This window comes from Cyclopterus lumpus, chromosome 20 (assembly GCF_009769545.1).
Source record: "Cyclopterus lumpus isolate fCycLum1 chromosome 20, fCycLum1.pri, whole genome shotgun sequence".
Lineage (NCBI taxonomy): Eukaryota > Metazoa > Chordata > Actinopteri > Perciformes > Cyclopteridae > Cyclopterus > Cyclopterus lumpus.
The window spans coordinates 4,991,313-5,126,540 of record NC_046985.1 but is presented as its reverse complement, the minus strand read 5'-3'; the positions used below and the strand labels follow the sequence as shown (position 1 = coordinate 5,126,540).

At 43.8% G+C, this 135,228-nt stretch overlaps 9 protein-coding genes and 2 long non-coding RNA genes across 18 annotated transcripts in view; 5 read left to right on the top strand and 6 right to left on the bottom strand.

The window, feature by feature from the left end:
* Positions 1–51,586: 51,586 nt before the first annotated feature.
* Positions 51,587–55,918, bottom strand: LOC117749606 (inositol monophosphatase 1-like). The gene is made up of 9 exons (XM_034560251.1): positions 55,788–55,918; positions 54,654–54,747; positions 54,380–54,519; positions 54,157–54,261; positions 53,324–53,369; positions 53,119–53,227; positions 52,799–52,907; positions 51,894–52,045; positions 51,587–51,773 (listed from the first exon to the last, which is right to left on the bottom strand). The coding sequence occupies exons 2-9, from the start codon at positions 54,717–54,719 to the stop codon at positions 51,646–51,648; spliced, it is 855 nt and encodes a 284-aa protein (XP_034416142.1). The 5' UTR covers positions 54,720–54,747; positions 55,788–55,918; the 3' UTR covers positions 51,587–51,645.
* A 1,670-nt stretch (positions 55,919–57,588) lies between these two features.
* On the bottom strand, positions 57,589–58,089 carry LOC117749648. The gene is made up of 2 exons (XR_004611729.1): positions 57,885–58,089; positions 57,589–57,804 (listed from the first exon to the last, which is right to left on the bottom strand). It is a non-coding gene; the product is annotated as an uncharacterized LOC117749648 (long non-coding RNA).
* Positions 58,090–59,859: 1,770 nt separating this feature from the next.
* LOC117749647 (inositol monophosphatase 1-like) lies at positions 59,860–66,067 on the bottom strand. 2 transcript variants are annotated; one of them, XM_034560324.1, is made up of 8 exons: positions 65,631–66,067; positions 64,558–64,691; positions 64,055–64,159; positions 63,468–63,513; positions 63,180–63,288; positions 62,908–63,016; positions 62,078–62,229; positions 59,860–60,542 (listed from the first exon to the last, which is right to left on the bottom strand). In XM_034560324.1, the coding sequence occupies exons 1-8, from the start codon at positions 65,691–65,693 to the stop codon at positions 60,424–60,426; spliced, it is 837 nt and encodes a 278-aa protein (XP_034416215.1). In that variant the 5' UTR covers positions 65,694–66,067; the 3' UTR covers positions 59,860–60,423. The 2 variants fall into 2 exon arrangements, with proteins under 2 accessions (XP_034416215.1, XP_034416216.1); XM_034560325.1 differs by having other exon boundaries at positions 60,429–60,542; positions 62,078–62,255.
* A 1,141-nt stretch (positions 66,068–67,208) lies between these two features.
* On the top strand, positions 67,209–74,795 carry LOC117749895 (ADP-ribosyl cyclase/cyclic ADP-ribose hydrolase 1-like). Its single transcript, XM_034560715.1, has 10 exons — positions 67,209–67,265; positions 71,304–71,367; positions 71,469–71,592; positions 72,377–72,500; positions 72,607–72,742; positions 73,400–73,482; positions 73,599–73,672; positions 73,766–73,858; positions 74,310–74,396; positions 74,496–74,795. Exons 1-10 carry the CDS (start codon positions 67,209–67,211, stop codon positions 74,593–74,595), a joined length of 942 nt encoding a protein of 313 aa, XP_034416606.1. The 3' UTR covers positions 74,596–74,795.
* Positions 74,796–76,474: 1,679 nt separating this feature from the next.
* Positions 76,475–81,499, top strand: LOC117749414 (ADP-ribosyl cyclase/cyclic ADP-ribose hydrolase 1-like). Of its 2 annotated transcripts, XM_034559940.1 has the most exons (8): positions 76,475–76,702; positions 77,644–77,770; positions 77,853–77,988; positions 78,414–78,496; positions 80,206–80,279; positions 80,687–80,773; positions 80,915–80,998; positions 81,081–81,470. In XM_034559940.1, exons 1-8 carry the CDS (start codon positions 76,524–76,526, stop codon positions 81,136–81,138), a joined length of 828 nt encoding a protein of 275 aa, XP_034415831.1. In that variant the 5' UTR covers positions 76,475–76,523; the 3' UTR covers positions 81,139–81,470. The 2 variants fall into 2 exon arrangements, with proteins under 2 accessions (XP_034415831.1, XP_034415830.1); XM_034559939.1 differs by having other exon boundaries at positions 80,915–81,499.
* Positions 80,040–85,660, bottom strand: LOC117749416. Its single transcript, XR_004611710.1, has 2 exons — positions 85,551–85,660; positions 80,040–82,639 (listed from the first exon to the last, which is right to left on the bottom strand). It is a non-coding gene; the product is annotated as an uncharacterized LOC117749416 (long non-coding RNA).
* Positions 85,552–90,320, top strand: LOC117749415 (TNFAIP3-interacting protein 1-like). The gene is made up of 9 exons (XM_034559941.1): positions 85,552–85,729; positions 86,972–87,075; positions 87,670–87,730; positions 87,977–88,036; positions 88,140–88,205; positions 88,304–88,543; positions 88,664–88,741; positions 89,298–89,402; positions 89,511–90,320. Exons 1-9 carry the CDS (start codon positions 85,727–85,729, stop codon positions 89,658–89,660), a joined length of 867 nt encoding a protein of 288 aa, XP_034415832.1. The 5' UTR covers positions 85,552–85,726; the 3' UTR covers positions 89,661–90,320.
* A 1,632-nt stretch (positions 90,321–91,952) lies between these two features.
* On the bottom strand, positions 91,953–113,397 carry si:dkey-192l18.9 (F-box/LRR-repeat protein 7). 3 transcript variants are annotated; one of them, XM_034559704.1, is made up of 4 exons: positions 112,891–113,397; positions 108,925–109,014; positions 94,242–94,859; positions 91,953–93,396 (listed from the first exon to the last, which is right to left on the bottom strand). In XM_034559704.1, exons 1-4 carry the CDS (start codon positions 112,925–112,927, stop codon positions 92,660–92,662), a joined length of 1,482 nt encoding a protein of 493 aa, XP_034415595.1. In that variant the 5' UTR covers positions 112,928–113,397; the 3' UTR covers positions 91,953–92,659. The 3 variants fall into 3 exon arrangements, with proteins under 3 accessions (XP_034415595.1, XP_034415594.1, XP_034415596.1); XM_034559703.1 differs by lacking the exon at positions 112,891–113,397 and adding an exon at positions 111,362–112,873; XM_034559705.1 differs by lacking the exon at positions 108,925–109,014.
* A 1,620-nt stretch (positions 113,398–115,017) lies between these two features.
* Positions 115,018–121,017, bottom strand: zgc:111976 (uncharacterized protein LOC553663 homolog). 2 transcript variants are annotated; one of them, XM_034560319.1, is made up of 17 exons: positions 120,059–121,017; positions 119,791–119,883; positions 118,602–118,677; positions 118,467–118,521; positions 118,211–118,337; positions 118,108–118,136; positions 117,900–117,971; positions 117,728–117,802; positions 117,295–117,371; positions 117,154–117,216; positions 116,909–117,029; positions 116,657–116,781; positions 116,379–116,500; positions 116,034–116,232; positions 115,859–115,954; positions 115,579–115,681; positions 115,018–115,437 (listed from the first exon to the last, which is right to left on the bottom strand). In XM_034560319.1, the coding sequence occupies exons 2-17, from the start codon at positions 119,872–119,874 to the stop codon at positions 115,128–115,130; spliced, it is 1,734 nt and encodes a 577-aa protein (XP_034416210.1). In that variant the 5' UTR covers positions 119,875–119,883; positions 120,059–121,017; the 3' UTR covers positions 115,018–115,127. The 2 variants fall into 2 exon arrangements, with proteins under 2 accessions (XP_034416210.1, XP_034416211.1); XM_034560320.1 differs by lacking the exon at positions 118,602–118,677 and having other exon boundaries at positions 115,020–115,437.
* ralaa (v-ral simian leukemia viral oncogene homolog Aa (ras related)) lies at positions 120,162–123,902 on the top strand. Of its 2 annotated transcripts, none has more exons than XM_034560322.1 (5): positions 120,162–120,463; positions 122,205–122,434; positions 122,526–122,734; positions 122,927–123,101; positions 123,198–123,902. In XM_034560322.1, the coding sequence occupies exons 2-5, from the start codon at positions 122,321–122,323 to the stop codon at positions 123,318–123,320; spliced, it is 621 nt and encodes a 206-aa protein (XP_034416213.1). In that variant the 5' UTR covers positions 120,162–120,463; positions 122,205–122,320; the 3' UTR covers positions 123,321–123,902. The 2 variants fall into 2 exon arrangements, with proteins under 2 accessions (XP_034416213.1, XP_034416214.1); XM_034560323.1 differs by having other exon boundaries at positions 120,322–120,463; positions 122,247–122,434.
* Positions 123,903–127,062: 3,160 nt separating this feature from the next.
* cdk13 (cyclin-dependent kinase 13) overlaps positions 127,063–135,228 on the top strand; it is an 8,394-nt gene continuing 228 nt past the window's right edge. The window contains exons 1-14 of one of the 2 annotated variants that reach the window (XM_034559921.1): positions 127,063–127,599; positions 129,457–130,014; positions 130,117–130,275; positions 130,385–130,524; positions 130,720–130,890; positions 130,982–131,171; positions 131,265–131,321; positions 131,431–131,532; positions 131,635–131,712; positions 132,281–132,397; positions 132,498–132,629; positions 132,707–132,903; positions 133,453–133,956; positions 134,082–135,228. The exon at positions 134,082–135,228 is cut by the window's right edge and continues 228 nt beyond it. In XM_034559921.1, coding sequence (XP_034415812.1) covers positions 127,577–127,599; positions 129,457–130,014; positions 130,117–130,275; positions 130,385–130,524; positions 130,720–130,890; positions 130,982–131,171; positions 131,265–131,321; positions 131,431–131,532; positions 131,635–131,712; positions 132,281–132,397; positions 132,498–132,629; positions 132,707–132,903; positions 133,453–133,956; positions 134,082–134,749 — 3,096 coding nt within the window. In that variant the 5' untranslated portion in view covers positions 127,063–127,576 and the 3' untranslated portion in view covers positions 134,750–135,228. Of the gene's footprint in view, positions 129,144–129,456; positions 130,015–130,116; positions 130,276–130,384; positions 130,525–130,719; positions 130,891–130,981; positions 131,172–131,264; positions 131,322–131,430; positions 131,533–131,634; positions 131,713–132,280; positions 132,398–132,497; positions 132,630–132,706; positions 132,904–133,452; positions 133,957–134,081 lie in introns of both variants that reach the window. The other variant, XM_034559920.1, reaches the window with a different exon arrangement.

Sequence of the window (135,228 nt, the reverse complement as noted above, 5' to 3'; positions counted from 1 at the left end):
CGACACGCGAAGGGGATCCGTCTCCCGGGCCGCCGCCGTGCCCCGTGACAGATCCCCCCAAGATGCAAGAACACGACGCCCCCCGTCGGGGGGGGGAAGGGAAGAGTCGGCTCCTGACAGATGATGCTCTTCATGTCACAACACACCCTGGAAGTCCCGAGTACAGTTGAGCAATTACGTCAACTTCGTGACACCGCCGGTGTTATCTTTCTCTAATTTGACGAGGTAAAACGGTAAAAAGAATATTTTGTAGGAGGAAATATATGAAAAACACACGGGAGAGCTCTCTGGCAAATTGTATGCGATGTCTTGGCATGATCCTGAACAAGAAATGACATTTAAACTTCGGGAGGTCTTCTGAAAGCAGTCGTTAGAAAAAAACAGAGAGCTTGACACACACACATATTTGAGAGCTGACCTCTCTTTCTCTCTCCTCCACGCCGAGTATTGGCAGAGCCCCGGACGAGGAAGGTAATTGCTTTGGCATAAAGTGACCTCTTTCTTCCCACACAGATTCTTCGGTTCGCATTTTGTACTTCCTCTCTGTTTCCCCCCCTAGCAAAGAACACAAACAGCACACCACACACATCCTGTGGAAGCGATGCGCTGTATATCTTTAATTTCGTCATTATCCGGTGCTGATAATCAACGCGGATGTAAATACCAACAGCGCGAGTGTCGCCTCTGCGGACACTTAGAAGGTTTGTGAGGAGCCCCCCCCCCCCCCCCCCCTTGAACGCCATGAGGTCACGTAATGGAGCCATCTTGAATTATTTGACCCCCCCCCCCAGTTTCCGGGGGTCAAGGTGCAAGAAAAGCACACAAAAAGCGTCTCCAGACTTTTAATCCCGGAGGCGCGGCGAGTGAATCTGTGGGAACCCCCATGATCTGCTGCTCTCACGTGAACTAGAACACAGGATGCATGACAGTGGAATGGTGGAGGTGGAAAGTGGAGCATGATCCGCCTGCAGGGCGGCTGCGGATGCAGGTTGCAACATGGTGGGATTGTGGAGGGGAGAACACTGGCTCGGGGGTCAGTTTGAGCCCGGTGTTCAGGTTAATGCCTTTTCATTCAACACTGGAGGAGACGGGAGTCCGATGGAGACCCGAGATATAAAAGAAAATAAAAAAAAAATGTGGGCGCAGCAGATATTGGCTTGTTATTAAATTAGTTTTTTTTTTTTTTTTACTGATTTGCTGTCTCGTTTGTTTGTTTTTTCTCCAAATTATGAAGAACTTAATGCCGCAGAGAAATCCATTTTTTTCCCAATACATCTCTATTGTTAATCATTTTAAAGATCACAGGCGCAGAACGTCAAATCTAGCTTGAAATGAGCACGCCTCGGCTCGCAAGCAAATACAAAGGGACGCGTGTGACGGGAGTGTTTTATGTGAATACCCCCCCCCCCCCCCCCCTCTCATCTTCTTCTTCCTGTGCCAGGTGATTGACAGGAAGCAGAGCGGAACGTAACGCAGCGCTGATGTGAAAACACTCGACTCGGGCACGGCGAAGTGACAACGAAGCCGAGAAAAGAAAAAAAATGTTGGCCCCCCCCCAAAAAAAACTAAACAACAAACAAACAAACGAAGGCGACGTGATGGCTGTGATGGATTATCTCCCTCGGTTGAAGTTTTTTTCATACTGTACAGGAGTGTCAGCCAGTCCGGATGTCTTAAAGTATGATGACTGACTGCGGAGCGACAAAACAGGAAACACGTGAAGAAGAACCGGCACAAATGTGGAGAAAAAAGACACAGAGGCACAAATCAAACTGCCTATTATTCTGCCTATAAAAGGCAGTGTGAGCCTTGTAGCTGGGGTCCTGCATTGAAGCCCTGGATGTGCCAAATGCTCCACCATGAACAAATATTCAAATATCAAAAAAACGCGAAATAACATATTCTGGCCGACTCCGTTTACCAACACCATGTTTTGACCCCCCCGCGGAGAAGCAGACTCATTGTGTCAACGGCGAAGACGCCAAATGAAGTGAAAATGTGAGATAAAGCCGTGAACGTGGAGCCTCCCAGTCATCCCCCGGCTCCTTTTTTCTCTTACACACAGTGTTCTAATCCCATTTGCCAGTCTCACAACAGGATTACCAGTGCCGGGGCGCTCGGTAACCAATCACACGCTTCCTCTGATCCATATTCCCCTCAATCATTTGAGTGTTCTTCACTCGCGGAGCCAGAATACGCAACGCAAAACCCCCCGGCCGGGAACTTAAAGTTCCTCATGGTTTCAGGACACCTCGTAAAGTAAACATGTGGATCAGAACTTCTTCTTTTTTGTTTTTTTGTCAGGGGAAAAGCTCTGTTTGCAATAAAAAACTAAACTAAAGCATATGAACGGCTTTCAATAATGTGGCTCTATGCTGATGTCTCCTGCACGCCTCCTCTTTAGGGTGGGGGGGGGGGTGTCAGGGGTCAGAGCACGGGGTCACCGACAGAGCGACAACAAGCCCGTATGGCTGGTGGGTCGTCTTGGACACCTTTCAGTCCAGAGACGGACGAGGCTCTTGTAGGACGGTCCCCCCACAGGACGGATTTCTAATAACTCATCTAACGTTCATTTGAATTCATCTCGCATCCTTTTTCTGCAGCGAACTTAAGGCTGACTGACGCGTCTGTAAAGAGAGTCCAGTAATTGGGTTTTTTACAGTTTAGTACACATGATGTACTCGCCTCTTCTTTTGTTAAATAGCTCCCGGGAAAAAAAAGATGCTTGAGTTGCACTCTGGAGCTGCGGTCTGTCCACCAAACCAGCAGTTGGATAATTGATGAATGAGGTGTGACACCCAATGTCCACATTCCCGCGATAAAAAAAAAAAGGCACAAAATGCATAATGAATATTTTTTTGGGAAATATTTCTTTTTTTAAAGTCATTTAACTGAGAGCGTAAGTTTCACACATGCACAGATACCAAAAAATCCCTTCCCGATCGCACAGCAGCACGATAATAACATGAATTATGAATGCTGCTGATGGGGTTGTGCACAACACTATCACGCTGCCCCCCCCCCCCCACACACACACACACACACACACACACACCAGGGCGAACGGGCAACACAGTTATCCTTCCGCACAGTCAGAGAGATCTCACGCAAAATACACTTGCACTGCAATGAACATCATTGTTGGTCATCTTATTGCGTATTGATCTATTGTGTTGTCCTCAAACACACGTGGAATATTTCTTCTTTTTATTCCCATTGCAGTGTAATTCACGAAGTCCTCTCGAAAACAGGTGGGCAGATATTCTAATTTAGAAAATCCTTAAATTTGATTGAATATAATTTATGTTCTTTCTTTCCCCACTCCTCATTTAAAAAAATATATCTCGCAACCGAGTTCGCCACTGCGTGACTCTTTGACATGGACTCTTTGCAGTGTAAATCAGCAGGTATCCTTCCGCTCGGCCTTGTGACCTGATTGCTTTGACCCTCCTGTTAACTATCAATCACTGCGCGTCCGCTGTCAACACCTGCACAGCGCAGAAGGAAGAAGAAAGAAGAAGAAAAAAGTTCGCAGGGGCGCACCTGTTCCCGAACCGACGAGAGGCGACGGCAAGAGAAAAGAGACAGCTCGCGTCATTAAACGCAGATCGAGTATACACGTTAACAACTTCGGGTTGTTTTTTTGGGGGGGGGGGAGAGAGAGAAAACCCCACGCGGACGAGGACCGAGGATGGAGGCGAACCACGCGCACGATGGGAATCAAGCAGCAGTGAGAGCGGCCGCCGCAGGAAACCCGTGTCCACGGAATACTAATTACAGACGGGACCACGAAATAAGAAAACAAGACAAAATGCACAGAATACACAAGTAGACCACGAATGAACTGAGGTGCATTATGGGAATGTCACACAAAAAACAACAACAACAACGGAGAAAGTCGAAACATTATTATTATTATTATTATTATTATTATTATTACTACTCACCAAAAGGAGATGGAATAACTTCACCGCCGCGCACAGATGGTGTCTGGTGCTAAAAGTTGCGGCGGTTTGGGGGGGGTTCTCTCTCTCCTTCTCCTTCTCTCTCTCTTTCTCTATCTCTCTCTCTCTCTCTCTCTCTCTCTCTCTCTCCACGCACCACAGACAAACAGCTTATGTAGAAATAAACAGTTTAAAAGTTGCCATGATGAAAATAGTCCCGGTGGCAGAGCACGGCTGCTGGAGGATCCGCGACTGGATCGCGCGTAAATGCTTCCCCCCTCCGAGAGAGGGATCAGACTTGCCACATCCCTCCCCCTCTCTCTCTCTCTCCCTCCCCCTCCCTCTCTCTCTCCCTCTCTCTCTCTCTCTCCCTCCCTCCCTCTCTCTCCTGCGCAGTGCTGCCTCTGTGCAGGGAACCCCAGCTGCAGGGTTCGGGCATGTATGTGCGTATCTATCTCTCTCGCAGAGGCGTCAGGTTCACGCGGCGCAGCGGCGAGACCGGAAACGGTCTCATCTGAGTCAAACCGTCTGCGAGAGGCGCGACAACCATCGAAATAGTTTGACCAGAATAAGTTGGGCCGTTGAGGGAGCCAGAAAAACGCACGCGGCGTTTTTGGCAGACGCGATATGAGGCTGCGAATTTTCCACATAAAAAAAAAAAAAAGAAAACCTGCCAGGTTATTGGCAGCAGATGGCACGTGTCCTGTCAGCCTCTCCGGTGCAAAGAAAAACCGATACAGAATTTTGAACGGCTTCAGCCAATGAGAAGGACTGTACTCACCCCCCCCCCCCCCCCCCTTCACACTGAGATAATGAATTAAATCCTGCAAGTCGCATGTGAAAATAAAAATAATATATTATTTTGATGACAACAACACACTTTTACTTCCTTTCTCTTGCATAATACACAATTCCCAAATAGTTTTTAAAAAAATAATAATTTAATACATATTTTTTTTCCAGCTCATTTCTATTGAGAGTTGTGATTTTCGTCCAATTAGACGCAGAAGAAAAGCGCCACGAGGCTCTCAACTCCTGAACCGGTGAGCTCGCGGACCTTTGAAACCAAACCCGTGGCATCGGTATACATTCATAATTAATAATGGCAGTAAACATATACGGCCTTGCGCCGACGTGTCTCCCATTAATAACACAATTCTCCTCCGGCCGGTGTGAACAGTTTGAACCCTCACTTCCACATAATATATCACATTAACATTACGTATACCTTCTCTCACATGCATAAACATTACGCTTCCATGTACTGACGACTATCAGCATTCTGCCACCATGTGGTTTTTTTGTTAATGCAAAACATAATTCTCCAGAGACAGAATGCATTAATGTGCAGCTCTTTCTGTCATTTAAGAAAAGGAGCACTGACCCAAACTAATAGAAAGAGCAGCCCCTGTCTGTCATACCTGGAAGAGCAGTTAGCACAGATGGAATTAGACGCCGGGGACAACGCACTGGTTAAGACTGAGCTCTGGCACGATGGAGCCGGGCAAGAGGGGAGAATCATGTCTGTTGGAGGCAAAGGGAACGTTAAAAAAAAGAAGGGAATAAAGAAGATAAACACGGGGAAAGCCGCACTAAATAAGAAGTTGAAGGGAGACGGAGTGCGCAAAGGGAGAGAGAGGGTGTGTGGTACTAGAGGGAGGAAAGTGAGGAGAGGAGGGAGGTGGATCACAGGGAGGGAGGGGTGGAGAGAGAGGATGGAGGCGATGTGGGGGGAGGATGGAGGGGGGCCACTGCAGTTCAGCGGTGAGAGTTATTTAATTGGAGAGTGACATTGGGAGCTCGGCTTGTCAGCTCTTCCCCATCAATCACTGGCGGTCAGGAGATGCCGGAGGTGATGTGGCCCTCGTCCCGCTCCCTCCTGGATCCCGCGGCCGGCCCCGGCATTTAGCTGCCATGCCTCCATTAAATCTCTAGAGTCCCCCCCCCCCCCCCCCCCCCCCCCCCTCTCTCTCTCCACGCATCAGGATGCTCTGACCTCCGCTCACCTGGCCTACTGTTATCTGCTCCCTTGGGACACGCTGCTTGATGGCTCTCTCTTTTTTTTGTTCACGGACTAACAAGAACAACAGTGCGGGGGGTTTAAAACTGCAGCGGCCTGTCGGAGCGTTAATAAAAGATGACCTTCAAGGACAATGGAGTTAGATGTTTGCATAATGTTTAGCCCCTACATAGATAATCTCAGTAACTGCATTTAGAATTTACATGATGCATGATGGGGTGAAGTGATATTGTTGTTTTGTTTACTGTTGTTTTGCGTATACAACAATGTGTTCACAGTGGACTGTTTGGGTGGTTTTTGGTCACTGAAGCTGGAGCTGGAGCTGGAGCTCCGCTTTCCAACGCTAGCCACGTCACATTGCTCTGGTTCATCCATCCGGCTACTGGGAGCTAACAGGCATCCATCCGGCTACTGGGAGCTAACAGGCATCCATCCGGCTACTGGGAGCTAACAGGCATCCATCCGGCTACTTGGAGCTAACAGGCATCCATCTGGCTACTGGGAGCTAACAGGCATCCATCTGGCTACTGGAAGCTAACAGGCATCCATCCGGCTACTGGGAGCTAACAGGCATCCATCCGGCTACTGGGAGCTAACAGGCATCCATCCGGCTACTTGGAGCTAACAGGCATCCATCCGGCTACTTGGAGCTAACAGGCATCCATCCGGCTACTGGGAGCTAACAGGCATCCATCTGGCTACTGGGAGCTAACAGGCATCCATCCGGCTACTGGGAGCTAACAGGCTCAAACATTTGTCTCTATACGCTTTGACCATTTATCCAAGAGCTACTTAGTATACAACTGTGCATCCATTATGTGTGTCGAGCTTCACACACGCAGTAAAGCTACGTGTCACAGCTGACTATTTATGGATGTATATGTTCATAAAACTGACATTTCTATTTCTAATTATAAAATACAATAAATATGGACTCGTACTCTTAACAGCAAGAACCGTTAAATGTTAATTGGGGGGGGGTCAATCTCGGACCTGCTCTAAGGACAATTGACATCATTATAATAATGCCAGTGTTTTGCCTTTCACTGGAAACAGATGGAAACAGATGATTGTAACGTCGACCGGCCAATTTCAGCTGTAAACAGGGTATTGATTTCCCCAGTGGACGTTTAAAGAAAACACGTCGCTGTGCTCACAGCTAAAGAGCCGTCATAACTTGTGCTTCTTTGAACACGGCGAACACAAAAAGCAGCGAACGCAGCCAGGCACAGCGAGCCGAGTAGGAGGATGACGGTGCAACAGTTCTTCTTATTATGGGGATGCAGAGATGGAAAAAAAAAAAAAAAAAAAAAAAAAAAAAAAGAATGGCCTCACACTTGCAGTTTAAATCATTTTTATTCAACTTTTTAGGTCCATGAAAATAGAATTCCCTGCGTTGGCCGTCGTGTCCTCTGGTGCCGGCGGAGCGATGATTCACAGCTCGTGACCTTTTTCACAACCGTGATCCCGACAGCGGGATCCTGATTTATCATCAGACTAAACTTCATTCAGTGGTTGTTCTGATTCATCTCAGACATGCTTCTCTTAATAATTGTCACCGAGCGACTTGCACGCAAGTTAAAATGCCCACTTAATTGTTTATTTAATTTTATTCTATTTCCGATCCTTGATTGATTTCTCTCTCTCTCTCTCTCTCTCTCTCTCAGGCGCAGTGTTTTCTCTCCAGAGAGAGAGAGAGAGAGAGAGAGAGGGCTCAGCCAGTGTGGGCTTTGCATTGCACACACACAGTGTGTAAACATGCATTTCTCTACACGGTGTTTGTAAAGGCTGCACAGAGCCCCGGGATCAGAGGGGCCTTGATGTTCAAGGGACAAGGCCGAGTAGGCTGACGATTCCTCCCTGACTGCACCATGACCCAAAAATAAAAAAAACAGCTAAAAAACAAACAGATTATTTGCATATACGATGCATCTAAATATTCCCCGCTGCTCCTCCTTTTGAACGCAGGGATTTTTGGGACTAATCATCCAGCAAGTATCGAGCGATTACATTTTCATCTAATGCTATATGTAAAGAGGGTCGAAAGATCAAGTGAACTAATGGATGACCTAATCGCTGGGGGGAGGATTGGCCGTATCGATTCAGATGGTCATATCGTCATTGTCTGTCAGGCCTCTGAAGCTGGAGGCGGATACAACCCCCCCCCCCCCCCCCCCCCCCCCACATGGCTGAAACCCTCATTCAAGATTACACTAATTTAGCCCATGCCTCTCCTGCTCCCCTGGGGGGGGGTTAAAAAGATTACGGGGGAGGAATGGCAATGTTAGCAGAACTTGTCTTCCAGAGGGTTTAATGTAACAGGTTTTTATCACCCCTAGTCCCTTTTTGAGGTACTTTATACATGTCCTCATATTTCCTTCTGCAGAGGCCAGTGCCACGACTCCCCCCCGACCCCCTCCACATATAAATTGGTCTTAATCCTCATTGATATACAGTGTGTTGAGAATGTTGTCATGCTTGCAGATGCAAGCAAAATTACGACTTGGTGCTCGTGGTGACACCGGGCTGCCGACGCTGCAGAGACGAGCCGTTCCTCAAGGACAATCTTCTGCATCTGTGCGAATAATCAATGTTTCTGAAAGTTTATCATGAACCAGTGGCATCTCTCATATCCCGTCGGCCATTGCACCCCCCCCCCCCCCCCCCCTGCAAATCGCATCCAGATGCAAAGTGACATTCCATCTTTCTCCAGACGATCGAGACAGAAAAACCCTTAAAAGAGGAGGAAAAAAAAAATCAAATAAAAAAAAATCTACGTAAATACTCGAGATGGATAACAGACGAGTACTGGAGGTCACTCTCTGCAATTTCCCTCCAGACGAGTGGCAGCAGGCCCCTGAACGAGGAAGACAGACATGTTCATTCAGCTCCGGTCGGTGTCGACGGAGACGTCTTCCTGATCCGAATCCTAATGACACGCCGACCCGCCGGTCTTCAGTGGTCTGTGTGCTCTCGATTCACGCTCACGTCCCTGCAGCCGCACACACACGTCTGCAACCGTGGAAATATGGGTGTCAAAGGACACGTGTCAACACGAGCATCGTAATACACGGTGCTGCTGCACACGTACGTGGGGTTAAAACTACCAAATAAATGCTTTGGACTCATGGCTGTCAATCTCCTTCTTTTTTTTTTGTTTTCTTCGGTTTGCTTATTGTCAAATCAACTGTTCCAGACTGAACAACCTTTTTTTTTTTTTTTCATTCTGCATTAAAAAAAAAATGCTGTGTTATAAACTACTAATTATATGCAGTTTATTTCGCATCACTTCAATAACTCAATGTGGTCGGCTAGTTTTTTCCTGCACTTGCATCTGATTTAAAGATTTAAATCACCTGTATGTGTTGGGCCAGTTGTTATAATTTTCTCATAATAAATGTAACATAAAACCAATAATATTTCCATTTTATTACACATTGTGTGGCCGTTAGTCAAGTCTGTTTAAATATGAGCACTATAACATGTAACGTCGCTCCGTCTTGGCACAGAGGTGCGTTTGGTCCCCCACTGGTGACACTTTGCATCCACAAAAGTACACTGTGGATGTGATGGGCCAAATATTCCACGGCAGCTTTGATCATTTTCAAAAGGCTGGTCATGTGTCTCACTCTCCTCTGGCTTCACTCTGCAGGGTTCAACATCCGGCTCTTCTCCTTTTCCAACGAGGCTGACAAGTTGTTAACAACCGTGGTCGCATAGATGTAATAATGTCATCGTCATAGCGATGGGTTTCTCCACTGTATCTTTATGTCCCAGGTGCTATTGTTATTGTCTCCAGGTCAACGGGACATACCTTAATGCTGAGCGCTGGTTGTTAATATCATTCGCTCATCCAGAGGACATGCAGTAAGCATTTATGACGACAAATGTCCAACGTTCAATATTCGCTCTCTCTTACTTACGCAAATAATTAGCAGACATTTTAGTGTCTATTTGCTGACTTTGCCAGTTCTCAGTTTTGCGTGCGGCACCGTGGGTGATTTTTTTTGGGGGGGTGAAATGATGTCGATGGACAAGCGACCCATAGGCTTAGAGAAAGCTCTGGAGAGGTTAAAGGTGCAATTTATACCATCTGTCAACACGCTCCAAACAAACAGAGGGCAGTATTTCACATCTAATAAATACTGGGTCGATACAATCCAGACCTCCAGTCCAGAGACTATAATAAAAGAGCTCTCGCTCGCTGTGCTGCAGCAATGCTAATTCAACAGCGGCAGAAGGCAGGTTCAGCCTTTAGAGAGTCCATGTGCATTGTGATCAAAGTGCATTTAGTCGTACAGTATTTATGTCTAACTATGAGTATTAAGCATATATGTTTTTTAACACTTAAAAGGACCCCTTCTATCCTATGACCAAAGGAGCTAAAGCTTACAAATTCAGCCTTTCATATCTGCAGCGTACACACACAAAAAAAAAAAAAAAAAACAATTTTGTGAGGAATCCATGCAACCGAAAAGTATCCTCTGAAGCCGTTCCTTGTGTGGGATCCTCTGTCGAAGATGTCCCCCTTCACATTTAGACACACAATCATTTAAAGCAACGTCTTGAGGCTGCATGTCGGATGGCATCAGTATTCATTTCTAGTTTACACATTCGAGTGTATTTCTTGCACCTGCCGAGCCAGGCTTTTTCAATTAGGATTTCCTTGAAAGGTGGCAAATGTTCCAGGCTTTTTGACAGCGAGCCCAGACTGCATATCACCCGGGTGTGTTTTTTTTCCTTCCATTTTGAGGAGAAGGGAAAATAATGTCACCTTGTGTTACACACAATGAGAACGAAAAGGAAGGGCGAGGAAGCACAAACAAGACAGAAAAGGAGGACGGGATGAGACGCGAGACGTAGACGAGGAGCGGGGAGGGATAGTGAAAGACAAAAAAACAAAAAACAGAGGCTTTGTCATGACAGTCTCCTCTCCCATGGCAGAGAAGATGCATCTTCACATGCTCCAGTAGTCAGACTGAAAAACCCGGGCCTGTTGCATTCACTCCAGCAGAGCAATAGCACTCAAGGCAGCCTGGCTGGCAAAGAGCTTGTTACCACACACACACACACACACACACACACACACACACATGCATTTTGTTTGCTTCAACGGGCCCCCGTGTTTCCTGGCCACCGTGCAACAAGGAAACAAGCGGCGTCTTCTTATTCCTCCCCCGCGGGCCACAGGTGAAGTCAAACAGCCCAGGTGGCGGGTTTTTCATCCTGATCCATTAAAATCCAACCCCCCCCCCCCCCACCACACACACACACACACACACACACACACACACACCCCGCGGTGCCCGAGAAAGAGAGTCCCCAATCTCAAGAAAAAGGCAAATGAGCAGCGATAATCTGATGAATTCAATCAAACATCAAGTGTCCAATGGGAATACGCGAACACGCACGAGGAGCCGGAGTTGACTGAGTGCACGAGGTAATGAATGGCGTCAGGTCTTCTTCTTCTTCTTCTTCTTCTTTTGGGCATATTTCAAATGTTTCTCATTAATTACGGGAGTTTTCTTTTCTGACCTTTTCTGTTTTCATGTGAATGCGTGAGCCAAGAGCTCCTGCTGAGTCAGTGGGTGGAGGGGAGAGCGGAACCAAATACATTATCACTATATACACATTCATGTTTTTCTTATCTCCCCCCCCCCCCCTCCCTCCCTTCTTGAACACAGAAAGTGAATATAAAGTCGAGGCGTCGTTAAAGTAAAAAAGTGAAAATAGTCTTCAGAGAGGAGCGTGTTAGAAAACGGGGAAAACAAGGACAAATATATGCTGTCAAGTGGAATATCTCAATTTTGTTAAAATTATGCCCGCGTTAATGCGTCCTCATAATGGAACAAGCAGAATTATGAAACTACCTGCGCTGCTTGAGAATCAACGTTCCTCGTGCAGTTTTTTTGTTGATTTCCCACGAGGCCGCCGGTTTCAGAGGAACACCTCAACCCAAACAGCTACTGTCCAATTACAGCTGAGCAAACTGTAACTGTGCACGGGGCCGTGGCATCGCAGGAGCCGCACTCACAAAGCTTCAGTTTAGCCTTTTTACCGAATATGGAGCGAAACCACAACTTCCAAGTCCAAAGAGCGCTCCATACTTTTCATCCGTGAGGTGTGATCGTACATTCGTCCTGATTAAACTAAGCGTTCCAACATGAGAATCGTGTTTCCCTTATTTACATTCTCTAATGTTGTCGTCGAGTGCATATTTAAGATCCTCTTTCTTTCAAAAGTAATGTGGCACGTCACGGAGCTTCACGTCAGCAGTTAGCCGGCTAGCTCGTCGTTTTCAGCCTCATCAATGCAAAAAAAAAGGAAGAAAAAAAAAACAAAAACCTTCTTCCGTCTCCAAACAAGGACCCGGTTCTTCAAAAGACGGGTTTCAAGAGTTCGTTGTGCGTTCTGATTAATTAGGAAGTCATAATTTAGTTTTTTTTAGTTTTTTCACAATCGACGGCTGTGAAATAACAAGAGATTTGTTTGTCAGATGCGCACATCTATGAGATTCCACGCACACACACACACACACCGACTAGGAGACACAATAGAGCAGGATGACAATTAAATCCATGCTCTGAAAAATGGCTGCAATCAGTATACGAAATAAAAGATTAAGCGACAATGAGCTCCGTTGATTATCAAATGTGACCAGAGAATCCCCAACTTTAACTCACTTCTTTTCCTTCTGTTTTACAACTTCAAACACTTTGATTTCTCGAGTGAGGGACAAAACCCCCACGTTTTTTTTGTTTTTTTTGGGGGGGGGGGGGGGGGGGGGGGAGGAAATGAGAAAAAGTTCTGCACCGGAGCGGCCGGAAACAGCTCAGTCCAGAGTGGCACGAGTTGATTGAGCTGATGGTGTGAGTGTCTGAAGCCCCTGTAAGCCTTTTCTAGAAAGGACCCCCAGTGGGCTCTCCATGGTTCAGGAGTGTGCCGGGGCCACGCCGACTCCAGCTGACAGCCATCCCCAACGCCCCTCCCCCCCAGCCCTCCCAACACACTCTCTTCCTCCCGGTGACAGGAGCTGATGTGGTCGCCCACGTCAGTCACAGCTTTCATTTCCGACGCTAAGCCATTGATTCCCCGGCCGGGTGACACTCTCTTTTAATCTGTTGCAAAGACCTTGACCTGTGGCGCACGTCTCCCGAGGATGAGAACAAACTCCAAATGGAAACTATCACTTTCTTCCCGGTTGTTTCGGGGGATGAAAAGAAGAAGAAAAAAAACAAAACTCATCACGGCGACCCTGGATGTGTGTGTGGGGGGTGGGGGGGGGGGGGGGGGGGGGGGGGGGGGGAGGGGTGTTGTTTTTGCTTTCACAAAGACAAAAACCCCAACGGGGGGGAAGAGCAAAAATCCGGGCTAGCCGGGAAAAGAGCAAAAGCAAGAAAATTGGCACCAAAAAAAAATAAAAAAATAAAAGGGAAAGGGAGAGAGGGCTGAGATCAGTGATTAGTTGTTAACAGAAAGAGGAGAAAGAAGTTGGACGCCGGGACTCTACAGGGAGGCGTTGGCATATCATTTTCTCGTGGATGTTTGAAAACCCGATAGCGGCTTCACAATTTGATTCTTCGAGACGGTCGGCTCGTCGTCAGAGACGGCTGACATATTGTTTCAGGAGCGGCCGACGGGGAGGGTGAGACACGAGCCTGCATTCGGAGAGCAACAAAAAAAAATTAAAGGTCATTTGGAGAACGTGAAAATTAATGCGAGCTATCAATTCAGCCTTAAAAAATATATATATATATATATATATATAAAAAGTGACATATTTCAGCCTGACACATTTTAATTAGGCCATCAATAGTGAGGCAACTGTGGCTAATGGTGCAGAAGACACAACCAGGATAAGTCGCCGTCACTTTAACTGCCGCGGACACATTTAAATGGCATTTAAACCGCAGTGTTGACAGACTTTTGAGAATTTTTTTTGCAAAATAACTTGATTCAAGCTGTCAATATGTGCTAATTCTGTTGTTACTATTGGCACAAAAACAATTGCATATTAATACACCTGTAGCCTCTTAAAAAACATCACTATCAATATTGACTTTCAACGTAATCTGCAGTCGGTGGATTTAATTTTTCCAAGAGACTATAAGAGTGAAGTAAGCAATCTGCATGGATCTAGGATACTGTGCAAGATTTAATTAAGTTCTTCTAGAAAAGCCAAAACAATCTGGCCCTGGCAGATTTGGGGTTTCCAAAAGAAGGAACCTTCTTCATTAGAGACACACTCTTTAAACGGTTCCTACTTGTGCACCCCCCTCCCCAACTCCCCCTCCCCCCCCCGGTCTCCCTCCCTCCTCTGCCCAGAGAATAAATAAGATAAGGGAGAGCAATGAACACATCCATCATTCAAAGTGGAAAAGGGTAATTTAGCTTGGCCCTCCTGACAGCTTTACAACTTTGAACGCTATTCTATTTTAATTGGCAATCATGAATTAACTGAATGAAAGCCCCGTTCACTGCCGATGTCTTTCTCATTGCAGCTTTTAATTGGGTTGACTTGATGAGTTCCTGAGATAAAACCAGACAATATATTCTCATGATTGGCAACTCGTTTGTTGCCATATAATTAGGCCGCCGACAAATCAAGAACCCGGCTGCTTCCTCCTCGGCCGGGCCGCATCCCTTTTCATCAGACAGAGATTGAAGGAGCGGCCCTGCCGACAGTACAGTGAAGTGGTACCGTGTGACGCGGTGGGTCTACGGAGCGGGACTCGGACAGGCCGGCTGCTTGACACTGTAATCTGTCATTGTTCTGTCTGCAATTATCGATCCTCCGGTGGAGGTTACCTCTGATAGGCTGTCACATATCTATTTCCTTCGCCCGCGCGTGTTCATAGTTTTTACGGGAAAAGGGAATAATCAAATGCTGCAATAATATGATTTGAATAATATGTAAGCCCGCTCCAAAAAGCTGCTGATTTTTAATGATTAAAACAACCCCTGAGGCTCCTCAGACTCACCCTACACTTTTACATATAAGGTCAAATGTTCAAAGCGTTGCTCCATTCTCCCTCCATTTTAGAAATAGAGGGGAAAAAGGGAATTAAACTTTAATGGGCTGATGAATAAATATTTTGTGTCTCCAGGACTCAGCACTTTCTCCCATTCCTACAGCTGGCTTAATTAACTCTTCCTCAAGCCTTTTGTAAATTAACACATCTCTTTCAGTGTCCTTCGACATTGTTTTTCCTCTTCTTCCACTGCTCACGTATTGTTAGACAGATTTTTTGGGCCACATGCAGGGACGCATAATTATTCGACCTTATAGTTTACCGTTTTACCTTACGGTGCATATTTTTCACTTCAGATGTAAGTCAAATTGGTTGCTTGAGGCTATGAGCGCACTGAGGATGTTTTTGTACTCGCCAAATAGTATGCGAATCACTTCCGAATAGAGTACTTTTGTTTCTGTTATTCAGAGTTAATCTGACGCGCCAGATGGTTTGGTACACTGGTTTGGTAGAAAAAGGGGCGGGCACTTTGAAAAAAAATACGTGGCAGGTGATTAGATGAACCGTCGGTCAATCAAACTCTAAGTGAAGCCAGTTGGGAGAAGAGCGGAAATAACTTTTCTATTGGGAAAAGCCTTCTGTACTGTTCTTTGCTCTTCTAGTTCTGATAAGTTCTGGGTATTGATTAACATATATTACGACGCCCGTACCAATGCCGGTACCAATGCAGGTACCAAAGCCCGTACCAATGCAGGTACCAATGCAGGTACTAATGCCGGTACCAATGCAGGTACCAAAGCCCGTACCAATGCAGGTACCAATGCAGGTACCAATGCAGGTACTAATGCCGGTACCAATGCAGGTACCAATGCAGGTACCAAAGGCCGTACCAATGCAGGTACCAATGCAGGTACTAATGCCGGTACCAATGCAGGTACCAAAGCCCGTACCAATGCCGGTACCAATGCAGGTACTAATGCCCGTACCAATGCAGGTACCAAATCCCGTACCAAAGCCCGTACCAATGCAGGTACCAAAGCGCGTACCAATGCAGGTACCAAAGCCCGTACCAATGCAGGTACCAATGCAGGTACCAATGCAGGTACCAAAGCGCGTACCAATGCCGGTACCAATGCCAGCACCCTTAAAGTGATACAGATACCAACTCAGTAAATTATTCAATACCATTCCAATGGAAGCAGTTTACTGCACCTGAACGCTGTTCTTATCATATTTGATGTGCTTCCCACACAGAGCATGGCCTATTTTATTTATTTTTTTGATTATCATCATATCATGATCATCGGGTCATGACATGATTACGCTGAAGCTTTTTGTAAAATACAGATTGCTGTGTTGCATAAACTAAAGAGACGGCTGAAAGAGACACAACTGTATTTGCTGATTACCTTTTATTCTGTCCATGAAAAGCTTTAAGTGATGCCTTATTCAACACAATTATCTTAAATTAAAATGAAAGCAATACTTGTGGGAAATGAATAATGTCCAGTCAGAAAAAACTGTGCATGCGGCACTCTGAACAGCTGATTTATCTGCAGTGGTACCGTAAAAGGCCGAGAGAGACTGACACAAAGAAGTAAATTAATGCATCATACATTCACAGTGTTTGCCATAAGGGACGAATGATTTCTAATTTGTCGTTATCTTTACGAAGAGACCACATGTACATGAATTAGGTTGATGTCGGAATAGCATCAGTTATATCATCACTCGGGCTGGCTATCAGTACTCGAAACCTTCACGCCTTCTCAGCTGGTTCAGATCAGGTCAGCGTGTCCTGCTGTCGGGCAAAAGTTAATTATCGTTGTGGGAATAAAGAACCAATATTTCTTTGCATTGAAGTGTGCACGTCTTCTCCAAACTTGTTTTCACCCTTTTACTTTCGAATAAGCCATGTTTGTTTTTTTACTTTAAACTTCAGAGACAAGGCAGACGATTGCAGCTTACGTTTTAGCAGATAAACACATCACCTAGTCCATTCATCTTCATCTAGGCTAAAAAGCCCCCCTCCACACTCTCTCAATGCGGAATACTGCTTTTTATACAGGCAAAAGGAGATGTCACCGTCGAGGAAAGGCCTTGAGTCGACTGTTTCCCCTCAAAATGTAATTCCTGACTTTGCTGTTGTTTTTTGGGTTCCCGCAGAAGACATCTTTGGTGCTGAAGACATATTTGGTGCTGAAGACATCTTTGGTGCTGAAGACATATTTGGTGCTGAAGACATCTTTGGTGCTGAAGACATATTTGGTGCTGAAGACATCTTTGGTGCTGAAGACATATTTGGTGCTGAAGACATCTTTGGTGCTGAAGACATATTTGGTGCTGAAGACATCTTTGGTGCTGAAGACATATTTGGTGCTGAAGACATCTTTGGTGCTGAAGACATCTTTGCAGAAGACATCTTTGGTGCAGAAGACATCTTTGCAGAAGACATCTTTGGTTGCAGAAGACATCTTTGGTGCAGAAGACATCTTTGGGTGCTGAATACATCTTTGGTGCTGAATACATCTTTACAGAAGACATCTTTGGTGCAGAATACATCTTTACAGAAGACATCTTTGGTGCAGAATACATCTTTGGTGCTGAAGACATCTTTCTTGCTGAAGACATCTTTGCAGAAGACATCTTTGCAGAATACATCTTTGCAGAAGACATCTTTGGTGCAGAATACATCTTTGCAGAAGACATCTTTGGTGCTGAAGACATCTTTGGTGCAGAAGACATCTTTGCAGAAGACATCTTTGGTGCAGAAGACATATTTGGTGCAGAAGACATATTTGGTGCTGAAGACATATTTGGTGCAGAAGACATATTTGGTGCTGAAGACATATTTGGTGCAGAAGACATATTTGGTGCTGAAGACATATTTGGTGCTGAAGACATCTTTGGTGCAGAAGACATATTTGGTGCTGAAGACATATTTGGTGCAGAAGACATCTTTGGTGCTGAAGACATTTTTGGTGCAGAAGACCAGGGGACTTTACCCTGGCTCACTTCAGCTCCCCTTCCTGGCTCGTTCTGTTTGTTTGTTTTTAGCTTTGGCCTCTGCTCGCCCCTCAAATCCTGCCCTGTCACATCTGCCGGAAAATGATAAATGTGATGTTACTCCATCAGAGGATCATTAAATGTTCTGCCGTGACAGCGGGAACGTCATGGCAGAAAGTCAATGGCGTGGGGGGAGGGGTCTGCGCGAGCGGAGGAATCGCCTGGTGGAAAAGCCCGCTGGGAAGGATCAATGGCTCATCTAACACCCACGTGCCTTCTCCTGAACCAAGCAACACCACTCCACACCACTCACACACTCCCCGCCTAGCAATGAGGTTGTCCAGCTGCTCGGGAATGAGTGTGTGCACAGTCAGATGCAGCCACTTGTGGCGAATTTGTTGATGTATTACACGGAGGGGTCGGTGACAGAGTCGAGTTTGCACTCTCCTACACTTCTACACTGTGCTCTCAGAATTAGCTGTCTGGATATTTCAGCAGAGAAGAAGTCGCTCGAGCAGAGAAAACTGCACATGGCCAGCGCTTTAGATCTTGTATTTATCTCATCCTTCTGGTATCCTTTCCTATCAGACAATTATCCGTGAAGTTTACCACCATCGTGTGCAGGGTTTACCATTGAGGTCAGATGCCCTGGGTACATTTTCACTTGCCCTTCAAGAGAATGTTTTATTCCCTTAGCGGTCATCAAATGACCACAAAGAACATTGTTAATTGTCATATTTGATTTTGACTGACTTTATTCAGTAAAGGAATCTGGACTTTCACCTCTCCTGTTTTTTCCTGATCCGATGTGAGGTCCCGGGACAGGGATGTCGTATGTGTACAGATCGTAAATCCCTCTGAGGCAAAATTTGTAATTTGTGATATTGGGCTATACAAAATAAAATGAATTGAAAATTGAATAAACTCCTGTTTCTAGGGTAATTTAAATGCTTGCTTGCGCTTCAGGTCATAAACTTTGTAATGTGAACGTGTAACTCTCAACAGAGGTGAAGGGGAAGCAAGATGGCTCACTCCTTAGCGACTTCCGTCCTCAACTACTTACTTACTAGACATTTAACTTAGAGGCAATGCCTATTGTTTAGCCCTGACACTTCCTCTCCCTTTTAGTTAAATAAAGCAGAAAATACTAACACCCCACTAATACTCTTCTCACACCTTTACTTTGCACAGTTTGTAAAACAAGAGTGCAAAATGACTTTTCAAACAGCATTCAAATCTATCAACTCATATTGGAGTTTGACCTTTCACCACCAATATTAAATTATTATTATCGGTTAATGTCATCGGCTACGAGAATCATATTGCAGGTTATCTTTACCTCCTCCGTCATGCTCCTGTATGCAATGCGGTGAGATGGTAAGGAAGACGATAAAGGAATAGCGTGGCAATGTCTGGAATAGGCTTTTTCGGTTTCTCGCTTGAGGGATAGATGAAAAGATTGATACCACTCCCAGTAAATATGAAGCTACGGCTAGCAGATAGTTATCTTAAGTTAGCATAAAGACTGAACATTGGAGGGGAAACAGACAGGAACCATATTAAACATAATTCATGAGTTGGTAGGTAGATTTTGTAACCTTTGGACAAGGCGAGGCCTGCTGTTTTCTCCCCACTTCCAGTCTCTATGCGTAGCTATGCTAACACGCTACTGGGTGGTAGCTTAGCACAAAGTCTGGAAACAAGGGAAAACTACAAACGCCTCGTAAAGTTGTAGTTCTGCAGAAGGTTATGAGCTGAGCTATTTCTTGACTGGGAGCAGTCACGTCCTGGAAGGCAGTTTTAACTTTTAGTTTTATATATATATACATAAGCAGGCTTAAGGTTTATCTGTTTGAACATCTGATGGTACATAGCACAAACTTTATTTATTAAGCTCTGAGGATTTCAAGCAGCCAACGTTAAATTCATCCGGTTTTATCATTGTTACCGTGGAATTGCACAATTTGGTAATAGTCTAGCCCGTTGAAACAGTAATGCAGCTTCGCCCTCAAGGAGTGCAAAAAGCCAGACAGGCAGAGGAACAATGGGGATTCATCAAGCGGCAGCCTCTAAAGCCCCGGATCGTGACAGAGTTAAATGAATTGGTCTATCAGTGCGACACCTGAGAGACCGTCTTTGGGAGTCTGTCAAGATAAACTCTTGAGGATCTTGCGGAGGGCGCATTGCAGCAAGGTCATCGTCACATTGCATCAAACGGGGCGCTGGGAGGAGAGCTTTTGTTCTCTCGTGTGAAGTCCCATTTGCCAGAGGTAACAATTAAGACTCATCTGTCAGCGCACGCTAATGTGTTCATTCCTGATTCCACACTGGAAGACTTCACTTGCTCATTTGCGGTTTCATGGCCATCATTAAAGTCCAAGGTGTTCGCGGCAAATGTTGCTCCCAGATTGCAGCAAAGTCTTTTCACTTGGAGCTGATTTTAAAACAGCTATAATATTGTTCATGTTCTGGAGGTGGGGGGGGGGGGAGTCTGCTGCCTTTGAGGCTGGGACTTCTTTTTCTTTTTTTTTCTCATCCAGCTTGAAATGATCATCCAGTTAAAAGGTGCATTTTGGTGTCACATGAGCTTGGCACCAACCAATCTCCCGGTCTCCTTGCTGTCCCTGGGTCGGCCACTCTGTTACAGTGAGCTTTATCAGATGTGACAGCTCGGGTCCAATAAAGTGGAGGTCTTTAACAAGTGTTCTTTTAGTTGAATTTGTGCAGAGGGCAAATGGAAGATTGTATCTCCCCGTCTTGAAGCAATTTCTTTCTCAGATTCCTGTGTTGTTTGATGTTTCATCACAGCCAAAAGGTCAAAGTTGGCCTTTCTGGGGGGGTTATCGCAAAGTGAATTTTACTGGCTTGTTATTATGGAACTGTGATAAAAATGGCAGCCCTGCGTAAACAAAAATTATGATGCAAGCGTTACACACGAGCCGAGGCGTATAGAATGTCAACGTGTACTTGATTTCGAAAAAAAGCCGCAACGAAGCCGCACTTATAACGAGCGGGAGCTGCTTGTGATTCGACCGTTTTTTCGGGGGGGGGGGGGGGGGGAATAACAGGCCGCGAGTCAATCCCGGCAGGTCCGTTGGATGAGTGCGACGCGGAGATAAAAGCGAGGCGACATTGTTAAAGTCTTGATCCTGATGCAGCACTCCGCCTCTCGCACATTTTAGAACGTGGAAATCGGGCTCATCCATTGTCCTCTTGTCCCCCCGCCGCGCAAATGCGGAGAGGATCCGAACCTTCTCCCTCCATCTCAAGATTACCCTCTGCTTGTTTTCTCGCCCGGCCTCTGCACCCCTCCCCTGGCCTCGTCTCTTTGAAACTCTTTTCATTTCACAAACATCTGTTGGCAGAGGGGAATCCCTAATCTCCCCCGGGGGCTTTCTTTCAAATTTCATTATTGAGACTGAATGCAGATTTGAGTTACTGCAGATGCCGCGCCGTGTTTTTACATATTTTGTTTCATTCGTCACTCCACTTTAATGGATTTATGAAGGAAAATAAATAAATAATCTAATGCCCGCCATACACTGAATTACTACGGTTTCGATTTTGCAGCTACAAACACATTGTGATGGCTTCTGCGATAATGTCACTTGATTGTTGTCTGCTCGGGCTGCCATTATTATTTTGAAGCGAAGGGAATGCACGTGTTCAATAAGGCCTCAAGGAATAGTTTGACATTTGGAAAATGCGCCTACTTTATTTATTTATTAATTTTTTTTACAGAGAGTAAGAAGAAAAGATCAATACTACTCATGTTTGTGCACTAGATGTGAAGCAGGAGCTAGGTGCCGATTAGCTTAGCTTAGCATAAAAACAGGAGGGGGGGGGGGGGGGGGGGGGGGGGGGGGTGGGAGGGGAGGGGGGGGGGGGGGGGGGGGTTGAACAAACAACTTGACAACAAAGCGACATAATTGCACTTCCGAACAAGCTTGAACTATTACCTCAAAAGCAAAAAATTGGTTGATTTTACATCTGAAATAACTGCTTTTAACTATATGTACCGCTTCGGAGCAGCCCGACACAATATTACACCTTTTAACACACATTTCACATAAAATTAGACGATGCAGATGAAATAATAAATGTACAGTTACACCACAAAGGCAAAAGACCAGCAGTGCAAGGACAGTTCCTTCTTTGAACACCGATATTAATACAGAAGACTCTGAAATGACATTCAATGCTGAAGGACTGAGGTTGAATCAAATCGAAGAAGCTCTATGCTACCGCTTGTAGTATGAGTTAGTGAACTCCACACAGTCCAAAGCAAAGCTTTTGTAATACATTCCATGTATTTTTTAAAGTCAATTTCTGGAAGGAATCAGCTCAAGGCTTTACACCTTGAGTGGTTTTACTATTCCATCATTTGGAAATACAGCAGTCATTCACGTCATCGTGCTGGTCTTCTCAGAAGATATGAAAGAAAGAAATGAACGCATATCCCTTTTCAAACTCCATGCAAAATTATCAGACTTTTTGTATGTTTCTCAAAGTGAAAGCCTCACCAATAAAGCGTCCGGCCGGCCTCCCTTATCAACTGCATCGCTGGACCGGGAACACAATCGCTAAGCAGAAGAGAGGACATTGGAAGGACCGAGTCCAATTATAAGACATTATAAGACATTGGAAGGACCAAGTCCAAATATGAGACCCTGGAAGGACCAAGTCAAATATAAGACATTGGAAGGACCAAGTCCACTTATAAGACATTGGAAGGACCAAGGTCCAAATATAAGACATTGGAAGAACCAAGTCCAATTATAAGACATTGGAAGGACCAAGTCCAATTATAAGACATTGGAAGAACCAAGTCCAATTATAAGACATTGGAAGGACCAAGTCCAAATATGAGACATTGGAAGGACCAAGTCCCCAATTATTAAGACACTGGAAGGACCAAGTCCAATTATAAGACATTGGAAGGACCAAGTCCAATTATAAGACATTGGAAGGACCAAGTCCAATTATAAGACACTGGAAGGACCAAGTCCAATTATAAGACATTGGAAGGACCAAGTCCAATTATAAGACATTGGAAGGACCAAGTCCAAATATGAGACATTGGAAGGACCAAGTCCAATATAAGGACACTGGAAGGACCAAGTCCAATTATAAGACATTATAAGACATTGGAAGGACCGAGGTCCAATTATAAGACACTGGAAGGACCAAGTCCAATTATAAGACATTATAAGACATTGGAAGGACCAAGTCCCAAATATGAGACACTGGAAGGACCAAGTCCAAATATGAGACATTGGAAGGACCAAGTCCAATTATAAGACACTGGAAGGACCAAGTCCAATTATAAGACATTGGAAGGACCAAGTCCAATTATAAGACATTGGTCCAAATATGAGACATTGGAAGGACCAAGTCCAATTATAAGACACTGGAAGGACCAAGTCCAAATATAAGACATTGGTCCAAATATGAGACATTGGAAGGACCAAGTCCAATTATAAGACATTGGAAGGACCAAGTCCAATTATAAGACATTGGTCCAAATATGAGACATTGGAAGGACCAAGTCCAATTATAAGACACTGGAAGGACCAAGTCCAAATATAAGACATTGGTCCAAATATGAGACACTGGAAGGACCAAGTCCAAATATGAGACATTTCATCTGTTGAAGTCAAACATTAAAAACAAACACCCCCAGTGCCAGGATGTTGGAATACGTCAAGTCACCAGAGGAAGTCATTTAAAGGGAACATTTGAAAATATCTGGAAAAAAAGCGTCCCACTTTTGACATCAAACAAATATGCCGATGCTATTTATATGCTGTGGATTGATTGATTAAAAATAACAAAAACAAACAAGTTCCTATGTTCGTTTGTGTCGATTTCCTCCCCTTCTAGCTTTGGACGCATTTCCAATGCAATAAATGTTCCAAGAATGCAGCCCCCCCCCTTCATGCCAAGATGGTAACACTTCAGATTATCATATCAGTCTTGAATTAATGTGCTTCTTTCATCTGTCAGCACTTATTGAGCCTTCTGTTAATGACTGACAGTGACAGCCGAAGCGCTCTCGCCAACACAAATAATAACAACTTAAAAAAAGAAGTCTAACAATAGCAGCGGCGGCAGCTGGAAAATAGCTCAAGTCAAACACGAGGAGTTCTACTTCCAAGGTGCTTTTCAATATATAATACGACAGACTCGCTGCGAAGCGAAGGTGTTTTTTATTTGAGCCTCCAGACAACCCGAAGAGGATGCCGGCCATTTAAAAGATTTACAGCCAGTAAGTCGGCCGGGAGTCCCGGGACAGAAAGAAACGTCTTTTCTGAAAGATGCAAAGTGAAAAACCTGAGACGGCGTGGACACAAGGACGTAAACAAACCAGCTGCTTCACAGAGAACGGGTGACCTGCTGCCTATGTGGTGCCATAAGATGCTGTAGCTTCAAGGATGGAAACCATTATTCCAACTGGGCACCACGGACAAGCATTTAGCAACACATAGCTGAATCTGTGTTTATGGACACTTTGTTTTACGTTGATAACGTTGATAACCCGTTTGGATACCCAGCACTCGACAAAGCCTGCGCTGGTATAAGGCCCTACTTATTTAAATGGCTTTCCCTTCAATCAAACTTTCCCCAGTTAATAAAGGATGTCTAATTTTCTATAATAATATTGTAAAATAGGATTACTGTTATACTACTTATAATAAATCACAACCCATGCAGGATTAATAAAGTATCCATCCATCCACCTACCTACCTACCTACCTACCTACCTACCTACCTACCTATCTATCTATGTATCTATCTATCTATCTATCTATCTATCTATCTATCTATCTATCTATCTATCTATCTATCTATCTATCTATCTATCTACCTACCCATCCACCCATCTATCTATCTATCTATCTATCTATCTATCTATCTATCTATCTATCTATCTATCTATCTATCTATCTATCTATCTATCTATCTATCTATCTATCTATCTATCTATCTATCTATCTATATATCTATCTATCTATCTACCTACCTACCCATCCATCCATCCATCCATCCATCCACCCATCTATCTATCTATCTATCTATCTATCTATCTATCTATCTATCTATCTATCTATCTATCTATCTATCTATCTATCTATCTATCTATCTATCTATCTATCTATCTATCTATCTATCTATCTATCTATCTATCTATCTATCCACCCACCCATCCATCCATCCATCCATCTATCTATCTATCTATCTATCTATCTATCTATCTATCTATCTATCTACCTACCCATCCACCCATCTATCTATCTATCTATCTATCTATCTACCTACCCATCCATCCATCCACCCATCTATCTATCTATCTATCTATCTGTAATTGGTTGATTGATAATCAGCAGGTGTTTTCCACAGGGTATGGAAAGACTGAAGATGGCTTCATGACGAATGCTTAAAACCATGGGCGGACTAGTCAATTTCTATTGAGCAAAAGTCTAAAAGTTGACCTCACATTTGAAAGAAATTATTAAATAAAAAGGATTTTTTTTGTGCTTGACAAGACTGGAGGTGGAGAGCCAACAACAAGTAGCTGAGTGCAGCCGTGAGCTGCCATGTAACCGTGTAATGTACCTACTATGAGTCCGGGGTGCTTCTTTTTTTAAATTTCATAGCAAACGTCGTCAAATTCCTCTGATGGCGTTTCACAGGAATTATTGCGAAAACATTTCAAAACCGCTGCAGGGAGAAAACATTTATCCTCTTTTACCGAGAGCTTCGGGCTCTAAAGATGTTTCTAATGAAGTGCGTATCTCTCGTCACTTTGTTATTGTCATTTTATTGAAATTTGTATTTACTCGGCTGTGTTAAAAATAACCACCGAACGTGAGTTTTGTCGTCATTGTCTCGCATTCACAAGCGGCTTCGTTGTCAAAGCGATTCGCCACAAAATGATGAAGAAGAGTGAATCCTTTTCTCATTTTAAATAACATTTCAACTCTTTACTTATTAATCAAGCTAATATCTCCCATTTATTCAAAAATACCGTTTTGTATTGAGGTTTGATTTGATCTGAAAAGTAACACTTCCAAAAAACTATATCCATGCTGTAAATGTATTTCTTTTTTTAATTATTTACACTCAATTAGTGGTCTATCACTGTAGTCAATGATCCTGTGGTACCAATTTCCTTTTAATATCACTTTAATAAACATCATTCTGAGTTTACCCAAACGCATTTGCTGGTATATTCAAATATATTACTATTCATGAAGATAATTGAGGACATATTCTGAATGCAGAATGTAAAGCACGGTCCACAAAACAAACACTTTGCTCTTGTATATATTTTGATTTCAAAAGCAAAGAACACAATTTGGTTTGATTCCACCACCCCCTCAAAAAAAAAAAAAAAGTAATAATATATCTACACACAACTGCTGACTTGTAATTAGCCGCCATGCAGCTGTTCAGCACAACACAATGGAGAGGGTGTGTATTTACTGTATTCTTCTGCGCAGTGGACCACGGCTGTGCTCATTATACAGTGTCACGCTGCTGATGCAATCATTGTAACTAGGGAGCGGCAGCAGGAGCAGGGGATGTGAGGATGTGGGTGGGGGTGTGTGTGTGGGGGGGGGTCGTCTCTCCGTGCTGTGCTCATTCCACTTGTGCGAGTGGGCTCAAATGACGGTGCATTGCATTGATTCATGCTATGTGTGTCTTGTGGTCAATTGCGTGGACGTTGGCGGTAATTGGTGGCCATCCAACAGAAAACAACCCAGCTGGGTGGCCTATCCAGTCCTGGATAGAAGAGGGAGGCTCGTAACAAGAAGTAATTGCTTGTAAGTTTGAATTGGCTTCGTGTAGAGTGCAGCCAAAGTTCTCTCAACGGCGTCTCACTACCCGCTGTAAAAGGAGGGGGAGGAAGAAAAATAAATAAATTCACACTTTGGTATGGAAATGAAGAAAAAAAACACAATCACAGTTAGAAAAGGGGAGGTGTTCATCTCCTGGGGGGCGGGTTTGGGCGGAGGGGTGAGGGACAGGGGTGAGGCGAGCCGGGCAGTTTAACCCCTCTCCAATTAGCTGTGAAAGTCCTTTGATTTCAATGCACGGCGCTACAGAGCGGCAGTACAGGACATGTCCCTCAACCCTCATTATACTCTGATTTTCCTGACGTAGCTCGCAGTATCTCCCCAGATGTAACGAGGCTCTTAATTACCGCTGCAGAGCCTGGGTAGACGAGCGGTTTGAAGGACGGAGGAGTGAGCGAGAGTAACCGGACTCTTCGTTCATTGAATCCTGTGCTACGAATGTGTGAAAAATCATCCCAACGCCACCAAAGGGACTCGTGCAGTGGGGGAGAGATATATGCTAATTCAGGGCGGTGTTTCCCGAAATAAGAGCACATAACTTAGAAGATATTCCTTGTTCTACATTAATGATCATTGGGGAGAGTGTCTCATGTGACTGCTGCTTAATAAAGGACGAGCGCGGCGCCTCTCCGTGCACCTGAAGTCAGGAAATATGATTCTTACACCTTTACGCGACATCAAAGTGCTGAAAACAACGCGGCACAGGCGACTCCCAGAGAGACCCTGAACCCCCCCCCCCACCCCCCATCTTGTGATTCTACCAAGGTGACATTGCTTTAAAAAATAAATTAAAAAAAGAGACATTTCCATCTTCGTCTCCGCTGTGCAAGTAGAGTCCTTTGTGACAGCGGCTGGTGATCCAAAGCACTCTGTGATGTACAAGAGCGCTGCTAAAAGGCAAAACACGGGGGTTTCATTATTTAAATCATAGGAAGGGATAGACAAAGTAAAAAGGGCAGGGGGGGATGTCTGGCCACAAAGTTACTGAAAAGCTCATGAAATAATAAAAAAAACGCCAACAAAAAAAAGTATTCTTTCCCACACTTCCTCTCTCACATCCTCACGTCATAAAAGTGCCAAGTGCAGCTATTCCTGACCGACCTAATAGACCATAACTCCATGCAATTAGGGACGACTTAACTGGAGAACACTTTTCTGATAAGTGCATTGTTATAGGGGGATATTACAGGATTTTATTGTAATATTATAACAGTGTAAGTGACAGTAGTTGCGCTGGAGAAGGTCAAGCCATTACCTTTTAATTACAAAGGTCATAAAAGTAGCAAGTTACCAGTGAGGTGTTATGATGTAAAAAGACTGGCAGTACATTAAGTAATGACCTACGGTGTATTCTGGGATCTGTAACTGTCTACGATTTACAGTTTGTATTTTTATTTTTTGTTTTTATATAAAAAAGAAAAGAAACTTCTCTGTCATAATTTCAGTGTGTATCTCCATGAAATATGACCTGTGTTGGACATCGCAGTCACAGTGGGTTTCTTCTCGGCTTCCTTCTACACTCTCTGCTCTGTTTTCTCGCGCTATGAATCTAAATGGATATTTCTGGCATCACAGTTTAATTATTCCCTATTCTCTCTGGCGCATTTGTGTGTAGAATAACTTCTTAATGATATATGACACAGTGCTTCCTTTTGGAGAGAATACATATAAGCCTGCAACAATATAAATCCCCATGCGCTTCATCATCAACACAGTATATATTTTAAGCATCTTATTAATGATTTTCTTAGTGAACTGTGATGCCGGGGTCAGACTACACAATATTTATGTGTTTCGAGATGATCACTGTGACAGATAAGGCAATCTTAGAGTCATAAATTATTGCAGTAACTTCCCCAAGAGACATGGCAGACTACTCATGGGCTCACAACCCATTGTATCTTGTCATCTTTATGACCGTGTCCGACTACTTTCTATGGAGACGGAACGCATTTAAGTCCGGCCCAAGCTGGATGGGAAAACAATTCATCTATTAACAATTATCTCTACCCAGATCGACGTTGTTATGAGCTGCCTTCGCCAAAAAAAGACAGAGCTTTTTAAAAAGACAGGAGTGAGACGTCAGCAGGAAGAATGGGAAAAACCAGGGGATCTTGACACTCAGTATTTATGAATGTCAGTTTACTACATCTACTAATAACTATATTTCTGTAAATGAAGTAGACAGTATGCACGTTGTGTTATAGTGGAATGTGGATATGAATCTGAATATGCTGGGTTATGTTTGCAGGCGCCACAGCGAACTGCAGAGCCGCTAACACGTAGCGCCGCTATGTGAAAATGTGCTTCAAAGCCCGGCGCTCTTCCTCGAGGCTTTGGGGGCTCGCGGCTAACCGAGCTAACAAAGCTAACATTAAAAAAAAAAAATGGTGCAAACAACAAGATTGTTAGGCCCCCGGGGGTGGAACTGGAGAGCGTGTGCCGAGTAGTTCTGCGACAATGCAGTGGGTCGCGACGTCATCGTTATCCTTCGGCGAGGTCCTCATGAGCACGCTACGGAACTCCAATGCACTAAAATGCAGCCGCCGGCTGTGCAAACAGAGCACAGGAAAGTGTTGAAAGGGGCAGCTGATGAGGAGGTTTTGGCATCCTCCCGTATGCCTCCCCCTTTAAAAGGTTTTCCGGGCACCGCCGACTGGTAAGAAGAACCCGGGTTGGACCCAGAACACTTCGGGGAAAAGCTGCTGTGGAGAGGGATGTCTGGAATGGCCGCCTGCAGCCTGGTGACCCCGCTACTGACCCCTGCATTACAATGGGAAGATGGATGGATTGATGTTTTATCTATGCTCTGAACTATAACATTCAAACTCCACAGTCATTCAGATTTAGACATCTTCGAGCCATTCGTATAGAAAAACATTAGAAATGGGTGCCATGAATTTTTAGAAACAGGAAATGTAAGTAAGACAAAAAACTGTCTTCGGCTTTATGAATATAGTAGAAACCATTTGAGATTCATTCAAAGCTAGAAGCAGAGGTAAAGGATTGACTAGTGTCTCGAAGGTATACACACCACAGAATATATGATTTAAATGGGTCATCCTCGAAGCATATTAATCTAAATGTTAGTCAAACTTTACGAAGAAACTATCGATTTTCACGAGGTGCAAAGGGTTCACACGGTCGTCGCCTCTCCTCCTGGTGAACAAGCATGTTCCTTAAGCTTCTATAAAGAGCTATTATTTAGCCTGGATTCTTGCAGACCTTATGGACACTAGTGGTTCTCCCGCGCCTCACTTCCCTACACCGTGCTCTCCTCCTCACCAGGAAAAGGCCAATCTTCTTGCTGATGATCTGGTGTACTTATGTAGGTCATATAGAGGCACCAGTATTACATAACTGTTTCATAACCAGTTCCTCACTATAACTTTAAGTTTCTGGCCTCCCCAACCTCAGTGCCTCGTCTGATAACTATGCTCAGGCTTTGTGCTGCAGCAGTGATTTCATAATATATTGTTTTCACTGTCTTGTTACCGGGGCCATTAAAAATATACATTGATTAAGCCAACTGCCCATTATGGCCGTCCCGCACACATAAAGGTTTTGATGGCTTGAATGGATGTGAAGAAGGTAAAGCCCGTAAATGAACAAGTGGGTGTGTGAGCAATAGAAAAGGTGAGCTCGCAGTGGCAAGGTTACCAGTTTCCAATATCTATGAGAGGCCTGTCCATTTATGTGATATTGAGTTTTCACCGCGAGGCCCATTTGGGTCCTGTTCCACTGCTCATTTCCTCTGATTTACTAGGCTGTGCGTGTGCTATGGCATCTATTCATCTGTGTTTAACATCTCCAGGGCCACGGGTTCACCTGCCTCCCCATGTTCCCACTGGAGCTTATTAACCGTTGTCGCTAACGGGAGCACTCCCAGTTAATTACATAAATGGATATGTACACGCCAAAATGTAGCACATCCTGGTTTTATCTCCTAAATCATTTCACATAAATCTGACTCAATGTCCCCCAAGCAATGGCTCCCAACGATGATTGCATAGTTCACTGCGGCTTCTTTCAGGTTATTTTCTCAGATTGGACTCCTATTCGAAGATCACACGCTGTGTGTTAGATGGAGCAACGGAAAATTATCATAAGTCCAAAATACAAATGAATACTTCAATAAATAACACTACAATGGAGTTGTCAAGAGTTTTCAACCTCTAAGTTGGTAAAAAGTATAATGATTTTTTAAATTTCTTCCTTAATCACCAATTAGCGGATCCAAAACAAAATCTATTTATTTTTCCTTGTCTTGTTTTTATTTTTCAACTCTATAAACACTTTGATTTCATTTTATTTTGGTGGCTGCACACACTTGATTGGTCCATGGTCTGAGATAATTGACACCAGTGGCCAAAAAGTGGGTTAAGCATCTTTGTTAGCCACCAAGCTGATGCCAACAAACTTAGCTCATGCTTGTTCACAGACATTAAACTTCTATTTATCTTCATTACATTCTTCATGTAAGTGCATGTGTCTTGTCTTCATCAAGGACCACAAGGAACATATTTACTGAACTACAAGCAACTTGAATAAACTTTTATGACATTTTCAGACAAGAAAGGGAACATTTGGAATCTCATTTTTAAGTATGTACAGTACATGTAATATATACAATCAGTTCATCTAAATAACTGCTATTTGTAATTACTTAAGTCGACACCTCATCATTTTATGAAAAGTCAAACTAAATAAAAAGAACCACCAACTTGGCAATAGCAAGCGTGCTCGCTACTAGCTAGTAGCAAGCTTGCTAGCTACTAGCTAGCTTGTCAGATACTAGCTAGCAGACAGACAGGATGGTTTAATTTGCTCTCTAGTTCAACTAGAGAGCAAATTAAACCATCCTGTCTGTCTGCAGGGTGAATACCCTCATGCGTACTGCTGTAGCATTACTGTATGAACTTGTGTAACAGTAACAAAAGTGTTTTAGCCATACAGTAACCAACAATATTATATATGCAGTCGTATCTTTGACTCTTGAGTTGACAGTGCAGATTAATCAATACAAATTAAGTGTGAGGGGAATTAAGTTGAGGTACTTTTCAGATATTTTAATCCAACAGTAATTTAAACTCTGCAAATGGAAGGGCTTAGATAAAACCAACATTTTATAGACGGTGCTTGATTGCTTTCGTAACCCCCCTAATGTCACCGTCTTTACAGTACTAACATCCGGCTGGGCGCACTCACACTGAGCTGGTTTACTTCAGCCCTGATGTCATTGCTTTTTTAAAGCTGATCCATCACAAAAAATTAAAACTTGAGAGGTAAAAGGGTTCTCACCTAAAGCACAAGACATCTTAATGCAGTAAATTATGTGAGAATAGATGCAAGTTCATCTTCTTACCACTGCGTTTGGATAGATATCTAGGGGGATTTACTTTAAGCCCATAATAGCATGCAAAGTGACCAATAGCGAGACAGTTATTAATATTTTCTTTTATGTTCAAGAAAAAAGTAAACTCCCACTTCCCTCTTACCCTCACATAATTAAATCCACAATCCGATGTAATAATCAAAATTATTATAAATATGCTGACAAAAGCCTTTGATGCTTAATAACATATGTTGCTAAAAAGTATAAATATAAGTCACAGGAGATGGCATCGTGAAGCAAGTTCTTTAATTTTATCAAAAGTTGCACTTGCTTTCGAGGTAAAAGACAAAGAGGGAGCTAAAAATATCTGTATTTGATGTTAATGCCAAAGGAAATATGTGCGGTTTTTAAGAAAATACTCTTTCTGATTGTGTAAACACTTCCTGTGAGCTTTACATTTCCATACAAAGAGCCAGAAGGTTGACTTTTTAGGGGTTTTGTTAGACATAGTGTTTTCCACTAATTCCAGGCAAACAAGAAGAGAGGTCCCTGAACGCTATTTTTTTTTACCAACTCAAAACCATTAATTGGCAGTCTGCTGGGCATGTGTAAGGTTTTCAAAGTTCATTTTTTTCTAACCTTGGAGGCAAAAATCAATTATTTCTTTTCAGCCCTGAGGTGCTTAACACATACTGCACCTCCCCGCAATCCGCAGCTGCATCTGACTGTTTTTCATAACACCTCGAATAAAAGAAAAATGTAAATTGAGCGAACCCTATATGCACTTGAGAAGCAGCCGAGATTCGAGCGCCGACGCACCAAGGACCGAGTGGGTGGGAGGAGTAAGGAGGGACAATTGGACTCATCACAGAAGTTGCAGAAAATGGTTAAAGTTGATATTCAAGGTCCTTTTTCCTTCTTAACCCGACAAAAGTGGGGGAAGAAAAATATATTAATATGAAGAAGATGTGATTCGACAGTCGACGACCAACTTGATGTCCGTCACCTCGTGCAGAAGACCTAGCTGCCTTTGTCACTTTCGGCCTCATAATATTAATATTATTTTAAGCGATATTAAAATCAAGAATAAAAGGGATCAGCCGGGATATCCTAGAGGTTGAAGTGAAGCACCTCCTGCACATCTCGCACTTGGCTCTCACTCGGCTATCATGTACAAAGACGGCGTTCGTCATTCATCTCTTCAAATGTGGTGCAAACATTCAAGTAGATGCAAAGAGTTTAGTGACGGCTGTGAGGAGACGAGATCAGAGAGTTAACTACAGTTCACGGTGGTGAGAACAAAGAGCGACGAAGTAGGGGCGGGGGGGGGAGGGGTGTTCAAATACAACACGCACACACACACACATAGCAAAATAGCTGCCTTTGCGAAGAGCTGTTATTCAATATTCAGAGTTACTTGATGCTTTCCACCTCAAAGAACACATCTATTTATTATTTCATATGCACGGAGGAGGGTAAATTGAAGCCACACCTGCACGTGTCCATTCTTGTTCTTTCTGTGAGGTATAAAATGCGTGCGAGATTCAAAAAGCACAAAATCCCCCCCCCCCTTTTTTTCCTTCTTTTTCTTAAGATAGCCCCCAAAGGAACAAACGAGACATCTAAATCCTTGATATATAGATTTCTATCGTGTCGCAGACTTAATGTCTTTCTTTGTAATTGCAAGACAGTTGTTGCCAAAGGAAAGCAGTGATCCACTTAAGCCCTGGAGATTTTCTGTATAATTCTGTCAACTGTTTATGAGCCCTGCTCTCATTGTGAAGGGATTGTCAGAAATGAAATAATAATAATGACTGGCTGTGAAGTTAAAACACCCCCAAAAAAAACCGCAGTTCTTCACTCGTTGACACGAATGGTAAATTGTTAAGTATAGATCTCATTTCTCGTATGTATGAAAGTGACTTCCACAGGTTCTCTTCCTAAATGTCACCTGGATTGGCATGTTCGTGGATACGGTGGATTTTCTCACACCGCCCGAAAGCGAAAAGCCTCCAAATCCTCTTCTAATCGAGGCTTCATAAGCTTCATGGGCTGAAATATAAAAGAAAATGTTGCTCATGACACAGAGAGAGAGCGGCCTCTTTATAGTCCGCCGTCTTCGTTCAGATTTCACCGCCAGCGAGTTTTTTTTTTGGCATTTGCAGTTAACACCTGAAGGAATCTAATTAACCAGGGAGCGGAGTATTTAATCACGTCTCACCAGTTTGCAGTTCACCCAGTACTTTAATTTATTAAAAGTATTATGATTTTAAATGAAGCCATCGTTCACTGTCATGGCTCGGGCCTTCTGTGCACACTGAAGGGCTAAGCTCAATTCAATTCAATTCAGTTTATTTTGTATAGCCCAATATCACAAATTACAAATGTTCCTCAGAGGGCTTTACAATCTGTACACATACGACATCCCTGTCCCAGGACCTCACATCGGATCAGGAAAAACTCCCCAAAAATAACCTTTCACAGGGAAAAAAGGTTGTGGCGTGAAGGGTGAGAACGTGGAAGTGTTAGAATATGTGTACAAATTGGTGAAAAGTAAATAAGTACTGCTTTTAAGTTTGATTGAGGTACAAGCACTTATAAAGTTACTTTATTTAAGAGGGAAAATATTGTTTTTATTACTTTTTCATTCGCAAAAGAAAATGCAATGTGATTGTTAGTGATTCCACAGAGAGCAATTGACCCTTTGCTAAGCCCCGCCCCGTCAACGCAGTCTGGCCAATCATAGCGTAGTCATGGTTAAACGTTGTGTTATCGTGAAACTTGTTACCTGGAGAGTTAGGAAGAAGATATACTTGTCTAAAAACGGTATAATTCTACACACAAACCGGTGGAGCTAACATTAGCAGAGTACGATAGCACGTCATTAAATAGAGTTAGGACTGTATAGAAGTGAAGAGATATATTTGTGTAAGGAGTGCATTGTGGGCCGCGAGGTAGCGCTGACTGCTTGATGGAGTAGCGACAGGGGGCGGGGCTTAGGGAAGGGTGAATTCCCCCCTTTAACTTCTCACATGGTTTCATTTCTATACCTGTTCAAGGCCCAAAGAGGTCAAAAGTATTTCACAAAAAATAAAATGTCCCATTAATGAATGCAATTTATCTATCTCATGACCCCTCATATTCATTCTGTGACCCTTTATCGGGGCCCGACCCCTAGATTGGGAGCCACTGGACTAAACCACAGACAGGAACTGTAAACATGTATTTCAATAGCTCCACCTCGATCTGCTACAACATTTAAATGCTGCTTTCAAACAGATGCATTGGTGTAAACAATCTAATCATAATTTAATAATATAATTTCTAAAAAATGTTTTGCTGATAATACTTCACTTAGAAGGATGTTAAGAGGCAATCGTAATTAAGTATTTCTTCCTGTACTTAAGTGAAGGATCTGTGTACTTATGTATCCCGACAAACAGTTTTTGGTGTGAAACATGTCGTTACATTTAATTATAAAATCTAGGAGGTACAATTCACAGCAGATTAAAATAGATATATGTTATACGCCGTATCCATTAATTATATCCAGTAGGCCGGTCGTGTGATTAAATTTGATTAGTTAGAGTGGCTCCTGATTTATTCTCTCCTGTTCTTGTACCAGATGTCTAATAATCGCAGCTGCATCGGTTCCAGAGTTGCGGCAATGCAACCGACACACATGCACAAGTCTCCTAGCTCATAGGTCCGCTGCCCAGATGCATGATTCACTTCAGGAATTAGTCTAATCAGTGTGTACACGCATCCGAATCAAATGTGGCAGAAAGCTGGTCGAGACTGTGGGGATTTCTACTCTCATATACAGCCTACTTCTCATCTGTAAACATATTCTATATTAACTAAATCTATCAAATTAGCATTTGTTTGGTAGCATCAGGAAGAAAAATAAATAAGATTTCTTCTCATTTCCTTCTTATTTTCATGGAAGAAGTGCACCAATTGTAATGTGATGGACTCAATGTGATGTATAGAGCATACCATTTGTTGGATTCGGCCTATATTAACCAAATGGTAACGCAGCTTGTACATGAGGAAGAAGACAAATGGAGACGGCCCCTTGATTATTGTATTGTATATTTTTTTGGTTGTGCGGTCGATGCACACGAACAGAATAGAATACACTGGAAGAAATGATGATCTTAATTTGACGGGCGCAAACTGTGCAAAATGTGTTGGTCGAAAAAAAATAATAAAAAGCGAATGTGTTGCAAATGCAGCTGGATGTTGTGCCGTAATTGCTTAGAACCCCCCCCCCCCCCCAAAAAAAAGACAAAAACTAATCAAAACAAATGCCATGCATTAGTTACAAGTGCTCGGGCTTTGGCGCGCACACAGGATGTTACAGCCCAATGACTTCTTCATTTAAATGATGTACCGGGCAGAACAACAACAAGCCAAGACGGGACCACGACCAAGACAAATCAGGCCAAAGTCCAAAAAACAAGTCAGAGCATTTCACAACACGCTGCTTTCAACTGCTTCCTGACGACGGTCGTCTTTCTTAATAACCCGACTTATAATATCGCTGCAGAAATGGTGCTTTGCTTCTGCAATAATCACCAGCGATCACGACAAGCAAACGTGAAGGCCGTGTGAAAAAGGAGGCGAAAGTGGGCCTGTAAGAAATAGCCATTTAAAAAAAAAAAGGTAAAAAAAAAGAAGAGAAATAGCCACTTGAAGTAAAGCACGAAAGTATGTGCACACGTCCAAGGATATACGCGATTTAGTGCCTTTCAGCCCTTCCTGCTTTAATCACTTTCTAAATTAAGCTGATTAACAGCGGTGGTAGGAGGCACATAGTGCGGCGTACCCCTCCGCCTGCGCAGCCTTTTCTTTGATGTTGTTGTTTTTGTGCGTTGCACCGCCCCATCATTTGAATATCACACAGAGAGGGGGCTCCGGCTCGGCCACTCGCTGCGCCTTTGTTGCCGTGATTAAAGCAGGTGTCGCGCGGGGTTGTGTTTGTTAATGACAGTTTGCATTTAAATAGCTGTCACTCGTCTGTCAAGGGGAGGGGAGGGGTCGGGGCGGGGGGGGGGGGGGGGGGGAGGGGGAAATGTTTGTTTTCCGGGGCCCTTCCGACGCACTCCGAATGCATCTCGTTTACATACGCTTAACCTAGCTTTTTTTGCAAATGAGCTGGCAAACTTCTTTTTTTTCCGCAGGAGTGTGCGTGTACCTGGGAAGACTCTCCACTGAAGAGTCCAAACTTTTTCCAAAAGGGAGGGTGAAGCGGGAAGCTAACCCAGTTGAAAAGTGTTGACTTTGTAAAGTATTTGTTGTACAGCGCGAAGATCTAGAACACGTTTCTGTTGCCACGACGTAGAGAATAAAACACATCTTGACATTATGGGATAAGAGAAGGGATTCATAATTGGAGAAGGACCAGATTTGTATTCGTCCATCCAGTCAAAGGTTACACATTGGGCCCCATCGAGGCAGGAAGCGAGCGCTCCAATTAACAACAACCTGATCCGAAGTCAACGCCGCAGTGTTTTCCTGCTAATTAATAGGGCGCATTATTCAGATGGTACATTTCCTGCATTCTGGTGGATTTTATGCACCAATTTATAGAGGAAATGTTCACATCTTCCTACCTAGGTAGAGTAAGATAGTTACCATGTTTAAAAGAAACCAACAGAAAATATATTGGCCAATAAATATCCAACTGATGTTGGTTCTAGCTCCTCCAGTGTGATGGTTTGCTGGTTGTCTTTAATATAATAATAGTAATAATAACAGTCAAATCTCGTTTGAACACGTCAACCACACACATATCAATAAATTGCATTTTTCCTGCACCTTCAATCTGCATTAATGAGAATAAAGGTTCAAAGATGTCATTTCATTTGAGTAAATAATGTATTGTGTTTTTGTCTTGATTTTCAGGGAAAAAAATAGAAGACTTATTAATATTTAAAGCTCCAATAGTTGGTGCGTGCAACAATTAACCCAACACTGACATAAAGTCACATTGTTACGTTGATGTGTTGAAGATGCATATTTACATATTCAGCAGATACCGGGAGACACGAATGAGTTGTATATCAGGTAAATCATAACATTTTATTTGAAGCTCTTTTTTAAGCTTATTTGGCTTTATTAAGACATTGACTAGAGAATTTCTTTCTTATTTGCCACTTATTTGTCACACATCTGAGTATTTCAGAATAAGTTGGGAAAGCCCAAAAAGTCTGAGATTTAATAAAAGTGCCGGGCTATGTGTCACGTTTCCTAAAGTTTTCCTGCATTTTTAAAAACCGTCGTCTGAAAACAGAGCCGGGCCCACAGAGACGGTTGTCGTGACACCGTGTAGCATCCTCTCAGAGGAAAGTGACAACCGAGAGGCAAACATGACATTTCCTGAACACTAAAACAGGTTATATTCCTGGGTTGTATATTAAGTGTGTCTTACAGGACAACAGGAAGAAAAAAAGAATCCAAAAATGAAAAAAAAAACAATGCCTCGCTGGGTTTTTTGTTGTTGTTGCTCTAATCGAGGCACGAATGGTGTCAGACCCCGAATGTCAAGAGCATCATCCTTAAAGAGCAAATTCCCCCTTTTTTTTGTGGCTATAATGGCCCCCGAAATTGCCCTTTGACTATTTAGCCGCCCTTGACGGGTCAACAACAAACAGCCAGTCGTTCATTCATGAGCCACTTTCATCAAAACCAAGTTGGGAAAAACAAAAAAAGGGGGAGGCGTGGAGGGAATTGCCTTCTGGAAGTAATTAGCCATAATCATGCTGTTCTGTGGCTATCGGTGGCATTAGCTTACCTCTTAATCACTGTTTGTTTATTAGCACCCGAGGGTCTGGACATTTTAAATATAAGCAGAGGACTGAAACTTCAGAGGTGGCTTTATGGATATGTAGATGCGACATTTTTAAGTAACAGAACAGGAGGGTCCTGGAATGGCTTCTGTTCACTTTTTTTTACACGCTAATAGCAACAAAAACTTTTTCAGTGAAATAAAAGATGAGACGGAAATACTGGAGGTATTACAGGCACCTCAAATCCTCCATCAATTGCATTACAAATCTCTATCCAGTATAAATCTAATTCTATTTATTAGCACTGAGAAACCAGGTTGCTCATTACACTCACCTATTGATTGCCTCAACGTGTAAGGGGGGAGATTAGCAGTCAACTTTCAACACCCCAATCAATAATCATCTCCCTAATTGGGTATTAGCAGCAAGAAAGTGGACTCACTTGTGACACAAACAAGGGAAGAAAGGCTAAAATTCTGCATTCTGAAGGGAGCCGTGTTTCGGGGCCGCCATTCATCCGAAGCTCGCTCTCGTACTTTTAATTTGAAATTAGGGTGCTATTCCTGCTAAGGATGTGCAGTTCTCGCTGTCGGTGAAATATCATAATCCAAGACTTACTGAATAATGGTACAAATCCCACAAGGACGGAGGCGCGTGGTCTCATTAATTTGCAGACTTTTCTTCTACAGAGTTCTTCTGTTCAGGAAATGTTTGGTAGAATTTCCTATATATATATATATATACCGGCCAATTATGGAATGTAAAATAACCAAATTAAATTCAGCTACAATGGGGTGACCCTAAAAATAAATTTAGAAATCCAAACACAAGCGTCGTTTGATATTTTTCACATAGTTCCTCTTCGCGACGTCATGCGACTCTTCGTTTTTTTTTACTCCAAAACTATAAAAAAAAAGAAAAAAAAGAAGCCTTTTGCATTCTTCTGCTGCACATGGCATTTATCTGTAATTGATTTGTCACTATGAATGCCACGCACACCATGAGCACACTCACGCTCTCTCTCTCTTCCCATCTGGCTTCTCATTGAATCAGAGAGAGATTCAAGGGAAGCGCTTGCACAGCTTCTCGCTCTATCTGGATAATTGAAACAAATGCCCGTTTGAAACCAAGAGTGTCGGCTTAATTTACAGACAATGTGATTCTACGGCACTTTTGGAGGCAACGACTCTCCATCAAAGAGAGACGTTCATAACGACTAATAGCGTCTGTTGGAGAGAGAGAGGAGAGAGCGTGATGTAACAGATTAAGACGTCCGCGCTCCCTGAGAAGAAGGCAAATAAACAGAAAAATATGAATGGGAGTACAGCGGTTTCAATGGGAGTCTACCGACATGTTGAGAGATTAAAATGCGGACATTAATGAAAGCATGCAGACGGAATCACAGGTGACTCTCCGCAAAGAGTATATTTTCAATCCACACGACGTTAGTTGTGATTATCTATAAATATAAACAAAATAAACATAGAAAAATGATTTGTTGTTTTGCAATGCAATATAAATCCAGACATGTTCAAAAGGGATTTGAAAGTCACAGTTGTGTGTGCATCAGAAATACTTTTGTGAATCCTGCATGTAACTATAAACAATATTGTTGTGGATGTTTTTTGTGATTTGAAAAATGGGACCCGGGTGTGTGCATTCATGAATATTGAGACTGATCTCAATATAATATATATAATAATAATATATATATATATATATATAATATAATAGCTATGGTTTTTCTAATGTGTAGTCTGACACTAATTGTCATTGTTAAGGTAATACAAAACTTAAAAGATAAGCTTCCCCTATTGATAACAACTAATGCACTCATCATTAACTGCCATGCACTTATCTCAATCTATCTTCAATCTGCTTTTCTTATATCATTTATTTTTTTTAAATAGTTTCCAACGCTGCAATTTGCATAAATGTTAATGATGTTGTAGGCCAGTATGTAAAAATAGATTTATGCGTCAACATCTCTTAATTTCTATGTAATCGCCCACAGAGTGAAGTAAATCTGCTTAATCTTCAGAGTTTGGGTAATGAAGACGTTGACCAACGGCACACGGTGCCGACTCGGTCGTCCATGCCGTCCATGCCGTGAGCCGGAGCTGATGGCTAGGTGGGGGGGGGGGGGGGGGGGGGGAGCCGCCGCACCCCTTTCCCTCAAACCGGCTCCTCGGGGTTCCCGAAGGGCCGCTGGTAAACACGGCACGCCAACCCGGAGGCCAATTAGCCTGCAAGAGCAGCCTGGTGAGAGGCCTGCTGCAGAGGGGCGGGGGACTTAATTTAAAAAGCAAACTTGGAGAGAGTTCAGCTGTCCTAATCGCTACAGGAGCTCCAGTCCCAGGAGCACCATTCAGGCTTTCAAGAAATATAAAGGAGTTTATTGTTTGCAAAAACGGGTGAAATAATGCTCCGTGGTGATTTAATATAATCATATAATCAAAATAAGAAGCAATAGAGAGGTATCTGCAGAGAGGTTGAGGGTCCGTGACCCTTCAAGGCAGATCATCTCCCCTCCACAAGTCGGCGCACATTCCGGTTTTGCAATTTTCTGCAATGTTTTTGGAAAAATTTAATTTTATCTCGAGTTCGACGTCCGGGCTCGTAAACTGTCACGGCGTGGCCTGGTGCGAGAAAACGCAGGTCGACGGGGGAGCATGTGAATTACAAAACTTGTTAATTAGAATCACACGGTATCCAAGCAACAGTAACAGGGCTATTTAACAGTTAAATGAGCTATTTAGCGGGTGCACCATCCTGCTTCTGTTGGCTCTCCGGTTGACCCGTGCACCCGGACACTTACTCCGCACCCATCGTCATGTTTTACTGCCAAATACCCGAAAAACCATGAATGTGTTGCGTGGGCGATGTGTGTGGAACAGCTTCAAAGGAGATGACAACAGTGTTTGTTGTTGTGTTTTCTTTGCTTTTCTTTTTTAATGCTCAATGAGTTTATTTTTTTTCCGCTCGGCAGAAGAAAAAACACATCAGAGGCAAAGAAATGTAGAAAAAAACCCACAATGTTCAAGACATAAGGATTCGATACAACATGCGAAAATTTGAACTTGCAGAGATCACATCAGGAAGAAGAAAGAAATCCATATAGATTCTCATTTAAGAGGTACTTAAAAATATACACGCAAACAGAAAACTCTACTTAAGACACCTGACATGTAAATGTCAGGTACACAGGTGTTCCCGTTGTACCTGTGTACATTGTAAGTGCACTACATGGTCAACGCGTTGTACAAAAGAGCTGCCATTTGGATATTTGGTACAAAATGTCATGTATTAATTTGTCTTGCAACTGTGACAATTGTGTATTTAACATTTCTATATATTGTAAAATTGCACAGCCCACCATCTGAACCCTGCGCCAGTGCACACATTTTAATCTTCATAAGCCGATGATGACATTGTTAAATGTCATCATCGTTTCTTGACCCTATTCTTAATATTATTCTGAATATTATTTCACTGTTGCGTCAGCGTGTGCCAAATAAAACCTGTGAATCATGAATCGCGTGCGCTTTGTTTGGATGGGAAACTTTAATGGTACAGAATACGATAGTTTAGAGACACAAAGTTCTGCTTTCCACTTCGTGGCGACAGTTTGGGGGACGGACCAGAATGCACCATCTTGGAGCCCACACTGAAGATGGTTTCTTTCCAATTATATGTGCAGAAGTCGACCGGCCTGCTCAGAGCCCATCAAACACGTCTGGGATGAACTGCAACGCCGGACCTCATCGGCCACCTTCAACCTCTGTGACCCACCTCACTAATGCTCTTATGGCTGAATGGGAGTAAATCCCTGCAGCCAGGTTATGAAATAGTGATAGTGGAGGCTATTATAGCAGCAGATTGCTGCCAGTGGATGTGGAATGAGATGTTCCGCTATGGCTTATAGGGTGCATGTTGTCCACGTAGCGTTGGCTTTAGGGTGGGAGGAACTGGTGGGGGAGGCAGGTACATTTAAACCGTCATTCTGGTCTTTATTATAACGTTATCGTGACGTGTTCACATGTTATCTCTTAACTAGAATATATGCAGTTGTTTGAAGGAGATGTTTTCACAGCAACATAAATAGATATAATAATAGATAATAGATATGACCTGTTTGTAATAGCAGTGTTTAATACTATATTATACTAAAGACAAGATTTGTGTCAATCTATGAAAATACTATCTTTTATTTCCTAATCATTTGAATGGTGTTCCTTTTCTGAAGGAACACTCTAAATGACAATCACAAAGTTCAAAAGGTTTAAATGATGTTTGGGATCCTTGTAGACCAGCTGCTAAACAACAAAGGGATCCGTATCTGTAAATATGGATCATCAATGACCTGAAGGTAGTATCAACGGCCCCAAGAAAGAAAGAAAAACACCATCAGCGATCTCTTGAAAAGTTATATTCGCTCCCTTTTTTTTCTTTTGTTTTTCCGATCCGAAACCGTGAGCTTTGTGATCCGCCGCAAAGCCCTCTGGGAAAGAAAAAAAGTTAACGAGTCCGAGCTGTAAAAGTTTTTTTTAAAAAAAAGAAGAAAAGTCGACCGCACTGGAACTGATTCGACGAGCCCGCCGTGGAGGCCCGAATGTCATCTCGATGTCATTAGGCAAGAGGTTCTTTCAAACGTCGCTGAGAGGATCCATCCGGTGGAAACACACTTTTTATTATTATCTTCCGTGTCACGATAGTTGGTTGTGGACTTTCTGCTCGACACGGGCCGTAAAACATGAACCGACGCGAGCAGCCTAACGAGACTTAAGCATGTCTGCTCCAAGAGCTTCTCTCTCTCTCTCTCTCTCTCTCTCTCTCTCCATCTCTCCCCCCCCCCCCCCCCCCCCCCCCCGAGGATGCCGAGCTAGCACGCTCTGCCAGTCTGTCACACAGGAGCACGCTTTTTGTGACAAACTGGCACACTAACAATCTTTCATTCCCGTAGCTCCTCTGCGCTCCTTCTTCTTCTTCTCTTTCGTCTTTCTTCCAAAAGACAAATCCTCACGATTAAACACTCGGTCGGCGAGAGCGTGACGACGACGCCGTTCCCCCGTTGCTTTCCGCCGCTTCGGTTCTGCGGCGCACCGGTGGATCTTCAGCGCCTTCCGACGCTCGACACGTTCACTTCAGCGACGTGTTCTAGTGTACACGCGGAGAAAGAGAGAGAGAGAGGGGGGGGGGGGCTGTCAAAACATCACAAAAAAAGGTCAGGCTACAGATTTAATTTTATCGTGCAAGTGTGAGCAAAAACAAAAAAATATCCCACGATCATTCGCTCGCAGCGGAGACGTCACGCTTTGTCGAGGTTCTTTTTCAAGAGGATGGACTCGGGCGCGAGCTCCATTTTAACAGGTGAGCAGCCCGGCCGTCCCTGGAATCCTTCAGAGGCTGTATCCATTACAGGATCCATGAGCGGTGGAGGGGGCTGCTTCGCTGCACACAACCTCTCTTTTTACTCTCTAACTGGCAATTGTTAAATTCACACTCGTATCAGTCTTCTTCACAATTTAGAGCCCTGTCAGGTATCTCCTCGTGGACACAACCCCACCCCCCCCCCCCCCCCCCCGCAGTCGCACGGCGTCTCGGAATGAAATAGCAAAAGTCATTCGACTGTCTGACGGCGTCGCTTTCCATTTCTCTTTTTCTTATTGCACGGCGGCCTTAAAGATTCACGAGGGGACCTCCATTCAAACGAGCTTAATATCCATTTCCCGTTTCATACTGGGAACAACACACGCCTGGCAGAGGGGAGTGAATCATCGCGCCCCGGCGACTTGGAAGGGCCCAGATATGCAAATGTGGGAGTCGGTGCAATAGATTATTCAAACGCGTGGCCGCTTTGCCTTTGGGGGTCGCCCCGCTGCCGGGCCGTGGTCACCCCCCCGTGCGTAACGACACCCTTCTCTCCGGATTCGGGAGGGAGTGGTGACTGGTTTCCAGTCACACGGGTGACACGGGGTGACACGAGGCCTATAGCCGGTGGCCTTGGCCGCGTCACCCGCGCGAGAGCCGAATGGATGAACGGCTGCTTGACGTCATGTTTTGAGGATTTCACGAGACGTCTAGGAAATAAAAGATCTTGCTTGAACTCGTTTTTTGGAGTTTAATAAGATGCTTAATGTTCGCCAAGTGTTGTTTGTCAGAAGCCAAACAGAAAGGGACAAATTGAGGATGCGGTTTAAATAATAAAGCTTGAATCCATTTGCAGTCAGATGCGTCATCGTGTTGTTTATTAGTCTCGTTTTGACATTGGAGGTCTGTTGAAGGGAGGTTACAAACTCTTGATAATAGAGCTCATCAAGAGTAAGATGGAACCAGCAGCGGGTTAGCCTAGCTTAGCACAAAGACTGGAAACAGGGGGAAACAGCTAGCCTTGCTCTGACTGGAAAATAAGTCGAACTCTCTCCGTTAGCTTTAAAGCGCACTAATGAAAACATATGAGCTCTTGAGTTTAATCAGTACATTAAATGCAGTGTAGAAATGATAACGCACCATTTTGGGGTAAATTATGTGCCGGATTATTCCTCAGCTGGGACCAAACACTTCCCAGTCTCCGCTGATGGACTGGCAACTAGTTTTAAAACGTGTTACATTTCTTTTAGATATTTTAAGTATTTATCCTATCCGTTATTTGTCTATGTATGTCCACTATCTCTCTACATTACTTTAGTTAGTTTACCCTTGTCATTTTCTTGTTTTCTTTCTTTTCTTTTTAAATAAGACATATCAGGCTTGTTGTCTACGCATAAAAACAACAACATATAGTTGGAAGAATTTATTTTCACACTCGCCAGATGTCTCCTTTTCGCTCTCCAATTAAGAGTTTTGAAACTTCCATGAGTTCCACCACCCCTGTCAATTAGACGTGCCAAAGTGCAAGGTGAGGCTGCATGGTTATTTGTCAAATTAGCCGCTAATAGGAAACCTTCCCCCCTCCGCAGTTTGATCCATCTGCCACCGGTCTGAGGCTGCAACTGCTAATTACTAATGCCTACACGAGCGCCAGGCGAGGATATTGATATCCTCGTCTTGCCTTCGCATGAACACGCTGAACGACACTGAGAAAACCAGTGGCGATGGGCGCATTACAGGGCATCATCGCGCTGGAGGAGGTCGACATACTGGGACGCGCACACGCTGCTCACACTCCAGAGCTACTTAGGGCTGTAACACATGAGGACAGGTGGCAAGTGGTTGTCGAGGAGGAAATGTGCACGCAACGGGGCGAAAAGTACAGCGTCAGCAGATGTAATTAAATCTCGGGGTATTAAAAAAAAAAAAAAAAAAGCAAAGATAAAGCGTGTGTTTAGTAAATCGATAAAGACGGACGGGGGAAGACAAAGAAGATTAATAGAGAAAATAGAGCACTTAGGCGAGCAATTACGATGTCAGGGAAAACCTCAAAGGGACAAAAGAAATGAATGTAAGGAAGGCTTCAAGCGCTATTACTTAGGATTATCACTATTGATTTTCGTCTATATATCTGTGTGCGAGCGTGCTGTTAATATCTCTATTGATTTCCTACTTTTTGAGCAGCTTTTGATAGACACCGCTCACGCGATGCACGTCGTGAAAAAACTCTCGGTTTAAGATTTCACTACAACGTCCGTACCGTTCCCTCATTTCCTTTTAAGGATAGTTATGAGCATCGATCCGCTGCAGAGAGAAAAGCAGAGCTTCAGCACACGCTTCGCTGAAATGCATCTCAACTTTCTTTTTCTTTTCTTTTTTTATGAGCGGAATACAGTGGAGCATCAAAAACAACCGGGACTGGGAGACTCTCCACCCCCCCCCCACCCCCGAGTCAATATGGCTGCTGGCCAGGACAAGCTAATTTCTTTGGCTTTGCTTCAGATGTTTTGAATAACATGACTTTAACTGACAAAATGCAGAAGAAGAAGAAGAAGAAGAAGAAGAAGAAGAAGAAGAAGAAGAAAAAAAGCCCTGATAGAAGCAGAAATGGAAGTAGAGCTTACTGTGTGTCATAATCCCTTCCAATCACCAGAAGGGAACTGAACTGTACTTTATATTACTCACAGCACACCACAGGCCTCTCTTACCTAATGGTGACAGCTGATGCTAACAAGCACAAATTAAAAGGGTTCCAGTCTTTTCCATTTTGATTATGGTTGTTTACTGTGGTTTTTATATGCTGGACCCACAGGATTTGCAAACCCGGTCTTCTGCAGCATGCTTTGATTCTGGCTCTATTGAACAAGAAAAGATGGACTCTTAGTGGATATCTGGGGGGGCTCTTGTGATGGTGCTCTGTTCAATGTCATTACACTCACTGACACACTTAGGCGTTAACTGTATACGAAAGCAGGAGGCAGCAGTGCTATCTCAGACCATTCCTTTACTCTCTTAAACTCCCGGGCGCTATTGATTCCAGAGTCTAACATACAATATATACTCTGCATTATTGATTGCTGAATACATACATTATAATCAAGCTGTTAGATCAAGTATCGTTTCTACAGATTAGACGATTGCCTCCTCCGTTTCCGCGCACACGAGAGAAAAAGATCGAAAAAAAATGCTCCCACCGGACAGTAAGTGCAGCCTGAAATCACGGCTGCACTTACTTTCTCGACTAAGAATAAGTGAGAATAAGAGCCGAGGCCCGACCCCGTAGTCTCCTCCAGGTGTCAGCTCTCGGAAGTTTCAACAGTAACTTCTTGGTCTCGCTCCAAGACCAAGAAGTTTTTTTTATTTATTTTTTTATAAATTCCCTCTCTGTAGACACGTCTGCACATTTCTTCTTCGTGAAAGGCACTTACACGGAAAATGATGGAGGACGTGTCAACCTGGTCCCTCTTCTCTTGTCACAATGATGCATGCAGTGGCAGCCGCAACTCCGGTGCTTAAAGAGCAACGGCTGAAACGTTCGGACGCTCAATCAATTAGTTGATCGGCGAAAATACTTTTGATTGTCCTCCCTCCCCCCTCCGTCATTTGCAGCCCTTATATATAGAGGCACATTGCAGCTCCATCCACAAAAAAAGCTCCATTGCTCCTCTTCCTTTTACTTTGGCCTCCGCCACATGCGTTCGGGGGCCGATGAGGCATTCCTTTAAAAAACTGAGGGAACCCGCTCTGCGAAAATGTATAAATATTAAAGTAGTTCCACACCACCAGCCCCCCACACCCGTGTTTCCTACGCATGACTTAAACTGCTCTGCGGCATTTGTGCAGGGTTTTGATTGAATCCGACAGGGGCTGAAAAGACTTGAAAATCAGCTGATAGCACGAGTCCCACCAACTAACAGCACCTCCAGCCGGGCAATCAACACACCAATAAATTACCCACTTGGCTTAATTTGGGAGAGATTGTACCCATTACAGTATTTGGCCGAGGACAATTGACTATTGATTTTTCCCACAAGACTCAGTCGACGACTGATAACGTGTGCCAGAGAGAAAAGTTCCAACAAGTGAGAAGATGATTGGAATAATAACGCGAACATGACGATGGGAGTTAAACGCAGCCGAAACCATTAGGACCAGATTCACGGATCACCGGTCACCACTTTGTCTGACATGGTTTCTTTGGTCCCATTCCCTCCAGTCTGTTGGTGTCTAGTTTGCGTTCGACGTGTTCAGACTTTTTCGTGTGTGCATTTGTCAGGTCAGGTCACGTTTCACGACCCTTTAGACGCCTTTTATTTGCATGCGGAGCCAACTCTCAATTAACCACTGGAAACCTGGCGCTCTCCAAACTCACCAGATGTGAATACTGTCGAGATCATTTGAATAATTTTGAAGAGCCTCAAAGGGTTGATTATCGTGTTTCCATATTTAGGATAACTAACTCTCTAAATGGTACTAGTCTGGCCCTTTAACATTTCTTTTAAATTGGTTAAAGTGCACATAAGCATTAACGGTATTCTCCTCTGTAACATTTGACCTCAACCTTTTCCTTCTATCATTCACTGTATGAGATAAAGGGGCAACAACTACTTTGGATGTGTGAAAAACTATTTACAATTTTAAATACCTTCCTATTTCACCGGTCAATCCCTCCTTTGTGTCAGTTTGGCTAGCTATGTTTGTTGCTCTGAACAAGTTACATTTCACCGCGTTTTCCTGCAGCTTTCTAGTCTGGTAATCCTCTCAGACAGACGCTTGTGGGGCGATTGATCGGCGGTTCGATACCCGGCTCCGCTAGTCCATGTCGTTGTGTCCTCGGGGAAGACCCTTAACCCTGCGATTCGCTGTTCCCGTGGTGTGTGAATGGGTATGAATGGTTCGATGGTCCTGACGGGCAGGAGGCACTTTGCATGTTAGCCCCCGTCATCGGTGTGTGAATTGAGTGTTAAAGCACTTTAAGTGGTCGAATGGCTAGAAAAGTGACACAAAACAGATCCGTTTACCATTTGACATCCTGAAAGTCTCTTCTTGACTAGCTAACGTAGAAGTTACTAGCTAGCTAGCCTCTCTTAAATATAAGCTAACGTCGGTCGGCTACGAAGAAATGAACGCTTGATTTAAAGCACTTTTTTAAAAAGATTATATCTGAGCCACTGACCTTTAATTTCTAAATAATTCAGTGCCACTTAGCCAACACTTTGTTCTGCTGCCAGCAGGTGGAGCTGTAGCATGAATTAATATATTTGTTGATGAGTGTTACTTCATCAAGGAGGCATCCATAACCAGAGTGAATGAACACTTAATTAATGCTTGATAACACACACTCATATTTAATGATAAACAGATCATTAATACGTGTTATATAACACGTTCTTAATATGTTTCTAAACGTATGGAGAAATGTTGAGCTTTCTTGACATATATATATATATATATATATATATATATATATATATACATATAAAATGTGATGTATTGCATTCTGTTATAAGCCATTCTTTATTCTACACTGCTTCTAAATACCCAATCAGGGTTGAAATGATGAATTACATTTCCAAAATAAGCACATTATGTATAAGAGAATATCATTTAGTAAGACAAATAAAACCAGTCGGATTCATTTTAAGAAGCCATTTGATGTTATTACATTACAAGTCTCATTTAATCTCCCTTTGCATCCCTTTACAATGACATGATTCGTAAGTTATAATACTTGATGTACTCTAATTGTTACACGTTAAATTTCTTATTTACTATGTAAATACATTCACTTCATAGGACTGCATCCATTCGGCCGTCACAACGCGTGACATATTTGTGAATTCAAACTCTGCTATTTATTTATCAAATGTTCAAACGTGCCTGGATTGAAAAACATGTCTTGGATGAGAAGCAAAAAAAAACTCACTTTCAAGTAAATATGCTAAATCCACTTTTATGAACGTGCGCGTGGTCCTCTGACCTCCGTGGCATTTAAACTCCAGCCATCTGGTACCCCGGGCAAGTTCAAGCAAATGTTAAGAAGTACTGAATTTGCAACTATTATCCGGCCCCGCTCTACTGCGACACATCATTTCTCCCCGTTTTCCTTACATGATAATAATAATAAAAAACCTCCATATTTCCCATCTGATGCTCAAAGTACTGTGATATTAAGATGTTTGCCATTTGAAAAGGCAGACAAACAACGTCTCTATTAGAACATCACACACACATCATACGCCACAGCCGTGGCAGATGTATAGCAGCATAATTATACAAAGAAATTGTAGTTATTTATGTTTCAAAGGCACCAGTCCCCCCCCCCCCCCCGCCCCACCCTCTCAACCTCCTGCTGTTATTGCTGCTGCTGTCGTTGCTCCTGCTGCTTGTGTTGCTGCAGCTCCGTCGCTGTTAGTTCTCGCTCTCGGCTCGCTCATCCACCTTTTCGCCTTCTTCATTCGCCACCGATCTCATCGCCAGCTGTTGAGTTGCAGATCGGGGTGAAAACATGGCGCAGCAGTGAGAAAGGGCCTCGTCTCGTGAGGGTCATTCCCTTTTTAATGTTTGGCTCGAGAGGAAAAAAAAAGGTGTCGCTATGAAGCAGAGCACGCCGCCGATCTCCACTAAAACACAGTTCACCATATAATAGTGTAATAATTGACAATAATTGTTAAGTTCAACCGCTAATGTGCAATGAGAGCATCTTGACGATCCCAACTAATTGCTGATGCATTACTGGCCTCTAGTGGTGAGCGGTAATATGAGTCTAATAAACAAGAAGTAAGAGGCTTTCAGGGCAATATGGTGATGTTGCACTGTAAGTTATGTATATGACACTTGACGGGGCCAGTGTTTACAAAGGCACTTCAACGTTGACTTAACTCAGTGCTAAAGACTGTTGGCTCTAATGAGAGCAATCACGCGCCGGCAGAATTCCTCTCATTTCCATCAGATAATTACACATTAGCGTCACGTGAGGGAGGAAAGATAAATTCTGTGATTGGAAATCCAGTCAAAATAACCCATCAGACAGAGAGCAGCTTCTCACGCAATCATACGGAGGCATAAAAATGAAAACCAAAACAATACGCGTCTGCGGATAGCATAATGAATTTCAATAAACATTCCAAAGCTGCAGACAAAAAGATATTCGTGCAGATTACAATGAGCTGGTATGCAAAAAAAAATAAATAAAAAGTATGGCTGTTTCTAATGTAACCTGGAGGTCAACGATTTCCTTTATTTAAAATAACGCGCAGCCAATGAAATCACAAGACAATCAGGGGTGATCACGGCACAGTAACTTTATTATCGTACTCATTTTGAAATGCATTAGGATGTCTTCATTTCGTCGGCACCGGCGCGTCGTCCCTCACCACATCGAATATTTCAATTTCTTTGATGATCCTCTGAGCAATAACGTCGTTGTTCGCCGACATCATCCTTCGAGACATCAATTCGAACGGTCCCCCTGCGTTGTCAAAGAAAAGCCTTTTATTAAGAGCGGGTTTCCACCAAAAAAATTAATCCTTATGACCTCTAATCATGTATTTAAGTTTGTAGTTTTAATGCTGCATCAGCACCTACGCACCATCAACATCCAGTATTATTCCTCCGGCTTCTCTGACTATAACCACTCCAGCAGCGATGTCCCAGCAGTGGATCCCGATCTCAAAGAAGGCCTCCGACGCCCCCGAGGCCACCAGACACATGTTGGTGGCAGCGGTCCCTGACCCCCGGAGCCTGTCGGGACACACCAGTATGAGCTGAATGAGTCGGCTGCGCTGCCCTATGAGGCAGCCAACAGTCGGCTAACTATAAACGGAATCGGGGACAGAAGGGTTCAGATCTCCGGCAGAAAAAACTCCGGAACACGAAAGAAAAGTTGCCGTCCCATGAGGATATACAATTGTAAAAAAATTTTTTTTTTTGAAATGCTGATTCTCTGACTTTGTATAATCCTGCAAAATGCAATGTATACAAACAATGTGTTTTTCTTATAAGGATATTAATGAAATTAAATTATTTTTATAATTCGGCTTGTCTGATGTTCATAAATTGATATTATGAGCGATTCTCATTGGCGGACATGGGAAAATAAGCAATTTTCGGGTGACTTTACCACGGCATGCAGCACAGGGATATGCTTTAGGGCGGGGCTAACATGTGATTGACAGGTCACTACAACAACGTAGCCCAGTCTGGGAGTTGTCCGTGTTTCCCTCTGACAACTTTAACCCTTTCTCAAATAGTTTTTTACACTTTTAAAGGTCGCCTGAAAATGTCTAATTCAGGATTCGGCTGTTCTTAAGCTTCCACCCTCTCGTCTGGTTTCAAGATGGCGAACGTCGAAAAAAACATCTCCAAGCTCCTCAAAGTTATCCGTTCTCCTCAAACGTCCATCTTTTTTAATTTTTTTTTCCTTACTCAATCAAAAAAAGAAAGGAAGAAAAGCGAAACGACAAAATGTGACGATCGCGAGTTGAGACCGCTCACCCGTGCACTGGGATGCGGAGGATCTTCTGCATGGTGGAGAAGATCTTGGTTACTTTTTCTATGCTCCTGTCAGTTCCATGCTCCGAGATGATAATGGACTTATTGATATCTGCGGCGACAGCGCGGAAAAAGGGGGTTATTGTCATTCATAAAGGTGCACACACACACACACACACACACACACACACACACACAGCAGTCAAAAGTCCTCCATATTGCATGTGTGTAACCTTTTTAATGGTTCTGCTTGAATATTTGATGGCGTTCTGAAGGTCCTTGATGTGAAAGTAAGAACATAATACACAGAAAAATGCCGTCACCTTTTACATCGGACACCTGAATCTGTTCATCGTCGCAGAAAGCTCCCTTCCCCTTTCTTGCTTTGTACATTTTGTCTTCCAAGCAGCTGTACACCACACCAAACTCCAGCTGGAAGGACAAAAAAAAAAAGGTCATTCTCTTCATCTTTTCACACACCGAGTATGGATAAAGTACTCCTCGTGACCGTGGATTGATTTGACGTACCTCCTTGTTCACCGCAAAGGCGATGGACACAGCCACGAACGGGAATCTGTGGAGCAGAAGCATCGCGTGCATCTTTTAAAAGGAGATTATGGGAAATAAGGCTATTTGTTTTCTTTTAGAGATTAGAAAACCAACACCAGCCTCCTCCCATGTCTGTCTGTGAAAAAAATATGAAAGTGGAGCAAGTCCCATCCCAGTCTTTGTTTGTTGGTTTGTTTGTTTGTTTTTCTTCGGGTACGGGCTCGGCAGAGGTCTAAAGAATGACTATGTAAACTAAGTCAAACATAAACAATAACATAACGGACAGAAAACAAGAAACAAACATCACAAACATAACTTTGGGACCCGAACGCCGATCTTAAAAGTCCCGACTCATCACATTCTCTGAGCATCCCACAATGACCCTGATGGGGTTCACATTGGAGTAACTTGACAACCTGGCGCCTCTCCTGCAGACACCAAAGGGGTTTGCGGAGGTGCGCCGGTATTTGGACACCCCCCGCCAACGAGACCGGGCTGGTTTGGACCCATCCGGTTAAAGTAAATCCATTAACAGTGGGGAGTTAATTGGTGCGCTCACTCCTCACCCCCTTTTGTTCCAAGACAGCAGACAGCGCCAGAGGCCATTCTTATGATAACAACACGAAATGAGGAGCAACAAAAGTTGGAAGTACCACGGATTGTTTATGAATTTTGTGCATAAAAAAACATCAAAGGCCCCCGTCTACAGCCCGTGTTTAGTTTGTCCAATCCGGGCTACCGTATGCAGGTGTGAGGGGCTCATATACGAATGTAATGAAAACACAACAACGCCTACACATCGGACGTCTTACCCATGAACAAAGTTCGTGGTGCCGTCCACCGGGTCGATGATCCACGTGGGTTTGTCAGTCAAGATGCACGGCTTCCCCTGTGCGACGGACTCTTCTCCAATGAAACTGGAGCACAGAGGAACATATCGAGACGTGAAGCACAACAGTACACAGATTCAGATTTCCGTTTTGTGCGCGCGTGTGTGTGTGTGTGTGTGTGCGTAGGTGTGTGTCTCTGACTCACCAGTGTGTGCCATCTCCGAATTCTTCTTTCAGAGACCCGATGATGATTTTCTCCACCCTCTCGTCAGTCTGAGTGACGAGGTCTACAGCGCAGCTCTTAGTCTGGACCTTTATTTCGTCCTCCCCGGCTTTCCTAATTACCTACAAAATAAATAAATAAAGCAACTCATTGGATCATGTGGCTAACGCCGTTGATCCTCACAATATCTTCCAGAATATCAAAGCCCGATGTTGTGAACCCCCAGAGAGGAACTAGAGTCGTGGGAGGTTCTTACCGCTCCAGCCGCTCTTGCAACTTGAACTGCATAGTCGTATGCGTTCTGCCACGGGTCCGCCATCATGTGAGGGGTGACTTTTACTGACGAGAGCCTGTGAAATGTAAAAATAAAAGCTTGTAAAAGTGCGGCTGTGACTCATAAATAAAGAAACTCAATAAATACAAAAAAAGGGAATATGAAGGAGAAGGTTATTTGCATGTTGTAAAATGTGTGAACATCTCTTGAGGGACCCACAATGCAATACTTCTAAATCGTGCATCCTCAAGCAACACTTCCTGGTATCTGCCCGTTCTGCATTCTATTAAATCACCACCAGGGGGCGATGGGTTTTAGATTGTAAAATGTAAAGAGACAGCAGGAGGTAGGTTGGGTTTGAAAGACATGGGGCGGGGAACCAAACAGCAAAGGTTCTCCAGTGAAGGAACACAAAAGAAATGCATGTGAATGCCTACTTCATCCTACTCATCGTACAAGTATGTGGGTATTATCAAGAGGATTAAGTATAAAGTCGTCACTGTGCAGCAACATGTTCCCTGTCAGGGATGTTTCTGGATTAATATTGCTGCTGCATTAATATGTACGTCACATTTCACCCATCGCTGATTTTTTTTTTATACTCCTTTTGGGTAGTTTAATCAGCAATGCATCATATCCTATAATATCATCATGTATGCAGCGCTGCCGTCCCGCGAGAGCCACATATTCACATTCACATCATTTTAGATGTTTTACTGGACAGGAAGTGGCTGAACATCTGTCGTCTGAAAAGTAACTGCACTCACAGACAAGTAGACATCTAGATATCGGTGCGTGAGATGTAGTGTAGGAGTGAAAAGTTGCATAAAAGGGGAATTATTGTCCTGCAAATGACTATGAGTATTTCCATTCTACACAGCTTTAGACTTAAATATACTGTACTTTCTACTAAAATCTATTTATTTTAAGAAGCTTTATTTTGAAAACACATCATACATCATATGCAAGTTATGTTGCCGCTGTGTATAAAGCACCCTCATAAAGTTGTTATCCATCCATGATAGCGCACACCTTTTTACGGACACACACACACACACACACACACACACACAGAGGTATCATCCACGTACTGTTATAAAGGAAAGAGAACCTTACCTTGAGGAGATGTAGGAGCTGTCAGAAGTAGTTCTAGGATGCTAGTGCACCTTCCTTTGAACAACGTAACCTTAAGTTCCCTTATTGGAGGGATGAAGCAACTGTTTTTCTTTTTCTTTTTTTCAAAGGGAAAAGTACTGGCACCGCCCCCCCCCCCCCCCCCCCCCCCCCTGCGTTTCTTCAACCCCAAACCCAAAGGAAGCAACATGCAATGTCGACAGACCTGCAACAACATGATGTGCAGTGAGTGCATCAATGGAAGCAAGTGGAAAATTTTGGAATTTCAGAAAGACACACCCTGCCGCCCAGTCATTGTTTAAGTCACATATGAACACGCCGACGCCGTCATGGCTGGTACTTAAACGTGGGGCCGTGCGGCGCGTGAATGTACACGCTCTTTGCGTTGACGCCGGCTCGGAAAAAAAAAACAGATTTTCCAACCATGAAAATCTTCCCGAGAGAACATCTCCAGCTCCTGACTTTTATATTTCCTGACGCCGTCACAGCTATTGTGCTTTCCCCTTCATGTCCTTTCATTGTATTCCACTTGTGGGAGAACACTTTGAACGGTGGCCTTGTGGGTCGGGGTACGTGTGCACGCACGCCCGTTTCTCATTGTGCAACTCTTGGCAATATCCTCACGAGCTGAAGGTGTTTACTGCGGCTGCACAGATCTCGACGCGGCTGCCTCTACATGGATACGTCAAAAATGTTTATCAAACCGTCATAAACATCCAAGTGGAAGGTGAATTGGATGCGAATGTATTCTCCTCCTCTGGGAGAGAATACGGAGATATTGCAATATCAACAATACAGTATAATTAGGTACCACGGACACAGTGGAATGTGCAACTTCAAACCTCTCTTTCATTCAAATTGTTGTCCCGAGGGAGTGGAGAATACTATTATCTTCCCTTTAAAAGATAAAAATAAATGTAAAAAAAAGAGTTACATTGCAGGGAATCACACCTTGCTGCAAGATGGATTGACAAAACCTGCATGTCTCAATATGAATCACGTGTGGCCTCTCTACTGGCTTACCACCTGAAACGTGAAGTTAGTGGAAGAAGAAGAAGAAGAAGAAGAAGAAGAAGAAGAAGAAGAAGAAGAAGAAGAAGAAGAAGAAAAAGAAGAAGAAGAAGAAGAAGAAGAAGAAGAAGAAGAAGAAGAAAAAGAAGAAGAAGAAGAAGAAGAAGAAGAAGAAGAAGAAGAAGAAGAAGAAGAAGAAGAAGAAGAAGAAGAAGAAGAAGAAGAAGAAGAAAAAGAAGAAGAAGAAGAAAAAGAAGAAAAAGAAGAAAAAGAAGAAGTGGAAGAAGAACAACTTGTTCAGACATGATGCTTATCACTGCCACACCTTGCATAACTCGAGGCTCTGTGGGGAAATGTTTGCCCTGCTGCGTTAGCAAAGACAGGATGAGTGCTCGTGCAAATGTTGGATTGTTACATTTGATCTACTTGAGGTTGTTGATCTCATATGGATCATCATATACGTGATGACAGTTATTGGTGGAAAAACACTGTCTTCCTCTGTGGATTCAACAGAAATGCTGCCTGGCTCGCTGCGCAGCTAAAAAAAGAAAAAAGCCCTCCTCCGTTGAAGCTGACGGGTCAGTGTGTGGTAAAGCTTCTGTTTGACCGGCGGCAGCAGGAGAGCAGTCGTCACCCCGGTGTCCCCGTCGTGCACTAAATATAAGGGCGCTCCCTTAAAATGCTGGGCGACAGGCCGAGGGAAGTGATAGGACAAGCAAAACAAATACATCACGCCTGCCGTCTCCCCGGCAGGTCGGTTATGAATAATTTACCCCGGATGATGGATGTTTTGGATGTTTGGTTCCCGGGAATCACAGCTGTAAGTGAGGCCTGTCGTGACGCCGGAGCTTCTGAAGGTCACCGGTACGCCCTGAAAGATGAGCAGGAGATCAGACACGTCGCTTCCTAGTCTAGAGTCCTTTATAAGTCCCTTTGGGCGCTTTGCAGCGTGTTGATGGTGAAGTACTGGACAAACCGAGGTGTTGACCTGGTGACATGTCAGGGGATCGATAAAGTTATTTCAATTCATCCTCTGGGGACAGCGAATGTCTTTTATGTGAGTCTCACCGAAAGTTGTGGAAAGTAAATCGTCAACCAGCTGGTTGCACAAGGGGACGACTCGGGGGTTCACCAAAAGTCTGCAGGGTTCATCCTCCGAGGACCGGGAATAGATGTGAATGCAACTTTCATGAGAAACAATCTAATAGGTTCTTACAATAGCTACTTCCATTTGGACAAAAGTTGTGAACCTGGCCATAATAATTATATAGAATTATAGAATTAAATATATATATATATATATATATATATATATATATATATATATATATATATATATAATTATGATCCACGTGGGTAATTATATATGTGAAGCACTAAAAAAAAAAAACACACGCATTGTGGTATTGAAAGTAAACTGAAAAGCTAACAGAAAGGGAACATTGTTCTAGAACGTCTTCAGAGCCAGACTCTCGCTTCTCTGAGGTGGAGGAAGAAAAACAGTCTCGCCAACTTCTCCAAAGAACAATGGTCGGCACTTCTGAACAAAACACGAGCGACACGAGCAGGTGTTGCTGTAAAAAAGAAAGGTGGAGTCGACGGAGGGGGACTTTGCTTTTCAGCTGGCTGACTCTGGAAATCATTCCCAACACTGGCGATTACCCCTGCCCCCCCCCCCCACCACCCCACCCCACCCCACCCAGCGCCGCAGACTGACACGCACCATTGATTCCTTCGGAGGGGTTCCACAGCAGTCCAGAGGACCTGGGTCCACTCAGGGAAAGTGTTTTTAAACCATTTGTTAGTCATCAGCGAACACAAGCTGGGAGTAAAAAAAAAAAAGATGAGTCTGTGGAGAGCCAAACTCTGGGCCATTTCATAGAACACATCAGGGGGGGCAGCGGAGACTTCTACATGGTGTCATGGCTGTAAATGCTTTCACCTCTCCACTCAATCACAAACGGAAGCGGTCAGTGTGGTTTTTTCTTGTGTGTGTGTGTGTTTCCTCCCGGTGTCAAGGGGCCTGTTTTCTATTCAATCGGTTCTCCCGTTTGCCACAAGAAACACTTTCTTTCTTCATATTTTCTACTTTAGAGATTTTCATGAAAAGGAGAAAAGAAAAAAAAAACACTCACAGCTTTCTAGGTCAGAGCAAATAAGGACGTCTATTTACGTCCCCCGAAAACACACGGCCGGTACAGGCCTCTGTCGGCATGTCAGCGAGGTGTTTAGGATCCTCGCTGCAGATTGAATACAGAGGAAGTTTCCATTCTACCGACGCCACGACGGATAATATCACATTTCAGAAGGAACGGGGCCGGTGGAGCTGGCTTTTGTTTCGTCACGGTGAATTGGAGCAGTCTTGGCAGATTTCATTACGATTCTTCTTCTTTTTTTTTTTGCCTTTTCTTTTGTGTTGGGGGGGGAAGGGGGGAATTGTTTATTTACACATTTCAGCAAGAACAAGGAATGACAGCAAACTCCCACATTCAGTGGAAGAAATGCACTCCCGTTGCCAGCGGTAGTCTCCGACATGTGGATGCGTGCCGACACCTGTCTCTGAGCGGCTTTAACGACACGCATTTATCCACCTGTGGCGTGTCAGAAAGAGGCTGGGCATGACAGGAGATATTTATAGGGCTCTTTATTCCATCCATTCATGCTATTTCAGTCTGGACTTGAAGAAGTTAGACAATAAAAGTAATTAAATGCAGACGGTGTTGTTATGTGATGGCACTGAAAGTCATTTACATCTACATATATATATATTGTTTGGGCGTTTTATATCATTAATAGCTTCCCGGTGGTGTTTCTTATTGCGGAGGAGTGACTTAGAGGAGCTGCAGCCACCTGTCAATCACAGTAAGTAAGCCCCGCCCTAAAGCTTTCCCTGCTTTATGGTCTATTTTACTCTCAATTTGGACCATCATTTACAAAATGAACATCACGCTGTATTTAAGAAGAAGACTTGGAGACTTAAGAGTCGCCCCTGCTGGCCAGTAGAGGGAATGCAGAGAACCGAAAATAATCATCACACAACACATACGAGTACACACAAAACCACACTTTATAAAAAACAACTATGAATCAACTGGTGCTAGTGTTCACATTATTCATAACCTTATGGATCGGAAATCGGTGGTTCAGAACACAAATGCATTTCAAATACATTTTACCGAATACAATAACCTATTTTGAAATCCTACATGGAAAAGCAATAATATTGGTCCAAACCTAAACACATTTATACAAAAAAAAAAAAAGACTCCAATAGTGCTGCATGGAGATACTTCATAAATGAAATTGTTCCGACGATTGCATTGTTCCTATAAATAATCATAGATAATAAAAATAAAAAAAAGTCTAAAATAAGTGTGCATTAGGAAACGCGGGTCTAATTCCACCAACAAGTCTAAATCTGTGAGAGGCTTAAAAGCAGAAAGAAGACTGAAAGTCTGAAGTGCTGACTAACAAACTTCTTTTCCAGAGGTAAGTTTATCGCTTTGGTTCTTAAAGACGGAAACGGGACTTCATAAATACAAAACAGTCGGAGGAGGGGGGGGGGAATAAAAACTGTTACGTTGGTGGAAGAGAGGATGGCAACGTACTAGCCATCTGTGTCGTCTCTTCCAACGGGGAACTCTGTTATCTCCTTGGCGACGCGTTGGGCGATCGCTCGGCTGCTGGCGACGATCAGCCTCCGAGACATCAGATCAAACGGTCCACCTGGATGAGAGACAGAAGGACAAGTTAGCGGGGCTGCGATAAAAAGTTAAACTTCACATTCAGCTGGCACAAGATAACATTTGGAGAATGTTTGTTGTGCAAAAAGCTGAATAAACCAGCTTATTTTCCTGCCTGATCTCTTTGAGTTATAAGATCTCGTCAAAGATGGAATAAAACAACACTAGTGCATATTAATGCCGGTGGACATTTTCCTCCTCCATAGATTCTGCTGATTGCGCAATCCAAATCAATGCAAGAAAAATAAACGTATTGTTGTACATCCGATGGGGAAGGCGTGGGAAACGCATTTCTAAGATCATGATCCTGCTCATTTTTTGTTATTCTAAAAATTCTAAATAAAGAAGTCAACATGAGGTTGAAGTGTGGACTCTCAGCTTTAATTCAATGGATGTAACACAACTATTGCATTAAGCGTTTAGGAATTACAGTCGTACAAATGTTCCCTTGTTATCTAATGACACATTAAGCAGATTAAAAAAAAAAGATCTGGATGTTCTCAACCGTTTGGTACATTCCTAAAAATAAGTAGCAGAATTATTTCCTTGGTGAAGGAAAAACCCTCATAAACATGGATACTGAGGTCAAGAGTAGTCAAGAGATGCCTTCACGGGTCTGAGGACACAAGGTGTGTTGTGGAGAAGGAAAGGAACGTCTTGTGATCCGAAGCAAACCACATCAGCTGGTTAAGATGGTGGAGGCGGTGCTGTGGCCAATGGAGGTGGGCCCCTGGTAGCAGGGTGAGTTTTGAGGCGTTTTCGGGCTTTTACGATCTACTCGAGCCAAATGCTGCGAAACTGGACAGCGCTTCCCAGTACAGATGGATAATGGTTGTGTTAGTTTGTTACCTTTTGAGCCTCTGAAAATGTGGGGGACCTATATTCCTAAACAGTTAATGCCATATTTTGGTTAAATCCATTTGAAATAAAACCGCTTTATTCAGAAATCCATTGCAGTCGTGTAAATAGGCAAAATTAGAAAAATGGTGTCAAATACTTATGGACCTGGCTGTATACACACACACACACACACACACACACACACACACACACACACACACACACACACACACACAGACACACACACACTCCTGCTTACTTTTTAAATATATAGAACAGAAGTCTTTTGGCAGTAATTAACAATGTGCTTATTACTCTTTTAATAGCACTAATCAACTGTGCAGGTTTGACTTGACAGCAGCTTCCAATAATCTCAGCTGTTTGATGACGAAATCTAACGCCACATTTCTCAAACCCCACAGCTTCCCGTTTCAAGTGCAGATCCACCGGCAACCCCACCCACCAACATCTTTAACTGTGTTACACAATCATGTGTGACGAAAACCATTAACAACGAGGATTAGCAACAATAAATAATTCAGAAACGTGGAATAACTCCCCGTTGCGTTTGCCCTCAACAAACAGCAGCCTCTCTTCCACTGCGATCTCTACCAGTCCGTCGCTGGCAGTCCCTCCAGTGACTCAGCAGCCTCCCAAAGCCTCCTCTCGGTGACTCACCCGAAGTGTCCATGATAACTCCTCCGGCCTCGGTCACCACCGCCGCCCCTCCGGCCATGTCCCAGCAGTGGATGCCCATGTGGTAGTAGGCGTCGGCCGCTCCGCACGCCACCAGACACATGTTGACAGCTGCGCTGCCCGGGGAGCGGATCCTGTGGATGGCAACGGGATGTCTGCTCTGCATTTGACACACAGATAAAACTCCTGGCGGTCTACTGAAAGTTTAGTGTGCGTATGTGACTGTTTTAAGTAATTGTCCTAAAGATGTTAATGGACTCAAACCACAAGCGTTTTTTCTTCTTCTTTTTTTTTAACGGTGTTTGGTATTTTAAGTATCGTCATTGCTGCTCTCAATTGGGTAGTTTTTATGTTTATTTTAAGAAAGGTAACAAATAAAACCTGCTGCTGCTTCACATAAAAATCTTGTCCTACTGGTAAAACATGGGTGAGGAAGGGAGGGGCTTTATTGTGAAGCAGCCACAGGAAACACAATGTGGTGTGGTTATTGTTGATCACAATATCCTTCATTGAAAAAGTGGCTTTAAAAATGCAGTTTGCAGTTTGATTTGCATTCATGCTTTTTTTTTTTATATAAATGAGTAACGGAACAAGAAGGAACACCTCCAATCTCAACTTTCAAGCTGCTGCTCTCGTGTGGAAAACTACTCGCACGCATTGTGAAACGTGTTTACAGACCAACATGTCTTTGTTGGTCTGTAAACAGGTTACTCTCCTGTTAAGGGAGTGTTTGCTAAAGTGCCGATCGCGGGAGTCACCGGATCACACGGGGACGAAAAGGATTTCAAAGACTTGCACAAATGTGTGTTTACCCATGCACGGGGATGGTGAGGATGTTCTCGATGTTGGCCATCATGGTTTTGAAGTGCCCGGGGTCCTTATGGAAGTTCATTTCCGTCAGCACCATCGATTGGCTAATATCTTGGAATGAAACGCAGAGAAAAATACCAATCAAATCACGCTCACTCCTCTGAAAACACGGAATTACAGTTAGTGATGTAGAAATGCAGAGAATCTGGCCGTGACATGGCCTCCACCTGGTGGACATGTTGAGAACAGCAACGATGCGATTATCAAGATTTACCTTCCTGTCCAGACACTTTGATTGGGTCTCCGTTGCAGAACGCTCCCTTCCCTTTGCGTGCCGTGTACATTTTGTCCTCGATGCAGCTGTAGACAATCCCAAACTCTATCTGAGGCAGCAAAGAAAACAGCTGTGGTGAATACGTGTGGGATGGGGGCTAAGAATAGAACAGCAGCCACTACTCATCAGAAATTATCTGGGTTATTGGGGTAATTATTATCTGAAGGGTTCTAATTAGGATGTTACAGTGTCAAAAGAAAGGCTTGACTCACAAACAATAAAGCATACCTCTTTCTTCACAGTGAAGCCAATTGATACGGACACAAAGGGGAACCTGCACAAAAGGAATTTATAATATTTTAAAAAAGCAATTCCTTTAATGAACTCCCTTTAGGTTTAAGCTCAGAGGATTCAATTTCTATTATCAGTTCAGTTTCATCTACATTGTCTAATTATCCCTGACGGAGAGGACAATCCGAGAGAGAACCCAATTAAAAGATAAAAATAGATAAGGAGCGACAAAGATAACATAAATCCAGTGCCCTATCAGGCTTCTCAATGGTTTGTATAAAAAGGGATAATGTACAGCGAGACGGTCATTACTGCCAAATGAACCCAGAGTTCAGATGGGGAGTCGGACTCCTAACGCGAATCAATCATTTAAAACAATATATTAATAAAAATGCATATTTAATTAAAATTTGTAACGTTTTTTTTCTTTTTCTTTTATTTCAAAAAACTAAAAGAGACCTCTCACCGGGCACGACGATGAGAGCTGCATCCATTGTGCAACTGTAATAGACAGCAGAACCGCGGAATCCCTCAATCGACCAATCGGAATCGAGTATTCAACAAAGCCGCGTGACAAACAGTACCTGTGAACAAAGTTGGTGGTACCATCAATAGGGTCGATGATCCAGGTGGGATTGTCCGTCAGAACACTAGGAGCACCTGCTGCTACCGACTCCTCACCTATGAAGCTTAAAAATCAGATGGGAAAAAGAAAGAAATGTTTTTTTAATGCATCCACTGGTGTTACCTGAGCTGTAAAATCAACAATACTATCGTCTACCTGTTGTGTTTACCTTTCTAAAGGGGTGTTATGCCATATGCGTCTGCCTCTCAGACACAGAAATAATTTAATTATGACTACAAATAAATAAAATCGACAAATTAAGAAAATGTACTTCTGGCAGTGTAGATAAGGCGTTGCAACCAAATTAAAATATTCATATTTGCGGTTAACTGATTAAATACAATGAAAAAAGTAAAAAGAACGGATGAAAGCAAGAAAATAAAAAGGACCAAACTTGCACGTGTCCTGCAGTACTTTCAAGCGGTTCACGTGTTCACATCTCGTGTTTCTCGAGTCAAATACCTGTGAGCGGGGTACTTCTCCTTGATGGAGGAAATAATGAGCTGTTCCACTTTCTGGTCCGTCTCGGTCACCAGGTCAACTGGCGAGCTCTTCTGCATGACGGCGATGTCCTTCTGGAGCGCCTCGCGGATCATCTGGCCCGAAACACAACAATGGCCGACTCAGTAAGCGGATTTTCTTTTTGGATGACTGAACTCATCTGGTACTTGAACCCTAACGTGTCCCATTGTTATGGCCACAGCGTGTTGGCAGCGATGGGTCAGAGATGATGTAAGTTCTTGGCTACAAAAGTCTTCATTTGGGTTTTAATGTCACTGAACAAAGAAAAAGGTAGGTAGATAATATTAAAAGAAACTTGCTATATATATATTTATTTTTATTTGGGAAATGCTTTCGCTTTGCAGCAAGAACAAGTCTTGTTTAGTTTATATAATTTCTACATTTTATTATGAATTTTGTATCACAAACTCATAATTCATGGATGCTAATTGAATGGTCCTAACGGAAAATAGATGGGGAACAAGTTAATTTGTACTCGTATAATTTTTTCTCACTAACCTCTGGATAAACAGTGTTACAGTTGTATCTCATCTTTCTCCTGTTAATCTGTGACATTCAGGCTTTCAAAACTTCCATTTCCTTTATTATTTAAATTCATAAATGTAATATGTCCTGCCCTGCTAGTTTATTTCCCCCTGGGGATGAATAAAGTATCTATCCATCCATCTATCTAATTCAAATTTCATGTCTGTCTATCTCTTGAAAAGCTTTCGCCTTTCCCACATTTGCCTGAACAAATATTAAAAATGCATTATTTTCAGTCCAAACTTTGGCTTCATTCCTTCATTCATGTTTGAAACAGTCAAACTCAACCTGTATGCCTTCCAGGCACCCTTTTTTTTTTATTATTGGGCTGCGCGTGACTATTGCAGGAGCATGTTATGATCACATAGATGAGATCCAGGAACACGGATTTAACGTCCCTTCTGCTGTGATACACATACAAGTGGATGCACAACTCAAATAAAGTGATTTCCAGACCATTGCATTAAAAAACAGTAGCATTCCCTCACCTGCCCAGCCTTGTTGGTGACTTCCACACAGTGGTCCATGCACTCCTGCCAAGGATCACTCATGTTGATTTAGGGACGAGGAGCCAAAAACAAAAACGTAATATTCCCAGATACGGACAGATTGTGGCGTGTTGGTTCCTCGCGGTGAGTTGACGTCACAGTTACAGACGAGCGGCTCAAAAGACGAAGAGGCAAGCAAAGCGGGCACGAGCGCCGTCAAGTTAGCGTTAGCTGAATTAGCTTTTAAACTAATAAAGTGGCACTTTGCGTAACAACAGGCGCCGCTTCAAACACGGCGTTGACGGTTTGGCCCGGGCAGCTCCGTAATGTCTTAGTTTACGTTGTCGTAAACCACAGTGGGGAGGGATTCAAGGGGCGAAAGATAACTCAACGGACCCGTTCTCACTTGTTCCTCGACTTTGAGCTAGCTTGTGAGAGGGCGGGGCCGTTGGTGGGTCTCACGCTCTCATTGGTCAATGAAATACCGCCCCCGGTTGTGAATTCGCGGTTCCCATTGGCTAGAAGGCTGTCATTTCTCCATACAGGAAACTGTATAGTTGTGATTTGTTTTACTTGTTGACAGAAGCATTAATGTATCAGAAGGAGGCAAGGAGAGGCAGCAATAACAGTTTTTATGTAATATCGTGTCATTTTGGATCTGCAACTTATTGTTATTTTATCGTTGCACTCCTAAATCTCACTCTGTCCTACTTTGCACAGCAACATGCTGCTCACTAACTCACACTAACCTCTGCATAAATAATGTTACAGTTGTATCTATTTCTCCTGTTAATCTGTTACATCTGTGGCATTCAGGCTTTTAAAACTTCCATTTCCTTTATTATTTTAATTCGTAAATATAATGTCCTGCCCTGCTATTTTATTTCCCCCTGGGGATGAATAAATGATATATCTATCTATCTATCTATCTATCTATCTATCTATCTATCTATCTATCTATCTATCTATCTATCTATCTATCTATCTATCTATCTATCTATCTATCTATGTCTTATTAAAATTCCAGTCTGTCTATCTCTTGAAATGCTTTCCTGTAAAGTGGACTAACCCCAATGTATTTACATTCAGGTTCAATTAAGTGTCTTATTTTTTAAACACAAACAAGACATACAGTGAACAAATGCTTAAGTGGCAAAACTAAAACTAGAAAAGTAGACTTATCCAGTCGTGTCTCATGAAGAATGCTAACAGAAATAAATTGAAAATATGATTCATGTATCGGTCATAGGAGGTGTTTGGTTTGTTGATGTGTGTTTGTGTGTGTGTGGAAAACACAACATACTTTCCAGCAAGGGACTTTTCTAGAGTTCAGCAGTGATACATTATGACTGTGGAAAGATTTGCCATTTCAACTCGATTCAAGATGGCCAAGTTGATCATGTAACTGTGTACGTAAAGTAAACACACAACTCCTTTTTTTTGGCCAGAAGGTGGCAGCCGCAGCACCTTCTGGGATCTTAAAACGATGCTGTGAAATCTCCCAGCCTGGAATGAATGTGTCAATATCAGTGTGTGTAGCCGTGGGGGCGGAGCTCCACTCACCTCAGGGGCTGCGTGATGACGTCATGGAGGCCTCGCTCCGGGCAGGTGACGGACTCGATCAGGGAACTGATTGTGAGTTCGGACCCCGCCGCCGGCGACAGAAAGTGACGTACAGAATTAAAATTAAACGGTAATGGTAAACAAACTGTGTCGAGATTGCCTCTGGGGGAGAGTGTTTGAGTGGTGTTTTCTTTGTAAATAATAGTTTGGTGTTGTAAATAATAGTATTAGTACTGTTGTAAATTATTAGTATTGTTTCTGAGAGTTTTGCCACTGGCTGGCCCACATGAACCCCCCACTCAAGGCCACTTTCCTGTCCCCACACAAAGAAAGACACTGGGAAAAGCAGGTCTTTCTTACTTCCCCTAAACATGCAGCAGTGGCCTTGGGCTAAAGGGGAAGCTCCTTAACGTATGACTATAATTGTTTAATAGCAAGTTGATTATCAAATATAAATTATATTGTAGAGTAAACACACTTTATAGGTCTAGCTCATAGTCAATAACTACTCCCGTTCTGCTGCGCGTGGGATGCATATTGTGTTTACAGTCAAAGGAGGGCAACGTTGTAAAAGCACATCACCCACAGGAGGCTCTTTCTAAACTGTCCCTTTACCATTAGGACCGGGTGATTCACGGTTAAATGTATTTGTTCATAGACTGCAGGCTCCTGTAGGCCTGATGACACACAGCTACATCGCACACAGCCTGTTCATTCATACAGAGCGCTCTATCTGGTGACTGGTTCCCCAAGGAAAAGTATGAATCCCGGGCCTTTGCTTATGATAAATACACATTAAATTGCACGCCGTCCAACAATCTAATGCGCAAATATATCGTCTGTCTTGTGTAGAAACCTTTATTGCTGCAGGGTGTTGACATTGAAGGAAATCTACGTTAAAACCTATTTCCCTAAAGCTTAATCTACACATTCTTTCATGTGCAATAATAACACTTTGCTCCAGCATATAAAAGGCACCTGTTGTCATCGCCTCACTCCCTTTTGGCCCTGTCCTCGCCTTGTGCTGGCTCTTGGTGAGTTTCAGATATTCTTTTATTGTCCTGCCATCTGACTACTTACTACTCGTGAGGTGGTAAGTAGTCACAATCTTTGTATTATTTTGCAGCGTGGAGTTACCTTTTTAATCTCTGTTTATCGTTTGTAGGTTCACCTGCTGCTGTTTTGCTGCCCTTATTTTGTCCGTTTTGTATTTTGCTGCCTCCGCTATGCTTGTTTTTACTTCTGTTTTGCATGGTTGGATTTTACCACAAGGTCTACCACAAAGTCAATAGCTGCTCCCGTTATGCGGTCAGAACACTTTCCTAGAAAGCTTATAAGAAATAGAACATACGTATTAAAGATGGATTATAGCTAATGCAGAGAAAAGTAGATGTATAAACTCTTCTTTGTTCTGCTGCGCGTGGGATGCGTACGTGTTTACAGTCAAAGGAGGGCAATGTGGTAAAAACACACCACCCACAGGAGGCTCTTTCTTATTCTAAACTGCCCCTTTACCATTAGGACCGGGTGATTCACGGTTAAATGTGTTTGTTCATAGACTGCAGGCTCCTGTAGGCCTGATGACACACAGCTACACGTGTTGACATTTAAGGAAATCTCTATGTTGAAACCCATTTCCCTAAAGCTTTATCTACACATTCTTCCATGTGCAATAATAACACTTTGCTTATAACTCCAGAACTTCAAAAGTACTTTGTGTTACTTTAGTCAAGTAAAATTAGGAAAAGGAAAAATAGCAATTGGTTGCTTTTCTGCATTTGTCTGTGGCTCCTGTTCTTATAAAACACGTGTAAAGGAATCATTGAGGACTTGTTCATGTATCTGTAGACTGCATTTATTGGGTGTAAATCTACAATCAACCCCCCAGACACAATTACACAGTCTTAAATAAAAATACTACATTTTTTACGTTTGTCATTTTAAATATAGTGAAATATTGAATGGTTTTACTGTCTTAACAGAAATGAAACAACAAATAAAATTGGTCCCTCTATTTGAAGTCTCTGTGGAAAGTATTTTGGTAATAAATTATTTAAACAATAAGCTTGAGTTCATCTGTTAATGTGTCACAAACTTCCCCTAGTGGCGCGGTGTTGGTTCTGCTCACAATAAACAAATTTACACACAGCCTGCTGCACTGTACGTGATGTGAAAGTACACTATATCATCATTAAAGCACATTTTTCCAAAGCTTTAGTACAGTTTGTAAATGAAGCAGTGAAGAATGTATGAAAAGAGTGATACAAGCCCCGAATCAGACTATGAACTTTCATGTCATTTCGCCTGAAATCTGTTATTAACCTTCAATTTATGATGTCATTAAACTCTTGCCCGCCTTGTTAAGACTCTCTATCCTGCTGTATAAAATCAGCTTTTCAACAAAAGGTCACAGACTTACAGATTTACCCTCAGGCGGACTTCATCGCACAAAGAGGTGCCAGGAAATCATCGTAAGCAGAAGTCTTCATTCCTCGAAACGGACCTCAAACCTAAAGCAACGTTTCTATATTTCAATTCACCCCTTTGTGTGTTTCGGTGAAAACATTCACTAAACTGATCTCAGGTCTCTCTTAGACTCTGATGTCTACGTCCGTACGTATGAACACAACTAACGCGAGACCATCTTGTGACAGGCGCGAAACCAAGACAAGGTCAGGTCAGCTCAGGTTCCTGACCGCACGCGATTGGTCACACAACCTAGGACCAAAGTAGGCGGAGACGTTTCCGTGGTGATTCCTGCTACAGTCGCTTTCTGCAGTATCACATCAGGGCTTTGAAGCACAGATTCGGAGGTAAAAAAAATGACCGGCGCCACTTGCCTGTTAATCCTTTTTCTTGTTCATTCATTCGAAACTTTATTTACGCATCAAAAGTCTTTCGACTTTTTCCTCATTTACAAAACGATGGTTGAGAAATAACGCGTCGGTGTCAGCGTGTTCGCATGTATTCAAAGTCAATGGACGACTTTTCTCAAAAGTTTGCACCACAGAATGAGGTCATCAGCAGACGCGGGACAAAAACAACAGAAGGAAAAACCCCGGATTGTTTTTTTTCTTCGTGGAAACAGTCAACGTGCACCATGTTTACACGATTATTCCTTATAGCGACAAAGCCGAGAGAGACAGGACAATACCGCCTTTTGTTCCATAGGGGCCGCCAAACATCAACACAAAATGAAGGTTCCTTGTGGTAGCTTTAAGCCTTTCAAGTAAAGTACAGCAACTAAAAAGAATAAAGGAAGACGACTCAGTGTAATTGATGCATTACCCTGTCGGAACACTTCCCGGTCGTCATAAAATGTTTTTCCCCAAAATAAAAAGGCCACCTCACAAAACAACGTTTGCTATTTTCCAAAAAAATGCCGCAGGCTTATTTTGAGACATACTGTGCACATTGTCCCGTGACTTGAGTGGATAGTCATTTCGTATTAATAACAATTCTGAGTACCCGTGGCTGAAGACGACCACGTATTCTTCCTCCAGCCCATCACACCATGATCCTGAGAACAGCGGACACACTGTGTGGGGAGATTCTTCTTGGTACCGTAATGGGAGTCATGTGAATCTGCTGTTCGCGACAGGAAGCTGGGGGGGGGGGCTTTAAAGCATCTCTCAGTGGGCTGTCTCTCAACCAGTCTCTCAACCAGTATCCCTGAGAGGAGAGGACACGCAAACCGATCACACCACAACGGCACTCGATCTGTGCAGAGATCTGACCCGAGCATCAAGCCATTTATTGCAAGTTGACCTTCTGCAGGGAATAAGGTGAGCGTCTACTTCTATGTTTTCTCACTGGATCGTAAAACTGGGCACGTGTACCTATACCTACCTATAATTTACAACAACAACAAAAAAAGGTGTATCTTTTGTGTATCGCCTTCATCTGCCAGGGCGATAATTGTTTTCTAAAGGTAAGCCATCATTATGCGTTACAGTTGTCACGCAGCAGCAAACACACACCTTGTGGGTTCCTGAGAAAAGTAGCTGCTGGCCTGGAGCCAAATCCAAAACTGATTACAAAGAAAACCTGTTTTGTTGCCGTTCGTCTACAATTCGGTGGAATAAAGCGTGAGCCAACAAGCCGGTCCAGGATCTCACCATCATGAGCTCCTCTCCAACATCCGGTTACTCGGTCATGATCAACGTAACCGCATGTGAGTCACTTTAATCTTTCCTCCTTTTTGATGTGCCCCCCCCCCCCCCCAAAAAAAAACCGTGTGTTCACTCCTCCGGTCTTTTGTGTCCACTTTCAAAGGGTTAATTGTGTGCCTGCTGTGCCCCGTTCAACCGAGAGCACAGCCGGGGACGACCTCCAACATCAAGCACATTGTGGTGGGAAGGTGCTACGATTACATCACGCTAGTTAACCCCGGCTTGAGGTAACGTATGCCGCACGCGGACTCGTGGTTGTGTTCCAACTCTTTAACTTTGCCTAACCCTGAGTGGCTGATGAATGGCGCTAACGCCTCGAGGCCATGTTGTTAGAGAGATTTCATTTCATGGGAAACTCTGGCTGCATGCTTCCACGACTTGAACAATAATGATAAAGTTCCGCGGTTTTTGCTTAGTTATTCTTTCGAGAAACGCTGATTTGTCATTTCATGTGCACGTAGACGCAGTCACTTAGCACTTTTGTTAAAGGCCTTACGTGCATTACATTTTTTTAAGAGCATATTACGGCTTGTTTAGGTCTTGATACACAAACATTAGCTCCTGGGATCTGACTTGAGAGATGAATGAAACGTAACGGTCATTCATGGTCATGGTCATGCAACCAGATAGTAATTGCTTGGTCTAAATGTCCATCCTAGTTTTCCTAGAGCCCAAGGTGACATCTTTTTATGTCTTGTTTCACACTTATCTCAGTTTATATCATAGCAAAGTGGTATTTGCTATAATTTTGGCATAATTCACGACTATTAGATGCATTTATTGGCCTTTAAAATGTCCAAAGTGACATCTTCATATGTCTTGTTTGCCCAAACAGCAGTCAAAAAACAATCTTAAAAACAAAAGAAAAGTAGCAAATCTTCACATTCGAGAAGCTTTCAACAACGTGTGTTTTCTTAATTCAACGAGTGAAACGATTAATTAAATAGACGAATAGTCACAGATCAATTTTCCGCCAATCGACCGACTGATTGACGTCTCTTTTATATGTAGGCTGGACTGCGAGGACATCTGGAGATTGTTCGAGGAGTCGGTTGTCCGTCAGTCCTCTTTCAACACCTCGCTGGATTATCATCAGATGTTTTCTGCGATTCCGCAGACGTGGCCTCGCGATATGGTGAGAAGAGCTCCCAAATGATATCTACGTGGATCATTGTTCACCGATACCAGATGGAAGACTTTTGATTTCAACTGCTTCACGCTTCCTTTCCCTTTATGTCTAGGGCCTCTTCTGGAGTAAAACCAGGACGCTGATGCACAGCTACACAGCCGTTGAACGTCACTTCTGGACCCTGGAGGACACGCTGGTCGGCTACATGTTCAACGGCCTCGTCTGGTGTGGACAAGAGGACGACTCTGGTAGATCATTTCTAGTTTCAACCACAACGAGACCACACAAACCATCAGATTCATCTTCATTGAAGGGGTCGTGACCTCCAAGTTGGGAAAACACGGAAGTAACTAAATCGTGATTGAATCGTCATTTTTTGGAGCCGAGGTACAACTTGGTACAATTTGACTTTGGCGAAAATAAAAAAAAAAGCCCCAAAAAACCCAAAGTTAGCGACAAGCTGAGAATTGAACTGCTAAATTGAGTTAGAGTCCAAAAACATAGCTAATATTGTGTGAATATAAAAAATATATAAAAACACCACATCAAATAAATGATAATGTGAATTTGTGTCAGTGTTGTGTTCACAACTTGTTTCTGCTGGCTCAAAGTCAGTTAATGCATCTTTAACTAGATTAAAACTGTATATAACAAATTACCAATGACATACCCAGGAAGTGTATTAAATCTGACTTTTATTCAGGTTTTTTTTTTTTTTTTTTTTTTTTTACAATCAAGAAATGTACAACTTATTATTTGGCAGCAATAATGTCCGAATTAAATATCATTTCTCAGGCAGCTGCAGATTATTTATTTGTATTTATTTTCTCACCGATCATTCACGTCTCATTTGAATATCGTCACCACTTTTTCTTAAACTAACGTCTGTCGATTCGACACGGCAGGTTTCAACTTCCGGTCTTGTCCGACGTGGGCGGAGGTCAAACACCACCCGGTGTATTCCTTGTGGAGGCGAGCCTCGCAGAATGTGAGTCCAAACTATGATGACAGCGGTGCGGTTCATCATTCATACGCAACAATACTGCTCCAAAACCAGCAGTGGAATCATTGCTCTCGTGCTAATTTCTTCACCCCTCTTGTTAGTTTGCAGAAATGGCGCACGGCAACATCACCGTATTACTGAACGGCTCCATCGGCAACGCCTTCAATATGAAAAGGCATGGAAATAAATTGAGAAGTGACGTTTTTTTAGCCAAAGTGTGTATAAAAATATGTATTCATTTATCCCTTTTTTTTTATTCAACTCACAGCATGTTTGCAAGTGTGGAAGTGGACAGTCTGGACCCATGCAGGGTGGATTATGTCAACATCAAGATGGTGACCAATCTAGACGGACCTTTCATGTGAGGACACAAACAGCTGATGTGTTGCAGCATTCTGTGGGATCTCGCAAAGCAACTTTCACATGAATCATTACCACTTTCCAATAAGTCTCCTGTAAAGGCTGCGTGAGGTCAAACTACTGACTTCAATCAATAGTTAGACCTCACACACCTTTTACAACGGCTGTGTGAGGTATAATTATTGACTATTGACTATTCAAGGGTGTGAGGGATAATTATTGACTTCAATTCGTGAAATTGGGACCAAAGTCCATGTAAATACTTTTAAGTAAGGATAGACCGAAGAGTCGCTCTTCTTGATGGCTTATACTGATCTATAAATTATTATTATTATTATTATTATTAACTAACGTTATTGCCATTAGTTACAGCTTTATAAATGGTGACTTATCAAAAAGTGGTTGATATTTAAATCCATAAAGCAAGTCCTTTGTTGTTCCCTCTTCCACAGAGAATCATGTAATCAAGGATCTGTCGTAGACCTGATCAGGATCCTCCGGTCCAGAGGTTTCCACTGGACCTGCACGGACAACGACGAGTAAGTGACTCTCATCAGTGACGGACAGACAGATGTGAATACAGATGTTGTTTACGTGTGAACTTCCTGATGAGTAATGCAGATGATATTCGTCCACAGGACCCTGATGATCCTTCAGTGCATCCAGAACCCCGAACAGTCCTCCTGCCAGAAATGCGCAAACAGCTTCTCACTCAGAAGGAGCCTCAAGGTCCACTGAAGCCGTTTGAGTCCATCTGGCAAGCAAATGAGGTCAGCGAGTTTCCTGCTGGGTTGAACTCGTTCACAGTTACTCCGAAGCAGAAGATATCAGCTGACGCGATGAAGGTCTTCACGGCGCGCCACCGTGACCTGACGTCGGTCCTCTCTGTGTCGAATTCTAGTTTCAGTTTTGTGCTTGTGACGTAATTATTTTTTGATCTGCAGTTTAAAAAAAAAAAAAAAATCAAATCTGAGCTCGCTGTCGACCTTCAAAGCGGTTCGTGGTGTTTGTGGTGTTCAAAAGGTCACGAAGGGGGAAAAAAAAAAAAAGAAGCCGGAACTTCTTTTATAAGGTCGGAGAGTCAAGAGTTAAGAGTGTGACACACACACACACACACACACACACACATGCAACACAACCTATTTGCTGACTTCGCACGGTAGTTCCTGGTAGAACTACTGTGCCACGTGGACACTTTAACATACTTTTTTAACGTTTGACATATTTTATTGTAAATGTTCCTATTTTTTTTAACATTTTTGTAATGAAATGTATTTTACTACCGCACTGTTTTTACTGTTATGCACCTATTACCAAGCCGACATGTATTGTGTGTGTCACGCACTTCTCATTTCTGATTCTGAAATATTCCTAACCAACCAACCCACAGTTTAACGTATATGATTTAATTATAATAACTGATGCATTAATGTGTACATCACTTTAACGTCGCAGCTGGTTAATACGGGGCTAACTTCGATTAATTTACATACTGCTGGATAGCTTGTGAATTGAACAATTGTTTTACCTCTGATAATACATTCTAATTAATTTATTCATTTCCTTTTGTATTCTTATAAATAATAAACTTTAAGTGCATGTGATTCTACTTTGTTATTCTACTCTGAGATCTGGAACCAGTTTACCGGAGCGGTTGAAAAACAATGTAAAGGAACAAGAGGAACTCGTTGAAGCTTGCACTGCAAGTCTGTAGTGGGAGCTGTGGCTATACAATTCATAACATATACAGTATAGTCCAATACAAATAAACACACGCTGGATTTATTAGGCTGATTGGATATATTTAAATATCACATTTGTATTAACATATCACGTTTCATTAATTTAGGTCTGCAAAAAATAAACTTATTCCTGCATGATAAGAAATGGCATGTAGACCTTCATCGGGAACTTTGTTTTGTATTAAAAATATTATAATAAATAAATAAATAATATATAATAACAGACTTGTAAAAAGTCCAATTAACTCTGTTTTTTAGACTTAGTCATGATTATTTTTTATTTTTTACAAGGTGTTAGTTAGGTTAGTATTTAGTTGATTTGTGTATTTATATTGTATTAGAATTGTTATTATTTATAATCCATTAGTATTTTTACTTGTTTATTTAAAAACAAAATCCTGGATCAGGCCCGGTTTGCAAAACACTTAATTTGAAGATATGTTTTTGGGGGGATTTCTTACTTAAGTAAAGGTAACAGCGCCCTCAAGAAATACTAAAGTGGTACCTGCAGTCTTATCTTAATATATGATCGTACTTTGTATCAACAATTATATGCTGCAAAGTAACTAAAGGTATCAAATAGTGGAGTAAAAAGTACACTATGTTTGCACCTGAAATGTGGAGTACTTTAAGTATTAAGAAATAGTGAAATACAAGTACCTCAAAAATACTTAAGTACATCTACGTTGTGCTCAAGGGTCCTGTTTGTGATCCTCGGACCTCACATTGGGCAGCAACTGTCTGGGGCCGACACCCCCACGAGCACAACGCACACGTGTGCGCGCGCGCGTGCTCCCCGCGTGCATGCTTTTCGGGCGCCTCTTCCATAAATAGAAGCGCGAGCGCGAGCGACGTCATTGTCGCCGTAACCGACGTTGGGTCCACAGCTCGGGGACTACTTTGTTTTCCAGAGGGTCTTTTCTCATGGAGCGCGGAGTGACTCCCACCCCGCGGAAGAGACGCGGCAGACGCTGCCTGGTCCTCGGCGTCCTCGGCGTCCTGCTGCTGGTCGTCATCGTCGCCGTCGTGTTGGGGCTGACGCTCACGCGGAAGGCTCACGCGCTGAAGACGACATTCATTGAGAGGTGTGAGGAGTTCAAGGGGTAAGCGTTAGAAGAGTGCGCGTGTACCCTAACCCTATAGACCCTATATAGACCCTAACCACACAACATGGAGACATTACACTGACAGGTGTTTCTATTATTATCAATGAGGGGAAACTCAATAACAAACAGCTCTCTGGATGGATCAATGCATGGATGGATAACTTTATTAATGCTCGATATTATTAAACCGTCGTATAGCTGCCAAATACATTGAGATACAATAAAATGCAATGACAGCAGGTGTATGAACCATAATAAATAATTCAAGCGTCCCGGTGTAGTCATTATTTTTAACATATTCAAATGCAGACATTGTACCTGTGATTCACATGATGAAGAGGGAATCAATGCAATAATGACAATTCTAACTCACCCCTAGTGTGTTGTCTTATTTATTGTAATCACGCCGATATCATTTCTTTAAAATTATAATAATGTTATTTATTATCATTTATTATATTCACAAAACACACACAACTAAACTGGTGTCAAGTGAAATCATCTCTCGAGGGTAGGGAGGAAAATGCCCATCAAAAAGGAGGAAACAGCAGGCACACAATTAACCCTTTGAAAGTGGACACAAAAGACCGGAGGAGTGAACACACAGGTTTTTTGGGGGGGGGGGGGGGGGCACATCAAAAAGGAGGAAAGATTAAAGTGACTCACATGCGGTCACGTTGATCACGACCGAGTAACTGGATGTTGGAGAGGAGCTCATGATGGTGAGATCCTTTATTCCACCGAATTGTAGACGAACAGCAACAAAACAGGGGGGGGGGGGGGGGGGGGAGGGTATGGCTCAGGCGCAGAGAGAAAAAGGCAGGAGTCCAGGCACGTGAACAAAATAATTTTTACTGTAAATCTCAAACTCAAAAACACAGGCTGGATAGCGAAGTCTCATCCCCGACAAGTCTCATCATGTCCTTTTTGTTTTTCAGATACGACTGTGAACAGGTCTGGGGTGCGTTCCAACAGGCTTACGTGGGGCTGGACCCTTGTAAAATTCCCCACGAGGCCTACGATCCTTTGATCGCCGCGGCCCCTTTGAAACCTGCATGCAACCGGGTAAACGGCGCTCTTCACAATGCGCAGTATCCGCTCTTTAATGATGCCGCACGATACATTTAACATCCGTTTTTTTTTTTAGATGATGTTCTGGAGCAAGACGAAGGAGGTGGTCCACGACTTCACTGAGAAGAGCGATTGTTTTCTCACCGTGGAGGAAACTCTGCTGGGATCGGTGCTGGATGGGCTGACCTGGTGTGGAAAGGAGGGCAGCGACGGTGAGACTCGTCCTCCAGGAGACGACCTCGTATGGCGAAGTTTAGTATTATCTACGGGAAATAGATGAAGAGATGGAGGACACAGAAAGAAGAGCAGCAGCAGTAAAAAAAAGTATTTTAAAACGATTTTGTCCTTTCATGTCCGTTCCCAGATTAGCTCTCAGAAAAAGGAAACAGGAAAAATAACGTTTATATTTCACTAGCAGGCATAACGCTACTTTATCATGCACCCCCAAGAGCCTTGAAGTAATAGCACAAAGAAATATTAAAGATCATCCGCCAGATGAAGAAAAAAGGGACATAAGTGTCAACGAGAAGCACCTTAAAAAAAAAAAACATTTATGGGATTTGTGTCACTTCCTGTTTTGTTTCATTGAAATGCACAACAAAAGAAAAAGTGTTGACTCTTGAGTCTGTCGTTGCAGAAACGTTCACGACCGACTGCCCGGGATGGACCGACTGCGAGAACAACGCCGTGCGCTCCTTCTGGAACCGAGTCTCCGCCGCGGTGAGTTCCACCACGAGGATCCTCCGTGGTGGTCGGGAACAACGAGGTGGAGCAGCTCCTGTGCTTAAGTGGAGCCGAGAGGAAGGCAAAAGGTCAGCCGGCCCGGCTCTTCATCAATGAGGCTTTGTGTCGGTCTCCATGGAGACGCATAGCGGAGCTCTCTCCTGAGCGAGCAGAGCAGCCCTGGTTCGGTTGGTCTGGCCATAAAATGACCTACACATAAAAACACTTTTATTTCTTCTTTCCATATTCGACAAAACAGACAAACAAAAACACAGATTACATGAAACATGAAACATGGACACACAGAGAAACACGAAGAGAACCACAGACGGCATATAAAACAGTGTTTTTGCATCAAATTGAAGCGAGACAGGATAAAGACACTACTAGTTGAAATAGCTCTAACATGAGCTGCTGCTGGCATCTTTAAAGAAGTGCAACCGATGCACACACTTGGTGTGAGATGAAGCGAACCCAACCTTCTGCCCTCTGCAAGCTGCGTTTAGAACCGATATCTTTACCATAAAAATGCATCAAACGCTGATGTGTTATCCACCTGCGGAGAACTCGTCACCTGGACCTTCAGTCCCTCTTCAGAGGGAATACGTGCCTTATGTTCATCAGGTGGACAGAAACAACACTCCAAATGAATCATAAACAACAAAAGTTCACTCTATTAAGATTAAAGTATACAGCTTGTTTCTGCTGCCCCCCGGTGGCCGAAAACACGAATCACAGCTATTGCAGGTATAACAACAACAACAACGACAGTTGTACATTTTAATTCAGGAAAATTAAGCCTCATGCTAACACTGACATATTATTTCATTCATCACTTTGATGCACTTTATAGATAAATGTAGAAAATACAATAATTCTCATTGGGGTTTTCATCACTACTGACTTAAAAAACACGGCACACTGTGTGAAGATGTAGAGACGCACTGTTCCTTTAAGGGTAACTTGTCGCTACAAGCATTGCTTCTGCTGTGACCACACCCGACATCACTAATTGTTGGGTGATGTTGATGCGAGGGAGCACAACAAAAAGAAAGAAAGAAAGAAAAGAAAAGTACACTTTTATTGATCCCTGTGGGTAAATTCTTTAACAGAAGAAGAGAAACTGCTTTAGAAACACGTAGACAAGGAACGATTGTTCTGGAGGACGTGGGGTCCACTATTGTTCTGGAGGACGTGGGGTCCACTATTGTTCTGGAGGACGTGGGGTCCACTATTGTTTTGGAGGACGTGGGGTCCACTATTGTTTTGGAGGACGTGGGGTCCACTGCTCCTCGAGCCAGAGGAGCCTCTCTCTGGAGGTGAAAGGCCTCCCGTTGTTGTGCATGGAATGCGTTGTTGTTCACCTCCTCGTTGTCGTCTCTGTGGAATATTTCCTCGCGTGGGGAAATCCCCACAAACAACCTGGTTGTTTTCCAAAACTGTAGAAGACGACGCGTTTTCACAAACTACCAATATTGAAAAGGTGATCCCTCAAAAAAGAAGAAGAAGCATTGAATAAAAAGAAGTGAAGCGCAGCCTCTTTCTCCTAAATATCGACCGTTTATTTGAGCTATTTCAAGGACAGGTGAACCCAGTTGATTTACATACGCCGTGTAATATAATGTATGTTCACTGCTGCATGAATCCTAAATGTCTGCATTGCAAAAGAGTCTTGTCGGGTGAATGTAAAGTGCATCTCGGTGTAGTTTGCAGACGGTGCCTGCGGCGACGTCTCGGCGATGCTGAACGGATCCATCGCCACGCCGTTCCATCCCGCCAGGTGAGTCGGATCTTTTCAGAGGCTCATGCAGCCCCGAAAAAACAATCAAAACATTGCATTTCTTTGCATTCCTATAGGATTTAGTTTGTGGATTACATACGGTGTAGTAAACATGGTTTTCTAACTACATTTCTTTGATTATTAGAGAATAAGGCGCTCTGCAGCAAGAGAATCATTCTCTGAGGTTTTCTATATACTTTACACATTAACCAACAAACCAAAATGATGTGATAAATTAGTGAAGGAAAGCTTAGTGTGTAGTTGTGGCTTGATGTCATTTAATGGCCAATAATCAAGCATTTAAGCATCATTAAAAAGTCACATTGGGTGAGAGTTATGTCCATGAAGCATCCTTAGCTCCTATTCTTTTCTCTTTATTCTTTTCTTTCTCTTTGTTTCTCCGTCAGTGTCTTTGCGAGCAACGAGGTGAAGCGGTTCCACTTTCCCCGGGTGAAGAGCCTGAAGGTCGTTCTGGTCACACAGAAGAACTTTGTGTGAGATTTTTGGTTTTCCTCATACGCAAAAAAACTTCAAAGCATTATATTTTCCGGTGGTTAATGTGGAACGCTGGGAGTCGAACAAACTCACTACCGAGATGTTCGATCCTGAACTCGTGTTTTCTGTTTCCTCTTCAGGACAAACTGCACAAATGCATCTTTGAAGGACTTGCAGAAGGAGCTGGATCCAAACATTACGTATGAATGCAAGGAAGTGGCCGAGTACGTATACGTAGACGATGCTGTGTTCGAGGACGTCGCCACATGTACTGCATATCATATCTCTCTCTCTCTCTCTCTCCAGGGCCCAGATCCAGGCCTGCAGCTCTAATCCAGACAAACCCTGTGGCACCTGTTGGTGAACTGAACGGCAGATTATAATACGAGACACAACCATAATCAAGCTGTGAAGTCCCGTCCCTGTAAATGTAATAATGTGCTTTTTATGCAATTATTTTTGTACCTGTAACAGTTTGACTTTTTTAAAGATCTTTAGTTTAAAAGGAAAATCTAATCTTAAAGATAAGTTGTGGTAAAGGGTCATGTACTGTGTGTGGGGTGAAATATTGGAGCTGCTATCTAATTCCACTGACACACTGCCTCCTGGTGGCGGATTGTTGAAATGTTTTTAAATAAAATGTTAAAATACGATTTGGATTCCTAAATGTGATACGATTGTGAACACATTTGACATGAATCATCCAAAACAATATTGAATGGAGGTAAATTCAACTTGAACGGAGTCGGGGGATAACAGGTAGTACAATGAAATGAACAATGAAAACATGAACATGATCAGGAGAAATGGGCTGAATTTGAAGCGTCCTAGCAAACGGTCCGAGTACTCGATCCAATGTTTTTATTAAACATTTATTAAATCAGATTGAGCATCATGCACTGTGCATGTGGTGTATGTTCTTGGTCTCTCGTCGTCGATCTCCGATGGAGGAGTTCCCTTTCAAAACAAAACTAAACTAAACTAATCTTCGTTTCTGATGTTTTCAGGTTAAAATATCGTCCCTGCTCTCAGAATACGCTCAACGGGGGGGGGATCTCCCTTCTTATTTGATTGGAAAAGGTGAAATATATTTGTGATAAAAGGTTGAAGGGTGATATTAAATTATCTTCGTGCTGTAAAAATTAACGATGATTGTGTGAAATGATCTTGAAGTAGATCAATAAATAAGAAAAACAAAGTGAAACGTGTGTTTTTACAGTAACAAATAGTTGCAAAACGTGTTCTCAAACCGAACAGAACACACACAACTAGATGTGAGTTTCCTCTTTAGTTATGATTCACATGAATCATGGGGCCAAAGGTCAAACGTAAAACCTAAACCAGAGAAAAGAAACGTACTCGTGCAAACGTGTCCTGCTTTTGCTTTCAGATTCTCTCTCTCAGGGGGGGGGGGGGGGAATATCGTTGCGGCAGGAAGAAGAAGTTGAAACAGAAGACGACGACCTCCTCTTTCCTTTCTCGAGACTCGCCGCCGTGTCACGCGTACCGTAAGCGGGCCCGCCGTCAGTGCTGGGAACCCCACGGCGCGGGGCGTCGCCTGAAGAAAGGCCCCCTCGGTAGAAACCACGACGCGGGGCGCTGTGCCTCCAGAGCTGCCTGTGAAGAGGTGTTCCCAAAGTCTGGCCGTGGGTTCTGTCTCTTCCGTCTATCGGGTCACAGACAGAGTTGCATTTCAAACCCCGTCGCCTCACAGCAAGAGGGGGGCCCGGGGGTTCGGATCCCGGTCGGGGCGGACCCATGTGTGTGGAGCTTGCACGTTCTCCCCCATGGCAGAGTGGGTTCCCTCCAGGGTTCTCCGGCTTCCTCCCACAGTCCAAAGACACGCAGCTCAGTTTAATTGGAGACTATAAATGGAACGATAGGGTGAGGATTAAATAGGATGAGCGGTTTCGGATAATTGAGTGATCTTTCAGATTCAATTTGAGCAGTTCCTCTCGTTTGCATGTTTTACACATTAAGGTCTAAATGTGTGCAGTGTGGGACTCAACACTGGTCTGGTCTGGGTCCTGATTTAGTCCCAACAGCTCAAAGTCTTGGTCTCGGTGGTCCTGGTCCTAACGTGGTCTAAATGTAGGTGCTCGTGCTGCATAATATCAACAATAGCCTACAAATAAAACGGCCTGGTTCTCTTGTCGAGACAATGAGAAATAGTGTTAATTATTGGTGGTAAAAGTGTCACGTGGGAATTGTTGCAGTCTATTTTTAAGTGGGCATCACGTTGTTTTATCGTTTAAAAAACAAAAAACATGTTTAAGAAAAAGCTTGAATAAAAAAATGAAGCATGAGGAGCGGCCTCGGGTATCGGCGGCGTGGTTCCCCGTCTCCTCCTTCCCTGAAACGATCCGCCGTGACTCAGCAGAGTAACACGGTGAACCTGCGAGATGCGTGGTTTCCCCCACGGGGTCCGTGTCCTTCTGTCTCTGGTTTCCTTTTAGCCTCCGGCGTGTCTCTGAAACCTGTTTCCGGCTTTAAGTGTGAGAGCAGTGCGACGCAGGAAGAAAACACGGTGACGAGCTCGCGGAGCGTCGACCTGCCCGCTGCAAAGAATGACGCGCTGCTTGACTTTATTTAAGAAACCATCCTTTACAACAAAGCAGTGATATTGTTTTTATATTGTCCTTCTTTTGAAAGAGGTACAATGGAGAAAAAAAGGTTAAACGCTTTTTAAATAAAATACTGCAGGATTATGACTATTTACATTTTAGTCGTTAGTCAACTTGTTTTTTTTTAAATTATTTCTTGTCAGTAAAATATTCTACTGGTATTTGTTATGTCATTTAATTTGTTAACAACATTTTTTTTTCATTAGTGTCTATTTCTATCTAGTGTCTATTATGTGTAGAAAATGTAACGTATAGTGCCCTTCCAGTGGAGAAAAAGTGATAAAGTGCCCTCTGGGATGCACTTCCAGTGGAGAAAACATGATAAAGTGCCCTCTGGGATGCACTTCCAGTGGAGAAAACATGATAAAGTGCCCTCTAGGATGCACTTCCAGTGGAGAAAAAGTGATAAAGTGCCCTCTGGGATGCACTTCCAGTGGAGAAAACATGATAAAGTGCCCTCTGGGATGCACTTCCAGTGGAGAAAACATGATAAAGTGCCCTCTAGGATGCACTTCCAGTGGAGAAAAAGTGATAAAGTGCCCTCTGGGATGCACTTCCAGTGGAGAAAACATGATAAAGTGCCCTCTGGGATGCACTTCCAGTGGAGAACACATGATAAAGTGTCCTCTGGGATGCACTTCCAGTGGAGAAAACATGATAAAGTACCCTCTAGGATGCACTTCCAGTGTAGAAAACATGATACATTTCCCTCTAGGATGCACTTCCAGTGGAGAAAACATGATAAAGTGCCCTCAAGGATGCACTTCCAGTGGAGAAAACATGATAAAGTACCCTCTAGGATGCACTTCCAGTGGAGAAAACATGATACATTTCCATCTAGGATGCACTTCCAGTGAAGAAAACATGATAAAGTGCCCTCTAGGATGCACTTCCAGTGGAGAAAACATGATAAAGTGCCCTCTAGGATGCACTTCCAGTGGAGAAAAAATTATAAAGTACCCACTAGGATGCACTTCCAGTGGAGAAAACATGATACATTTCCCTCTAGGATGCACTTCCAGTGGAGAAAACATCATAAAGTACCCTCTAGGGTGCACTTCCAGTGGAGAAAACATGATAAAGTGCCCTCTAGGATGCACTTCCAGTCGAGAAAACATGATACATTTCCCTCTAGGATGCACTTCCAGTGGAGAAAACATGATAAAGTGCCCTCTAGGATGCACTTCCAGTGGAGAAAACATGATAAAGTGCCCTCTAGGTTGCCCTATCAGTGGAGAAAACATGATAAAGTGCCCTCTAGGTTGCCCTATCAGTGGAGAAAACATGATACATTTCCCTCTAGGATGCACTTCCAGTGGAGAAAACATGATACATTTCCCTCTAGGATGCACTTCCAGTGGAGAAAACATGATAAAGTGCCCTCTGGGATGCACTTCCAGTAGAGAAAACATGATAAAGTACCCTCTAGGATGCACTTCCAGTGGAGAAAACATCATAAAGTACCCTCTAGGATGCACTTCCAGTGGAGAAAACATGATAAAGTGCCCTCTAGGATGCACTTCCAGTGGAGAAAACATGATAAAGTGCCCTCAAGGATGCACTTCCAGTGGAGAAAACATGATAAAGTACCCTCTAGGATGCACTTCCAGTGGAGAAAACATCATAAAGTACCCTCTAGGGTGCACTTCCAGTGGAGAAAACATGATCAAATGCCCTCTAGGATGCACTTCCAGTGGAGAAAACATGATAAAGTACCCTCTAGGATGCACTTCCAGTGGAGAAAACATCATAAAGTACCCTCTAGGGTGCACTTCCAGTGGAGAAAACATGATCAAATGCCCTCTGGGATGCACTTCCAGTGGAGAAAACATGATCAAATGCCCTCTAGGATGCACTTCCAGTGAACACATGATAAAGTACCCTCTAGAAATAACTTCCGGTGGAGAAAACATAATAATTTCCCCTCTAGAATGCCCTGTGAATCCATTGTTGTATTACTTACAGTTAAAAGACAATTATAAGTTCCCCTATAAAACATCACTGTTTTCAACATAAAGTACAGAAAAGTAAAACATTACAAAGTATTAGGAAACGCCAGTCAGCCATATTGCCAAACTAAACATAATTTTTTTTAAAGTCTTAATTTCTTGCAGTGCAGAGTGAGACATCCCTCTGAGTCATCGATCCATACCATAAAGACCTGATTGATTACCGCTCGAGCTGCTGATGAACGACTCGTACTTTCCTTTCCTTCGATACGGCGGCTCTGCCCGGCGGTGACGCGTCACTCGGGATCTTCAGTATAACTTCACCGGCGGAGCGACTCGATGCTCCAGACTGCAGCGGAGGACTCACGAGAGTAACACCATGGTGAGATTTATAGTTGATTTTTAAAAAAAAAATGTATTTCATTATAAATTGTGTCTCTGTAGATTTTTTAGAAAGTTTTCTTCTTTAAAAAAACAAACAAATAATTTAAAGGAATCCTGCTCAGTGTACTTCGATACTTTATCGGTGATATATTTCTACTCGTGTTTATTTATTTTCCACGTCTGACCGTTTATTGTGTGAATTGATGAGGTGTGGACGCATGTCAGAGCTCCACGTGCAGCTTATAGATGATCGCGTGACTTCGTGGAGACACTTCACATCCTCTGCGTGGGTTGTTGAGTCAGCTGTTGTGTGTGTTCTTCTGTGTCAGCACCTCCACGTGTATGTCGACAAGTTCAGGCAAATTATTCTTTTTTGAAGAATCTCTTTTTAAATATTTATAATTGACTCATTATTGAATCTATCTGAAATGCAATGAGCTGAAGGTGACATCTTCAAAGTGCTATAATATAATATAATTAGCATGATCTGAGCGAGTTCAATTAGCGAATGTTTGATGAAAAATGTAGACAGTTTATTAATTATCAAACATTCAGTTGATTCATCTTCTTTTATTCAACCCCGTATGGATTGTCAGCACAATATATTATACATTTCTTCTATTTTCCCCATAATCTATTAATTATTTTTCATTTTGTTTTAGTATTAGTATTTCTTAGGAAAATGTATTATAAATTAAGTGTAATTACAAATAAAGGTCCAGACAAGGACTGGGGACACTGGTTTCCCTCTAGAATGCCAGACCACCACAGTAGTACTTATGTAATCTAAAGAGAGAATTTAGCACGATTATAATGTTAGAAATAAGGAATTATTTAAATAATAAATTATTTATTTAAATATTTAGGAATTACTATGATAATTCTTTAAAAATAGTGTGTCTCTTTCCTTCAGGCCCTTGATCTGTTTTTTTTTTTTTTTTTCCATTTTCTTGTGGGGTGTTTATTTTCTTCTTGTATTTGTTCATCCATTTAAAATAATATTTCTGAATCTTTTGTTTTATTAAGGGCAACTGAAAGGCCAGTTTCCCTTTAAAACAAGGACATTGATGTCAAGTAAAGCAAAGTGTTACAATACAATGACTAACCGTGTTCAACCGATTATAAACGTTAACAGAACGTTTTGGATTAAAACTTCCTAAATATCTGTCATAACTGTAGCATGTGGTTTTTTTAAACTGTCTGTTATGCATAATGTATTTCCTCTTCTGTGTGTTGACAGTCCCGACACGGAGACACGATGGACAGACCACCTGTGGAGAGATCACAGACCCCAGACAACAGACAGACACACAGACTTTATCCATCACTGCCGAGCACAGACAGGTGAGGGTACTCAGGTACTATTACTGCATACAGAGTACTGGGTACTCAGGTACTATTACTGCATACAGAGTACTGGGTGCTCAGGTACTATTACTGCATACAGAGTACTGGGTACTCAGGTACTATTACTGCATACAGAGTACTGGGTACTCAGGTACTATTACTGCATACAGAGTACTGGGTACTCAGGTACTATTACTGCATACAGAGTACTGGGTACTCAGGTACTATTACTGCATACAGAGTACTGGGTACTCAGGTCCATAGTATGAACATACTCCATTATATTATATTTCAAAGTCCTGATCTAAAAGTACAGAAGCATTATGAGCACCTTAAAAGTAAAGTACTTGTAATGCAGAATGGGGCTTTAAAACTGCCATATAAGAATATTATATTCAGTTTTGTACAAGTAACAGCATTGTAATGTTGTAAATGTAGGTATGTTGTAATGTTAGATTAGTAGTATAGTCATGTCCTTTTCATTTAAAAAGTAACTTGTAACTATAAGTTTGAATTAAATGTGGAGTAAAAAAAAAAGTCCAACCGTTGCCTCGGAAATGTATATAGTAATGTATAATATCATGTTTTCAGGTACCAGGTGTGTGCGGCGGACCGCTCCAGAGGAGGACATCATCCCGACAGTCGCACTGAGGTAAACGTTCACAGTTGCATCATATTCGCCCTCGTGCTGTCGCCATCTGCTTCTCTAACCGCCAAGAAATAAAACAACGTGTTCTTTGTGTGACTGGAAACACTTCAAAGCAAAACTTCCAGAAATGTGTAAAAAGGAAGTTTGTGGATAACGGTTATATTGCATAATTGCCAGTGCAGTAGCAGATGGACTTACCGTGTGCCGCATTTAAATAGTTCCTCTTTTTTTATTTTCCTCTCTCTTCAGTCAGACGGTGACGTCCGGATGAAGGCGCAGATTCTCCTCTTGCAGGAGCAGAGGCAGGAGGTGGGTGCACGTCAGGAGTGAGATTCATATCGAAAAAAAAACATGTACGCATGTACTTTTCACTTTAATAAAAGAAACACCCGTTCTTTCTTCTTTTCCTCAGCTTCTTTGTATTAATGAGAAATGGGCAAAAGAGTACCGCACCATGGTACGGTACTACAAAGAGAGGGTACGTTCACAGACCCTGGTTTTATCCAGCACTCGTCAGCTTTTTCGATGACTTCATGTCGCTTCACTGCTTTCATGCCTTGTGTCCTTTTTCTATAGGTCCAAGAATTAAAAGCATCGCTGCAACGTGATCACACGGAGGAGGAGGAGGAGGAGGAGGAGGAGGTGGTGCGCGAAGAGGGAGGAAATAAGGCCTGGTTATCCAAGAAGGTCCACAAAGAGAAAGATGGAGACGAGTTACTGAAAGCAGAGAAAGAGGCGGAGGAGCTGCGAGCACAAACCAGATCTCTGACACGAAGAGGGCAGCATCAGCATGAGGAGATCAGACGGCTGAACAGGGTGAGGCCCGAAACATTGCACATCAGAGGGAAGGAGTTTTTTTTAAATGTTTGTTTCCTGCACCTGACTTTTATGGCCGCATTATAGCCGTATTATAGCCGCTTTGACATGTTCCTGCAGGCTCTCGAGGAGGCTCTTCAGACTCCTCGGCCTCTCGGTGTGAGCGGTGAAACACTACAAGATGTCTGGAAGCATCAGGTGAGCTTCCTTCGGCGTGTTTCCATTTCTGCTACCTGTGTCCCGCCGAGAGATTGGTGAGAAGATTGACGCCAATCTCATGTCTGCAGGTCAAATATAAAGCTAGAGGCGGTTAGCTCAGCTAGCCCGGCTGTTTTTACACAAGTTATAAAAAGCACCTCTAAAACTCACCAATTAATTTGTTATAGGCCGTGTGGGTAAAAACTCAAAGGGTGTGACAGATTGTGGCTTTATGGCGGGTTAAATGCCGCACTATTTATTGGTCGGGTGGGTAAGAAAAGGGGTTTCGCTGCTCGCCAAGAAAAGGCTCCCGCAAATAAATTCCCTGTAAGATCACAAATAGTTGTTTTTACACTTGTAATTGGACACATTTAACAACCAGAGAGCGTTAGAAGAGCCGTAAAGACGTCTTTCTTTTTATCGTCAGAAAGAGCCATGCTAGCTGTTTTCCTCTGTTTGCAGTCTTTGTGCTAAGCTAAGCTAACCAGCTAAACTAAGCTAACGTGTCACGCCTGTTTGAGTCCTCGTTTCATGTCCCCTCGTCTTCCATTTTTAGGCAGAAGTCTACAAGGAGGACTTTTTGAAGGAGCGCAGTGACAGGGTGAAGCTAAAGGAGAAGTACCTGGAACAAGAGAAGAAGTTCAGAAAAGTCCAATCTCAGGTACAACACCAACTGCGTGTGCTCGTTTTCCTGCCACGTCTGTGCAGTAAATATTTAACTAAATGACGGCACGGAGATCTTTAATGAAGCGTCTCTGTTTTCCTACAGCTGACGTGGACTCCGGCACCGCGGCCCACACTCGAGAGCGGCAGCGCGGACGAAGCCGCACGTGCACACCGCGAGGTCACCGAGGTCCGCCACGTGAACCAGCGCCACGACCAGCCGCGGCGACGCCGCGCGCTCAACGGCGAACCGTGACAACCGACGACGTCCTCGCTCGTTTTTTTTTTTGTGTGTGCGAACCGCATAGTATGTTGCAGGCCTCCCCGATCACAGCTCATCGTTAGCGGGGGAGGGAGACTGAGGAGACGGTCGTAACGAGGCTGATCCACAAGTCCTGGGACACGTCAAAAGATACTTTAAAAACAGCCCCGTGAGGTAGAAATGTGACCCTCCGGTAAAGTCATGTTGCGCAACAACAAGTGCTACGTTTGAGTCTGAGTCATCGCGAAGCACCTCTGTGGTATATGCAGACGCTTTGGGATCAGGAAGAACGAGCGCCATGTCGCCGTTCAGCATTACCTCATTTACACCCGAAGGCCTCTCAGGGGAAAGATAGAGGTCGTGGGAGAAGACGACGAATATGAATATATATATATATATAGGAACGTGTTTTTGTTTTTGTCTTGTTTCCTGTTTATTTATCATGAAAAGAAAGCCTTGAATGAGTCACAGTCATGCCCATCTCTGACTTTACATCTTCCCTCGTCATACCTTGATCCCATCCAGGAGGTTCGAGGAGCGAATCAGGAGATATATTATCACTCCTATCCTTCCTATAAATCCTATCCCTCCTATCCATCCTTTCCCTCCTATCACTCCTATCCATCCTTTCCTTCCTATCACTCCTATCCATCCTTTCCCTCCTATCACTCCTATCTTTCCTATCCATCCTATCACTCCTATCCATCCTATCCCTCCTATCACTCCTATCTTTCCTATCCCTCCTATCACTCCTATCCCCCCTATCCCTCCTATCTTTCCTATCACTCCTAAACCCTCCTATCCCTCCTATCTTTCCTATCACTCCTATCCCCCCTATCATCAGAGGAACTTTCTGGAATTGGTTCTTTAAAAACGAAATAATTCTCATGAGGCCCTTCCCCGTGTGTCAAACAGCATTACATAGTTGGCTTTATTAATCCAATCCATACTCAATAAAATCAAATAATCATCTCACTAGAAATGTAGTTTTTGTAGAATGAGGCGGTGTGGGAGGCTCATCCTCTGATGATGATCACGTTATATCACGTGTGTCACTTGGTTAAGTGGTATTTACCTATGTTGTTATTTGCAGCAGCACTAAGACATATACGACCTCTGGAGCCCTCTACTGGCAGACAGGAGGAAGTGCAACAACAGACTTGTTTCTTTCTCTACTAGACTTCAGACTAAAACCTGGAATTAAACCTACCACAGATCCACAATATATTAACAGGAGATACTAGACACTATTATGATGCCGCAAAATAGTATATATATATATAACTTTATCGGCATTGTTACATTAATAAGCAGCATATACATGTATAAATGGTTTGCAATGAAAAGTAGTGTAGCTGCAAGCCCATATAAGGGCATTGTTCCATGTTAATTAATGTGAGGTATTCATAGGGGAATTAACAGTTAATTACGTATTGGTAACATAGCATTACATAGTTGTTATATAATCATATGTTTTCATCTATAAATTGCTTTAAACCTCCTTTATGTGCACATAACCTAAATAAATGCTCGATGCAAAACTGTTAAATTGTAATAAGCCAATCTATAAATGCATATCAGTTGATATTCATTATATACAATCACTTAATCAATGTGTATGGGAACTATAAAGATGTAGTGAGCTGTTTTTAATTCAAATATTCATATTATGATCAAATCCTAATCAAGCATGTGTATCTTTGCACGTGTGCATTTAAACCATAAACCCAAAGTACCAAATGTGTTCCAGTCTGATTCCTTAACAATCCCAAAATACTGAGTGGATCCTGAATGACGAGCACGACCACGATCTGATAAGATGAGGTGAACGTTCATGGAAGGCCCCTCCTGGAGGTCCAGGGAGTGAAACAGGAACCGGAGCCTCATTTAAAACCCCATCGGTCACACGCTGTGTGGTTCGCTCTGTATGTCTGGATACGGACTAAAATCTTTTGGGGGAAATGATCTAATATCGCTGTTTATTCAACATGTCGTTTATTTATTACTTTAGTGAACACTATTTCCCCATGAGCCCCCAAAAGAGGGCGAGTCCACTGGCATGTCGAGGGGGGGGTCGTGGCTCTAATAACAGCAGAACAGATGGAGACGGTTTCCTCATAGAACGGACTTGACAGACTGTCTCACACCTCTGTCCTGAAGTATATATATATAAACATGTGTGGTGGACAGACAGGTGTGCATAACAAGCAGGTTTAATTTAGCCTGAAAGCAGGAAGCAATCGCACACACTTCAGTCCCGAAAACATTCGAGTGGGACACTCACAGTTGTGGAGGCGGCTTTTGAAGAAGTTTATTGGCACAGTTATAGCAGCGACGTATTCTTAGTTTATTAATCTCAACGGCGGTTTTGTTTTCATTTGGCTTTTAAAGATGAAAACAAAATGCTACGGCTAAAAGTTTTAATTTACAGAAAGTGAATGAGTAAAAAATAATAAATGATGACACTTTGAGCTCAGCTGAAGTGGTCGTCAGCACAATTGCATAAAGTGCATTATGCAACGTAAAGAAAGTGAAATTGAGAATATGTTCTGCTGCTTCGTGGATACATTCTTAGTGGTTTAGTCTGAAGATACTCGCCGTTTATAAATAGATGCAGCACTGGTATGATTATGATTATGTTTCAGGGCCGTAAGGTGTTGAACTATAATACAAAACAATGCTCGTTTACGTGGTAACACAACTGTACCGGGTGCTCCGTGTTGTAGCATGTTGTTAAGATTGTGAAGACGTAATACACTGAAAACGCTGTAGTTCTTCTTTTGTTAAAGATAAATATGTTAAATACAGTCTATGGAAGTATTTTTCAGCCACCAGGCGGGTTCAAAGAGACACATTCTGGCCAGTATTGCACACCAGTTTTCAACCAGTTTCTGACACATCGGCCGCTGAACTCCATCGCAGGAATATTAGAACATCCACTTGTCAGAGAGGACCAGTCCGAGAGCCCCGCGCCCCCCCCCCCCCCCCCCGCCTCAGTAGAAAGCGGGGTTCGTGTGCTCGATGACGCAGCGGCGGCAGTGGCGCCTCACGAACCGCAGCGCCTCCGGCGACACCTCGCAGTCCTGCACGTTGAGGAGCTGCAGCTCGCAGCAGTTGGCCGCCAGCGCCTTGAGCCCTCGGCCCGTCACGCTCTCGCAGGCCCTGAGACTCACCCGCCTCAGGCCTTGGCAGTACATGGCCAGCTGCTCCAGCCCGCTGTCCGACACCAGCGGGCACTTGCCCACGTCCAGGGACTTGAGTCTCGGGCAGCTCCTGGCCAGGTGGCTCAGGCCGTGGTCCGTCAGCCCCTCGCAGCCCCTCGCGTTCAAGTAGCGCAGCCTCGGGCAGTAGCGGGCCACGTAGCGGATGCCCACGTCGGTGATGCGGGTGCAGTGGGCCACGCTCAGGTAGCGCAGGCAGCCCTCCAGGCGGGCCACCTCCCGCAGGCCGAAGTCCCCCACCAGGCGGCAGTCGCTGAGGCTGAGCTCCCGTATCGAGGGGCAGTGGAGAGCCAGGTGGCGCAAGGCCTCGTCCGTCAGTCGGGTGCAGCGGCGCAAATACAGATGCGTCAGGCGGGGGCAGTGGGAGGCGATAGTTCGCAGGCCCTCGTCCTCGAGGGAAAAGCAGTCGGTCATGTCCAGGTAGTGGATGGAGATCTGCTGGCCGTGAAGAGGGGACAGCTGCAGCGAGGCCTCCTGGGTGAGGCTGATGCACGTGACCTTGGAGCAGCCTGGTGGAGGAGGAGGAGGAGGAGGAAGAGGAAGCAGAGGTCGTCAGCTCAAAAAAACAGATGATTTCTTCAAAGTAGATTGTTTTCAAGGATAAGTCTGGTGTTCCACATCGCGATGAAGCAGATGCAATGAACTGAAAAGACCATTACCCGCTTGATTCCTCTATTTTAAATGGCTGAATCCTGATATCAGCATCACGTCTGTATCGTGCCCCCCTTCTATTACATTGAGAGTAGAAGATTGGAGAGTGGAAGAGGGATTTAGGAAGAAATTTGAAAATGTCCAATTTATTTTTGTGGATGTATTCTAAAAGTAGCCACTGGGGGGCGCCAGAGTAAAACCTGCTGCCCGTGGCTCCACGCCTGCAACAAGAAAGACTCAAAGAAGACCACAATTGTGGTGAAAAATAATCGAAGGCTCATGGTCTTACCAGTTGAAATAATAGACTTGAGCCGTTCGAATAAAAGCCACAAGTCGGCCATTTCTTTTTACAACAAAGGGCTGACTTCCTGTTGCTAACGGTGCAGACGTCGCTCTGCCACCAGAGTCCTGTCCAAGCCAATGTTATTTGTGTCACTTAATGAAAGCAGCAGACCGCTCTCCTCCCTCACGTCGAGGTGAGTTCTGAGAGAGAGAGAGAGAGAGAGAGAGAGAGAGAGCCTTTCTTCTCCCACATGGGAGCTTAAGGCTGGCAGAGCTTCTCCTGCTCCTCTAATGGTTTCACCAGCGTTGGTAGAAATGACTGAGGAGAGGAATTCTTTTTTTTTTTTTTGAGGTCGCAGCAATAAAAACTGAGAAACCATTACGGCGAGATGATATAGAAGTACATTTGTATACTTTTTACCTGAGAGGTTCAGGTGTTCCAGGCTCGGGCAGCGCGACACCACCTCGAACACGGCCTCGTTGGAGACGTTGTAACAGCCGGCGACCTCCAGGCGGCGTAGCTCCGGGCAGCACTGAGCCACCACGTGCAGCCCCCGGTCGGTGAGCCTCTTGCAGCCGCTCACCACCACCGTCTCCAGGGTCAGACACACGTTCGGGGTGTCCTGGCACAGCCGGTGGGTCAGCACCCTGATGGCGCGGTCGGCGTGAAGCAGCTCCCCGGTCAGCCGGACGGCGCCCCACAGCCTCGGGTCCCACGCCAGGTTGTACCAGCGGCGGCATGCGCGGGCGCAGCGGCACAGCTGATTGGTGGGGAGGTGGGAGAAGATCTGCAGGAGAGCGTGGTCGGGGAGGAGGTCAACGGGGGCGTGGTGGTGGCTCTTCGACTGGCGCGAGCGCGTGTGGGTGCCGGGTTGGGAGTGCACCACGGCGACGGTCTCGGCGCGGGCCGAGGAGGAGGAAGAGGAGTTGGTGTCATGGCCGTTACTGGAGAGGGCAGGCGAGGAGAGGGAGGACGACTTGGAGGGCAGGATAAGACCGGGGCTGGGGGTGCTCAGGGTCCGGGTGCTGGAGTCCAAACCTGAAGAAGAGGAGGACAAGATGGGTGAGAAAATAGAGAGGGGCGGAGTCGGTGTCTGAAGACAAAGAAAAGTTTGTTTAATGGGCTGACTGCGTCAACTTCATCCCACCTTCAGATGCGTCATCAATGACGCTGAACACCTTCCGGAAACCACTCTCTGGCAAAACATGTCATTTCAAGTCTTGCTCTACTTCTCCTTAGTCATGCACTCATTTCCTCCATTTCCCAGAGTGACAACTAAAAGCACAGTAACCGTACTGTCATGCGTGGGTTTCCTACGCCGGTGGAGAGAGCTGCTAATGGTGATCCTGTTAGAAAGGCCGAGAGCGAAAGAGTTTCCAGGCGGGGTAAAAAAAAAAACACATCTAGCGTAGCATCTTAAAGAGGTACTCCGATTTAGTATTGTACTGAAAGTTGGGAAAGGAACTGGTCAAAATGGAAGCTGAGATATCCAGACTTTGAAGACAAGGCAATCTTATCTCCGTAGCACAAAGAAACTCGATGAGCTTTACGTTCAAGTGCATTGTGCGGTCACATTGCAAGAACAAAGGATCCTAAGCTTCCCATAATGCAACCTGCTGCATCCTTTCATTCGACCCCGGTAAACACCAACATCTTCTGAAACTCCACGTTTGAAAGATGCCGGCTCAAGTCTCTTAAGCCTCAACTGAGATAACCCTCGGGTTATTTTCTCATGACTCGTCAAAAGCTGCGTTTCAGAACCACAGAAGACATTTCACAGCTGTTTCCACATACCGAGTTGTTCCACTTGAACGAGTACGCCACAGATTTAGCTTGGTTTCTTCTTTCTTTTTTTTTACAACATTTTTGGACTTCAAAAAAAGGATCAAGACCGATGCAGCAGAACCAGAGAGTGTCTTTCATCGTCCAGATCAAAACCTGGCGCCTACATCACCCACAATGCAATTTGACCACCTTGATTTGTGTGTGTGTGTTATGCTGGTAGCTACAAATGTAGCCCGAAGAAGAAATTACCACCTACAGAGGTTTGGGAAGCTCACTTCTCTCCAACTACAGATGCCCAAACTTGCCGTCTTAAGCCCCAACCGACGCTGACTCAGGTGACATCACTTGAGTCGTTCAATCAATCGGATTTCACAGATTTTCAGCTCCCTCGTAGCCAAAAAGAGAAAAAGGCTTTATACATCTTTTTCCAAACACATATGCAGTCTAATTCCACACAAATTGTGGTTTCCTTCTGAAGGCCTAACGCCACATTTTCTACCGCTGCCGTTACGGATCACTCAAACTCATCCACTCCACTCGTGGGAATAAGAAAAGAAAAAAAACGGATAAAAAGCTGAGGAAATGGGTCAAAATGTGCCGTACAGCCACGCCGGCTTTTATCATCAGAGTTTCCATGGATCTCGATATCGTGCGTTTGGATGTTTGGGAAAGAATGTGTCACAGGGCCTCTCCACCAGATGAACTCTGGGGCTTCAAAGCGACCAGCTGAGGAGTTTCGGTGCACTGTACGGTTATCCTTCTGTAAACACGGAGGCCCTCCTGACAGATGTGCGCTCATTGATGCAGCTGTGAGAATAGGGGGAGGGGGGGGGGCTGGATACCATCACCGTGGCGTGACACAAGGCGGAGCCCCTCCTGCTTCATAAGCCGTGCAGGGCGTCGGCATCGTGCTCCCGGGGTCGGGACACACTGAGTGCTCTTCTCCGATGATATCTGCGTCTCCTCATCACCCCTCCAACCCGCTCAGTCGGATTGATAGTCATCGCTAAAAGCATTTTCGAGTTGTCACGGGTATGATGTCACACACCGCTGTCCCACTACGAGACTGCAGGCTTTACGGGCAAAAAGAGGTGTCATCATGTTTCATAATAAATATTTTAGATAATAGTTTGAGACTATGTGACGATTTAGGGCGAGTCTCAATAGTTCAGACTATCATACCAAAAGGAAGTGGGTCAGTTTCGGTCAAACACTCAATAACCTTAATATGGCGAACCTTGTTTTTCCCAAAAAGGAAACATTCAGTATCAACTTTGTGAAACGTTTTCAATTTATAATCCTAGAATTCAAAAGGAGTGGACACAATAACAAGAACACCAAATGGCCCTAGTGGACTTGCTCGTTCTTTATACTCATATAGACTTTATCTGCAGGGGTACCTTTAATGTCTCTTCCTGCCATTCCCCCGGATGACTCCCGCAACATCTACCCAGATATTACCGTATCAACCTACACTCCCAGTCGTGTGGATTGAAACCAGTGTTGGTTAATGGGCGCTTCGGGGCCTGCAGCCCCGCAGCGGGTTCTACTCAGCGTTTGTCAGCATCTTCATGACGAATGGACCGCATCCTGTCCGTCATGTGGATTTGTGTGCAGGGATAACCAGCTGGGCGGTGACACCGGCCCTTACGACCGTCCCCGTAGATCTGTATTCCAGACCTCGGCGTCTCCTCGCCTCTGATGACATCCACAGACTCGCCCTCTCGGGAACTCGTCCACCGATTCACGGCTACTTAAAAAAAAAGTGCCGCAGTCCGCAGAGTTTAGGTTCAATACATCACATTCTTGGGTGCTCGGCATGTGATTAGTTCAACTTTTACTGTCTGGGATTATTTGCTCGAGGTCATCGAGCTCATCTTGGCCTGTCTATTTTTATCTTAATACAAAGGATTTAATGGTTTCAGGTCCGTATAAACACCTCCATCTATTTCAACTTTCACACACCTGTCCAAATATGTTATGACAGTAGTGGTTTAATGTTTATTCAAGTAGGCTACACTGTAAAGTATTGCAAGATTCCTGAGTTAATACCTATAGTGGTTGTGGAATTATCCAACGGGGCCTGGGAACTACACACTATGCAACACACGGCTATATGAAAATCAGCATATTTCTTTGCCAAAGGGTCGCCTGCTATTAAATCTTTTCATTAAATAATAAGAATATTAATGATATATGCTCATATACATTTACGGTTAAGAAGCTGGATGTCAAAGATCTGAGATGAATGAATGCCCAAGTCCGAGCTAATAATTAAATGTTTTAATTATTAACGCGATGGATTCTGCACGCGGGAGATGAACTCATCTGCCACTGGCTAGGGAGCAACTACCAAATTGCGTAATTGCATGTGTCACAGTGCTGGTAATTAGACTGCGTCCACTCCCTCCCCTTCTTCGCTCAGAGTCACACTCTCACACAGCTGGTGGGGGAAAGTTAAATGAAGACAGCTTCGCAGATTAGCTCGGTTGCACTGGATGTTGGACAGACAGCACCTGGGTCTCTTTAACGTCGCCCAGGTGCTGTCTGTTCTCTAGCCGAGTAAGGCATCTGTTTATTCAATCACCACTTACTTTTGATGTAAATGATCTTCTGATTGAAGCATTTTGCTTTTCTTTCACACTTTGACACTTCTGGATATGATAAAGGTCTCTCCTTTTGTTGGAGTAGTTTTTGTGCGAGCCCTTCCCTCCCCATGTGGCGATGCACTCCGATGCATTTTAGAATCCACAGATGTTTTTGAGGACTTACACTTTTAGCAACTAGATACTCTATTCTCTATAGTAAGAAAATGATGGATGAATGCGAAAGAAATTGCCGAGCAATGATGAAGTAATCGATATTACTGCATTTCATCGGGTGCAGAAAGGATTTTCCTCAAATCTCATGGTCAAACACGACTACTTCTAATATGAACTCTACGACATAAAAAAGTCTCCCAACATTGACTTTGCTGCGAAGCAGAAAAGTTCACTCTCGACCAACTCAAGGTCCACTTACTGTCCTGACGTGGTTCAGAGCTTTCAACTGTATCGCATGTCAGTGTCCCTGAAAACAGAAGGCCTGCAGGCAGCTGTTTTCACATATTGAAACTGTACTGTACGATTAACTCTTAGGAAGCGTAAAGTTCATGATGCGTGTTAAGATAACGTAAGCAATCATTTGGTGGTTGCATATCATCAACAACAACAACAAAAAGAGGATCGGATCGGGCAACCAAAGGCAGCGTGGTCGTCTGATCCGGCCAGAAGTCTACTACAGTTTCCAAGGTCGTGAATTATCTCCAAGCTTAAGCCGTAAGACATAAGAAGTCCTAGAAGTGCTACGGACAACAGATCTGTCTCCATGAGAACTGAGTGAACTCCATCTGAAACCTTGAGTTATATTTGTTGGGTTCATAAACCCACGGCTCCAAACTTCAACCATGAAAGGACAAACTTTGGAATCTGTGGAAGTTAAACCAGTGCGGTGTCTTGTTTTATATCTACGTATCGCTGCAAACCTATCATTAACAGAACAGATACCATGCAGCTGTTAAAAGGCTCTTCAAGGGAAACTAACTGTAAGTGCAGATGGTGGGAGACTCGGTTTGGTTTAGGACATCAGTGGAGAAACAGTGGAACATCTGGTCTTTACCCTGGACAAAGAACAACCGAACGGTGGTAAAATGAAAGAGAAAACTCATGCATTTTGAATGTGCGTATGGCCACAGAAAGAAGGCATAGTTGGCTGAAATCACTGCCACTAATGCCCAAATCTAAGCTGATCCACAGCAGCGCCGCAGAAGGATCCCATTAACATCGACTTACTTCTGAGACACATCTGGATCGGCCTTTGATACCGCAGGTTTAATGTAAATCAATGGAAGTGATCACTGAGAGGACAACATGCTTGCGGGATGAGGAGGACGCAGCTGCGCGTGCAAAGTGATGTCGCTTTAATGACAAAAACCTGATGCTTTTTTATTTATTTATACAACACAAAAACAGATTCAAGGGCCCTCTCTGAAAGAAAAATAGGGGCGAGGGGAAAAGAGAGAGGGAAGATAAATTGGCAAAAGAGTCTGCAGACTTTAGCAGAGACAAGTGCACCGGCAGGGTCAATCCAGAGTTTGACGCATTCTGGTCATAAACCAAAAGCTGTAGGGATTCTTTTTCAGGATCTCGCAGGGCCGTGAAGCTCTGCTAAGACCCTGTCTGGAGCTCGTAGGATTATTACTGCTGCATCTGGCAGAACAGACCAATCCATTACCTCAATGCCATTAGCCCTGTGACATGTTCCTGCTCCGCAAGCTCACCCCTCCCACCGAGACCGCGACAGGCCGCGTGGTGCACGTGAGGAAATCAGAGACGCTCATTCTCTCCCCAGAAGTCAGGAAATTCAAATCAACACAAGAGGGGTAAAAAGAATAAGTATCCGCAATTTGAAAGACAAGCAGGCAGCGGAGATTCGACTGGAAGAGAATATTGATTTATCAGCACTAAACGGTTACGTGCTCCGTTTTTTTTTTTTTTTTTTTTTTAAAGGGGAAACATCCGACTGGGAGAGAACTCCTGGGATAAGAAACATCTGGGTCTGTCTTGGGGTTTTATTGAATACATGGAAGTTGATATTACCGTACAGTGTGGCGGCTGGGCTATCAGCAAAGCCTTCACTACAGGAAGGTCTTACGTCACTGGGCAACCTGAGAGACAATGGGGCCTGCTGGTTCCTTTACAATGTGCACACTTGGACAGGAAACAGACTGCCTAGCTCCACACAACCCCCATAACTCCACTCCTTCTGGACTGCAGCTATTCTCACACTCACTCAGTCTCTGGATTCAGTTTTTAAAAAAAAAATAATTTTAAAGCTTGCGCAGCAACAGATTCGGCTACACGTGAAGCCAGGAACTATTACGCTCTTTCCCCGCAACACGACTAATTTCCTCAGGGGAGTTTTCCACCTCTTAAAGCCCTTCTGTCAGTTCAAAAGACACAAACGTCTCCACACGCTGGCCTCGTCACTTTATAAATCCTCCACTGAGGAGGACAGCAGACGCACGGATGTCTTAAAAGCCAAATTGAAAAGGCGTGACCTACTCAAAAGTCAAAAATGAGCATCTATTCATCGAGGCACACATTTTCCAGAATAGAGACGGCAGGTCAGACTATGAAAGCAATTTGGCTTCATGCTAAACTGTTCTGGCCTTTGGCAAATTATTGAAATTCAACGTTACGTCATTTTCTTATTTTACAGGTTGTTAAATCAGGATGTCAAATATTACTTTTTTTGCAGGGAACCGTGTGCATGAAATGCCTTTCTGTACAGTGTGTCCCTTTTGGCAGCAGCGTGTGTGTGGAGGGTTAGAGAGCAGAGTGACAGTCATGTTAAATGACTCAAGGGATAACGGGTAACGTTGGCTACACGCAGCAAACAGCAAGAAGAACTGCACGTCAGACAGGAATGGAAAAGCGAGCGCCGGCCTAAACGGTTGATTTGGTTCGTGATGAGGAGCAAATGTAATGATCTCATGTGGTCGACGCAACAGAACAGGGGAAGAGCTGGAACTTTTTGGTTAACGTCTTCATGAAAAAAGGGTTCACCTCAACTCCAGAAAGAGGTTGTTTTGTCTCAAAGAAGTGCCTTGAGGGAGAGGGAGAAACTCAAGAAAGTGCTTTAGTGATTGCTCTTTATATTGGTATTCATATCCATAACAAAGATGTCGTTGTGCAGGATAGGCCTATAGCATATCACAGTCCTGGCCAGCCACCTAATGAAATATGTTAGTCCCTAAAGTTGTGTTGACTATCCTCTTAGCAACTTTTGATGTGGAAAAAAAACAGGTCAGCCAAAGTTAAAAAGCAAAAACTTGATTGATTCTAAAGGAGAAAAAAAACGCTTCTCGACTTTTATGTCGAGACTTGGATATGAACCCACAGCCGGAAGCTGTTAGCTTAGGTTAGCTTTGTGTGGCTCTGTTTTAAAACAATGACAAAATAGCCAAATTAAAAAACAAAATGATGTACAATCCTGAGAGCGAAATGCTAGGGTGTAGTGTACATATAAACAGAGAAAATATGTTAAGAAAAAAGCTGTTTCAACTAGTGCTAGCATGTTCCTGAAAGGATAACGTATAAGCTAATAGAATGCTACAGTTGTTCATTAACTGGCCCTGAGAGTAGACACCAGGTCATATAACCAACTGTATTGTTAATTTAGGCCACTTTCAAGTATTTAAAGTCACTAAGAAGATTGCTTTTGACGTGAGTTTGAATTTAAATTGTATTTACGACCGAGCGACTCTAATGTCCAGGTTTTTGTGATGGCTAGCCAGGACCGAACACCGATGGCTCTGGTCCTCGACAACCATTGTTTACTCCTTTTTAAATAAAAAATGCCTGTGCTTCATATGAAAGAGCCAGGTGCTATTCGCAACCCCGCACATTGCAATTCAAATTAAAAAGACATTTTGTTGTTCTGTGTTTTCGAGAACACTTACGTTTCCCCCCTCATTTTTGTACCATTGCAGCTTCGACCACAACTGCCGCTTTGCCGCTTACGCAATGACACAAAACCACAGAGTGAAAAGAGAGGAGGGGGAAGTCCGATGTGTCAGTTCGGCTGGTCCACAACCGTGCTCATATTGCCACATGTAAAAGCCCCAAAAGACCCAGGTGTATCGCAGTAAAAAAAAACATCAATCGTGAGCCAAAATCTTAACAGGAAGCAAGTGGCGTCTTTCCCAACTCCTGTCGAACACGCCGCTGTAGTAGAACTGAAGAAATGTGACCCTGTTGAAGACGTCGGCCTTCAAAACAACAGGGCCAGAGAAGACCGAGCAGTAATCAGAGAGGAGTTGTGAGATCTGCTCACTGAACTGCCCCTCCTTCCCCCTCCTCCTCCTCCACCTCCTTCCCTGAAACCGCTTTCACTTGTTTGCTTTTTTTTCGCCTGCCTTGTTCTTTGCTTTTTCGCTCAGATTTCCTGGCTCTCTGAGAGCGGTAGAAGGGATTGGGGGGGAGGAGCGAGGCCAGCTGATGGAGAATATCTAGGGGGAAAGGGGAGAAGAAGAAAAAAAGCATCGGCATTCTTCGCCTCTCTGTGTTCTCTCTTAACGTAGACAATTTCCAATGAGGATTAGGAGTAAATCTACTTAATATCTCTCATTGCAATTGCTATCGGCTTGTTGAGAAAGTCTTAAAATAACTGCAGGCTGCTGCTTCGTGTCCTAAGAGAGAATATTGAAAAAGGGATTTATTTATTATTTTATCCTCCACAAATACCTCCTGCATTTAATAAGAGCGAATTTCTGGAGGCTGCGAATTCCTCCGCATAAAATGAGAACTATCTAAAACACAACTTCCTCTAATCCTCCATAAAATAGTCTAATCAACCGCCAAATATTTCCCCCTCCAAAGAAACAGATGTTTCTCTACCAAAACAAACGTCTCTCCCCCGTCTGAGGACGTCCATCGCTGAAGAGCAGCAAGAACAAATTTCGGCATCGAGTTTCACCAAAAAAAGATGAATTTGTCCCACCAGCTCAAAGTGTGCCCAGAAAATGTTGGCTTTAAAAAAAAACTAAAAAAAATGTCACATTTACAACATAAGTGGAGGATAACAACTTAAATCTCCTCTCCCAGCGGCGATGACACACACAAACACCTCGCTGCAGCCTCTCTCATTCTTGGCACGGCACAAATCAACAGTGAAAGACTATATTTCTGCCTGAGTAAACACGGGGCGAGCGGGTCGCCGGCGAGCGGGGTTAGCTTGCAGATGAAGTGTGAGGGATTTGTTGCCTTTGGGAGGGCAAATATATGAACATGTCGGAGACAGGAGCTTTGACGACGGGCTGTTTAGACTGCGTGGCTAACCCGTGGCCAGTCGGGAGTGTGTGTGTGTGTAATGCTGTAACTATTATGTGTGTGATTCCATCATTATCCAGTCAAATAAAAAAAAAAAAAGGGTTTTATTAGTCAGAATAATTGAAAACACCTTGAGCGCGAGCATTTTAATTTGCTAAGTAAGTGCCAGATACTTTTTTTTGAAAACTTCTACATGACCTTCATGAGTAAACGAGATCCATCGGGGAGAAGACTGATTCTTAACGCTCGTCATCGGTGCCACCGGGCAGAATCACGCAGGTTCACCAGAAACTCCTTCAGCTCAAGAGTCTTGCAGCGGACCACAGCTGGCTCGGTGAGGCCCCTCTGGAGAGAAGGGAGGCACAGGAGAACCAGAACCAGGACTGTCAGATCGTCCCTGCTGCAGTAAAATGGGAGGTTTTCTAAAAAGGGTCTCTGAAACACTTCTGCTTCTGTCCACAGGGGCCGCCAAAATCAACGCAACATGTACGGTATCCTGCAGGGCTGATGAGGGGAAGTGGAAACAGGTGTGCAGGTGGGCAGGGCCAGTCGGGTGGGGGTATGCAGGGCAGGAGGGAGTGGCTGGATGTGGACAGGTGGAACAAAGACAGAGGACATCTAGTGGGCAGGTAGAGAATGACAATCAACTAGTTTCAGGAAGTTGGGAAAGGGAAGTAAAGGAAAACGGAATCCTGACTAATCATGATCTGCGAGACATGTGAAGGTAAAAGTGTTTTTAAAATGTACATGTTTTAATCTTTCTCATTTTTTATTTAGGATTTCGTATTGGTTTTTCAGTATCTTTCTTTTTTTCAGTTGTATTACTTCATACAAAATAACACTTTAAATCCAAGGTCACAATCGGCTGGATTACCATGAACATGCACAGACGACATGTTACACTTTGTAGACTGTTGTAAAATGAGGAAAAACATTATCAACTATTTAAATCTTTTGGCCAGGAACGTGTGAAACATCCTTTTTTTTCTTTTGTGATAAAATGACAAACTGACGTTAAACAAAAACTTGTTTGGCCTTAATTTGCCTGATACTGTGTGTTCTGGTTCTGGCCTCATCTACTCGTACAATAAGGCTGCAACGACTTCATGGAGGAAACAGAGATCCGTAAAAGAAGAAGAATCTAAAAGGTCATTCTGCTTTTGGGAGAGTTGCACATAAATCAGTGTAATCTCTTGTGTTCTCTGGTGTGGAAGGACACAGTCAGCTCCCCCCCCCCTCCCCGTCACTGTTATCACTGTTTCTGTGGTCCTTGGCCGACAGACAGGAAGTCGGCATGTTCATTGTTCCCACCGTTCCCCTGTTCCTCAGCTACCTTCCTGGGGCCATTACAAACGGGTGAAGGAGCTGACCTGAACCCCCACCACCACTCCCCAAAGTGAGTCTGCATTACATCCAAAGCTTGGCACAGCTGACATAAGGAGGAGGAAGACGGGCGCGTCGAGAGTGACAACACACAGGCCGAACATCTCAGGGTGTTGTCAGTTCAGCTCCCGCCATGTCTGAGCCACATTCCTACGGTACCCGGAGTTTCGCCCACGCCAAAGCAAAAACCTCCTTGAGGCCCAGACAGGGGTCACCGTGTAACCCCTGCTGGGAGATACTCAGTTTCATCCCACAGGAAGGATTTACTGTCCAGGACTATGCCTTTCAGTCTGCGGCTCATAAGCAATCGGGTCAGGCCACCACAAGCCCGTCTAAATAATAAATGAAAAACAGAGACACTTTGCAAAAAAGAAGCCTGCCAGATGAGACTGCCCGGCTCGGTTTGTTTTCAGGAGTAGAACGAGTGTAACTTCCAACTGTTTTTATTTTGGAGGGGGGTGTGGGGGGACACACGTGTTACAGGCAATGGCCTACTTTCCATCTGTGTGATGATATCCGGGCTGGATTGAATATTATGGTTCGTTGAGTTTAAAGCCTCGATGTGAAGACTTTTGAGATGATTATCGCATCTTTCGGTTTCCTCTGGAGACGGAAATGTGTATTTGTAGAGGAATTATGCATTTCTCGTCGTCAGTGGCTTTTGGTTTGCAGCCATGGAGGAAGATTATGTGTCTCTTGGAAGAGGAAATAACTTTCTCTCGCAAATGAAAAGTTGCATCCTTGAACCTGTTGCAATTTCGCAACACAACCTGGAGTTTTGACCTTACTTGGTCTGGTATGACCTGCAGCCTTTGGTGGAAGATGTTAACTTTAAGGCGGATATTTCACGTGTTGATCTTACCGAGACTCGGGGACTCTTCTCTACTTTGGGCTACTGTCACGTAAAGCTTTTACGTTTCTCACTCGTAGCAACCGTGGTAGCTGTTCAGCAGAAGTTATACGTCTTGAAGTGAAAATTGTATAGTTCAGTCGTCCCAAAATATAATTTCAACTGCAGTTAAACATCAGTTGAGAACCAAACTGTTTTCTTACATACATCTTCTATTTGTTTCTACCATATTGCATCTGACCGCAACAATTATTTCATTTATTTAGGTTAAAATTACTAACTTAACTTGTATTAATAATGCTGAAACTGGGTGAAATGTCAGTCTGTTATGAAGAAAAGTTGATACGTGCCTTCTCAAATATATAGAGCACAACTCTACCGGGTCCCTAACATGTTGTTCTTCATAAGATAGAATGGCTATTCACGTATGAAAGAGATACGTTAGCTTGTTAAATTAAAATAAACCTTTTGGCGTGCAGCATTTATTTCTATTTATTTTGCATTAAACACCTCAAAGTCTGTAGATAAGTGTGTAGATAATGTTGTTCTAATGCGACTGACTAATTAACTCGCTCACTAACTCACCAACTGTATTGACATGACTGGGATGTTGTGTCCGAGCCTAACGTGAAGACTCCCAGCGTGTGGTGGGGAAACGGCCCAGACTGCTTCCTGATTAGCTTAGTGGACCACAGGACGAGGTGGACAAAGACCGTGTAATCTGCCCCTGTGAGTGTGTGAACATGGTGTATGCATGCATGAGTGTGTGTGTGTATGTGTGTGTGAGTGTGTGTGTGTGTGTGTTTTTAAAGAGGGGGGATTTAACTGTGGCCGTGGTGGTTCCAGAACATGTAATTACTCCCACTTAGCATTGAGGGGGAAGTAAAATACAGATTTCAGTCACAACACGGGCGAGAATATACGACGGGAAGCCACTGGTCGTGGTCTATACTCTAGCATGTATTATATTTCTATTTGCACATATTGTTCTCCAAGTAGACACATTCAGACCTATCAATCCCCCCCCCCCCCCCCCCAAATACTGCGGGTGCACACTTGCAGCAGGCCAGATCCAAAGTGAGTCAGCATTTCCAGCGAAACCAGATGAGTCACCCGCCTCGTCCCTCTGCGGCGCCCACAGGAGGACGGGACGCCTCCTCGCTGCGTCGTTAGCGAGGTTTAATTAGTGAATTAACCTCACAGAAACACACACACACACACACACCAATCGACACACATCCGGCGCGAAACCAAAGGCACGTCCGCCGTGTCGTGAGGACCGCCGGCTCCAAACACAAGCTGCCGCGGCCATTTGTGTTCTTGTGGGCCGCTGCGACACCACAAGAACACCACAGTCATCATCATGCCCGGAGCACATTTTTAAGGTTGACGACAACACGAGAAGGCACGACGGGGCGTGGCGAGTGCATGTGCGCATGAGTGTGCAAAAAGAGTCGGTTGAGTCACCGGTCGGCTCGGAGAAAGAGGCCAAAGTATGTCTCTGTGCTGGGGTTCGATAAGGTTAAAGAAATATATATAAATCAATGACTACGCGTTGGGTTCTGAGATTTCATTTTGCCCGTCTGACTCGTGCTCTTCAAATATTTCCTACCAATTTGAAGTTCGACACAATAACTCTTGAGGTTTGCTGTCAATGAGCCTTCGGATGCTGTTATTACTGATGTAAAGCGATGCTGTACTGGAATGCTTAATCAATATCTTTACATAAACAAAGGATCAAATTACAATGTTTAATGAACCCACGGGGAATTACCATCCAACTCTGTTCATCTCATCTCCACAGGACGCGTCGACGTCTTTCAGCTCTTTGTTTTGGTTTTAAAGCCTGAAACTTTATTCTTCACAGCTCTCAAGCTTCTAGCTGGAGGCTTTTTACAGCGAAGAAGCTTTAAATAGAAACACTTGTGTGGCTCCTCGGCACCGACAAACTAGCTGATGAACATTGTGGAGCACGAAGCAGCTAAAGAGACAGGAGACCAAAAAAAGAGAGAGAGTATTGGATTACGTTCCGACACACGTAAATGAACGCTAATTTTTCTCTGTGTGAAAATAAGTGCGCTAACACATTAGCTACGTCAACGTGGTCAGTTAATGAGTCCATGTTGGGTTTTCAGCTCGGTGGCCCCCCAAGGGGCCGAAATTAAAATGATTTAAATGTAGAATATATTTTTACCACAATACCCTCGCATGTATATATTTGTCTCGAATAAATATGGAGGCTGTCTTCTAACCCTTCTAACAAAAAACAAAAAAGTCTTTTACTCGAGTATAACATTATGTCAAATTCTTTGTATTGAGGGGAAATGATTATGGTTAATATTGTGAACAGGTTTTTCTCTGGATTTTGCTTGGCACCCGAGTTCGTCATTAAAATAAATCGTGAAAGGGCTGCTCGGTGGGCACCGCGTGGTCTGAAATCTTAAACGAGTGAATGAAATGTCTGTCATAACAAACGCTGATTTCTTTCAGAGCAGTCGCTCAAATTCAAGGTCTCACGGAGACACACGGCACCTGGCAATGCGGTACATTATAAGCGTTGACTGAGATGTTTTATTCTGTTCTCATGAATTAAAGTCCTACTTTGACTGACAGATTGCTAAAAAGATGTATCAGACCTGCTGACAGGGGGCTTCAAGAGGCATCTGTCAACTGCAAAGTGTCTTTGCACCAGCACACATGTTTACATGCGTAACACATGCACTCCCGACAAAGAGGAGTTGGAAGGTTGCCCGGACAAGGAGGCGAGAAGGAGGCGAGGAGGAGCCGGAGAGCCTCAAGCAAAGCAGAGGAGAGGAGCATGCAAACCAGAAGGTGCAAGCTCCTTTTCTCCCATGTTCACTCCCCGCACCTTCTCCAGCTCTCGTACCTCCCTCCCTGGCAACGCTTTGAGCCCGACGGTTTAGATAAGCATTCTTTCACAATGAGAAGCCAGAAGTGTTGTTTTTTTTCTTCTTCCTTCTTCTTCTGCTCAAACAAAGCCCAAGAAAAGCCTTTTTTGCTTTCTGGTGGTGGTGGTGGGGGGGGGGGGGGGAGCTGTGAGTTTGTTTTCAGTTGAGGGTTATCCAAGGAACTCGCAGGTTTCTCTCCAAAAATAGGCAGCGCAGAAAGTGGATGAGGAGGACGGAGATGGGTGAGGGGGAGGGGGAGGGGGAGAAGGGAGGGGAGTTTGGTTAATGAGCACCAGATGCCTTACCTTCGGTGGTAGCCACATTCTTTGGAGCTTTGGTTGGTGTGTGATCTGTGCTCGAACTTATGTCAGAAGAGATGCTTGAGCTCCCTTTACCTGCAGGGGAAACGGGAAGAAAAACAACACTGCTGGGACACGGTACGGCAACTCTGAGATGACAAACTTCAGTTGGTGATTTATCGCTTCTTTTCCCCCTCCCGCACAGCCTTTGAACATCTTTTCACTTCAGAGGGAAAACACGTTTCATGCTTTAATTCCTGTCCGTCAGAGATAAGGTGTTTCATGATGTATGTAATAAGGATAAGGACGTATGAAGTTTAAGGAAATATAAAGCCTATCGCTCTGGTGAAAAGGGAGGCCCGGGAGAACCGAGACCAGGACTGAGCGGGGCAGACTGACAGACCCTGCTGCAGTCAAGTGAGTGGTTTTTCTAAAAGGGGCTCTGGTGCTAAAAATAAAAAGATGCACTACCGCTTTTGTCCACAGGGACCGCCAAAATCAACACAAGATTAAAGTTGTTTTAATAAACGATTAAAACAAAATGTATGATCAGCGGCTCGTTCTTAGTCCGTACGAGACTTGACATGAACACATACAACTCTGTATGCTTTATGAGCTATCCTATGTGTTAGGTTCAGATCGCTGCACAGTACTCACAAATTCTGTGAATGTGTGAGTACAACAGGCTGCACTGCCATGCTGACTGCAGGCCGCCTGTGGGGTGGTTGTTTATGGCATTTCATTCCTCGGTCATATCATAAATGCAGCTTTGTGGCTTCGCTTAGAAGTATGCGCCTTCCCCCCCCCCCCCCCCCGAGCACAAAGAGGTATTCTCAAACCGTCACACCGACATGCACATCAAGTGCAGCTACCTAAACAGACCAGACAGTTACCCGAAATAGGCAGTGAATATAAAAAGGAGAACAAATGCAACCGGTGACTCCATGTCGAGCCGCACGAAAAGACACGCGATCACACCGATGCACATGATATCATTTTAAGCCGACGCGGCTGGATTCGGATGACATTTTCGCGGTGACATCACAGAGCCCCGCACATCTGCTACGACTCCCTCGAGCCACCAGAAATGGCTCCGAAATTCACGAAGGAGCTTGCAGTGGTTCCACTTTTCTAATATCTAAGCGGAGAGCACTCGGCTGGAAACACCCCTTGACGCCGGTTACAGGGTTCTCGTCCTCTCCGTGAGCGCCCCGAGGCCGATTGTTGTCGGTCTTTTGCGGAGAGGCAACTTTTTGGGGAAAGCTGCTTCCTGTGCTTGTATAATGTTGTGTTGGTGGAGGGTTGCTGCATAGTTGTAACCAGTGTGTAATTAATTGTGGATTTGCACTTGAAAACACATGCGGAGAGAGGCATGCACTTGTAACCGAGATGCCTGTAAAGATGCTGATGCCATGAATACGACGCGGGAAACGTCCGATACATTTAACGACCAACAATACATTCTGTGATTTGCTCACTATGAACTAGTTTTCATTGTTAGTGGCGGAGTCTGCCGATCTCGCAGTTAGAAAAATGACTTTTGAATTAAAACCGCTAAACCTGCAACGATTAGTCGACGAGTTGATCGATTGGAAATTAATCGTCAGCCATTTTTTATAAGTGATTCTTTGTTTTTTGAGTGGTTAAATGCTAATATTCTCCAGTTTCAGCTTCTCCAATGAGAATTACGTGCTGGTTCCCTAACTCCTCTACGATTGTAAGATGAATATCTTTGGGGTTTTGAGTTCTGAGGGAAATTTTTCATTTTTTTCTGACTTTTTAATGAACGAAAACGTGAATCAATCTATCGGCTGAATAATGGATGACGACAATAATTATTAGTTGCAGCCCTGGAGCCAAGATGAGTTCTTTTTTTCTTTTTTTTCTGGTCTGTTTACAATGTAGCCTCACCAAATCAACCAAAAGTGAAATCTTAAAGACTTTAACTTTAAGGTGCTGTGTTTTTTTTTGTTTCACTTCAGACAACGCTAATTTCTGTGAGTGTTGAGATATCTTAAAATGTGCATTGATCCGCTATGAAGCCTCTGAAAACCCCTCATCTGATGCCCACAGTAACACTAAATGGGACTTTTCTTGCTTCAATCCACTCAAATGAAAGCTGCAGACTCGTCACATCAAACCTTGTGAACTCGCAGAGGATGAAGGAGGTTTTAAATGGGAGCCATCACATGAACAACAAGCACATAGTTCCACTGGGTTTGCAGTGCAATGCCTGTGCTTCATGTTGCAATGAAGGGAGAATTAAGACCTCGTGAATCCCTAGAGGAGAATAGAAAACTGCAGCGAGTACCTCACATATTTCCCACCTGACTAATGCTTGCGAACCGAATGAGAGTAATAAAACATAAAAACATAAAAACTCGGTATGTTGCAAGTTGAGCTCAAGGAAGACTCGAATGTGTGCTCGGATCTGTCGGTGTACCTGACATGGCTGGATTCCTGGGTCCACTTGTTATTTTTAACATCATGACTTCCAATCTTTTCTCCGCAGATATTGACTTAGAAGGAGAGCACACTGGAATGTTATTTATACAAACATCTCCGCTCTGGAGACCCAAATAATGTACTCGGCGGAGTCGGAATACAGGTTTTTTTCTTCTTCTTTCTTTCTCCTGAGTAAGTAATGTTGAAGATTAGATGGGAAAGACAGCGGGGGAGAGAGGAGGTAGTGTAATACAAAGACTCATATCTTATTCTGACAAGTCTAACTATGCCTATGGAGCAGTGAAGGTGAGTCTGACTGTCCTGCTCAGCTCAATAATCAATCAAAGTTTGGAGCTTTTCGTCAACATATTGGTATGTGGCAGTCGGTTGATATGGATTTTGGTCGTGAAGAATATCACAATAAAAAGGGATTTAAGCTGCATTCCAGTCGGGTGAAACACGTGACATCTGACAGTGATGATGAGATGGACCGTCTCCATCAGCTACTTATTACTTTGTTTGTCTTGTAGATCAATACTTGAGGCATAGAGCAAACAAAAAAAGGTTTATTTTTAAATATTACTTATTGCTTTTCGTTAAGAAATAGGAGAGAACATTTGTATTTTTATGACGACCAGAATCTCTTAACAAGTAGCTGCTGATTAATGTCAAAAATACTTTTTGAGCTATATTACACTATTATTGGAAATACTTGTACATGTTGCCCCCATAAGAAACCGTGTGAGGAGGATGCGTGCCCATAGAAGCTGTGTCATACACGAGGATCATATGGCAGCGACCAATATGCACGACACGGCTGCCAAATCGAATAACAGATGGGTTTTTAAAAATATGTGGAATTGGTTCTTATCAAGATAAGACTGACTATAAGTGCACACATGCCCAAACACTGGCGTCCTTTGACCCGCCTCCACCAAACCTGCAGAGAAGCACATCAATTAAGCCACTTGGTGTTGTCTGATGAACTGCTCTTTATGACTCATCGTGTGAGGAGGAGATATGATTCAAACTTAGTCGAAAAAAAACATCACATTTGCTACAAATAATATGTGTAAGTTGCACAGATTCTGGAGAGTTTGCTGGAAGAGTCCTTTTTTTATTGTTTTGTCTGAACTTCAAATTGTATATAAGTGTTTAAAATATGACCAGCAGATGTCACTCTGTATATGTACGAAGAATATTAGCTTTGCACATCTTTTTTTAAATTTTTTACAAGTAGGGCATAAGCAGTCCACGTGCACACACATACCTGGTGGGAATTTAGAGGAGATAGTGCTAGTTTTAAGCTCGCTCACTAATGTCTAGGACACACTCAAGGAAGCTGCACCCCCCCCCCCCCCCCTGCACATTGTTTTTTCTTTGGTTTATGAATTGTCGCAGATTGCGGCAACATATTCGCCTCTTGTTGCGTCGAGTTTGATACCCCAAAAAAATAAAGAAAACACAGCTGACTTCTGTGCATCTCTCCCATGAAAACGTGTATAAAGTGATAATCAGAGCACTTACCCTCGCTTCCATACTGTTTTCCATTGTTCGCACCCATTTTAAAGAATACATAATCTATGCGCCGCACTCGGTGTATCAAAAGGAGTTAAATTCCAGAGGAAGGGAGGGAAAAAAAAGAAAAAAAGATGGGACTAGACAGTCGGAGCTTCGTGTCGGGGCCGCGAGCTCCGACTGCAAATAGTTAATCCAGATGTTGAGCACGGGACGCCTCAGCATTACGCAAACCTTTCAGAGTCCGGACTCGAGCCTTCCAGCGGTGCAGACTTTCTATATCTGAACATCCACAGACAAAGAGCGGTGGAAAGCTGCACACACACACACACACACACACACACACACACACACACACACACGCACACACACGATCACGAATAGAGGAGTTTTCGGAGAGAAGTTTTTTTGTGAAGTGGCCTAAATGGTAAGCAGCTGTTTATCAGCAGGCTGAGTGCGGCCAGACAAACTTTTTTTTTTGTGAGCACTCCGCAGCTCTCCTCCTCTGGATCCGGATTTAAAGAGACCGCAGACCGGGGAGGGAGATGTGGATATTTAAAGAAAGATACGCTGACGTCACACTGTGACTCAGGCAGTTGGAGAAGTACTTCTTCACACTTCAGTAGAAGTCCTGAATTCAATTTTACTGGAGGTAAAAGTACACAAGTCAAATACAAAGTACATGTGCCTCTGAAGCAGTATAGCCTATAAAGTAGCAGAAAAAATGGAAATACTCAAGTAAAGTATACCTCCAAATTGCACTTAAGCACAGTACTTGAGTGAATGTAGTTTTTTTTTTTTTTTTCCTCCACTGGAATAACACAGTTTATAGCTGACATAATGGAAGCAGTCGCGGCCCCATTATGTTATTATCTCCCCCTTAGGTATACATAATTAATATTTAAACATTATGTCATCACAGGTGTGACTTTTAAGAGATTCGGGCAATCAGAGTCAAAGGACATGCAGTCATCTAAATATTCAGGGGGTATAGGCCCTGCTGACAGAAGAGAATGGTTTAACCACACATGTGGGAATGCGTCTATGAATAGCAGCCGTATACAGGTCATCGGATATCTCGAAGTAAAGCTGCAGGACAAAGCCAGTTGTCTGCCGTCGACAGGTGACTTAATATTCTGGATACACGCGGAAATTCCTCTCTAAATGCACCCGGCCAAGAGCTCCAGCCAGGGCAACGTGGTCCTTTGGTCTATGCATTCTTTAATTAGACACACAGATTAGTACAGCTCCTCTGGTTTTATCACAAATGTGTTCATGAAATGTCACGGGCACATTTTCTTTTCATTAGAGCACCAATGTAAAAAGGCCTCCAACTAAAGCGATAGGCAGACAAATACAAGTTACTTTTCTGGAGAAAATGAGTGAGTTAAAAAAAAAATATGGAGAAATGTTCCAAATGTCACTCTATTTTGCAAAACTTAGTATAAAAAGTGTTTTTTTTAAAGCACATTTCCTTGTCACACAATGCTTTCAGCTCCATGTCAGAACAAATTACCACATTTGGAATATGTTTAAATAGATTATAGCAAGTTAAACTTAGACAAAGAGGTCATAGTGCAAGTTTTAAGCTCACCCAGACAAACTAAGCTAAAGGTCGCACATTGTCTTCTCTTAAAAAGTGCAAACAGCTATTTTTGCTTCTAGAAATTACATGGAAAAATAAGATGCTATCGGGTATTTGCACAATATTGGTAGCTGTACAGTGAAACTAAGATGTTTCCGACTGAGTCTCATCTCTACAGGAGTTTACTCTTACAGTTCGACTACTTTGTTGTATAAAAAGTGGGTAAACAAGTGTGGCGTGTGATGTTTTCATCCTGATCTTAATCGAGCCCTCCTCTTGGTATTATTTATGCATTCAGCTTCTTCTTATTGCAAAGTGCTGCTCTCTGTACTTTATACTCTTACAAGCCATCAAGAATGCACTTTAACTGCGTTTGATTGGCTCACGTGGCGCCAATCCACTTCTCAGACCTCTACGGGCGGCGATCTCCACCACGCTGGAATGCGTGGTGGGAAACGGCTCGGCTTTCTGCCGGAGGTGGACGCCACGGGCCACTGAATTAGCCAACGTTAAATCTCCAGCTCGACAGAAAATGACCAAACACAAGTTGTGTTGTGTGCGAAGAAACAAAACATTTATTTTAAAAAAAGAAAAGAAAAAGAGGCTTAAATGTTGCCACTGCATGTAAACAAATACAGTTTTGGCTCCAGACAGTTGGCCGCTACTGGTCCTCCGGTGTGAAAACTTCCACGGGGGCCAGCGGGTGAGGGTCGACAGCAGGACTCGTGTGTATTTCGGGAAGGAGCTCCGATTCGGCTGCGGGCACGGCACAGCAGGCCGAAGCAGAGACGCCGACGCCGTCCTGTGGCGCAGCTGCACTTTGGGAGAACGCCGCCGCGGCGGTGGCCGAGGGAGCCGAGTGGTCGTTCTCGGCCTCCGCGGTGGCCGGCCGGCCGGGGGAAAGTGGAGCGGAGGGGATCTCCTCCAGCTTGCCGTGTAACGCCTTCAAGGTCACGGGGACGGACATGAACCTGCGACAGCGTCAGAAGAGATCAGGCTGGGAGATCACTACTGATCTTTTGTTTTACGTCGATCCATTTTATACTGCTGCTAATCATTATCTCAATCAGATTCTCCCCATGATGAAGGCCTGGAGCAATCCTCCTCCATACCTCTTCATGACAGTGGAAAGGTATTCCTCTATGGAGGGATCCGCTATTTCTGATCCGAACAAAGTGCAGGTAATCTGATTAGAATCACATACGTTCACCAGCACTGTGGCGAGGAGACAAAAGGGAGAGGAAGCACCAATAAAGCCACACAAGTAAGCTTTCTATGTCATTGATTGCAGTTATCTTTAAAAAAATGATAAAGCGCCGCGGGGCCGAAAGGATAAAAATCCCAAACCAATCAGATAAATGAGGCCTTTGTCGTGGATTCTGAAATGCTCACAAACAGCGAGCGAGTCCGTGTCAGGTCGGTGGAAGGTCACAGAAAAGCTGGTCTCAGACTCCGGAAGGACTTCGAAGTGCAGGTCACAAACTAAACCTGGAAGCAGAATCCATCACATCACGTTTTTTTCCCCACCAACTTTTTTTTTTTTTTTTTTTAAAGAAACGTCTCCTACCTGCTCTGTCACACTGAGAAGTGATACAGCTCCTCAGCAGCGTGTTGATGGCACACCGGTGTCGGAGCAGCGCCAGTAGGCCTGGGACGTGGGCAGGGTGTGTGAAGGGGATACTGTCCACTGCAGTGGCTCTCTGGGCGGGCACCTCCCATGCAGCTCCAGCGAGGACATAACGGTGCATCACTCCACCAGGAAGAGGCTGCACACAAAGACTAGTGATTCCTTTCACGTCATTAAGTACAGCTTGAATTATTTAGCTTGGAGTGAACGCAGTTACCTTTCTTCTTGGGCTTCACACACACACACACACACACGTGTGTCATACATACATACATACATACATACCACTGTAAAAATGGTATCCTGCTGATCTCGTATCTCTCCAAGACCGTTTGAACTCGGTGAACGTCTCATCAGAAGCTTGGGTAAGGGTGCCCACTGCAGGTCAACATCTGGTATGGCCACATCTAGGAGACATCCCAGAGGGGGGATGAACAGAGCATGAGAGGGGATGATGCTTGTGGGACAGTCGATCAAATAATAATAATCTGAATTCTTAATCTTTTCAAAACAAAGGCATTTACATAGTTGAACAGGGATTATAACATTTCAGGAACACCGACCTGTTATTTGGCCGAGCTTGCTGACGAAAGACGACGTCATCGGCACCGCTGGCTGCAGTTTGAGGAGAAAGCAGGCAGGAAACGTCTCATGCGGCGCCTCGCTCGACGGCAGGAACACAGGATGACTACCACACGACACAGTTTCACCGCGTCAACACCACCGGCACTGACATTCCCAATGTTCACTGCGGGGGGATGCAAAAACAAACACAAGTATCCTGTTGCGTAAGAGACTAAAGGGCAACATGTCACCCCTGGGGATCCAGCTGAGGAGGCTGTGGGAGCACAGATGCCATCTGAAGCTCGCGAGGCACGTCGCTGACACCGACGGCCACCTGGGCGGCCTGAACGAGCGCCTCTGTAGCGGCCATTTCTTCAAAAAGAAAAAGTAGAAATGTTAAGGCCCTGTAAAGACGTTGCATGTAAATATAAAATGGCTCATGCATTCAAACAGGTTTATTAAATACATTTGTTTGACAGGGGCTTTGACATCTTACGTATATCTGAGGTCTTCACTTCGTCCGTCGGCGTGGTATAGAACTGGATCGTCAGGGGGCAATCTAAAGGGATACAGTTAATATGAACTGAAGAAACAGATGTGTGCATAACTTGTGTTTTTGCTTCTTCTTGTTATGTACCTTCTTTTCCAGCGATCAGATTGCCAATTCTGCCATTGTTAATCAAGTCCACTCGGGGGTCCGAGTCCGTTGGCACGCTGAATTAAAAAAACAAACAAAATCTGCACTGATTCACATTTTAATTAGCAACAAATAATTATTTTCATTATTAATCTGAGGATTATGTTCTTAATCAGTTTTTTTTTTTAAGTAGCGAAGTCACAATTTCCCGCAGCTCAAAGTGATGTCGTACAATGACCATTTCATCCACAGCAGTCGAAAGCTTATATCTTGAATTTACTACATAATATGATGAAAACAAGCAGCGAGTCCTAATATTTGACAAGCTGGAGTCTAATATCAAAAAGCAATAAATAAATAAATGAAATGTCTATTCGTTGCCGCTCTTACTTGCACAAGTTTTTGGGGCATTTGTATTTTTTATGTCGCCTACCTCAGCAGTTGTGATATTTGCTGCAAGTCTTTGCCGAGAAATTGCATAGATGCAAACAATTTCAATTGAATTTCACTGAAACACAAAAAAAAAAAAACACAAATAGTTAAATGACTGCATGAGGCCCACAGTGTTAAGGGTTAAATCATAAGTTTTAAAGAGGAAGGTTTACTTGTCTCCGGGGATGTTGTACTGGGCGAAGAGGTCGGCCAACTTCATGGAGAACTCAACAAAAAGTTTGGACCTGCGCCATAAAAACAAAACAGTACTATCAGCATGAAAAACGACGTATCTTTGTGCAATCATTTAAATGGCACGGCCCTCTTCATCTGGCGGGCTAAACGACAACGTTTGTTATCTACCGTCGCTCGAGCGCTTACCTCAGCAGCCGGAGAAAGGACTCGCTGGACTGCAAGACAATCTCATTTTATCACGGCGCAGAGCAACGGGAGAGCAATGTGCATGGCAATGTAGTCCACTTACAACGGGGGAGCCTCCATGAGGAGCCACCTTCACCTCCTCCACCCCGCCGCATGGCAGCAGCACCACCTCCAGGTAGAACAGATCGCCTGTCAGGTAGCATGTGGCCTCGGTGATGTGATAGCCCATTCTAGGGAGGGCGGAAAGGACATTTGTGCCACCGCATTATATTACAAGCAAAAAGAAGCTCTATAATGAGGCTGTTGTTGATTTTTTTTTAAACATTCGATCAATAAACATTTTTAAAAGGACTCTCTACCCTTGTTGTTTGGCAATCACTTCCAGACGGGACCTCATGGTATTCATAGAGGACACTGAAACAAACAGACCAACTTACTCACACGTTAAGTGGCATACGTGTACTAAAATGCGTACTGAATACTTGGTATGTTACCATTAACCACTTCCTGGAGCCTTTCCAGTGATCTAACTAGCGGCATACAGGCTTTGGATTTATCTTTGGGTTTGTCCTATACAAAGGGACGAAACAAGCAAACAATGGACCGGTTGTGTGGCAAAGTCACCCTTGTGTAAACAGTCTTTGGTCCTCCCATCACACCATTGCAGTGCAAGGGAATACAGGGACATTTGGTTGCTTTGCACTTTGGGATCCATGTGTTTTTAAAAAAGAAAACCTGCAGAAATGTGAGAATACATCGGCATTTTTGGAGAAGGATGGTCCTATAAAAGTCCTATTCAGCATCACTGCCGGCAGGAAACTGCATGACTGGACCTAGCTGCCTCAACCCCCTCCGGACCGCACATCACTTCAGACGACCAGCTAATCACGTTTATTTACGAGACTCCAGAGACTGACCACTGCCGAGCTCCACTTTGTATTAATCCAAAAATATTATCTATCCTGCCGCTCCACCCGAGACAAATCTAAAGAAAACGAACACACCCTCTCACAGCCTCAAGCATACACGTTATTATCGCAGCACTAAATACACATTACACTTTGCAGCCTTTTGTTGGAGTGGAGCAGACGTGAGAAAATGGGAAGCTTTGCATGTTTGGCCCTCATCTTGTAGCCTGACACATCTGCTGATGGAGCATCTTCAAAAAGAACAAATGGTGATTGTCTTGCCAAAAACAAGACAGTGTCAAACGTATTATAGAAACAAAGCCAAAGGCCAGAAGGCAACCATAAAAAACAACAAAAAAAACAACAACTTTGTTTTGTTTCAATAAGGCTCTCGACTCATACTTATGCACCGAGTGGTTGAAGTGAGTCCAAGTTACCGTCAGTGCTCAAAATGATCCAACAACAAAGACATGGTGTGTTGCGGGTTAGATGATCTCATTCCCAGTGCATTACCACACCAGTTCCTGATTTGCAGCACAGCATCATAATAAGAGACGCCATCCAGTAACGGGTCTAATAACGTATATTTAAGCAACCATCCCCTTCCCATGCATATAACTAATACATGGACATACCTTCAAATAAACCCAGGACTTTCATGTGATCTCCATGAATTGCACTGTGGTATTTAGAAGGGGAAAAAGAAAAGAAAAGGGAGGGGGGTGTTTGGCTGATGAAAACAGAGGTTGTGTTCATGTGTAATTGTTGTTTTTACCATGCATCTTCGGACAAGCTGAAAGGTTTCATTCCATGTTTTCTCTGCAAATTTCAAGTGCAGCTTGGAGATTATGGACTCCATGACTAAAGCCTACAAAAAAAGGAGAGAAAACAGTCTTAAAAACTACAACATCCACACACTTACATTTGTAATATAACCGTTTCTTCAATTTCAAAGTAGCCTACAGTTGGATTTTGAATGATAAAACGTTTGTTATTTGTTTAAAAAAAATAATATATATATAAACGTTTTAGACCAACATTACCTTGCTCCTGAAAGTCACAGGAGTTGATAGTCTCCACCTGAACAAAACGTGCCAACAGTTCTGCGGATTATCCAATAAATAAATAGTCTTGCCCTGAAAACCCGGTTATTTAATGTTCAAACCACGCTGCAAACTTATTTACGAAATCACGTCATTATTATTATTTTTTATTAGTGAGAAATTGGTGTTTACAGTCACACAACAAAAACAAAAAAAACAGCCGAGTCGTGTCTGCTTCTCTCAGCCGGGCGGGCGTTGTCAGACGGAGCCGAGCCCACAGGACGTGCAGTCAGACCGCTGCTAACGCTAAGTCTCCGGGAGTTAGCTAGGGAGCTAACCATGAGCTAACGAGCAGCTAGCTCAGTCCAAACGACGCACCGAGGTGAACGCTGTCTACATTTACCGGTAGGTGATATTAGTAGCACGAATGCTACGGTTGTAACGTCACGTTCGCTCTCTTTTTATTTATTTAATTTGTTTACGTTGCAACATTTAGTTGTGATTAGCTGCTCGTTATCGCTTGCTAGCCTTCTTTTTTTTTTTTTTTTGCCTGTGCGGCCACCCTTTAGGCTCGCGAGGATCGACCGAACATCTGTTGCTGGGTAACCGATTTTAACGACTAGTGTGTGTGTGTGTTTAATGCGTTATCTGAGCTGCTACCTTTCACGTCGAACCCCGTCAACCATTAATTAACGTCCAGTGACGTTAACCAGCTTTATGTCGGTTAGTTAGCTAGTTAGCCCCCCCCCCCCCTAATGTAGTCTACCTGCTAGCTAGTTCACCTGCTGTTGACATGTCATGTTGCTGATAAGTTGACATGATTTATAAGAGTATTGCGTGTTGCTGCGCGTAATTTCAGTCTGTTTGTTGTGAGAAGGCGAGTACAGACGACCTTATTGTGGTGTTGACGTGCCCGTGTAATTACCGTTATTGAGCCAATTTAATGAGTTACGCTTTTGTTAAGCCGTTATGATGACGCACAGAAACACGGATGGCTCTGGGTCCACAGACGACGTGGTGTTTGTTAGAGATATATTTCCTTACTGTGGCGTGAGGAGTGGATTTAAATAGTTTAAAAGTAAAAATGCATTTACTCCTGTGCTGAATCGTAATGTTGACTTAGTTAGTGCATGCACTCATTTTTGTTAATTTGCATAATGAGCTGCTGGCGGCACTCCCATCTTTATATCCCTGCTCCCCAGAGAGGTCTGTGTGGCCCTGTGATGGGGGAAGAGCATTAACACACACTTCATGGTTTTCCCAGAGTCTTCTTGGACTGTCCAGTACGGAGGAACTGACCACTAAATGGCTTTGGCGTGTGTCGGATTTCATCCAGGCCTGTCCAAAGTTTGGAAACTACTTCTCAGATGTTACCCAGAAGCTTAAACAAAATAATATATAAATATTTCGTTGCTAAATGGTTTTCACAGGGTCCTCTTGGTTTAGAGGAATGTGCCTACTGTTTGTCATGATGTATAGTAGTTAAGTCTACTTATCCATATTTCAGCGATGTTGTTCGGGTTTTGCTCAAAGCAGTATTTTCCCACAGCTTAGCAAATGTAATGTTATGTGTGATGGTTTCTGACGTCCAGCAAGTGAAAGTTGGCTGCAGAAATAGCATCGCACTCACAAGGCAGCTTCTTATTTCTGCTGATCTATATGAATGACTGAATGCACTTTTCTCGCAGGCCTTTTTTTTCCTGCAAACTTTCATGTTCATGCAGATATCTTTTTCTGTTTGTTTTGGATCATCCACATCATATTTGCTGCATATTGTATGGGGAAACACTGCCTGAGTATTATTATTTTTTCCTTTAATCAAATCTATAAAAATAAAAGCAGCAAAGACAAAGTAAAGCGACAGTATGCACTAAAAGCTACATTAAGGGACATAATCTTTCTGCAGAGAAGCGTGATATTGAAAAAACACAGATTATACATTTTATTCAAGGCATCAATCTAGTGCCGGTGCTCATTAAGACATTTCATCATGCCGTAGTCTTAACCAGGAACAGAGAATATTCCCCTGCACTAATGTTACATTAACATCGTAATGGCAGTTTCTCCTGGTTGTATTTTATCGCTGTGCAATCTAACTGCAGAAATGGAATCTAGAGCCTTCGTGATTTATTTTTTTCTTCCCCAGGAATCATCATTCGGACCCTTTTTTTTTTTTGTTGGGTTGCAGCTGGATTTTACGGCCTTCATTTCACAATCCTTCCCTTCTACCTTTCCCACTCGGATCTCTCGGCATACAGAGCCATGGCAGCTGCTAAGCCAAAAGGGCAGAACTCTCTGGCCCTTCACAAAGTGATAATGGTGGGCAGCGGAGGGGTGGGCAAGTCAGCCCTCACGCTCCAGTTCATGTACGATGAGGTGAGCAACTTGAAGCAGGAAAGTTTGCACAAATTGACCACAGTTTGTTTACGTAAATGTTTTTTGTTGTTGTTGTTCCCCCTCCTTGTAGTTTGTTGAAGACTATGAGCCCACCAAAGCAGACAGCTACAGGAAGAAAGTGGTGCTGGACGGGGAGGAGGTGCAGATTGACATTCTGGACACGGCCGGACAAGAGGACTATGCAGCCATCCGAGATAACTACTTCCGCAGCGGCGAGGGTTTCCTCTGCGTGTTCTCCATCACAGAACTGGAATCGTTCGCAGCGACAGTCGACTTCAGGTCCAGTAGCACAGCATGTTTCATTGAGAGAGAGTTCAGCCATCCATTAGAATCTAATGACTGTGACCATTATGTATATTCCCCCTCTTAAAATGCAAGGGGGAATATTTTATTTATTTATTTTTACAATTCTACCTCATTCACTTCAGCAGGCGGTAGTCTTTTTATTTACATACTTCATTTTTTTTGCAGAGAGCAGATTCTGCGAGTGAAGGAGGACGAGAATGTGCCATTTCTCTTAGTTGGTAACAAGTCCGATTTGGACGACCGACGGCAGGTCAGCGCCGAGGAGGCAAAGGCCCGCGCCGAGCAGTGGGGCGTGTGCTACGTGGAGACTTCTGCCAAAACCCGCGCCAACGTCGACAAGGTACGGTCGACGAGCTAAATCTACATCGTTGATATTTGTGCAAACGGGGGAGACTTTTTGTGTTTCTTATTTATTTGTATTAACATTTTTTACCAGGTGTTCTTTGACCTGATGAGAGAGATTCGGGCGAGGAAAATGGAGGACAGCAAAGAGAAGAACGGGAAGAAGAAAAGCAAAAGTTTGGCCAAGCGAATTCGAGAGAGATGCTGTATTTTATAGTGGTAAACGTGAGCAGGATAGCTGCTGATGTACATGTACATTTCTCGGACTTTTGCATTTATTTTTGCGCACATACCTGATCATGACTTTCCGTTCCTGAATAACAGCACATCTGACCGTGTGTCAGGAAGTAGTAAGGTGGCCTCTCTCTCTGTCTCTCTGTCTCTGTCTCTGTCTCTGTCTCTGTCTCTCTCTCTCTCTCTCTCTCTCTCTCTCTCTCTCTCTCTCTCTCCCTCCCACATTACAGAGTGTAATACATGGATGGTGTTTGATTTAGGCCCTAAGCTTGACACGAGGCTAAGCCCCCGAAATGTTACAGAACCTTTCATTGTGAAGTTTTGACGTGTATGATGTAGTCGGACAGCTGTGCAGTTTAAAAGAAAAGAGACGAGAGTGTCGGAGCCGAGGTTTAAACGGGGAAGTCGGGTTCGTAAATGTAAGTGAAGAGACTCGGCGTAGCATCAACCCAGAATTCCACCAAGTGCCACCAAGGAAATGTAGGTTGCACTGGTGACTTTATGAAGCATTTTAATTGAAAAGTTCGTTACTAAGATGCCATTAATTAATTCTTCTTCGGGGTTAGGTTATGAACATTTTTTTATTTTATTTTTTTTTTAATCTGTAGTCAAACGTTTTCTTTTTCTCGTCCTCTCATATCAACTAGTGTAAGATATATAAGCTCACTCTTGTTGACCTTTTCTTTCCCCTTCGTGTCACTTTGTTGAGTCCTCTCAAATGCACAAACCACATTGATCGTCCCGCCCTAAATCTGTGAGGGATTTTGCAACACTTGAACTTATTTATTTATTTTTCAATTATAGCATTACAGAAGTTTTACCTCATTTGGCCAACGACTTTCATTGCTTTTTATTTGCCTGTGATTTTAAAGGAATCCCTGGTGCTCCTGATAAAAGGCGATTCCGTAACACTACATCCTTTACCGGCTGTTTTTTAAACGCATCACAAAGTTGATCGAATAAATTGCACACAGTCGTGCAAAGATTTATTTTGCCAATTTAACTTTTTTCCTGGCTCCGATTTTTTTTTAATCCCGTATTTTCTATGTACTTAAATATATTTCTTAATGGGGACTTAAGTGGGACCTAATCAATGCGTAGGTGAATTTGAAGGCAAACAATATTTTAAAAAATGAATGCAGACTCAATATAAGTGAGGTGGTACCTGTCCAAAAAAAGGGTTGCTCTCATACACCAAAGAAGTATGCTAGCTAGTACAAAAAAGTGGCCACTTATTTACTGGAAGTGAAGGACAACTCGCGGAGGCTAAAGTTAAGGAACTTTAATTGTGAACGGCCGGGGGAATGAAATGCAATGTTACGGGACGATTTAGTAATTCATGTACAGTGCATCACTGTTGCCTCTCTGTCCATTGTGAATGTGAATAACCCCCCTCCCCCTCCCTATACCCATCCTGTTTGCCTGTAATCTAAGCCTGCCAGTGATGCGCAGAGTTTGAAGGTCATTGACATTCTAGCTTGTTTACCTTTTGTGCAAGGTCTCCTGGTGTTCAACATCTCCACGGAATAACTGGCCTGTTGGTTTCCTCGTGTAGTCATTTTACAGGCACGTGAGGGTTATAGCGGTGTAAAAAAATAAATTGACAAAATAAGAAAATGCTCTATTTGATGCAGTTAAAATTGCATAGACCAAAACACACTGTGAAGTCTGCCCCTCCATTCTCTTAGTTCCCCTTCATGACTGAGACACTTTTTTTTTTTTTTGTCTTTTAACTTATTTAAACTAACTTATTTTTATTGTCAAAGTGTGACCACTATCCAGAGGTTGTTGCCACATTTCGCTTTGATCGAGTTCAAAGAGTGAATGTGTGTGTGCGTGCGTTGCCAACAGCGACGGCTCACCATTTCCATAAAAGGATTTCCTCAACCGACACTGGAGTCTATGCAAAAAAGGGATTTTCGTAATGTTAAAGAGGAAGAGGATATGAAATGTGGAGACTATTCAAACCAAGTGCAGTAGAAGCATTCAAGCTTTAACGCGGTTTAGAGGTCTGACCACAGAACAACTGCTTTCATATTTGAAAACACTGTCTCATTGATTCTCTGAGTTAATACACTAACACTAAATAACTCATGGCTTTGATTACAGGCTTGGTTTGTCATATTAATTGTAAAAAGAGAAATGCTAAAGAATGTCCGTGGTATTTCGTGTCAACTGAAAAGCACACCGTAGAGAGAGATTTAGAGTTTAAAGACATGTGACTCGTTGCATCAGAATGTATCCGAAAGTAGTTTGAGTTCATTTGTTTTAAGGGCTAACCTCCGGTGCACCAAACCGTGATAGAAAAGCACCCGAAGGTCAAAGTGCCGGGCGCAGAAAGTGACACACGGAGTGAGACTATAACAGTCTGTTATGGCGTCCCTTCCTCCGCTCACGGGCCATGACATCAACTGCTGCGTGTCTTCATCGTTGGCAAATGCCGAAGCTACCGCCATTGTGCTTGTTTACTCTCATAACACACACTTATAACAGTCTAATTCTTCATTCAGTGCTTTTTAGAAGCAAAAAAAAAACATTCAGAATTATTTTTGTCTTCATTTTAATATATATATATATGGCCCGAAATGGTTTTCAGTGGGATTCAATTGGTGAGACTCAAACAGATGTTTGTGTGAAAGCTAGGAGCCAACTGTCGGGGTATTGGGATATTTGTTTTGCCTTTTTATATTTTATTTGAACATAACCACTAATGTAGCCTGTCTGTTTGTGAATGCAAGAGGTGAAGCTTACATTTCAATTATTTTTGTTTTGTTTTGTTGTGAGTTACTTGAAAATTGCAAATAAAGTGGATAATAACATTTTCCAAAACGTATTCAGTTATTCTTTGTGTGAAGATTCATGATTGCACTTGAGTTGTTACAGTGAGCGGGCAGAGGGCTCCACTGGGACTTTGCACGTTGCTCATATTTCTGTGAACATGCCGAATGAATGCCACCACCTGCGCAACCATCGATTAGGTGAAGGTTGTTATACCATCAGTTACTGTGAATTCTCTGATATATCTTCTTTTTTTTTTTTTACTTTTTATTTATAGATTTTTTGTTAATAGTGATATATCTTTTTACTGTCATTTTAAAACGATATAATGTACAGTATATGCAATCACAGACAGCTTGACACTGATTCTTTGTGCTGCATTTATGGTCCTTGTAAAGCTCAGTTATGCCAATGTCATGGAGGACAATGGGAAGCATTGTTTTACTAGCACTAGTATTAGTACAGCCTTGTGTAGTAGTTGTTGTTGTAGGTTCTGAGATGTTTTATAACAGTGGGAAATAGCATTTAGAGCGCAATGCACTGTGAACATATTTTAATCAAAGAGAAAACGGTATAAAATAAAAATCTGTAACGTGTCCCCATTTAATATAAAGATATTGTCCAGATAATTAGGAAATATATTATTATATTAGCATATTTTTTAATATTTTTCTTTATGTATTTTTTAAATAATTAAATCTCAGTCACTTTTGTTTTCACTTGTTTTGTAAATATTTTCTCTAGCATTTAATGTTCATGGGAGAATGCAATGAAATAATTCCCTAAATTAATCTCTGTAAAGCAAATTCTCCCATTGATCTCGTATGTGGTTGTTTCGCATAAATCGATACATAATTTACTTATTTTAGTTAACGCTATGTTTTGAAAGTAGGGGTTTCCCTTGGCGGTGACGTAACCGCTTATCTGGATTACGCATACGGGTATCATTGGTTCACACCGACGCACAAGGCCTGTAGTTTGAAAGCTGTCTGGGGCCCTGGCGAAGAGTACCGCTAGCCGCACACACCGCGAACAAAGTTACGATATGTTTTTGAAATAAATTCAAGGAACAGTGGAGCCGCTTCGCCCGGAAACTACTTCTGGACCACGCGGCCGCCGTGAGGGGAGCAACGACCCGGCGAGATACGCGGACGCGGGCGCGTGTTTTTCTTCCCAACAGCATTTTGTTGTATCTCATCTCGTCTCGAGTTGCATTGAACTCCACGCAGTCCGACGAAAGCTAGCTTGGCGCTAGCTGGCAAACTCGCGTGCCATTCACTTCCTTGTTGCACAGAGTGCGATGGGAGGCGAGGAGAAGTTATTGGAGCGGAGACGGAGTTGTTTCACTTCGACTTTAAACATAGCTGGTTAATGGATGTACATGTTTGCACGAGCTGCAACGGTGCAGGGGAACTGGATTTTAAATGTAGAGGGGCTTTGGGCCTTTGACCATGAAGTGGAATGCGACTGTCTAGCTGGACACGGTGAGCTATTGGAGGCTAAGTGGCTAAACCATTAGCTAGCGAAACTGAACAATTTCCGTCCCGGAGTACAACGGTTGAGTACCAACTGGCTCTATAACTAAACTGCTTATTGTGGATTTAATGTGGCGGAATCTACATGCGCCAAGTGTCATGTAATAGCTACCATAACTGACTTTTCTTGAATCTGATGCGAGCTAGCTTTGTAATGCTAATGTTGAGCTTTTTTGATTTAGCTCGCTAGCTAGTCTTTAAATGTGAATGTGCTGTTAGCTAACTAGCCTGTCAACGTAACATTGGTGGCCCAATGTTTAGTTCCACGACACCCCAGGGAACATAGTTTAAGTATAACAATATAAATATACAGATTTATTCTCAACGTGGCTCTGGGGTTCATTTAGTAGATAGATGCCTAATTCAGAGGTGCTGCGTGAGGGTCGGGGTCGGAGCCCCTCTGCTCAGAGAAATGCTAACAGGCAGGACAGGCGTAGTAAACCGGGGAGCGGTGGTGCTGCTGCTGCTGCTCAGCGAGAAAGACACCGCGAGAAGAGTCGGTCGTCGGCTTCTGGGAGGAAGAAACGCAGGCCGACCAAGGGGAGAGACGCGTGGCCCGCGGGTGCAAAAGGAGACCCTGACGGTGACCGAAAGGGCACGTTTGACAAAGACGCCGAACTTCGGACATTGGTAGAGTATGACGACGTGAGCTCCCAGTCGGAGCGATTCTCCGGCAGCCCCTCTCCAAAGCTCGACCGACTCAGCGATGGGGACCTCGGCGACTATAATGGACCGGCTTCCCCGGAGCGAAGTCACCCGAGAGACCGGGAGGCGGTGTGCGTCGGCAAAGACGCGCATACACCACGAGGACCATCCGAGAAGAGCAAGCAAGAGAAGGAGCCGAGCAAGAAGAAGGATCGCCAGAGCCGCGAGAGAGACTCCTCGAAAGTTAGGAGTGGAGGAGGTAGCCTTGGTGGCTCTAAAAATCCCAGAGACACTGCAAGGAGCAATGACAGGAATGGCAAAAGGACATCTTCAGCCCAGTCCTCGCAATCTGTAGATAAGAAGGATTCAAAAGGGCAGAAAAGTAAAACGCGATCTGACAAGGAGACCCCATCTGCATACAGAGATGCTCCACAATCGTACAGAGATGAGCGGGAAGACCTCAGGCCGTACAAGAAAAGTCCTGGTTTCAAAGCGGAAAGTCCCTATGGGACGTCCCATTCGTACAACTACCAGTCTCCTGGTGGTTATAACCAGCAAATATCTAGAAGAAGTCCGACCTATGGGAGCAAAAGACTCTCTCCCAGTTCCACATATTACAGCCGGGATGGAGATGGGTACGGGGCATACGGTGTGTCCAAGTCACCCAGTTCATACTCCAGCAACAAAAGGAAGCGGTCCCCAACGAGCCCAGCGAACTGGCGCAGGTCCCCGAGTTACGGCCGACACAGTCCGATTGAACAAGGAGAGTTCGCTTCAAGTCCTTATGGAAACCGCAGGAGATCACGAAGTCCATACAGAAAGTCCCATAGCCATAGTCCAGATGTCAGGTTAGTTCCTACACAGCTAATGTGTGTTTTTGTGTTAAGCAAGCTGTGCTTCATATTTGATGATTTAGGCTAATGTAGAAATATGGTTAGTTGGAACATTTCTATTTATTGAGGCCTTGTGTTTTCCGTCAACATTGGCCTTTCCAAAAACCTTTAACTGAAATGTCCTGCATGTGAAATTGGTGTTATAACTGGCTTTATAGGTTATGTCTTCATATTTAGATATCCACTAGATTTTCTACTCCACGCAAGCATGACATTTGTAAAGTTGAAACAAAATCTAAAATGGTGTCCATGTCATTTTTCTTTCCAGGCGCTCTGCTCGATCACGGAGCAGGAGTCCATATTCATCCACGAGACATTCGCGCTCTCGTAGCCACCACCGCCACTCTCGCTCCCGCAGTCGCCCCTCTAGCCTCTCGCCGAGCACGCTCACCTTCAAAACCAGTCTTGCTGCTGAACTCAGTAAGCAGAAGAAGGTAAAAGCTGCAGCAGCAGCCAAGGCCAAGATCTCCAGCAACACATCTACTCCAACCAAGGGTTCCTCATCGGCTCCTCAGCCCAGCCCTAAATCCAATCACGCACTCAGAAAGGGCCGCCCTCCCTCTCCACCGCCACCAGAGAAAGGTCCCAGAACCCCCCCGTTGAGCTTGCCCCAGTCCCCCTCTGACAGGTCGGCCAAGAGGACCACTGAGCAACCGACCATTAGAGATGGAAAGGGGAAAGATGACGCCGTACATCGAGACAAAAGGAAAGCACCAGTCGCTGGTCAGAGCAAAGACAAGGAGCGAGCCACGGCTCCACTCATCTCCACTCTATCATCCCTCCCGGTTCCCCTAACGGTTCTTGAGCACATGACTAAAGGAGAAAGGTATGTCAGTCGTTGTGCCATTTGACCTGGAATTCCTTATTTATTATTCATTGTCGAGACTTACTTCTTCTCCCTGTATCTCTTGCATTTTTCTACTATCAGCTTGAAGGACAGCTTGCTCTCAGGGAAGAAAAAGTTGGAGAGAAAGGCCCGTCAGCTTCTTTCCGACTTGCCCCTCCCCCCCGAACTTCCCGGTGGCACGTCTTCCCCGCGCAGCCCACCCGACGACAAAAAGTCCCAAACTCTTCGCCGAAGACCAAAGTATGTTACGGCGCATTTAGTACCATGTCATCTTTTCATAAGCCCGCCCGTGATTTTTGCTGTATGTTCACTTTGCTTCCACTGAAATATATTTCCTTGTGTCTTCCAGAATCTGTGGGCCAAGATACGGCGAGATTAAGGAAACCGAGATAGATTGGGGCAAACGCTGTGTGGATAAATTCGAGATTATTGGAATCACAGGGGAAGGCACCTACGGTCAGGTGTACAAAGCTAAAGACAAAGACACCGGTGAGTGTTATGAAGCTATAGGTTCATTTTGTTACTCCACATTGTAGAAATGCTTCTCAGTGTTCTTTAGAGGTGAAGTTAAGGTCGGTCACGATGCTCATCTCCTATTTCGAATGTGCTGTTGGAAATGCACGTGATCACAGACCAGCATCCGTTTAGGGTGAGACCAGCTCACGCTGTTCTTTTGTTTCATAGCTGAAATGGTGGCTTTGAAGAAAGTTCGTCTGGACAACGAAAAGGAGGGCTTCCCAATCACCGCCATCAGAGAGATTAAGATTTTGCGACAGCTCAACCACAAGAGCATCATAAACATGAAGGAGATCGTCACAGACAAGGAGGATGCTCTGGATTTCAAGAACGATAAAGGTACATTGTGTGTTTTTATTACGGCTCCACCATCCTGCCACCCAATGTTGTTGTGTTTAACTCCAGGTCTTTTTTCTCTCTCTCATCTTAGGCGCTTTCTATCTTGTATTCGAATACATGGACCACGACCTGATGGGTCTGCTGGAGTCTGGCCTGGTCCATTTCAACGAGAGCCACATCAAGTCATTCATGAGACAGCTGCTGGAGGGCCTCGACTACTGCCACAAGAAGAACTTTCTGCACAGAGACATCAAGTGCTCCAATATTTTGCTCAACAACAAGTGAGTCCTCGGTATTTCGCAACAGTTTTGTTTTATTTCACAGTCACGCTTTATTTTTCTCGACTACATTCATTTTTTTGTGCTCCTTTTCAGAGGTCAAATAAAGCTTGCAGACTTTGGACTTGCTCGGCTTTATAACTCTGAAGAGAGGTGAGTCTCTAATGTTCTTAGTAGATATATATACAGCACGCCCGTTAAGCTGTTTTCACTTGTGTGTGATAAAACTAACGATACTTGTCTCTTTTGTTCTCCTTTTCAGTCGACCATACACCAATAAAGTGATTACACTATGGTACCGCCCCCCAGAGCTCCTTCTGGGAGAAGAGAGGTACACGCCGGCTATTGATGTGTGGAGCTGCGGGTAAGAACATGACCCTCTTCAAGTTTACGGGTCACTTGATTATCTGCCCAGTTGGTATTGTTTTGTTGTTTCTAATGATCTGTATCTGGGTTTGTCTCTCAGATGCATTCTTGGAGAACTGTTCACAAAGAAACCAATCTTTCAAGCAAATCAGGAGCTTGCTCAGTTAGAGCTGATCAGGTATGTTTAGTCTAAATCATGTTCATGTTTGGCATCTAGATCCAGTAGTGAGCTTTTGACTGGTTCCTACTGAGTGCTGCACCCACTGAGAATGGGTTTCAGCCTTTCTAAAACGGGAAGAGAAAGCGTTTCTAAAAAAAAAAAAGAAAAGAGATTCTTCCACCGATCGCCTCAATCGACCATAAAGCTACAACATTTGTTCTGCTTAGTGGGCGTCACTTGTTTTCTTATGACTGGTCTTGTTAGAGGAAGGTTGAAGGTTGTGATTAATCTTGTGTAGGCCGGCCGACCTCTGCTGGGGAAACTGAACGCTTGGCAGGTCTTTTTTCCGCTGTGAGCCGTGCACGGTGTAAAATGAAGGAAGCAGAACTGTGTTTGGTTTTCTTAAGTGTTCCTCTGTGAGGGAGGAGAGAAAATATGCTCTTGCATATTCAAATGTGAATTGAAGCAACAAGTCGGGTCTGTTTTCTGGGTGTTGTCAGAAAGTAGTTTTAAAATATGTAGGAAGCCTAGTAGCTCCAGTCCAATCGCTGACTTCTGGTAAAACAAATGCATTTCTGTCTTTTAGCCGAATATGTGGCAGCCCCTGTCCTGCTGTCTGGCCTGATGTAATCAAACTTCCCTTCTTCAACACCATGAAACCAAAGAAACAGTACAGGAGACGGCTACGAGAGGAGTTTGCTTTGTGAGTTCATGTCTATGACGTCTAATTTATTATTTCTGTGAAGATTTGGCCCTCCTGAGGGTGCATTGTACTGAACTCGTGTGCCTCTGTTGTCGTCCAGCATCCCTCCGTCTGCCCTGGACCTGTTTGACCACATGTTAAACTTGGACCCCAGCAAACGCTGCACAGCCGAACAAGCGCTGGGCAGCGAGTTCCTCAAGGACGTGGACCCGGACAAGATGCCCCCGCCAGAGTACGTGTTACTTCATGCCGCATGCACTGGGTTTATCCTACGGTGGATTCCAATGTTAACGCTTTCCATCTCTCCAGTCTTCCACTGTGGCAGGACTGTCACGAGCTGTGGAGTAAGAAACGCCGGCGGCAGAAGCAGATGCCAGAGGAAGTGGCGGCCCCTAAGGCGCCCCGCAAAGAGCTGGGCCTTGACGACAGCCGCAGTAACACCCCTCAGGGCTTCCCGGCTCCCGGGGGTATTAAAGCTCAGAATACGTCTGCTTCTGCACTGCTGGGTGAGTTTAACTGTTTGTATTTGTACTTTTATTATTATTATTATTATTATTATTATTATCTTGTCAGACACTGGTTGAAAGAAAACAATCTCTTTCACTTGTATGAAAGGTGCTGCGCCAATGACGCATCATTTGAGGATGATGCAATACACCCAAAACAAGTAGAACTGGAGTTTACTTATTTATTGATCAGTCTTAAAGGTCATAAACGCGTGGCTGTTTTGCAGCTCTGCTGTTCTTTCTTTCCCATATCCTCTGGTGGTCATGTTGCTTTGGAGGATATGTGTACAGACAACACACTAAGCCAAGCTCATATAGTCAGCCCCTCTCTTCAGTACGCTGGAGAATATTCTCCACACCTATGACTCGTCAAACTTGTTTTAAGGAGAATGAGGTCATTTTGGTTATCATTAAAATAACTTTCTGAAACTATTACGCCCCATTGAGTTTACAGCTTTTTATTGAATCTTGGCTAGTAAATCAACCGAGAGATTACTATCCCAGATGTGTGTTCCCAAGGATAAGAATGCATCTTCTATCTTCTTGCAGACCAAAAGGCCCCGAACTCCCAGTTAACCCAGGAGCAGCTGGCCGTCCTCCTGAACTTCCTCGGCCAGCCCAAGAGTTCCATGAACACGGCCCAGTTTGTCCAGTCCATGGGCTCAAAGGTCAATCAGGAAACATTACAGCAGCTCTCCAAAGTCCTGGCGCCCCCTGACCCAGCTGAGCCTCCCCCTCAACCCACGCCGGCGAAGCCTCCCCAGCCCGCTGTGCCCGCCGGCGTGCCCCGTACACCCCCTATGCCCAAGCCTCCCTCGCCCCCCATGTCTGCACCGTCGGGTATCCCAGAAGGTGAGGCCGCCGCTGCCACGCAGACGGCCATGACGATGCTGCTGGCCCAGCTCCTCCAGGCTCAGCAGGCTCCGAGGCACGAGCCGAGTGACGGTGGTGAAGGGGCAGAGGGTACCAACCCTGCTGGAGCAGCAGCACCTGGGGGGCAGCCTCTACCTCCAGAGGTCAAACAGCCTCCAGAGCCCAGCCCGGTTTCTCCAGGTAACGCTTCCTCTGTTTGATCTGTTCTGGGAGACAGCTGGACGGTGATATTACACGTTTAAAGACTTGGATAAGAAGCACACAAACACGTCTTAAATTATAATGTTATGCTTTCTGTCTTTCAGTGTCTGAAGTGGGTGGTGTGTCCATCCTGCCCCCAAACCAGAGACCACCAGAGCCTCCCGAGCCACCTCCACATGCTGACCTGGACTACCGGCAGCCTCCACCTGAACCTAAGACTGGCCACGCGCCACCTATTGCATCTGCAGGTGGAAGTGATGGTGGGAGACCGCCAGAGCCAGACTACCCACCTCTCCCCACTGCTGAGGGGCCTGGATACGGCGGAGACTACATCCACCCGCCTCCGCCACTCTTTACTCCTGCAGGGTTTGGGGAAGGTTACATGGGTCACATGTTAGGCGGGGGACTGCCCCCTCACGCTCTGAGAGAAGTGTTTAGTGGACACCGGCCGGCTGCTGGCTCCTCATCCGCCGCAGGCCACCCGGACCCCTTCCCCCGGGGCCCTGGAGCCACCAGACCCAGCAGCATGGTGTTCACCGGGGACCAGGACCACCGTTTCAACTACAATCACAGCCCGTTACCTGTGGAGGGACAGCCCAACCCCAGCGCTATCCACCTGTACAACCATGCCTTGGCTAGAAAGGATGGTGGCCCACCTCCAGGACAACCCTGGGGCTCCCCTTCCCAAGTGGGGGCTCCGCCGCTACCCCTCGGCTTTGTCCCACATGTGAACTCGACGGCAACAATCAGGGGACGAGGCCTGCCTTTCTGAAAGACTGGAAGTGGCGGTTTGTGACGTTGGACAAAAGGTTAGAGGACTCGGCTCTGAGCCCGAAGCCTCTCGGGCCCCGACCCAGAGGGATCTGGAGATGCACACTCGGTTTGTAATAACTTAAGTTTGTGTCATGCTTTGTATTCCTCCTCAGTCTGGAATGTGGAGTACGTTGCAGAAGGACAGCCGAATAACACCGGAGGAGCTTTTCTCGCTCATACCATTTTCCTATTTTTTTGTAATCTATTCTGCTGTCTTTTAAATTAAACTTTTGTGTGTACATTTATCAGTCCGGCTACATTTTAAATCTACCCTTTTTTTTTTTTTTTAAGCCTTTCTGTAATTGCTCCAGAACAGACTAGTATTAATGTTTTTTGCACTACTGACTGAAGTAGGCGTAAACTATTTTAGCTATGAAAAGGAAATTGATGTGCTTTATCTGCACAATTAGGAATATGACCTTTTTTTAATGTAGTGTC

Coding starts and splice junctions, on each gene's coding strand:
- LOC117749647 (XM_034560324.1), bottom strand. CDS start 65,693: ATGAGTGATCCTTGGCAGGAGTGCATGGACCACTGTGTGGAAGTCACC. Junction 64,692..65,630: donor TCACCAACAAGGCTGGGCAG/GTGAGGGAATGC, acceptor GTTTCGGGCCAG/ATGATCCGCGAGGCGCTCCA. Junction 60,543..62,077: donor AGTTATCATGGACACTTCGG/GTGAGTCACCGA, acceptor TCTCTCATCCAG/GTGGACCGTTTGATCTGATG.
- si:dkey-192l18.9 (XM_034559703.1), bottom strand. CDS start 111,407: ATGATGTTAAAAATAACAAGTGGACCCAGGAATCCAGCCATGTCAG. Junction 94,860..108,924: donor GAATGTGGCTACCACCGAAG/GTAAGGCATCTG, acceptor CCTCTTCTTCAG/GTTTGGACTCCAGCACCCGG. Junction 93,397..94,241: donor GGAACACCTGAACCTCTCAG/GTAAAAAGTATA, acceptor CTCCTCCACCAG/GCTGCTCCAAGGTCACGTGC.
- ralaa (XM_034560322.1), top strand. CDS start 122,321: ATGGCAGCTGCTAAGCCAAAAGGGCAGAACTCTCTGGCCCTTCACAAA. Junction 122,435..122,525: donor TCCAGTTCATGTACGATGAG/GTGAGCAACTTG, acceptor CCCTCCTTGTAG/TTTGTTGAAGACTATGAGCC. Junction 122,735..122,926: donor GCAGCGACAGTCGACTTCAG/GTCCAGTAGCAC, acceptor TTTTTTTTGCAG/AGAGCAGATTCTGCGAGTGA.
- LOC117749414 (XM_034559939.1), top strand. CDS start 76,524: ATGGAGCGCGGAGTGACTCCCACCCCGCGGAAGAGACGCGGCAGACGC. Junction 78,497..80,205: donor GGAACCGAGTCTCCGCCGCG/GTGAGTTCCACC, acceptor ATCTCGGTGTAG/TTTGCAGACGGTGCCTGCGG. Junction 80,280..80,686: donor ACGCCGTTCCATCCCGCCAG/GTGAGTCGGATC, acceptor TTTCTCCGTCAG/TGTCTTTGCGAGCAACGAGG.
- LOC117749606 (XM_034560251.1), bottom strand. CDS start 54,719: ATGATGGCGGACCCGTGGCAGAACGCATACGACTATGCAGTTCAAGTT. Junction 54,520..54,653: donor TTGCAAGAGCGGCTGGAGCG/GTAAGAACCTCC, acceptor TTTATTTTGTAG/GTAATTAGGAAAGCCGGGGA. Junction 52,046..52,798: donor CTCCGCATCCCAGTGCACGG/GTGAGCGGTCTC, acceptor GTGTCCCGACAG/GCTCCGGGGGTCAGGGACCG.
- zgc:111976 (XM_034560319.1), bottom strand. CDS start 119,874: ATGGAGTCCATAATCTCCAAGCTGCACTTGAAATTTGCAGAGAAAACA. Junction 118,678..119,790: donor AGCTTGTCCGAAGATGCATG/GTAAAAACAACA, acceptor CCCTTTGTATAG/GACAAACCCAAAGATAAATC. Junction 117,217..117,294: donor TCTGATCGCTGGAAAAGAAG/GTACATAACAAG, acceptor GTATCCCTTTAG/ATTGCCCCCTGACGATCCAG.
- LOC117749415 (XM_034559941.1), top strand. Junction 88,206..88,303: donor TACGGTACTACAAAGAGAGG/GTACGTTCACAG, acceptor CTTTTTCTATAG/GTCCAAGAATTAAAAGCATC. Junction 89,403..89,510: donor TCAGAAAAGTCCAATCTCAG/GTACAACACCAA, acceptor GTTTTCCTACAG/CTGACGTGGACTCCGGCACC.
- LOC117749895 (XM_034560715.1), top strand. CDS start 67,209: ATGACGTCATGGAGGCCTCGCTCCGGGCAGGTGACGGACTCGATCAGG. Junction 72,743..73,399: donor TGGACAAGAGGACGACTCTG/GTAGATCATTTC, acceptor TCGACACGGCAG/GTTTCAACTTCCGGTCTTGT. Junction 73,483..73,598: donor GGAGGCGAGCCTCGCAGAAT/GTGAGTCCAAAC, acceptor CCCTCTTGTTAG/TTTGCAGAAATGGCGCACGG.